Below are 144,179 nucleotides of genomic sequence, written 5' to 3'. Positions count from 1 at the left end.
TAGTTCTAAGTTCTAGGGGACTGATGACCACAGTAGTTAAGTCCCATAGTGCTCAGAGCCATTTGAACCATTTTTTTGAACACTGGTTACGCAAACTTATTACTTAATGATTAAACCTTCCACTAACTTACCTTGCAATTATGCTCGAACAGGCAGTACACGACCTCCGATGGTAAGGATCCACACATCGGACCGCGCACGCGTCGCCAGCGTACCCAACACGCCACGGTCACGGGACAACACGCTCTGTCACCGGAATTCACGTCTTCTCTGCAACGTTGACGGGTAGTGACCGCTCCTTCATGTTAGGTGTCTCCTTTTAAACTCCAGTGTTGAAACTGAAGACTTAAAGAAGCTTGTTAACGTCCCACCAAGGTGAAAAGAACAGCAACTACTCGTGGGGCGATTCTGAATACAACCAACCCGCGGGGAGCTCTTCCGTCAACTGGACACACTCTTAACACACAACCGACATACATCACGTGGCGACGGTACAACCGACCACGACTGGTCCACGCTGGAGAACCACACTACCCTCCCGTGTCCACCAGACTCTCTGAACGCACACCCCTACTTCCGCGCCACCACACGAAGTTACCACCGGTGAAAGATCTCACTTCCTCCATAGAAGTTTCCCGGAAGCAAAAACGCAGGTATCGATATCAGAGGGAAAAGACAACCAAGCAGCCACTTAATGACAGACAACATATCAAACAAACATGTCAGGGGAAGAAAAGCAAAACCAATGCAATCTAAACACAAAGTGTAGCACGAATCGATACACGGCTCAACCTCCTCCCCTCAAACTAGAACCCGGGGGGTGATATCGCGAAATAAACTAACTAGCAGCTTCTAAAAGGCACAAGACGATGGCCGCGAAAAGCCGCAAGCGATACACTCGGTCGGACCCAACCCTGCAGAGGAAACATGCCCTCAGGCTACCTCGACATCCCTGCCCCGGGACGGGACCGACCTAAGACCGACAAGACGACCAACTCGCAGCCGTTGCTAAGCCAGCAACGAAAAATAGCGAGATACCCTCTCGGGCTTCAACCATGCGGAGGAAACATGCCACAGGCAATCCGACATCTCTACACAGTAGAAGGCACCGAGCTAAGCCTCACAAGATGACCAAGGTTGAAGGGACTATTCGAAACTGACTACCAATGAGCTACCACAAGCAGCCACTTAATGACAGACAAGATATCAAACAAACATATCAGGGGAAGAAAAGGAAAACCAATGCAATCTAAACACAAAGCGTAGCACGAGTCGATACGCGGCTCAGACATATTCTGAGGCATCAAGGGATCACCAGTTTAGTATTGGAGGGCAGCGTGGAGAGTAAAAATCGTAGATGGAGACCAAGAGCAGATTCAGAAGGATATAGGTTGCAGGGAGGTACTGGGAGATGAAGAAGCTTGCACCAGGATAGAGTAGCATGGAGAGCTGCATCAAACCAGTCTCTGGACTGAAGACCTCAACAACATATAACGTCTGATTATTTTAGAAATGAATTAATGTATAAGGTGCACTCAAATGAAAACGATTTAGATGGACAAAAACTAAGTAAACTGCTTATTATGTCAAACGTAATCGCTATAACTGTTAATACACTGACAAAAAAAATCGAGACGCCAACAGGGAGCTGTGCGGCATGAATGAAAGTTGGTAGGTGTGTTTTTACGTCGGAAAGATGACGTCCATTCAGATTTGGCGCCAGTCGCATAAGAGTGGCGCCACTGAGGATGCAGATCAGGTTTGCTTCAAATACATGCTGTAACGGTTGTGGGCGCTGGTTGCTTTTGAGATTTGAAGTTGTGAGTTGATGTTGGTCAAGAATGTCTTTAAGGCGACAAGGACGCTATTATCAACACCTCACCGATTTCAAACGAGGTCGTCTGAAAGGGCTACGAGAGGCTGGGTGTTCCTTCTGCGATATCGCGGGAGCACTTGACAGGAATGGAGCCACTGTACGTGACTGCTAGCAGAGGTGGTCCCGAAAATGTACGGCCGCAAGAAGACTGGGCTCCGGACGACCACGCGGTACCGCCGAGAGGAAAGACCATCTTGTTTAGCGTATGAGCCTGGAGCATCGTACTGCATCTCCAGCAGCAATTTGAGCAGCAGTTGTTACACAACAAACTGTCACAAATCGGTTACTTCAAGGATAGCTACGAGCCAGATGCCCTGTAGCGTGCATTTCACTGGCCCGAACCACCGCCAACAGCGACTACAGTGGGGTCAAGCGAGAGCTCATTGGAGGACACGAGGGAGGTGTTTTGTGTTTTCGAATGAAAGCTGTTCCTGACATGATGTCTATGATGGCCGTGTGTTGGTTAGAAGCAGGTGAGTTGAGGGCGTGCAAATGACCTGTCTGCAAGCTAGACACAATGGACCTACATCTGGATTTATGTTCTGGGGTGCGGCTTCTTACGTTTTTATCCCTCCTACTCAACAAACAATGGCTCCCACAGGGATCAGTGCTGGCTCCCCTTCTCTTCAACCTATCTACGAGTGACATGCCAGCAACTAAATGGCAAAAATTATGCTATACAGATGACATTGCAATAGCCACTCAGAGCAAGACATTCGAAGAGGGGGAAGATACTCTGTCAACGGACCTTCAACTTCTTAACCAGTATTATACGAAATGGAGGCTCTGCCCAAATCCAAATAAAACTGAGGTAAGCGTATTCCACCTGAACAACCATGAAGCAAGACGAGAGTTACACGTAACATTCTGCAATGAGCGATTGACGCACAACAGCCATCCTAAATATCTAGGAATCATTCTTGACCGGTCACTAAACTATAAAAAAACACCCAGAAATAACCAGCCAAAAGAGAAAAAATCGAAATAACATACTAATAAAGCTGACTGGAATCTCCTGGGGAGCTCAAGCTAACACCCTACGCACCGCAGCACAATCTCTTGTTTACTCGGTGGCAGAATACTGCGCCCCAGTCTGGTACAAGAGCACACACACGAAGAAAATAGATGTCCAGCTTAACACCACCATGAATGGCTCTGAGCACTATGGGACTTAACATCTGTGGTCATCAGTCCCCTAGAACTTAGAACTACTTAAACCTAACTAACCTAAGGACATCACACACATCCATGCCCGAGGCAGGATTCGAACCTGCGACCGTAGCAGTCACGCGGTTCCGGACTGAGCGCCTAGAACCACTAGACCACCGCGGCGGCCAACACCTCCATGAGGTTTGTCTCAGGATCTCTGCAATCAGCTCCACTTCCCTGGCTTCATGTCCTTTGCAATATAGGTCCTCCCTCCCTCAGAAGGCAATAAGCAGCTATCCGAGAATGAAAGAAACTTAATGACCCCCCTGTCTCTGAAGATATACCTATCCGAAAAATGTGGTGTCACCGCCAGACACCACACTTGCTAGGTGGTAGCTTAAATCGGCCGCGGTCCATTTAGTACATGTCGGACCCGCGTGTCGCCACTGTGAGATCGCAGACCGAGCGCCACCACAAGGCAGGTCACGAGATACGGACTAGCACTCGCCCTAGTTGTACGGACGACATTGCTAGAGACTACACTCACGAAGCCTTTCTCTCATTTGCCGAGAGACAGTTAGAATAGCCTTCAGCTAAGTCAATGGCTACGACCTAGCAAGGCGCCATTAGTAACTTCATGTATCTACTGAGTCTCACTTGTATCGTCAAGAGCTATGTACCACAAGAGGGAATAAAGTTAAGTATTTCCGCAACTACGTACCTTTCTTGCTACCTTCATTACGTCTCCTGTTTCAGACCTCTCTTTAGCCAACGTGAGTTGACGCGTGCCTTTCGGCTACTTCAGTGTGGCGTAGCTGTCTTGTTACGCCACAACAGTTGGCGACGAGTCAACAGAAAGGGTCTTGTTCTTTCTAATTGCTTACATTTACTTGTGTCATGGCTTCGCCACAATCTCCAGATGTACTGTCCGAATTTTATCGCTTGCAGAATCAGCAGACGCAGCCGTTATTGGATGCTCTTGGACAGCTCGTCCAGGGTCAACGTGCACTGCAACATGATGCGGCAGACGCCGCTTCACCGCTACCGCAGCCACAACATGCAGCTGCACCGCCGTTTCGCAATTTTGACCCGGCGCAAGAATCCTGGACTTGGTGGTCACGCCAGTTTGGATTTCATCTCGCCGCCTACAGAATTCAAGATAACGAGCGGCAGCCTCACTTATTGTCTTGTGTCGGCGTGCAAACGTACCGTGTGATAGTGAAATTGTTTCCCCGACGCGACGTAGCAACTCTGTTCTACGAAGAAATTTTGTCGGCATTGGACGCCTATTTCAAAGAAACAGTTAATGTAGTTGCAAAAAGGTATACGTTCTTTCGTACAAAACGTATGGCCGGTCAAACTAATAGGGAGTGGGTTGCAACATTGCAAGGCCTTACAAGGGATTGTGCTTTTGAGTGTGAATGTGGACTCCCTTATTCAGATACAATCGTATGTGATGCAATTGCACAGAGCGTTTCTGATGTTCGCATACGTGAACAGATTTTCAAACTCGTCAATCCCTCCCTTCCACAAGTGATAGACATATTGGATAGGCAAGACACACTTGACTGTGCTCAGGACTATTTTGAAACTTCGCCAGCGGTGTGTAACATTAACTGGCCCGCCGGGCGCGCTGCGCGGCCCGGTAAACTGCCCTCACACACGTCCACGCAGCTGCCGCCATGCTCTAAACCAGGTGTGCCGCGCCAGCACACAAATGCAGTGAAATCATGCCCGCGGTGTGCAACTAGACATTCGCGTGACAATTGCCCATCACGCCAAGCTATTTGCTTTTTCTGTAATAAGAGAGGACATGTTCAAAGTGTTTGCCAGAAAAAACTCAGATCAGACAATCTTAATCATTCCAGGCCCTTTGGTTCGCGCCGGAATCGAACCAAGAATACTGAGGCTCGTGAACCTTCGCCCATGGACATTCATGTAGTTAATTCCACTTCGTCCAGTGCCACTTTCTCTAACAGTGACTGTGTTCGTCCCACAAAACGTGTGCGTCGACGTCGCCGGAAATCACATCAATTAGCAAGTGATGCTGTACCTGTATCAGTTCAAATTGCACGAGACAGTCGCTCTTGTCGTCAGCAGGACAATAAACTTTTTGTAGATTTGTACTTTAATGGCAAGGTCATACCATTCCAGCTCGATACCGGAGCTGCAGTTTCATTGCTCAATCACGACACGTACAAACAACTGGGCAAACCTCCGTTGTGTGCCGCAAATGTTCAGTTAAAAAGTTATTCAGGACAGCTAATTCCTGTGTTAGGACAGTGCAGCCTCCTGGCAACATACAAGGGACAAACAATACGTTCTTCTACTGCAGTGAACTTGTTTGGTTTAGATTTATTTCAGTTGTTTAACATGTCTATTGTAAATCAGGTCCTATCAGTGAATCAGACTATGCCTTCAGACAGTGTTTCTCGGCTATGTGAAGAATTTGCAGACATTTTTGCACCGGGCTTAGGTTGTGCTAAAAACTATGAAGCACATTTGGAACTGAAAGTAAACGCGCAACCGAAATTTTTCCGAGCGCGCAATGTTCCCCACGCATTGCGTGATGAGGTCGCAAGAACATTAAACGATTTAGAATCACAAGGTGTCATTGAACGTGTGCAAGCTTCTCTCTGGGCCTCACCCTAAGTAATTTTGCCAAAACCTTCTGGAAAACTGAGACTTTGTGTGGACTTCAAGGCAACTGTGAATCCACAACTCGTGATTGCAACTTTTCCCTTACCCCGCCCGGAAGATCTTTTTGATAAACTGTGCCCGGGTAAATACTTTTCGAAGTTGGACCTAGCAGATGCGTACTTGCAAATCCCAGTGGACGCCGAATCCCAGCGCGTCTTGGTGGTTAACACGCATCTTGGTTTGTACCGATTCAAAAGACTGCCATTCGGGTGTGCATCCGCCCCTGCATTGTTTCAGCAATATTTACAAACTGTTTGTGCGTCGGTCCCTACTGCTGCGAACTATCTGGACGATATTGTGGTCTCCGGAAAGACAGCCGACGAGCATTTAGCACACCTACGAACATTATTTCAGGTATTGCGACAAAATGGTCTTCGCTTGCGGAAGGACAAATGTGTGTTTTTTGGCTCGTGACTTACCATACCTGGGACATGTCATCAATGCCCAAGGCATACATCCGAGTCCTGAACACCTCCGTGCCATACAGGACTTGCCTTCGCCACAGAATGTGAAACAGCTACAGAGTGTGTTGGGTAAAATTAACTACTATCATCGCTTTCTGCGCAATGCCTCTTCCATTTCAGCTCCGCTTCATAGCTTACGCCGTAAGGGTGTTCCGTTCGTCTGGACGACGGAATGTGAACGCGCCTTTCGCCAGTTGAAATCGGCGTTGCTTTCAAATACTTGCCTTACGCCATTCAATCCCCAGAAACCCCTTTTGTTGATGGTAGATGTATCGGATTTCGGTATCGGTGCTGTGCTTGCGCACAAAGTTGACTCACATGATCGCCCTATTGCCTTTGCGTCTAAATTGCTCTCGTCTGTGCAAAGAAATTACTCACAGATAGAGAAAGAAGCTTTGGCTCTCGTCCTTGGTGTTACAAAGTTCCATGATTTCTTGTATGGTCGTCACTTTACCATAATCACGGACCACAAACCTTTGACGTCGCTTTTCCATCCGAACAAGCCTGTACCTCTGCGTACAGCGCAGAAATTCATTCGCTGGTCTATTTTCCTCTCGCAGTACCACTACGATATCTTGTATCGGTCCACTGCTAAGCACGGCAACGCTGATGCGTTGTACCGTTTGCCTGTTGCTGAGGATAGAGCATTCGATTCTTCCGAACTTGCTTGCATGTTCATTGATTCGGAAACCGATGACGTGGTCGAATCGTTTCCGATTGATTTTCGTCGTGTAGCTACAGCCACAGCTGCTGACCCTGTCCTTGCTACCGTTTTGCGTTTTGTTGCTACGCGATAGCCTTTGTCAAAGTCTCGGATCGAGAATCCGTTGGTTCGCCGATTTTTTGCTCATAAGGAGAGAATTTTTGTACGACGTGGTGTTTTCTTGTTGCGTTCTGATAATGATCAGTCCAGAGTCGTGGTCCCACGTTCGTTACAGTCCTCTGTTTTACGGCTTCTTCACCAAGGACATTGGGGTATCGTGCGAACGAAACAACTTGCTCGTCAGCACTGTACTTGGTTCGGAATCGATGCTGCGATTACAAATATGTGTTCTTCTTGCATGGCGTGCGCCGAACAACAATCCGCACCGCCGCGGAAAGTCTTTGCATGGCCAAAAGCCACTTCCCCTTGGCACCGCTTGCACATCGATTTTGCTGGTTCATTCTGGAATGCTCAATGGTTGGTTCTGGTCGATGCCTTCAGTAATTTTCCTTTTGTTGTCCGGATGTCTTCCACGACGTCCTCTGCCACCATCCAAGCGTTGTCTGCTATCTTTTGCATTGAAGGTCTTCCGCAGACTATTGTTTCCGACAATGGCCCACAATTCATGTCCGCAGAATTTCAGTCATTCTGCCAGGCCATTGGTATTCAACATCTGACATCCGCGCCGTTTTCGCCTCAGTCAAACGGTGCTGCTGAACGATTGATCCGGACTTTCAAGTCGCAGATGTTGAAGTTGAAAGAGTCGCATTCTCGGGAGGACGCGTTGTTGCTCTTTTTGTCATCGTATCGCTCTCAGCCCCGAGATGGTCGCTCGCCGGCTGAGTTGCTCCACGGTCGTCCTCATCGAACCTTGATGTCTTTGCTTCACCCGCCGCATCAGGTTCCTGTGCAGCGGCAGACTTCTGCTTTTGCTCCAGGCGACGTTGTATTCTATCGCAACTATCGCGGTTCACGGCGTTTGCTCGCAGGGCGCATTCTTCGCTGCCTCGGCCGCGCGATGTATTTGGTTTTGGGGGCCTCTGGTGAGGTGCGTCGGCATCTCCATCAGCTGCGCCTCTGTCGTCGCACGGGTTCTGCCGCTCCCCGTCTGCTTTCAGCGTCGGTGCCGTCCGGTCAGCGCCCTGGGGACCCATCTACTGGCTCGCCTCATCCCCAGGTGTTACCGACGATGCCTTCCATTTTGCCCCATGGCGACGCGCCGCCGCAGCCGCCGCCGCCGCCGCCTGTTCTCCCGCCGGCGCCGCCCGCATTCGACGCTTCGCTGCAGCCGCCAAGCGCCTCCCTGGGTCACGCGCCGCCGCTCGCTTCCCGTGACCAGCTGTCCTCCGCCATGGAACTCTTGCCCGCTCCGGACCACATGACGTCATCGCGCGTCGGGTACCCCGACGCCATGGAGGTCGACCCTTCGGCCCCTCCTGTCTCTTTACGGGCGCATACACCGCATGTTGACATGCACCCTGGACTAGGTTTTCAGGCGTTTCCTAGCTCCCCTCGGACCGAATGGCCGGGTGCGGATGGCACAGCCTCGTCTGTTGTTAGGCTCCCCACCTCATCGCATACGTCAACATGGGGTCCTCCCCACGGCGGGCGGAAGCCTTATAACACGACCGTTCGCCGATTTGCGGGGGAGGAATGTGGTGTCACCGCCAGACACCACACTTGCTAGGTGGTAGCTTAAATCGGCCGCGGTCCATTTAGTACATGTCGGACCCGCGTGTCGCCACTGTGAGATCGCAGACCGAGCGCCACCACAAGGCAGGTCTCGAGATACGGACTAGCACTCGCCCCAGTTGTACGGACGACATTGCTAGCGACTACACTCACGAAGCCTTTCTCTCATTCGCCGAGAGACAGTTAGAATAGCCTTCAGCTAAGTCAATGGCTACGACCTAGCAAGGCGCCATTAGTAACTTCATGTATCTACTGAGTCTCACTTGTATCGTCAAGAGCTATGTACCACAAGAGGGAATAAAGTTAAGTATTTCCGCAACTACGTACCTTTCTTGCTACCTTCATTACGTCTCCTGTTTCAGACCTCTCTTTAGCCAACGTGAGTTGACGCGTGCCTTTCGGCTACTTCAGTGTGGCGTAGCTGTCTTGTTACGCCACAACAAAAAATATTGGACCATCTACCAACTACCCGCCTAAAATCCAGGAAACGTATATGGGAAGATGAAGTCCTCAAATTCCCAGAAAGTTACGACATAGCAAGGCAATGGAGGCAATATTGGTCGCTGAATAATCACCATCTTCTCATCACTGATCTTGATCCTTCGATACCGGCGGTAGGAATGTAAATGCACAGAAGAACTTGGTGCAGACTTAATCGTGTGAGGACTAACCACGGCATGTGTAAGGCCATTCTCCACAAATGGAAACTCACTGATGACCCACGATACGACTGTGGCGCAGAAGAACAAACAATCCGTTACCTGATCTTCGAATGTCCTGGGAGGTGGTTTGAAGGAGAATGGAGGGATATCATGAATGCTATTCCACGTGCTGTTCAGTGGGTGATCTGCCTAGATGTGGACTTGTAATAGCTGCAGTGGCTGTCTCCCTAATCTTTCGCATATTGTGGTTTGCAATCAATCATTTATAATATATTTGTAGTTCGTTTATTACATTAATTAATAGTATGTGTGCAGTTTTACTCTATAGATGCCATACGCTAAATAAATGAATAAATCCCTCTGTGAGATAGGACGATCAATGCCTTCGTGGAAAAATGTTTGCGTTTGCCTATGGAACTGTATTGTATCCAGGTGCAGGAACACTCTCGTGGTTCAAATAACTTACGGGTTTGCTGCCGGGTGACACCCTGCCATTCTCAAGGCACAAATGCAAGGAAGAAAAAATGTGCAAGCAAATTTAATACCTCGGTTCACAGAGGAGAAACAAGGAAGACACCACACACAGAACAAGTGTCAACACAAGCAAAGATAACCAACATCATCACTGACTAGCATTCGGGAGGACGACGGTTCAATCCCGCGTCTAGCCATCCTGATTTAGGTTTTCCGTGATTTCCCTAAATCGCTCCAGGCAAATGCCGGGAAGGTTCCTTTCAAAGGGCACGGCCGACTTCCTTCCCCGTCCTTCCCTAATCCGATGAGACCGATGACCTCGCTGTCTGGTCTCCTTCCCCAAACAACCAACCAACCAACATCAGAAATATCGATGGTTACAATAAATCAACAGGTGACGTAGCACTAATTCTGTCCCCCTGTTTTTTGATGAGAGACAGAGCCGGATTCCAAGCAGGCTCAAAATCATGAAAAGTTCAATTTTTACATTTTTGCGTTTTCTGAATCTGCAGAAATAATTTATTCAATTCCGAAGACTACAACTATTTTTAAATTTTTTTTGAAATGTGTTCTACATGGGCGTGACCCATTGTGGCGCTGTTAAACTGCTGCCAAATGGTGTTATTATTAACGTCCGTGTTCATCAGGTACATTTTAGTGATGTGAGATAAAGTATGTGTTGTGGCTAACCTGTGATGGTTCAATATATATCGCTGGTGTGATTGTCGATTGTTTCATGTTTATTTACTCTGTCGTTATCTCGAAAATATTCGTAATTAATTCTGTTTCTTGAGTCTCTGTTCAAAAAAATGGCTCTGAGCACTATGGGACTTAACATCGATGGTCATCAGTCCCCTAGAACTTAGAACTACTTAAACCTAACTAACCTAAGGACAGCACATAACACCCAGCCATCACGAGGCAGAGAAAATCCCTGACCCCGCCGTGAATCGAACCCGGGAACCCGGGCGTGGGAAGCAAGAACGCTACCGCACGACCACGAGATGCGTGCGAGTCTCTGTTTTGTTGAAGTATAATAATGAGTAAAAGTAAAGTTACCAGAAATCCTCTGAAGGCTTTTAAGAAAAGGAGAAATGTTGGAAAGCCAAAGGTATGTGTTATTACTGTAAACAATAAAGACGATAACCAAGTGAGTGAACCTAACCTCTCAAGTACACCTGCCCATAGCAGTCTAAGTGGGAAAGAAAATACTTCACAGAAGAAGCTTGGTTCAATGAGTGAAAACTATGAATGTTTTATGGGCGAATCGGATGTGAATGAAATATTTGATATGTCGGTTCTCAAAGGAATTTTTTCAAACTGTGTAAGATGTATTCATTGTAGTGAAGTTGGTCTGGAACTCTCCATAATGAAGCACGTAGGACTTGCTAGTGAAATACAACTGAAATGTGATAAGTGTTCATACATGACCACCTTTTGGAACAGTGTTGCAGTAACTGCAACTGAAGAAAATGGTAGCAAAATCTACGAACACAACAACGAGCGATGCTTGCTTTAGACAAGGAACGACTTCGGGCTGCAGACAGGGCTGTAAAGAGTCTAGAAATACAAGCAAGAGTAAACAGGAGGAGGAACAAGAGGAAGCTGGAGGAGGAGTTTGCAGAGGATGAAGATAATCCATCCTATGGACCTGGAATGCACTAAAAAGTTAATCCAATCTTTGTCGCTCGATTCCCAAAACTTTTATTTTCTCATACTAATTACATGTTTTCTAAGGATCTTTCAAACATATTTGTTTCAAACTTACAGCAAATGTTACACAGTACCTTCTGCATAATTTAACACAGCCTTTTTCCAAAAAACTGTATATTTTTGAATATATAAATAAAAAATTGCAAAAAAAGTTGTGAATTTTCATTACAATTGAAAAAAAAATTATCTTTAATAACTGAACTAAAATTTTGTAAAATCCCTGTGTTAAGTTGTAGCCCATATTCCAATAAATAATCTGTAAAAAGTTCAACTTCATACCTCAAATACTTTGTGAGGAAAGATGTAATTTATAAGCGTTATTTTAACATTGCAAGTATAGGGCGTTCCGGAGCCCCTTAATAACACTATCCCAATAGCTGGACGTGCAAGCCAGAATCTCCGTGTTGTTGTATTCTATAGGATGACCGATGTCAAGGCAATGTTCTGCAATAGCTGATTTGCTCGGCTGTTATGTTCAATATACCGGTCTTCCAGTCCTGATTGTCAGACCAATATATGACATGCCACAAGTGCAAGGAATACGACAGACCCCAGCCTTACGCAAACCAAGAACATCTTTTACGGACGCCAACAGGGCCTTAATCTTAGGTGGTCGAAAAACACATTTCACATCATATTTCCGCAAAATTCAGCCAATCCTGTTGGAAATGCATCCTGCGTAAGGCAAAAAGGCCGTAGACTTAGGTGCCACTTGGCTGCGATCGTCACTAACCCGTTGCACAGAAGGCTGATGGCGCAACGCACGTTTGATCTGCCTCTCACTATAACCATTCTGACGAAAGGTGACTTCGAGATGTGCTAACTCAGCTGCCAAACTTTGAGGGTCTGAGTTAACAAATTTGTTTCGACTTGTGCTTTCGCCGGGAAAAGTTAAGGTCTCACACCCTCGTGGTTATCTCACGCGCCCTGATTGCAAATTTTTGTGTCAGTTTGGTGAGCCAACCTGTTACGGTGCCATTCCTGAACAGAATTCCAGGCGGTGTTTTCCAGCAGGATAACGTTCGCCCACCTACCGCTGTTATAACCCAACAACTCATGTTGCCTTGGCCTTCTCCATCACCAAATCTGTCTCCAATCGAGCACATACGGGTCATCATTGGACGAAAACTCCAGCGTCATCTACAAGCAGCAATAACCGTCCCTATATTGACCGACCAGGTGCAACAGGTGTGGAACTCCATGCAACAAATTGACATCCAGCGCATGTAAAGCACAACGCACGCGCGTTTGCATGCTTCTATTCAACATTTTGGCGGTTACAGCGGCTGTTAACGTAACAACATTTCAAATTTGTACCGGCTTATTTCGCGCTTACATTAACCTGTGATCTTGCAGTGTTAATCACTTAGATATGTTGCCTAGATGAATGTATTCCTGATATTTCATTACTCTAAGTCGGGTGATGCTGAGGGAATTAGATTAGGAAATGAGACACTTAAAGTAGTAAAGGAGTTTTGCTACTTGGGGAGCAAAATAACTGATGATGGTCGAAGTAGAGAGGATATAAAATGTAGACTGGCAATGACAAGGAAAGCGTTTTTGAAGAAGAGAAATTTGTTATCATCGAATATAAATTTAAGTGTCAGGAAGTCGTTTCTGAAAGTATTTGTATGGAGTGTAGCCATGTATGGAAGTGAAACATGGACGATGATTAGTTTTTCAGAGCATTCACACAAGGTTGGCGCCGGTGGCGACACCTACAACATGCTGACACGAGGAAAGTTTCCAACCGATTTCTCAAACACAAACAGCAGTTGACCGGCGTTGCCTGGTGAAACGTTGCTGTGATGCCTCGTGTAAGGAGGAGAAATGCGTACTATCACGTTTCCCATTTTGATAAAGATCGGATTGTAGCCTATCGCCATTGCGGTTTATCGTATCGCGACATTGCTGCTCGCGTTGGTCGAGATCCAATGACTGTTAGTAGAATATGGAATCGATGGGTTCAAGAGGGTAATACGGAACGCCGTGCTGGATCCCAACGGCCTCGTATCACTAGCGGTCGAGATAACAGGCATCTTGTCCGCATGGCTGTAACGGATCGTGCAGCCACGTCTCGATCCCTGAGTCAACAGATGGGGACGTTTGCAAGACAACAACCATCTGCACGAAGAGTTCGACGACGATTGCAGCAGCATGGACTATCAGCTCGGAGACCATGGCTGCGGTTACCCTTGACGCTGCATCACAGACAGGAGCGCCTGCGATGGTGTACTCAACGACGAACCTGGGTGCACCAATGGCAAAACGTCATTTTTTCGGATGAATCCAGGTTCTGTTTACAGATGGTAACATCCGTGTTTGGTGACATCGCGTGAACGCACATTGGAAGCGTGTATTCGTCATCGCCATACTGGCGTATCACCTGGCGTGATGGTATGGGGTGCCATTGCTTACGCGTCTCGGTCACCGCTTGTTCGCATTGACGGCACTTTGAACAGTGGACGTTACATTTCAGATATGTTACGACCCGTGCCTCTACCCTTCATTCGATCCCTGCGAAACCCTACATTTCAGCAGGATAATGCACGACCGCATGTTGCAGGTCCTGTACGGGCCTTTCTGGGTACAGAAAATGTTCGACTGCTGCCCTGACCAGCACATTCTACAGATCTCTCACCAATTGAAAACGTCTGGTCAATGGTGGCCGAGCAACTGGCTCGTCACAATACGCCAGTCACTATTCTTGATTAACTGTAGTATCGTGTTGAAGCTGCATGGGCAGCTGTACCTGTACACGCCATCAAAGCTCTGTTTGACTCAATGCCAAGGCATATCAAGGCCGTTATTACGGCCAGAGATGGTTGTTCTGGGTACTGATTTCTCAGGATCTATGCACCCAAATTGCGTGAAAATGTGATCACATGTTAGTTCTAGTATAATATATTTGACCAATGAATACCCGTTTATCATCTGCATTTCTTCCTGGTGTGGCAGTTTTAATGGCCAGTAGTGTAAAATGTCATGCCAGATGATAAAGCTTTATTGTATGAACAGTTCAAATGTAGCAAGCAATAAACCTTTTTCGTTTTGTTATTTTGTGGGTGTGTCAGCGAGTAGAAGCCTAGAAAAGGATTTAAATTATGCGTAAGAGCTCTCATTCTCAAATACTGGATGAATATAGTCTGGGCAGTTTGCGTGCCTTGAGATACGCTGCCTCAACACATATACACAGCTTCTGACTTACACGAGTAACTTGACTTATTAGGTAATGAGTAGATTATGACAGCATTCTAAATTTTTAAATTCCTTCAATAGTTGCACTGAGGTGACAAAAGTCATGGGACACCTCCTGGTATCGTGTCTCACCTTCTTTTTCCCGACGTAGTGCAGAAACTCAACATGGCACTGACTCGACAGGTTGTTGGAGTCCCCTGCAGAAATACTGACCCACGCTGGCTGTACAGCCGGCCATAACTGTGAATGTGTTGCCGCTGCAGAACTATGTGCACGAACTGACAGGGTGCGAGGTGGGTTCAACACTCCGTGGGGTCTGCGCCACACTCGAACGCTATCATCAGCTCTTACCAACTGAAACCGGGACTCGTCTGACCAGGTCACGGTTTTCCAGTAATCTGGGGTCCGACGGATCTGGTCTCTAGCCCAGGAGAGGCGCTGCAGGCCATGTCGTGCTGTTGGCAAAGGCACTGTGTCGGTCGTCTGCTGCCGCTGCCGCGTGGGGTAGCCGCGTCGTATTGGGCGCCTTGCCACGGCCCATTAACGTCATATTTCTCCGAAGTGTCTGTAATGTTATGTGTGCGTCGCTGCTTTTCGTTTTTAACTAGTGCGCGATTTTATTCTGAGAAGCTCAGTAATTTATGTAAATACCGTACATGTAAATGTGATTCAAAAAGTACAGGGCTATTACAAATGACTGAAGCGATTTCATAAATTCACTGTAGCTCCAGTCATTGACACATGGTCACGACACACTACAGATACGTAGAAAAACTCATAAAGTTTAGTTCGGCTGAAGCCGCACTTCAGGTTTCTGTCGCCAGAGCGCTCGAGAGCGCAGTGAGACAAAACGGCGACAGGAGCCGAGAAAGCGTATGTCGTGCTTGAAATGCACTCACATCAGTCAGTCATAACAGTGCAACGACACTTCAGGACGAAGTTCAACAAAGATCCACCAACTTCTAACTCCATTTGGCGATGGTATGCGCAGTTTAAAGCTTCTGGATGCCTCTGTAAGGGGAAATCAACGGGTCGGCCTGCAGTGAGCGAAGAAACGGTTGAACGCGTGCGGGCAAGTTTCACGCGTAGCCCGCGGAAGTCGACGAATAAAGCAAGCAGGGAGCTAAACGTACCACAGCCGACGGTTTGGAAAATCTTACGGAAAAGGCTAAAGCAGAAGCCTTACCGTTTACAATTGCTACAAGTCCTGACACCCGATGACAAAGTCAAACGCTTTGAATTTTCGGCGCGGTTGCAACAGCTCATGGAAGAGGATGCGTTCAGTGCGAAACTTGTTTTCAGTGATGAAGCAACATTTTTTCTTTATGGTGAAGTGAACAGACACAATGTGCTAATCTGGGCGGTAGAGAATCCTCACGCATTCGTGCAGCAAATTCGCAATTCACCAAAAGTTAACGGGTTTTGTGCAATCTCACGGTTTAAAGTTACGGCCCCTTTTTCTTCTGCGAAAAAAACTTTACAGGACACGTGTATCTGGACACGCTGGAAAATTGGCTCATGCCACAACTGGAGACCGACAGCGCCGATTTTATCTTTTACAAGATGGTGCTCCACCACACTTCCATCATGATGTTCGGCATTTCCTAAACAGGAGATTGGAAAACCGATGGATCGGTCGTGGTGGAGATCATGATCAGCAATTCATGTCATGGCCTCCACGCTCTCCCGACTTAACCCCATGCGATTTCTTTCTGTGGGGTTATGTGGAAGATTCAGTGTTTAAACCTCCTCTACCAAGAAACGTGCCAGAACTGCGAGCTCGCATCAACGATGCTTTCGAACTCATTGATGGGGACATGCTGCGCCGAGTGTGGGAGAAACTTGATTATCGGCTTGATGTCTGTCGAATCACTAAAGGGGCACATATTGAACATTTGTGAATGCCTAAAAAAACTTTTTGAGTTTTTGTATGTGTGTGCAAAGCATTGTGAAAATATCTCAAATAATACAGTTATTGTAGAGCTGTGAAATCGCTTCAATCATTTGTAATAACCCTGTACTTGAAGTGAAGTGAAGCGCAGCTGGACAGCAACAAACTCTTTAGCACGCAATCCCCGCAACGATAGTAGTTGTGAATATTTGAGTATGGACTCTAAAAAAAAGACAATTCATTTATCAAAAAAAAATAAAACTGTTAATCTGTATCTTGTGGAAAGAGGACGTGCTGCTAGGCCGCCGCTCGGAACGTGTTGTTACATTTAATGAAAATTGATATCTTAGCGATAAAACCGAGTAAAGTATGTGAAAGAGTTGCCAAACATTTATGTATACAAATTTTCTGGAAGTGAAGAATAGAAATATCTTGTTTTTGGAAAAGGAGGTGAATTTCATTGTCGTCGCCGTCTATCAATCGACAGAATTGTAAGTGTACAAACTTCACTAAAATACAGGAAAAGAAATGCATACTCTATAGTTTTCATTCAATAAGTAACAACCTCTGATAATTTCTTAATTACAGTAATTGGATTATGTTCTTGTACAATAGTATGGTGCTGAACTCGACTGACCAATTTTGATGTAGCAGGGCGTGTAGTTTGAAGGAAGTTTGTGCGCCAAGTAATCTCCTTTTCTCACGAAAAGCAGATTGCTGTTTGATCTTATTTACTTACAACAGCGGTCCCTTAGGTATGAAAAGCTTCAAAAACTTGGGCTCAGAGCTATCAGCAATACGACCAAGTAACTAACAGAGTCGTACACTCCTGGAAATGGAAAAAAGAACACATTGACACCGGTGTGTCAGACCCACCATACTTGCTCCGGACACTGCGAGAGGGCTGTACAAGCAATGATCACACGCACGGCACAGCGGACACACCAGGAACCGCGGTGTTGGCCGTCGAATGGCGGTAGCTGCGCAGCATTTGTGCACCGCCGCCGTCAGTGTCAGCCAGTTTGCCGTGGCATACGGAGCTCCATCGCAGTCTTTAACACTGGTAGCATGCCGCGACAGCGTGGACGTGAACCGTATGTGCAGTTGACGGACTTTGAGCGAGGGCGTATAGTGGGCATGCGGGAGGCCGGGTGGACGTACCGCCGAATTGCTCAACACGTGGGGCGTGAGGTCTCCACAGTACATCGATGTTGTCGCCAGTGGTCGGCGGAAGGTGCACGTGCCCGTCGACCTGGGACCGGACCGCAGCGACGCACGGATGCACGCCAAGACCGTAGGATCCTACGCAGTGCCGTAGGGGACCGCACCGCCACTTCCCAGCAAATTAGGGACACTGTTGCTCCTGGGGTATCGGCGAGGACCATTCGCAACCGTCTCCATGAAGCTGGGCTACGGTCCCGCACACCGTTAGGCCGTCTTCCGCTCACGCCCCAACATCGTGCAGCCCGCCTCCAGTGGTGTCGCGACAGGCGTGAATGGAGGGACGAATGGAGACGTGTCGTCTTCAGCGATGAGAGTCGCTTCTGCCTTGGTGCCAATGATGGTCGTATGCGTGTTTGGCGCCGTGCAGGTGAGCGCCACAATCAGGACTGCATACGACCGAGGCACACAGGGCCAACACCCGGCATCATGGTGTGGGGAGCGATCTCCTACACTGGCCGTACACCACTGGTGATCGTCGAGGGGACACTGAATAGTGCACGGTACATCCAAACCGTCATCGAACCCATCGTTCTACCATTCCTAGACCGGCAAGGGAACTTGATGTTCCAACAGGACAATGCACGTCCGCATGTATCCCGTGCCACACAACGTGCTCTAGAAGGTGTAAGTCAACTACCCTGGCCAGCAAGATCTCCGGATCTGTCCCCCATTGAGCATGTTTGGGACTGGATGAAGCGTCGTCTCACGCGGTCTGCACGTCCAGCACGAACGCTGGTCCAACTGAGGCGTCAGGTGGAAATGGCATGGCAAGCCGTTCCACAGGACTACATCCAGCATCTCTACGATCGTCTCCATGGGAGAATAGCAGCCTGCATTGCTGCGAAAGGTGGATATACACTGTACTAGTGCCGACATTGTGCATGTTCTGTTCCCTGTGTCTATGTGCCTGTGGTTCTGTCAGTGTGATCATGTGATGTATCTGACCCCAGGAATGTGTCAATAAAGTTTCCCCTTCCTGGGACAATGAATTCACGGTGTTCTTATTTCAATTTCCAGGAGTGTATTTTAAACCTTAAAGAACAACAACTTCCTCCAAATTGTAATACGTCACCAACTGGTGCAGAAGCTGATCAATCAAGGAGGCAGCAACCAAAATTCAGGTACCAGTTACGACTTAAAGTAAAAAATGTCAATCAAAAATCAATCTCTCTCTCTCTCCAAACACACATATAAATATTCATATTATTAAGATAAAAGGCATTTTATATGTCCTAACGGAAAGATTCGTCGTACGTTCCACACTGATTTCTGCGGTTATTTGACGCTGCGTTGCTGGTCTGTTAGCAATGGCAAAGCTACGCAAACGCCGCTACTATCAGTTGTAAAGTGAAGGCCGCCGGCCACTGCATTGTCCGTGGTGAGAGGTAATGCCTGAAACGTGGTATTCTCGGCACACTCTTGACACTACAGATTTCGTATTATGGAATTCCCTAACGATTTCCGAAATGGAATGTCCCACGCGTGTAGCTCCAACTACCATTCTACGTCCAAAGTCTGTTATTTCCGTCGTGCGACCATAATCACGTCGGAAACCTTTTCACGTGAATCACCCAAGTACAAATGACAGCTCCGCCAATACAGTGTCCTTTTATACGTTGTGCGCGCGATACAGTCGTCATCCATGCATGTGTATAACTCTATCCCATGACTTTTGTCGCTACAGTGCAGATGAAATACTGAAAATCAAATTTTTGTTGTCGTTGGAGGCCATTAGATAGGCGACCGTTTAGGAAAACAAATAAAAGGCCAGGTGCCCTAGAGAGACTTGAAGCAACAGTGAATCACTGTGACAGTGTAACCCTGCTATTCCTCAGACAAGATCGCTAAGGCACGCCTGTGCGGCGTCGTTCGAGTTTGAAGTAGCTGGTTACAAACCTGGCGGAATTTTTACTGCCAGCGCTGTGTAGTTGTTCTGTGCGTTCTCATATTTGCGCTCACGAGGATTAATCATATTCTTCACCCTATGAAAAGAACCGCTGGAAAGATGTTATAGCCCATACTGGTTTGCTTACGACGAATACACAGGATGGTCGGAAATTCCCGTTACAAACTTCTAGGACTTGTAGAGGGGAGTGATAACGTAATATTTTGAATAGGAACACATGTCCGGAAACGTACCGGTTTCGTGCTACAGCCGTTTGAAAACATGTTTGCTAGGTAGGTTTGCAACAGTATAGTCATAGTGACAGGTGCTTACGTCAGATCGGCTGATGTCATTTGACATCCTATCCTACCTCACTGACCCAGTTGAGCCTTAATCATGTGTCTGTCTGTGTTGGAGCAACATGGTTGAGTACAAGTTTGCAGAAAACACCGACGTGATCTTCCTGAATGGCGAAGCTCACGGCAATCAAAGAGCTGCTCGTCGCCTTTATCAAGATAGATCTCCACAACCTGAGACTACATCACGTACCCTTTCCGCCACAATCACCCAGCGGCTTCGAAAAAGGGTATCTTCACCAGCAGCAGGCGTGACTGGCGCTCCAGGGAGGCCCCACTAGAGATGGGCAAAACTGTTCTTTTCAGAGATCCGATCATAACTATTCACTCCCTGAAATGAACTAGCTCTTTTTCATGACTCACCACTCATTCACAATAGAAAATAAATGGAAGGCACATTGCCCTTTAAACTTGGTTTATTCCAGTACTATACCTGTATTTTGATCTTATTGGATCCTATTTTGAAGTAACACAGATAATGAGTAAGAATTTTGTATTGTTTATTGAAATTTCCACGATATGACAAAGTTTTTGATTATTGATTTATTTTGCACAATCGTGGTTTTTTGGGTGATCGAAAAATGTTGTAACTTGAGATTTGCATTAACAATATATTTGGCTATAAAGTATTAAAATTTCATTAACTTCGTACAAATACATCGCAAGCCATATATTTTTAAAGTACTACTACCTTACACTGTGTGCGCCGTGACCTGGATAGCCCAGAGCCATGGGGTGTTAAGAAGCATGAGATCCGGCGACGACAAGCAACATGCATAGCGCTACTCTGCACACCAAAAACGTGTAGTTAGCGGTGTATATGTCTTACAGTATCAGCCGAGATGTTTATAAAAATGCGAGATGCGGCTGGTACAGTTCCCAAGCTTGACAGCTGCATGGAAGATTGTGATAATGCAACGCTAGCCTGGAGGGTTATCATAATATATGAATGAATTTGATATCGTTTTAAGTATAACTACGACGTGTGTTCTGGTGAAACAATACGCATAATCTACACTCAGGTACTCAGTCCGCGTTTATGAACCCTCTGTAGCAGTGCTAAACGGCTCAGAATATATTATTTTTTATACGAGCACTCACCGGAACACACTTTTATGTAATCGATTTCCACGTTAAATAATTAAAATCATAGACACATGGATAATATTCTACACATGTCAAACACATTTAGTCGATTATCCAGAAAGATAAGAAAAATTATGCGTAAAGATTCCAAATGACAGCACTTCTGCTCATAACCTCTAATAGTGGTTGTAATTACACTGTTTTACGTGGATACCACGATGCTGTGTGTAGAGTGGATGCGGTTTTATTATCTGTAGTCATGACATTCCGTTAAAAGATACCCATGCCACTTCGTAGCAAGAAAGTAATTGCTCAAGTTTTAAAATAATAATAATAATAATAACGTATGACGGTAAAATTTGTAATACCAGATAGCTACAGAAGACCACAAGTATGCAGGCAGATACAGCTATTAAACGATCCTGGCGATTCAGCTGCGAGAGCCATGATCTCCCGTTCAACATGGTAGCGTGGAGGGTACACAAAACAAATAGGGCTGACAGCAGCAGGACTCGTGTGTCTCTCTCTCTCTCCAGAGTGCGTTAATTCACATCCAAAACACTACATTGTATATGAGTCGAAAGCAGTAAGTTTCCCACTACTAATACCACCGGAGAGAACTATCGAAAAAAGGGTAAATGTACGACAAATGGGATTACAAATCAGATAAACACCGAGCAATAGTATTAGCAGCTAATCCGAGTCATGTAGGTAAAGAGAATGCTACCCATGTTGTCCACAAAGTTCTCATAATTTCATCTATAGCAACATAAATATGCAATCGGTATTTTTGATTTTTCGCTTCCGAAATATTTTTTTACGTTTGTAAATATATGACTTGCGAGTAACATGTACTGCGTGGGGAATGCCACAATATTCACACAACTAGTGGAAGCATGTCTCTCAAGAATGCACCATGGTTCCACTGCTAGGGCATAAGTGTTATCAGTCCCTCTCTCATATATCGACTCATTACAGTCCCTCTCGACCAGTTACCCGATCTCCTTTTTCTTCTTCTCTAAGCATATCTATAACGCCATGTCCATCCATCAGCCGCGCGGGGTAGCCGCGTGGTCTGGTGGCCTTGCCACAGCTCGCGCGAGCGGTTCCCCCCGTCGGAGGTTCGAGTCCTCCCTCGGGCATGAGTGTGTGTTGTCTTTAGCGTAAGTTAGAAGAAGTTAGATTAAGTAGTGTGTAAGCGTAGGGACCTATGGCCTCAACAGTTTCATCCCATTTAATTTATTTTAAAAAAAATCATCCATCGATCTGTATGAATAACAAAATCCATACACTTTTTTCGAAGGGATTTATGAGGAGCCCTCTCCCTCAACCTCCAGTGCAGTTCTCCATCAGTTTGGAGGCAGATGGTGCTGTGATTATAATAGATCACTCATCTGTGCAACTATCTAGGAAAGTGTACAGGAGATCTCTCCAGACACTTTGATCTAGTGCTTATGTCACATATTGACTACACTCTAAGTGTAAATGCACGTATCATGTTTGACCTATCATATCTGGATTTTTTACCGAAATTTTGACATTGTCAACATTTATCCTTTTTTTCATATGTAAATGTACAAGACTGTACATGCTCTTATCGCTTACATAACCAGGCGTGGCTTGCTATGTTTCTATACCACACTAATTTCATGCAGAGTCCAAATCTGGCCAGGGATCGACTTATTCCTCCAATGGTCAACTTTAAGCGCCAAAGCCTACGCTAAAACACACATACACACATATACACATGGATTGGAAAGGTATCATCGGAGGCAGCATCCGACCTAACACAGGAGGATTCATTTTTTGGACATTCTTCTGGATCATATGTGGGTGGAATCATACGGAACATCATCCAAGCATTTTTTTATGAAGATGGATCCATCAAAGATCATCCAAGCCTGAGCACACGTGTATCCGTCCCGAACAATATACCCCACATGTGGCACATACTGGATCCACACTTTATAACACATCACGCAGGCAGATCCACCTTTAAAATGCAACTCTAAACACATCTCCGGCGACCCCACTCTCCCCACGGACCCTGGCGCCTCCCCCCCCCCCCTGTCACCCCTGCCAGCGATACCCGCCCCCCCCCCTCCCGCCACTGAACACTGATGGGAACCAACACACGAAATAGCATAACTGTCCTCTGTGTGTGTGTGTGTGTGAGCACACGGTAATGTTATTTTATTCTGAATACTGTAGCATTCTTCACCCAGTACACGTTAGTCGCAAGTCTCACGTATTAGAAAGTCACACGCGAGGAGCAAGCACGCAATTGGGCCATTGTTGCCAAACTGCAGCACAGTACATTATTGAGAGAAGTTAATGCGAAATGCATAAAGGAAAATAACGTACTGCACAGAACTACACAATTATGCGCATATATACTTGGCACAAACAAAGAATAAGATATGGAATATGTAATGTAGGAACCAAATTTTGGTTTGTGGTATGAGTTAACCGAAATTCTGTTTAAGCTGCAGATTCTTCGATGCACGTCGGTAGGAACCGAACAGCTAGTGTGGTTTAACCGAGTTTTCTGTTTATCCTATTGCAAATTAAGGAGGGTCTACTGTACGACGTCAGTGAGTAAATTTTAAATCAATTAATTCATAAGAGTACCTGGGAGTAACAATTTACAGGGATAAGAAATGCATAGGTTGGATAGAAAGTGTTGGCAACACTGCCATAAAGATGTGCGGCAAATGGCATGCCGCGCTGTCTGCAGCAGATAGTAAATCAGTTGAAGTAGTGCAGTGTTTGAGTCAGTTGCAGTGGTGTGTACTGTCTGAGACTGCAGGAGTCCAGTTCAAGCATCCTAACAGAAGGTCACTGCACCCTACTACTATAATTTCTTGCGACATCACGTTCGTCCCACACTGATAAGGAGAAGAAAGCGACGGCACCTTCTGACACATCATCCTTCATGTCAATGAACGAAGCCAGAAGGCGAACACCGAGCAGGTGCTGTAGCGTACGTATGGGTGAGAGATACCGGAACATCCACCGCATTCACCCGATATGAGTCCGTGAGATAACGACCTGGTCGCCAAAATGAAGGAACCTCTTCGTCGCACACGCTACAACACAAGAGATGACAACATCCGTGACACAGAGCGGTCCCTGCGAGTCATCGACAGAAAATGACGCACTGACGAACTACGCGTGGGGAAAGGTGATCGAGATGCGGAACGATTGTACAGGGTTATTACAAATGATTGAAGCGATTTCACAGTTCTACAATAACTTTATTATTTGAGATACTTTCACGATGCTTTGCACACACATACAAAAACTCAAAAAGTTTTTTAGGCATTCACAAATATTCGATATGTGCCCCTTTAGTGATTCTACAAACATCAAGCCGATAATCAAGTTCCTCCTACACTCGGCGCAGCATGTCCCCATCAATGAGTTCTAAAGCATCGTTGATGCGAGCTCGCAGTTCTGGCACGTTTCTTGGTAGAGGAGGTTTAAACACTGAATCATTCACATAACCCCACAGAAAGAAATCGCATGGGGTTAAGTCGGGAGAGCGTGGAGGCCATGACATGAATTGCTGATCATGATCTCCACCACGACCGATCCATCGGTTTTCCAATCTCCTGTTTAAGAAATGCCGAACATCATGATGGAAGTGCGGTGGAGCACCATCCTGTTGAAAGATGAAGTCGGCGCTGTCGGTCTCCAGTTGTGCCATGAGCCATTTTTCCGCATGTCCGCGGGCTACGCGTGAAACTTGCCCGCACGCGTTCAACCGTTTCTTCGCTCACTGCAGGCCTTACAGAGGCATCCAGAAGCTTTAAACAGCGCATACCATCGCCGAATGGAGTTTAGCAGTTGGTGGATCTTTGTTGAACTTCGTCCTGAAGTGTCGTTACACTGTTATGACTGACTGATGTGAGTGCATTTCAAGCGCGACATACGCTTTCTCGGCTCCTGTCACCATTTTGTCTCACTTCGCTATCGAGCGCTCTGGAGGCAGAAACCTGCAGTGCGGCTTCAGCCGAACAAAACTTTATGAGTTTTTCTACGTATCTGTAGTGTGTCGTGACCATACGTCAATGAATGGAGCTACAGTGAATTTATGAAATCGCTTCAATCATTTGTAATAGCCCTGTATTGAGGACACGTAATACGCTAAACATCTGTCAGTAAGGTCTGGTATGAATTATAACAGTGTTGCCACTATCGTTTATCCAACCCACGTATAAAGATACATCAGATAATCTCAGGTACGCAAAGCAGGTTTGTTGGTGGGAAACCGGTCAAATGCAGTCGTTCTACAAAGGAGGCTGCTCCCGCAGGCACACAGGCGACTAATCTTAGATAGTTATCAAGAATGTAGGACATATACCAAATAGAAATATTGTCAAAGAAATGCTGGAAAATGTGAACAGGCAGATGTTTGAAGGTAGACGCCGATTACCCGACGAAAGCACTGAGATGTTTAAGTACTCATTCTTCCCACGATCCGTTAGTAATTGAAACGCGAAGAAACTCTAACATGTGGTAACACGCTAAGTACCCTCTTCCATGCACTTCACAGTGCTTTGAAGAGTATGTACGTTGCTGTAGCTGACGATGTAGAGGTAGAGGGCCAAAATATGTCAAAAAACTGACAGCAAAATTCCCGGAGTAATCCCTGTCCATATTGTCTAGATCAGTATTTCAGACGTTGTTGGTAGTGACTTATTCACACTGGTATACTAAACTGTTACCACGAGTAGGAAATAGGTTTATAACTACAGAAAGTTTTTTTTTTCTTTTTAAGTGGTTTCTGGCCTACAAGCCATCCATCCATTTCTTAGTAATTTACGAATTTTGTTGGGTGTAAAAAGTTAAAGTTACATTTCCACCAACTTGATAATGCATTTAAAATTAATATACCATTTTGAAGAAGGAGATCGGTCATATTTAATGGATAATGTTTGATGATCACTGCTTCACTGTTGTAAGAAATAAGTTTGTTGCTTTGCCCTAACTGTGCAGAGAAAGGCCTTGTAGGGAATGTATCTCTGTATTTGCCCACAATATATTTAATACCCTTCTTCTCATTGACGCTTTCTTCATATACAATGTAGCCTTCAGGTCTGATGACAATCTAAATGTGCCTTTTTTTTTAGCGAGTGGTTTCCCTAAGTCATCGACCATTTGATTATATTTTATTTTAGCACACACTGCATCCACACAAATTTTACCTTCTTCCGGTTTTGTTTTCTTAGTAGTTTCCATAATGTCTGTTACCAGTGTGTCAGTTTTCTTGAGGAGGGTGGAGGCCTGAAAGCTTAGAGCAAGCATCTACATTTCTAGCACTTTTATTTTCACAAGTCCATCTTGATCACAGATTTCTTTACACTTTATGGCCGTTTCGGCTTATTACCATATTCAGATCTGTTGTAAATATAATTATTGTGTAAGCGACCAGGTTCAATTAATTAAGTTTAAATCTATACAAGTCTTACTGATGCACGAAATATAAAATATAAAATGTTTATAGTCAAGTAAGTCATGCAGAGAAGCCACGACATATTCGCACTCTAATATAATATCAATTATCAATTTTCTATTTTTGGTTAAGGGTCACTAATGTATTAATTGTATTATGTTTTCGTTCACTGTCAACTGATCTTAGGTTAGATTTTGTGATTATTTATTTTTTATTTTATACTTTTTATTCTGGCATTCATAAAAGTTGTATGTTACCTAACCAGGCTAAGGGCTGTATTGTATATTATTTGTATTTTTTATGTATTTGAAGTATGAGTCTAATTTCACTTATAGTATATCAGTATATGTTTCGTAAAGACGGGCGCTCGTTTAGCCAAGGGGAAAACATTTTTAACTTAAGACAATGCATATCGCATTTTAATCTTTATATTGGCGACACTGGTTTACTATGTTCACTGGCTGAAGTGCCCTCTGCTGGCATTAGATTTTTGTATAAATACTGACGCAGTATGAGTATTAGCACGCACATGTTAAACTTGACGATGATTTATATCAGAATACTTTAACGGTATATAAATATTTTATATTTTATATTTCATGCATCAGTAAGACTTGTATAGATTTAACCTTAATTAATTGAACCTGGTCGCTTACACAATATTTATATTTACAACAGATCTGAAGATGGTGATAAGCCGAAACCGGTCATGAAGGGTAAAGAAATCTGTGAACAAGGCGGATTTGTGAAAATAAAAGTGCTAAAAATAAAATGATCGCGGACTCATATACAGACTTCATGTCTTCAGTTGATAAACTTCTACATTTCGTCATAATAAAAATATTTTTATTGTACTGTTCTGTGTGTAATGCAAACGTACAGGTGCACTTGTAACCCGACATGGGAAAGAGGAAAGCACAACTCACTCTGGAAACATCCGTGTACACTTCTACATATTCGACGAAGTTATTCAGACAGTTGGTTGCTACCTACTTCGTTCCCGCCAATGTTCTCGACGGCAAGTAGAAAAAGTTGGCTCCTACAGCAATGAGGGAATTGAAAGGCAGGAACTCTTGTTCTTACTTTGTCATCAGAAGTAAGGACGAACCAAGATAGTGACGTATCCATATTGAGCATAAATCATGCTGAAAGGTGCGGACCCTCCCGCCGGAGGTTCGAGTCCTCCCTTGGGCATGAGTGTGTGTGTTGTTCTTAGCCTACGTTAGTTTAAGTAGTGTGTAAGGCTAGGGACCGATGACGTCAGCAGTTTAGGAGTTCACACACATTTGAACATTTTTTTCATGCTGAAAGTTACTTGCAAAAAATGGGCGGACAAACAACGACAGGAACTCGAAATTGTTACCTTCACGAGCAAGGGTGACCGCATGTATGATGGGGATAAAGTTAAACCATATCGTCAACAACTGATGTTAGCCCCCAAAAATGTCTTACATCAAATTCCTCTTATCTTCAGTCATTTTCCTGGCCTAAATGTTACCCAACATGGGAAAAAAAATGTCAAAAATAGTGCTGAATGTGAATATGCTTTGATTTTACAGGTAGTCATAGTTGCCGTAACTTACGAGGAGTAAAATTCCATAGATCTTTGCACTAGGGCAAGAGACACGTAAATCTACTGTAGAGAGAATGTTTTATGTACAAAGCCAACCTATAATAAAAAACCAAACTATAATAAACAGAAGACATTTGTTTCGGTATTCAGTAGGCGACGCGCCTATTAACTTATATTGAAAAGCAATGTGTTTCACCGCTGTAATATTCGCTGACTAACAACAATCTACGTTGTCCATAGAAATTCTAGTTAAGACAAAAGCACGTCAGTCGTGCGGTTCCAAATTTTCGGCTTCACGTCTCACCGCCCACATCAAAATTTTTCAGCCTTCTAAATTTTACAGAGAGCAGTACAAGTTTCTCCAACATGGTAAGAAGTATTTTACTAGTGTAATTGCTTTTCGGTGTGCTTCATTACGCATAATGAGCAAAACTTTAGCGAAATCTCGAGATGTGTCTTACTCATACATCCCCATCAACCAAACAAAGACCTTTATCGCCATTAATGGTAAGAATACACCCTGAAATCGTTTCAGGGAGCCCTGTTTCACATCGTGATGTATATTTTTATGAAGGTAAAATTTTATTTACGGCAGCGGCGGCGTGGGAAGTTGATGTTGGCAACGACCGGCCATGAAGTAAATAATTAATGCTGTTCCTGCTCTATGGTTGATATGTTCTTGTATGTAAGCTTGTCCGCTCAGTAAATTAATTGTCCTCGTAAAGCGAACATTTCACAAGCAAACATTTGCGTTAGTATGAACGTCGCGTAATTCGCATCATTCAACGGCCGTTGCCAACATCAGCACACTACGCCGTCGCTCCCGTAAGCAAAATTTAACCTTCATGACTTTAACAGTGAGACTTAAAATTGAAGATCGGCTTCGAATTCAGTCTCACAGTTTTCTGTGTAGCTCCAAAATCGTCAATTTGACAGTTGAGCTCGCAGATACATAAGGGTTTTTTTTTTACCTTAAGTAATCAAAATACGCATTTCTGATTATTACTTCGAAATAACTGAGCCAGTTTTCGCTTCGTCATGGTCTGAGCCGTGATACTAAAATTAGATTTTCCAAATATAATTAACTGTTCTGACAACAATCAAAAGTACTTTTTATGTGAACTACACGAAGTTGTGTGTGGTGTATCTCAAACTGTTAGAGTAAACGTTTTGTTTAGGGTGCCATTCCGTCTCCAAACAATGGGACTGTCGTACGCAGTAGTTCGTCATATTAAATTGAATGTAGGTAATCTTGTAATGCAACCGTCTAACAACCAGTCATATTTATGGAACTGTGTACCAATTGTCGGTATGAGCACGTAGTGCCATTGCAGTTTGGATGCAACAAACCCAAGTTACTGAATTTCTTATTAAAACGATACCGGTAACCTATAATCTTACGTTCGTCATGCGCTATTACTTCACAACGTAAACCGAAATTCCTCGCGCAAGCTATTAACAGTGTTTAGGTTAATTTTAATTATTCGATATTTTTCGAAAGCCTCTAACCGTGTAACTAATGATTTAAATAATAAAACTATGCACCAATGACGTTTTTTATGCATCTCATGACGTGTAACAGTAATTTATTCCCAGTTTCAAATGCAACACCCACGCAGGCTTCACACACAGTAACAATGTAAATATTGTACTTGAAAATAGGAATTAGTTCCCGAAACGTGTTGCGCCACGCATATAAAAATGTAACTAGTTGAGCGTTTTATTATTTAAATCATCAGCGTTTAGATTGTTGCATTTTATGAGCGAAAACAGAACAGTGTTGTTTGCACTCATTCTGAGCAAACAGTCTCGCAACGTTTCCGATTTTCACTTTGTGTACAGCTGATCGAATTCCTGACAACGAACACAACCGAGACCATCACTTGTAGCATAATGTCGACAAGGTCAGTTGTCAAACTACAGTACCGGCAAACAATTCATATGTATCTGCAACTGGTGGAAACTAGTTCGTATATTATCCAGTAGAGGTCATGCTACAGCACTTATTTATCATTGCCGATTTTCCTTCCGTTATGAGTAATGTTCAAGTATAGCGTCAGACGCTACGAATTAATGATGTTGGCGTGTGCTCGCTGCCTGGATATCCGGAACCGAACCATCTGTCAGTCACGTCGGGAAGATCACTGACAAATCAGATATAAAAATCTTTTTCTAAATGTTCAAATGTGTGTGAACTCCTAAGGGCCACACTCATGCACGAGGGAGGACTCGAACTTCCGGCGTGAGCGGCCGCACAATCCGTGACATAGCGCCTCAAACCACGCGGCAACTCCTCGCGACATCTTTTTCTACCTCAAAGTATTTGCTGTTTCGAAAATGTAATAGGATGTAACCTAAAACTGAAACATTCGGTGTCTGAAGTAAGCTAGCTATTACCTTTTGGGTTCAAAGGTTATTTCAAAACCAATGTTTTAATTTTAGCTGCAAGCGGATGTTTGTTGTTAAGTTATTTAGTATTCGTGTTTTTGGAAAAAAAGTGTGAACTAAGACTTTTTCTGGAAGAATAAAACAACAATCGATGTGTTAAAATAGTGCCCCGTTTGACACCATATGGTCCTACTTTCTGTATTGACAACTTGTGAAATGGATTACCAAAATCAGGTGGCACTTGATGTGGACAGAGTGTAAGTCCTGAGAGTGTTACCGACGTGTACTTTAGGACACCGAAGAGGCTCAGAAAGAATTTTGATGTACTACGTTATAACAGGGACAATCTTTCAAGATCCTTGGTTTTCCCAGTTGTATCTTCACTAGCCACTTGCCAAACGATTTCACTATCTGTGACTCAGAGGTTCATGAAATCTTGAGGACACTGAAGCATATGAGACCTATTCGAGCTAAAGAATCCCTTGTCTATTCTGATTTACTTGAATATACTGCAAGCAATCCATTGCATGTACCCTTGTTGTCAAGAATGTCCATGACTCTCTCCTTCGCCTACAGGTCCTAGAAATGTGAGCTGTGCATCAAGGTATTTAGGGGTTAAGCGCAGCCGAGAAGGCTCCTGTGACGCTTTGCTCCCTCCCTTCACATGCACTGCCCTCAGGGCTGAGACAACAGGTACACTATCATTAGGATGAGGTGTCCCTGGAACTGAGCAACAACAAGCATCGGGTAGTGAATACAATAGCGACAAGCACAGATGCTGCCAAACATTCACAAGAACCTGGTAATATGTGAATATCGCCCATATTGCAATGATCTGACGATTTCTCATATATTGTCTATGACACTGCTCCGTAGCCTTTCTGTGTCACTATGACATCATCGTCTGAGAGGCAAGACTTTCACCGTGTTACCAGACATGACACAAGTAAGATAGGGCTGCCGAACCCCTTCTTGATTGTTGTGACAGACTGACCTGCAGCATAGCCAGGGTGTAACTTGGGCTAGAATGTGGCAGTGTGGTTGTGAATTGTTACAAAACAAGAAATATCCATATCCAACAACGGCGCTGATATTGATGTTGAACATCTTCACTTATTACTTTTTCACAATCGGTATCATCATACTGCCACAGAGACGAGATCAAGTCATTCTAACTGACCGCTGGATTGGATAATGTCCTCTGACACACGATTGCCTCCTCCAGGCCCATTTGAAAGAGTGTATCCACTTCATTTATGAGGGAGCAGCTACGTTTTGATTGGTGACGAGGCATTTATTGAGGGTGTGTAGAGAGTGGAAGAAAGCATTCGGCAGCTTTTCATTTATTTGAGTGCATGTGTATAGTGGGAGAATGCGTTTACTTTGATTATGAGAAGGCAACCCATGCATTGGTTGGGGACTAATATTTTATTTTGAATGCGTCTTTTTTCTTCTCATACCACAGGTGTTGACAGGAACAGTTAGTATTTTCCTGAGACTGCTTAATACAAACCATTTTCAAAATGTTTCAGTTCTATCTTTAGACACATTTTCGAAGAGCTTCATATGCTCCTCTATTTTTTTAAAGTTTCTTCCTGTCGTGAATTTCGTTCTCTTTGATTTATTTGCTTTATATTTAAATACTACGATGCCAGTCACAACCACCACGCGCTCTCTTAAACCAAATGATAACAACAAATTAGCTATTCTCAAAAGGCTAGCAAACTGTGCAGAATTAGTACATGCAATGACATTCGCATTGGCAGAAAGTGGCAGCTCAAGAGTGTCACTGACTGACCACAATCCTATAGGGGCTCTAACTGTCAAATACCAATGTACTCAAAAGTCTAGCTGCCCCTCAGTCAGTGTATGTTAATAAATGCATTTCTATACTAAGAGTGTTTTTAGGAGGAGTATTTAATTTTGTCAAATTAAAATAAATTTTAAAATACACATATGTGCCCGTTCTTCCGCCAATTTATCAGTGAAATTCTGCATTTGTAAACAATCGATGACTGTTAGTTAATGAATCGAAAACTGCAGCGCCACAGATCGCTGAAGAGACAATATCGATACTGTCTAACAGACAATTACGATTAGCTGATTCGCAAGAATCATGCATGCAGACTTTTCAAACAGAAGTTGCTGTTTTGTCGTATGTTCTTACCTTATTCATGATCGAAGTACAGGTGTGGAGTTTAAATGAAGTTACAGTAGCACAGTGGAATACAAATGTATGGACTCCTTACAAAAGGAATATGGTACTTGCAGTATCCGTATATCAAAAGCAATATTGATCAGTTAATCCATATCTCTGCCACGAGCGCTTCCATTCTGCTTTGTTTTAATCACTTCATTCACACTCCATACCTCCAGTTCGATGACGAAGCAGGAAAGAACGCACGACAACATAACTTCTGTTTTGAAAGTATGGTTCTAAAAGTACTGCAGTCGTTAAGGTATATTGCTTCAAGAAAATGTTTTAACATTTTGCCAAGTAATCTACATCTGTTCTCGGCAAACGACTGGGAAGTGCATGGTAGAGAGTACGTCCCACTGTACCAGTTATTAGTTTCTTCCCGTTCCATTCTCGTATTGATCGCAGGAAGAACTATTGTTTACATGCCTTCGTCTGTGCTGTAATTAATCTAAGCTTGTCATCACGATCCCTATGAGTGCGATACGTAAGGGTGTAGTATATTCCCAGAGCCCTCAATGAAGCCGTTCTTGAAACTTTGTTAGTGAAATTTCTCGGAAAAGTTGGCTTCTATCTTCAAGAGTCTGCCAGTTCAGTTTCTTCAGCATCTCTGTGATACTTCCTCAAGGGTCAAACAAACATGTGACCGTTCGTGTTACCCTTGTTTGTATACGTTCAATATTCCCTGTTAGTCTTATTTGGTACGGGACTCACACATTTGGGCAATATTCTATAATGGGTTGCAGAGAGATTTGTAAGCAATCTCTTTTGTAGACTGCATTTCTCCAGCATTCTAGCAATAAAGCGACGACTACCACTCAGCTTATGTGAACGTTCCATTTCATATCCCTACAAAGTCTCACACACTGTATTTGTATGAAGTGACAGATTCCAGCGATGACTCACTGATACTATATTCATAGGATCCTACGCTTTTTTCGTTTTGTGAAGTGCACAATTTTACTTTTATGAACATTTAAAACAAGTTGTCAATCTTTGCATCACTTTGAAATCATATCAAGATCTGACTGAATATTAATGCTTCTTTCAGGCAGTACTTCATTATAGATAACTGCATTATCTGCGAAAGGTCTGGGATTACTATTATATTATCCACAACGTCTTGATTATACAACACGAACAGCAAAAGTCCCAACACGCTTGCCTACGGTACATTCGAATTTACATCTAAATCTGAGGATCACTCTCCATCCAAGATAATGTGCTGCATCCTCCTTGCTAAAAAATCCTCAATCCAGTAACAAATTTCGCTTGATGCCCCATACGATCGTACTTTTGACAACACACGAAGATGTGGTATTGAGTCAAATGCTTTTTCGGAAATCAAGAAATAGTGCATCTGCGTGATTGCCTTGATCCAAGACTTACAGGACTTCATGTGAGAAAAGTGTGAGCTGCGTTCTGCGTGAGCGATGTTTTCGGCATCCGTGCTCCTTGGGGTGGAGTACATCATTCTAATCGAGACAATTCATTTACGACTCTTATGAATCTGTTGGTCGTAATTGTCTGTTACACGGCGTTGTTTCTTCAGCGACCTGTTCTTCAGATTCGGTCCACAAACGAGGGCGAAAGTTTGACGTCAACATGGCATGTCGATAACGTCATCGGGCAAACGCTCAGGTTTGTGTCGTAAACCGTAGTTAGCGTATCCCCCCTCCCCGCTTTTTAATGGGTGTGGAGCGTGTGGCATCCCAACTCCAGGGTTTTACCCGCCTGCCTCCCTGGTTGCTCCAGAGGCCCAGCGTCCTTTTAGACTTTTCAGAGTACTGGAGGAGCTCCACTCCTGCGTTTGTTTTTACCTCCTTATTTCACGATATTTTAAACCAGCATCCCGACCATGTACCAGTATTTACGGATGGCTCGAAACAGGGGGACTCTGTTGGTTGTGCTGTTGTTTTCCCTGATCGAGTCGTCACGTTACAGCTTCCTGCGGCGTTTACCATTTTTGATGCCGAATTGTTTGCGATCTTGCGGGCATTGGAGCAGATGAGATGTGTTCCCAGTCTTAAGTTTCTCATCTGTTCTGACTCACTGAGTGCCCTTCACACCATGCAACACTTGTACCCAGCGGATACGGTCGTCCAGAACATCCATGATGCCCTACTCCACCTGCAACGGTAGGGGAAGGAGGTTTATTTCTGCTGGGTGCCGGGGGACGTGGGTATTAGGGGAAACGAACTGCCAGATGTGGCTGCCAAAGATGCATGTTCCCTCCCTCACGTTGTTGAATGTGCCGTCCCCCTCCATGCTGTTACCTCCCTCCTGCGTTTTCGTGTTACGCGTCAGTGGGAAGAGGAGTGGCTGGCAGTCGGTGAAAATAAGCTGCGTCTGGTCAAGGCCACCACGCGGCCATGGCGTACGTCCTACCAGTCATGCAGGCGGGATGAGGCTCTCCTCACTCGCCTCCACATCGGGCACAGTCCCTTAACGCACGGTTTTTTACCCCGGTGGGAGGATCCCCCAATCTGCAATGCTTGTGGCGTCCAGATTACTGTCCGCCACATTTTACTTGACTGTCCTTTATTCTCTGACTAGAGGGTGGTGGTTTCCTTGCCACCGGATTTGCCCTCTATCTTGCAAGACGACGCAACGACTGTGGTTAAGGTCTTACGGTTTTGTGTCCTGGCCAATTTGTTGCCTTGGATTTTAGGGAGAGGATTTTAATGTGCTGCTGGGTGACTGGCTCACCCAGGTTTTAGGTAAGAGGTCCGCCAGTCACGATTACCTACTTGTTTCACTTCGATTTCTGTTCTCTTTTCCTTGTGTTTCCTTTCCTTTTTAGTGCGTTTCTTCTCCTCTTGTCTTGCCTCTGTATGTGAGGATTTGGAACTGCGTCAGGTCTGTGTCTTTTAGGCGTTCTCCTTGTTCGCTGTCCGTCTTCGTCCCTTCACCGCAAGTGTTACTGTTTCTATGCGTTTGGGCGCTGATGACCTGTTTAGCGCCCGGAAACCTCGAACCACACACACACATTAACGGGAAGGCGCTGTGTTCGCAGCGGGAGTGCGTGTCGGTGCACATCGGGCAGGCCGGCGTGCAGATCGGCAGCGCGTGCTGGGAGCTGTACTGCCTGGAGCACGGCATACAGCCCAACGGCCGCATCCCCTCCGACAAGGTGGCCATCGACACCGAGTGCTACACCACCTTCTTCTCGCAGACCGAAGCGGGCAAGATCTCGCCACGCGCGCTCATGATAGACCTCGAGCCCACCACCATTGGTAAGTCTGTCTCTGTCATGATGCTTCGAAATCTTTAATACGTGAATACATTGTGACGAATCATAGAGCTGATTCTGCTGTCATTTTTTAGAAAAGCACCTGGTATTTCGACTCGCGCAGTATACAGGGTGGTCCATTGATCGCGGCCGGGCCAAATATCTCACGAAAGAAGCGTCAAACGAAAAAACTACAAAGACGAAACTTGTCTAGCTTGAAGGGGGAAACGAGATGGCGCTATGGTTGGCCCGCTAGATGTCGCTGCCATAGGTCAAACGGATATCAACTGCTTTTTTTAAAGTAGGAACCCCCATTTTACCACATATTCGTGTATTACGAAAAATACATGAATGTTTTAGTTGGACCACTTTCTTCGCTTTGTGATAGATGGCGCTGTAATAGTCACAAACGTATAAGTACGTAGTATCACGTAATATTCCGCCAGTGCGGACTGTATTTGCTTCGTGATATATTGTTGTTGTGATCTTCAGTCCTGAGACTGGTTTGATGCAGCTCTCCATGCTACTCTATCCTGTGCAAGCTTCTTCATCTCCCAGTACCTACTGCAACCTACATCCTTCTGAATCTGTTTATCTCTTGGTCTCCCTCTACTATTTTTACCCTCCACGCTGCCCTCCAATGCTAAATTTGTGATCCCTTGATGCCTCAGAACATGTCCTACCAACCGATCCCTTCTTTTAGCCTCAAGTTGTGCCACAAACTTCTCTTCTCCCCAAACCTATTCAATACCTCCTCATTAGTTATATGATCTACCCACCTAATCTTCAGCATTCTTCTGTAGCACCACATTTCAAAAGCTTCTATTGTCTTCTTGTCCAAACTAGTTATCGTCCACGTTTCACTTCCATACATGGCTACACTCCATACAAATACTTTCAGAAACGACTTCCTGACACTTAAATCTATAGTCGATGTTAACAAATTTCTCTTCTTCAGAAACGCTTTCCTTGCCATTGCAAGTCTACATTTTATATCCTCTCTACTTCGACCATCATCAGTTATTTTGCCTCCGAAATAGCAAAACTCCTTTACTACTTTAAGTGTCTCATTTCCTAATCTAATTCCTTCAGCATCACCCGACTTAATTCGACTACATTCCATTATCCTCGTTTTGCTTTTGTTGATGTTCATCTTATATCCTCCTTTCAAGACACTATCCATTCCGTTCAACTGCTCTTCCAAGTCTCTGACAGAATTACAATGTCATCGGCGAACCTCAAAGTTTTTATTTCTTCTCCATGGATTTTAATCTCTACTCTGAATTTTTCTTTTGTTTCCTTTACTGCTTGCTCAATATACGTGATATATTACCCGTGTTAAAATGGACCGCTTACCAATTGCGGAAAAGGTCGATATCGTGTTGATGTATGGCTATTGCGATCAAAATGCCCAACGGGCGTGTGCTATGTATGCTGCTCGCTATCCTGGACGACATCATCCAAGTGTCCGGACCGACCGCCGGATAGTTACGTTATTTAAGGAAACAGGAAGTGTTCAGCCACATGTGAAATGTCAACCACGACCTGCAACAAATGATGATGCCCAAGTAGGTGTTTTAGCTGCTGTCGCGGCTAATCCGCACATCATCAGCGGGCAAATTGCGCGAGAATCGGGAATCTCAAAAACGTCGGTGTTGAGAATGCTACATCAACATCGATTGCACCCGTACCGTATTTCTATGCACCAGGAATTGTATGGAAACGACTTTGAACGTCGTGTGCAGTTCTGCCACTGGGCACAAGAGAAATTACGGGACGATGACAGACTTTTCGCACGCGTCCCTTTTAACGACGAAGCGTCATTAACCAACAGTGGTAACGTAAACCGGCATAATATGCACTATTGGGCAACGGAAAATCCACTATGGCTGCCACAAGTGGAACATCAGCGACCTTGACGGGTTAATATATGGTGCGGAATTATTGGAGGAAGGATAATTGGCCCCCATTTTATCGCAATCTAAATAGTGCAATGTATGCTGATTTCCTACGTAACGTTCTTCCGATGTTACTACAAGATGTTTCACTGCATGACAGAATGGCGATGTACTTCCAACATGATGGATGTTCGGTACATAACTCGCGTGCGGTTGAAGCGGTATTGAATAGCATATTTCATGACAGGTGAACTGTTCGTCGAAGCACCATACCATGGCCCGCACGTTCACCGGATCTGACGTCCCTGGATTTCTTTCTGGAAGGAAAGGTGAAGGATATTTGCTATCGTGACCCACCGACAACGCCTGACAACATGCGTCAGCATGTCAATGCATGTGCGAACATTACGGGAGGCGAACAACTCGCTGTTGAGAGGAGAGGAATATCGTTACACGTATTGCCAAATGAATTGAGGTTGACGGACATCATTTTGAGCATTTATTGCATTTATGTGGTATTTACAGGTAATAACGCTGTAACAGCATGCGTTCTGACAAATGCTAAGTTCACAAAGGTACATGTATCACATTGGGACAACCGAAGTAAAATGTTGCAAACTTACCTACGTTCTGTATTGTAATTTATAAAACCCACTTGTTAGCAACTGTTCGTCTAAAATTGTCAGCCATATGTTTGTGACTATTACAGCGCCATCTATTACAAAGCGAAAAAAGTAGTCCAACTAAAACATTCATATTTCTTTACGTACTACACGAATATTTAATAAAAAGAATTGGGGTTCCTATTTTAAAAAGCGCAATTGATATCCGTTCGACACGTGGCAGCGCCATCTAGCGGGCCAACCATAACGCTATCTGGTTTCCCCCTGCAAGCTAGACAAGTTTCGTTCTTTGTAGTTTTTTCGTTTGACTCTTATTTCGTGAGATATTTGGCCCGGCCACGATCAATGGACCACCCTGTATATGGCAGTAGTTCCCAACCTTTCTTAAACCACTAACCCTGAGTGCAGTCGGACATTAGCTAGTACCTCTGCCCTCCCCCCTCCCCCGCGTTTCCGCACCCCTCCCCCGTATTATCACCATCTTTAGCACCTAACTTAACTGTAGAATGAAACGCTTTTCTTAGAACACTTTTATTTTTAAAATGAAGAAAGATGAATGATGTTTATGATGTTTAGTTTGTGTGTGTGTGTGTGTGTGTGTGTGTGTGTGTGTGTGTTTGAGAATGAATGACGAAGGAATTCGAGGTGCATCGCAAGTGCTACCCATAACTCCCTCTCAGAAAAGAAAGCTAACTATTGACAGTGAGGCTACACACTTGTTACGCAAAATGCTGCCCCTGCATTACTCCTCTGCATTGCGGTACTTGCTTGACCTGCAGATGCAACCCCATTTAAAATCAAACAAGTTCAAATGTGTGCACTATACTTACTGTTCGTAAATCGCGCGATTGCTGCATTCCGTACATCTGAACTGGCAGAAATTGAAAGATTTCAGGCTGTTAATGCTTTGTGTCTGAGTACAATCACAAATAGTAGTAATAATAATAATACTGTGTATAGCACTATAATAGCCCTTAACGTTGTTACTGCTGTGTCGTGCTGTCAATCAATTGATTTATCTGTTTCGAAGCGAGTAATGACGCAATTTCTGGACTACTGCAGGTACTTTCAACACATTGGAGAAGACATATTCGTGAGATATTTAACATTTGTTACGTATATGTCTCAGTTTCATTATTATCGATGTAGAGGACGAAGCACAGCATATAAGTGTAGTGGATGGACTACGTGAGGAATCTGTAACCTCCATCGCATAAATGCTACTAACTAAGAAAAATTGATTATTGATAACTTATTTAATCAGTATTGGTAGCGTCCATGCCGCAGTGGATACACCGGTTCCCGTGAAATCACCGAAGTTATGCGCTGTCGGACGTGGTCGGCACTTGGATGGGTGACCATTCAAGCCGCCATGCGCTGTTGACATTTTTCGGGGTGCACTCAGCCTCGCGATGCCAATTGAGGAACTACTCGACCGAATAGTAGCGGCTTCGGTCAAGAATACCATCATAACGACCGGGAGAGCGGTGTGCTGACCCCATGCCCCTCCTATCCGCATCCTCCACTGCGGATGACACGGCGGTCGGATGGTCCCGGTAGGCCACTCGTGGCCTGAAGACTGAGTGCTATGTAATCAGTATTAGTCTTACAAAATTGTGTAAATAGTAATGATCTTTTGAATACAATTTAGCTTCGACACTGAAACACAATCATTTGATTTTTACCCGTCAGAAAATTTCTTTGCAACTCAGGGGGTAATTACTCCAAGGTTGGAAAAGTTTCTGTTGTTGTGGTCCTCAGTCCGAAGACTGGTCAGATGGAACTCTCCATTCTTCTCTATCCTGTGCAAACATCTTCATCTCCAGTTAATTACTGCAACCAACATCCTTATGAATTTGCTTACTGTTTTCCTCAGTGGTCACCCTCTACGATTATTACCCCATAAACTTCCCTCCAGTACTAAATAGCTAATCTTTTGATGTCCCAGAATGTGTCCTATCGACAGATTTCTTCTTTCGGTCAAGTTGAGCCACAAATTTCTTTTCTACCCAATTCTATTCAGTACCTCCTCATTAGTTATACGATCTCTTCAGCATTCTTCTGCAGCACCATATTTCGAAAGCTTCTATTCTCTCATTGTCTAAACTGTTTATTATCCATATTTCACTTCCGTACACGGCTACTCTCCATACAAATACCTGCAGAAAAGAGTTCGTAACACTTAAATCTATATTCGATGTTAACAAATTTCTCTCCTTCAGAAACTCTTTTCTTGCCATTGCCAGTCTACATTTTATATCCTCTCTACTTCGACAATCATATTGCTCCCCAAACAGCAAATCTCATCCACTACTTTAAGTGTCTCATTTCCTAATCTAATTCCCTCAACATCACCTGATTTAATTCTACTACATTTCATCATCCTTTTTTTTGCTTTTGTTGATGCACATCTTATAACAACCTTTCAAGTCCTATCTCACGCCCTTCTCAACCGCTGGTTCCTTTTTACGCCGTCTGGCTTCTGCGTACGTCGTAAATAGCCTTTCGGTCCCTAATTTTGCTCCTGCTATCTTCATAATTTCAAAGAGAGTGTCCTAGTCAACATTACCAAAAGCTTTCTCTAAGTCTGCAAAAGCTATAAACGCAGGGTTTGCCTTTCCTTAACCTATCTTCTAAGAGAAATCGTAGGGTCAGTATTACCTTGCGTGTTCCTGCATTTCTTCGTACTCCACACTGATCTTCCCCATGGTCGCCTTCTACTAGTTTCTCCATTCTTCTATAAAAAAATTCGTGTTAGTATTTTGCAACCATGACTTATTAAACTGATAGTTCGGTAATATTCACAGCTTTCAGCACCTGCTTTCTTTGGAATTGGAATTATTAGATTCTTCTTAAAGTTTGAGGTTATTTCTCCTGTGCCATACGTCTTGCACACCAGATGGAAGAGTCTTGTCATGGCTGGCTCTCCCAAGGCTATCAGTAGCTCTAACGGAATGTCATCTATCCCCAGAGCCTTGTTTGACTTAGGTCTTTGAGTGCTCTGCCAAATTCTTCTAGCAATATCATATCTCTCATCTCCTCTTCATCTTCGTCCTCTTCCATTTCTGTAATATTGCCTTCAAGTTCACCTCCTTTGTACAGACCCTCTACACACTCATTTCGCCTTTCGGCTTTCCCTTCTTTGCTTAGGGCCCATCTGAGCTCTTGCTGCCCGCTTCAAACTCGTGGATTCAGCTGTCCTCAGTCTTCATATATTTTCATAAAAACATAGTAAAAGTGTTCTCCGGATTTCATTTTGTCTTATTGCACCGATGCTTCATTTTTAGTTGCTCTGCATATTTGAATAGACTTAAGAACTAATCTGCACTCGAAGGCACAAGCTGGCAATCTAAATTTTTATCATGTTAGTACAGTACTATTTCCTGAATCAAATTTTCAGTCTGCAGCCGAGTGTCCACTGATATGAAACTTCCTTGCAGATTCAAACTTTGCGCAGAACCGAAACTCGAGCTCGGGGCTTTTGCCTTTTGGATGCAAGTGCTCTAGCTTTCTTCCAGGAGTGAAAGTGCCGTAAGTTTCGCAGGAGAACTTCCGTGAGGTTTGGAAGGTAGGAGATGAGGCACTAGTAGAAGTAAAGCTGTGAGGACGGGTTGTGAGTCGTGCTTGGCTACCTCAGTCGGTAGAGCATTTGCGCGCGAAAGGTAGGAGTCCGAGTTGTTCTCCATCCGGCACACGGTTTTAATCTTCCAGGAAGTTTCGCTACTATTTCCTGTTCCTCATTGACTGGTTTTGGAAAAACTTATTATTTCCTGAAACAAGTTACATGGCCATCTCTTTGTTACCCTATAATGCTTTAAGCTTATTACATAATGTACTTCTTGGAACTAAATATTTCTCACTCGCATCCCTGATTGTCATTTCTAGACTTCCGACTTTCCTGCGGCTTCCTTCATGTTTTTCTCATTCAGTTTATGTCTTGATTTTTTCAGTTTTGCCTATTGAAGAAAAAGACCTTAAAAGTTTTTATGCTCTTTGTTTTATTGCTTTTTCCAATAGAACCAGAGCGTACCGCTTTGTTAGTCTAACATTCCCATTGTTGTTACTTGGGATAGACGTTGTCACAGCCTACAATACAGACAAAATACGCAGCAAAAGAAACAGTAAAAATGTAAAATTACATACCTGCAAACAACACAACATTCCAACTTTTCTGCATGCACCGAAAAGCTCGTTGTGATCGGATAAGTTGTTGCCTCTCCAAAACGCGCTGTTGCTTCGGTTCAAAATCGCTTGAGCGGTCCTGCTCCTCCACAGTTCACACTGCAGTGTCGCGACAGAGTTTAGAAATAGCTCTTGTCCAAGATAATCCACTGTCCAGTACTACCTGACTTTCCGCTAGTGCCGAATCCTTAGATCATAGACGAAACAGACCACAAATGACACCATTATACTGAAACCAACATCTCGATCTGTTGACGGATGGATTTTTTGCATCGGATTGTGGAGCAAATGTTAATTATTCTTTACTGTAGTGTTTTCAGTTAAGATTTTCTCATTATATCGGCGGAGTCTTCTGCAGCGTTCACTTAAACAGTTCAAGAAATATGTGTAAGTAAGTAATATTTTGTTCCATAGGTAAAGTGGTTTTAAAAATATCAAGAATTTCTAGGTCGTAGCATAAGCTGTAGACTGAAGCTGAGGAGTGATAGACGTTATCGAGAAGCTGTGGATGTTCTTCTGGTTAAGAATATGTATTTGTGTACAAATGTTCTGAATTTATTCAGAACGGTCGTTAAATATCGGTTTCATAAATAATTCGTGCAAAAATTTGTTAAGTGTTAATTTCTTAGACGTTTTTTTGTTCACAACGCGAACATAATAGCTTGTTACAAAATCAACAGCATTGGTAACGGTTTACGCAATGATGACGGACGAAGAAATGTCGAGAACCATGGCTAGAAAAGAGAACGTACACGGAAGAAAACTGCCACAAATTTTTATTATCCTCCAACACCTGACAGTTAAAATAGAAAGCCACCTTTTCGGAGAAATATACAAACGTAAGGTGCATATTATCTGTACTCTTATCGATACAAATCTAAAGGAAATTATGATGCCCAAGTTTTAATCGTATACTTTCATTTTGTTTGAAACTACATTTAACTAAAGTTTGATTTGGTTTGCATGGAAATTGGCGAGAAGTATCACGGCTCGTTTTGTCCGTCTGCTTAGCTGGGTGGTAACGTACTTGCCTCCCGTGCAAGAGGGCCCGGGTTCGATGCCCGGGCGGGGTTGGAGATTTTCTCCGCTGGTGGACTGAGTGTTTGTTGTCCTCATCATCATTTCATCCCAATCACCGGCGCGTAATTCGCCCAGTGTGGCTTCGAATGAAATAAGAATCGCACTTGGTGGCCTAACTTCCCAGAATAGGGGCCTCCCGGCCAGCGATGCCATACGCTCATTTCCATTTGGTGAAAAAGAGCTGCTGCTAAAGTATCAGAGCATTAATAATAGTGAAAAATCTTTAAACAACTTCTGTATCATAATGTGGTATATACATACCTGTAGACGCTAATAGCAATTCGTTTAATAGAGCAAACATCTTAGATTTACATTGATCCTGACATCCAAAACGCGATGAATGATGACAATTTTGAGGTGACACGACATTAATATTAACTGACTCACAGTTTTCTTAGTAATCAGTTTCTTCTCATGTATTCTGCTTTTTGTCTTAGTACTGCTTCAGTATATGCGCTGAATCTAGTATCAGTAATAAAACGTAACACCAGTTTTGTGTAAAAATAAGATGTGACGGCTGGAGACGTACATCATTCCTTATAATAACATAGAGAAAAAAAAGTTTTACACATGTATTCTAGCAACTGATGAATATCTTCCACCCTGTGTGAATGAAAAACCTGATGTGGCAGAGAAAAGTACTCTAACGTAGAAAGATCATTCTGAAGCTACCAGAAGTAAGAGCAGAAAGAATTGTAAATGAAATTCCTCCAGTTTCGCTATTAAGTGACCGGAGGTTAAAACCGTAACGATCGCATTAATATTGAGAATTTGATGCGCACTATCCAGAGACCGCGGCTCTTCCGTTACATGTTGCTGATGGCAATTCATTGTCGTTGGTCGTAGCCAACCGGGGGATGGTATACAGTAGCCAATAAAAATCGCTGAACCTTACGATTTCTTTCGCCGGAAGATACAAATTCATTAATTTTTTTATGTGAAGAGTAATTACAGTAATACCCTTTAATGCTAGTTTGTTAATATTCACAGTCTTGTTTTTCCGAATCTGTCGCGATTTCCGAAGTTGTGGTTAGGTTGGGACTTAATACAATGATTTAAATTCCTGAGAGTGAAAGCAATTGTTGTTCCGTATTAACTCCCACACAGCGCTGTGTGTGACACCCATTCCACGTGCAACTAATCGATGCTTGATGAAGGCTTGTTATCCACTTCAGTAAGCACTGTTTCTCCCACATCGGAAGTCCACATAGGTTGTTATGCTCCTCGCCGGCCGCGGTGGTCTAGCGGTTCTACGCGCTCAGTCCGGAACCTCGCGACCGCTGCGGTCGCAGGTTCGAATCCTGCCTCGGGCATGGATGTTTGTGATGTCCTTAGGTTAGTTAGGTTTAACTAGTTCTAAGTTCTAGGGGACTAATGACCTCAGCAGTTGAGTCCCATAGTGCTCAGAGCCATTTGAACCATTTCTACGCGCTCAGTCCGGAACCGCGCGACCGCTGCGGTCGCAGGTTCGAATCCTGCCTCGGGCATGGATGTATGTGATGTCCTTAGGTTAGTTAGGTTTAAGTAGTTCTGAGTTCTAGGGGACTTATGACCACAGATGTTGAGTCCCATAGTGCTCAGAGCCATTTGAACCATTTTGTTATGCTCCTCGATCATAGTATTGTAGAGAACTTGCCCAGTTTACCTAAATGTTGGAACAGTTTTGGGAAGATGGTGTGCGTCTGAGATCTCTTACGTGGGTACTTGACCCAATACAGCCCGTAAGATTCTCTACACACGGTAAATCATACCTGCTAATTTCGCAACCAAATACGACCTCATTTTACTGGGGCTGGTATAGTGTATACTTGACGTTGTAAACACAAACTACAGTAATCAAAATATCCGCGGGTGTGCTGCCGTTCTATAGTGTCCAACGGGCGCAATATTTCGGCGATCATACACGTCGCCATCATCAGGTGAACTGACGGACTGAGCTCCTGTGAACGTGCCGGCTCCTCTGAACAGCCATAGCGTACGGATCTCCGTGCCGGCACGTTCACAGGAGCTCAGTCCGTCAGTTCACCTGATGATGGCGACGTGTATGATCGCCGAAATATTGTGCACGTTGGACACTATAGAACGGCAGCACACCCGCGGATATTTTGATTATCAAATACGCCGGGATAAACTCAAGAATCACAACAAACTGCAGTGATTTTTAAATTATAGGTAAGAAAAAAATATTATCTGTCTTTTGCAACTGCATTTATATTATTTCTGTACCAACATGTCTTCCCTAATTGCGTCAGGTACCTTCTGCGGTTTTATATATCCTGTCCTTTATGTGTGCCCATTGGCACTTGCGTAAGCACTAGATGAAGCACAATGTAAAGTTTTCAGACAACATCATGTCACACTATAGCATTCGCTGCAAATAATCCTGCTGCGCCTTCTGTAAATATCAAACCATATGCAGAATGCAATCTTAAAGCCCTTAAATTTATGACTCCTCTATATGGGGAAAACGACACACTTCAGCACTGCAAACGGATCATCCAAAGCCATTAACCTGTCACTTTGCTCTCCTACGCTACCTCATACTGCCCTTCGGGAACTGGCGGGGAAATTGCACTCTGGTGACCATTTTTCCATTTGGATCAACCTGCTACATACTTCAGCAATGGTCACCAACCTACATAAATGGATGTTAAACAAAGCCAGCTGGACGCTTCATATTCCAGCATCAACTACCGTCGCCTGCAGGGCTGCTGATGTCTCTGCCCCGAAGTCGCCTGTTAAACTGGGGGTCGGCCAGTCCCAGACCGTGTTGGAGTAAATGGTGGCATTGAGCCATGCAGGGGACAGGTTGGCGGCACTGTGTAAACTCCATCGCATTCCATCTCTGACATCGCATGCTCGGCTACAAGTTCGGGGCGTTATCAGAAAGAGAAATCTTCGAAGCATTTTATATCGTCAGCAGAAGTGTGGGAGTCGAATATGAGAGGGTCGATGGGAAATTTTCTGCGTACACTGTAGTGCCAGCACAGGCTAAAGGTATTCCAATCATTACACCGGAAGCTGAAGCCCAATGGCGAAATACTTCAAACAAATCACATCTAATGCCAGTCACTACCTCACATTCCAACGCAGACGAATATAAGCTGACAAGCGTTATCTCTAGCTCGTAACACAACACTAGCACCAGATAAAGTGCGCTACGATACGTTGGAAATTTGAATACTGAATAGAAGAATTATCTCATCATGCTTTTTAACAGACTCTGACCTGAAGAACAATATTCTGGTTCGTGGAGGGAAGTAATCCTGTCCCTATCCTGAAAGCCAAGGAGGATCACACCAGCCAAAGCAGTCATCGCAGTGTAGCACTTAGCAGTGGTATGGTGGAGACATTGGAACGAATAGTCAACAGCCGATTAATATGGACTCTAGAAACCAGAAAACTTATCAATCGCCTTCAGTGTGCATTTCGCACTCAGCAACCTATACTTGGGACCAGGAATACACGAGGCTTTTTTGCATAGACAGCATTTGATAACAGTTTTTGCTATTGAAAAGGCCTGTGACACTACATGGAAAAACAATATCGGGACTTCTTCCCTTTGTAGTGCGACCCTTTCCTTCAGGACGGTATCTTACGTTCAGAATTGGCACTGCACTTTCAAACTGACGTACCGAGGAGAACGGTGTCCCTCAGGGGACTGTGTTAAATGCTATACTTTTTTACAACAGCCATTAACAGTATAATGTCGGTAGTCAGGAGCCCTGTCCGAGTCTCTCCCTTTGTGGATGATTTTGGAATCTTTTGTTCGTATTTTAGTACGTGCCTTAGCTGCAGATAATTGGAGGTCAGATAGGTCCTCCCTGTTGTTATTTTCCAAGCGTTTGTTTGGACATGGCTGGGCGGTGACTGTGTCTACACCACCATCTTGTCTCAAGACCTTGGACTACAGTCAGCGTGTAGGCGTGAGACTGCCGACAGGAGCCTTCAGGGCAACCTTGTACCCACCCTCTACACTGAAGCCGGAGTGCCGCCAGCAGATCCTCATAGTGAGACAACTGCGACATGCTTATAAGATACGGTCAGTCTCCGGCCTTTACTCTTCTTGTGCGACCATCGGCAGAGCTAAAGTATGTAAAATCGCAGAGGAGCAACAATACTGAGGTTAGAGCAAAGCGTTTAAACGCAGGTCTGGAACAAGAATCCACCCCAGTTAGCAGTAAGGTGAATGGTATTTTTAAAGTTGACGAAGCATAAGAAATCTTGAACACTAATTTTATTTTTAAAGCAGTCTTTTATGACTTTTTAGATGAGCACCGAAATTTAATACACTACTGGCCATTAAAATTACTACACGCAGAAGAAATCCAGATGATTCATTGGACAAATATATTACACTAGAACTGACATGTGATTACATTTTCACGCAGTTTGGGTGCATAGATCCTGAGAAATCAGTACCCAGAACAACCACCTCTGGCCGTAAGAACGGCCTTGATACGCCTGCGCATTGAATCAAACAGAGCTTGGATGGCCTGTACAGGTACAGTTGCCCATATAGCCTGAACATGATACCACAGTTCATAAAGAGTAGTGGCTGGCGTATTGTGAGAATCCAGTTGCTCGGACACCATTGACCAGACATTTTCAAATGGCGAGAGATCTGGAGAATGTGCTGGCCAGGGCAGCAGACGAACATTTTCTGTATCCAGAAAGGCCCGTACAGGACCTGCAACATGGGGTCGTGCATTATCCTGCTGAAATGTAGGGTTTCGCAGGGATCGAATGAAGGGTAGACCACGGGGCGTAGCACATCTGAAATGTAACGGCCACTGTTCAAAGTGCCCTCAATGCGAACAAGAGGTGACCGAGACGTGTAACCAATGGCACCCATACCATCACGCCGGGTGATACGCCAGTATGGCGATGACGACTACACGTTTCCAATGTGCCTTCACCGCGAAGTCGCCAAACACGGATGCGACCACCATGATGCTGTAAACAGAACCTGGATTCATCCGAAAAAATGACGTTTTGCCATTGGTGCACCCAGGTTCGTCGTTGAGTACACCATCGCAGGTGCTCCTGTCTGTGATGCAGCGTCAAGGGTAACCGCAGCCATGGTCCCGGAGCTGATAGTCCATGCTGCTGCAAACGTCGTCGAACTGTTCGTGCAGATGGTTGTTGTTTTGCAAACGTCCCCATCTGTTGACTCACGGCTCGAGACGTGGCTGCACAATCCGTTACAGCCATGCGGATAAGATGCCTGTCATCTCGACTGCTAGTGATACGAGGCCGTTTGGATTCAGCACGGCGTTCCGTATTACCCTCCTGAGCCCACCGATTCCATATTCTGCTAACAGTCATTGGATCTCGACCAACGCGAGCAGCAATGTCGCGATACGATAAACCGGAATCGCGATAGGCTACAATCCGACCTTTATCAAATTCGGAAACGTGATGGTACGCATTTCTCCTCCTTACACGAGGCATCACAACAACGTTTCACCAGGCAACGCCGGTCAACTGCTGTTTGTGTATGAGAAATCGGCTGAAAACTTTCCTCATGCCAGCGCGTTGTAGGTGTCGCCACCGGCGCCAACCTTGTGTGAATGCTCTGAAAAGCTAATCATTTGCATATCACAGCATCGTCTTCCTGTCGGTTAAATTTCGCGTCTGTAGCACGTCATCTTCGTGGTGTAGCAATTTTAATGTGTAATTATTTACACTGATTGGTCTAATTACGACCTTACTGTCGGTTGCTCTGTCTTCCCTGACAGTGTCGTTAAGATTCCATTTCAGATGAATTTACGGCCTTTGCCACATAGTTCAGTGCAGTCCTAAAGACAACGAAGTAATGACGTGCAATCGACAGTTTATTTTCTTGTCTGCTCTGAGTCCCTAGACCTCTACAGTCAACTCAGCAAATGTATCTAGCCCTGCGTGATACGAAACATGCAATGTGCCCTCCACGCACTACAACTACTCTAGAGGAAAGTGTCATTCTGCTGGGTACCAAGCCATGTGGGAATCCAGGAAAATGGGAAAGTTGACACAGCAGCAAGGGACGGTTGCAGCAAAAATAATCTACTAACCCGTGCTGCCCCTTGGGTGTTCCTACCTCGTTGTCGAAGAGGAGAGTCACGTGTCAGGGGGGAATGAGTGGCTGTGGGAGCAAAATAACAAATTTACACTGGTTAAACCAATTTTGCCACGGCGAATATCTCTGCAGTCGTATAAATGGATAGAATCCGCCCCCTGTAGCGGAGTGGATAGTGCGACAGAATGTCAATCCTAAGGGCCCGGGTACGCTCCCCGGCTGGGACGGGTGTTGTCCTAATCATCATCATTTCATCCCCATCGACGCGCCTCTGAATTGCTTCTATGTCCTCCCTCAATCCGACCTGATAGGGATCCCAAACGCTCGAGCATCACTCATGAATAGGTCGTATTAGTGTTTTATAAGCGGTCTCCTTTACAGATGAACCACATCTTCCCAAAATTCTACCAATGATCCGAAGACGACTATCCGCCTTACCCACAACTGCCATTACATGCTTGTCCCACTTCATATCGCTCTGCAGTGTTACGCCCACATATTTAATCGACGTGACTGTGTCAAGCGCTACACTACTAATGGAGTATTCAAACTGTTGTGTCTAGACAAGACAGCCTAGACACAATGAGAGGAAGCCGAAAGGCACGCGCTAAGCTAAAGCAGATGGGCGTGAGGTCTGAAACAGGATACGTAATGAATGCTATAAAGAAAAGTACGTAGCTTCTGGAATACTTAACTTTTAATCCATACTTTTGGTACATCTGGAGATTGTGGCGATACAAGTGAGACTCTTTAGATACATACAATGTTACTAATGGCGCCTTGCTAGGTCGTAGCCATTGACTTAGCTGAAGGCTATTCTAACTATCTGCTCTTCAAATGAGCGAGGCTTCGTCAGTGTGCATCGCTAGCTACGTCGTCCGTACAACTGGGGCGAGTGCTAGTCCGTATCTCGAGACCTGCCTTGTGGTGGCGCTCGGTCTGCGATCACACAGCGGCGACACGCGGGTCCGACATGTACTAATGGACCGCGGCCGATTTAAAGCTACCACCTAGCAAGTGTGGTGTCTGGCGGTGACACCACATTCCTCCCCCGCAAATCGGCGAACGGTCGTGTTATAAGGCTTTCGCCCGCCGTGGGGAGGACCCCATGTTGACGTATGCGATGAGGTGGGGAGCCTAACAACAGGCGAGGCTGTGCCACCCGCACCCGGCCATTCGGTCCGAGGGGATCTAGGAAACGCCTGAAAACCTAGTCCAGGGTGCACGTCAACATGCGGTGTATGCGCCCGTAAAGAGACAGGAGGGGCCGAAGGGTCGACCTCCATGGCGTCGGGGTACCCGACACGCGATGACGTCATGTGGTCCGGAGCGGGCTAGAGTTCCATGGCGGAGGACAGCTGGTCACGGGAAGCGATCGGCGGCGCGTGACCCAGTGAGGCGCTTGGCGGCTGCAGCGAAGCGTCCGCTGCGGGCGGCGCCGGCTGGAGGACAGGCGGCGGCGGCTGCGGCGGCGCGTCGCCATGGGGCAAAATGGAAGGCATCGTCGGTAACACCTGGGGATGAGGCGAGCCAGTAGATGGGTCCCCAGGGCGCTGACCGGACGGCACCGTCGCTGAAAGCAGACGGGGAGCGGCAGAACCCGTGCGACGACAGAGGCGCAGCTGATTGAGATGCCGACGCACCTCACCAGAGGCCCCCAAAACCAAATACATCGCGCGGCCGAGGCAGCAAAGAATGCGCCCTGCGAGCCAACGCCGTGAACCTCGATAGTTGCGATAGAATACAACGCCGCCTGGAGCAAAAGCAGGAGTCTGCCGCTGCACAGGAACCTGATGCAGCGGGTGCAGCAAAGACATCAAGGTGCGATGAGGACGACCGTGGAGCAACTCAGCCGGCGAGCGACCATCTCGGGGCTCAGAGCGATACGAAGACAAAAAGAACAACAACGCGTCCTCCCGAGAATGGGACTCTTTCAACTTCAACATCTGTGACTTGAAAGTCCGGACCAATCGTTCAGCTGCACCGTTTGACTGAGGCGAAAACGGCGCGGATGTCAGATGTTGAATACCATTCGCCTGGCAGAATGACTGAAATTCTGCGGACATGAACTGTGGGCCATTGTCGGAAACAATAGTCTGCGGAAGACCTTCAATGCAAAAGATAGCAGACAACGCTTGGATGGTGGCAGTTGACGTCGTGGAAGACATCCGGACAACAAAAGGAAAATTACTGAAGGCATCTACCACAACCAACCATCTAGCATTCCAGAATGGACCAGCAAAATCGATGTGCAAGCGGTGCCAAGGGGAAGTGGCTTTCGGCCATGCAAAGAATTTCCGCGGCGGTGCGGATTGTTGTTCGGCACATGCCATGCAAGAAGAACACATATTCGTAATCGCAGCATCGATTTCGAACCAAGTACAGTGCTGACGAGCAAGTTGTTTCGTTCGCACTATACCCCAATGTCCTTGGTGGAGAAGCCGTAAAACAGAGGACTGTAACGAACGTGGGACCACGACTCTGGACTGATCATTATCAGAACGCAACAACAAAACACCACGTCGAACAAAAAGTCTCTCCTTGTGAGCAAAAAATTGGCGAACCAACGGATCCTCGATCCGAGACTTTGACAAAGGCCATTGCGTAGCAACAAAACGCAAAACGGTAGCAAGGACCGGGTCAGCAGCTGTGGCTCTAGCTACACGACGAAAATCAATCGGAAACGATTCGACCACTTCATCGGTTTCCGAATCAATGAACATGCAAGCAAGTTCGGAAGAATCGAATGCTTTATCCTCAGCAACAGGCAAACGGGACAATGCATCGGCGTTTCCGTGCTTAGCAGTGGACCGATACAAGATATCGTAGCGGTACTGCGAGAGGAAAATAGACCAGTGAATCAATTTCTGCGCTGTACGCGGAGGTACAGGCTTGTTCGGATGAAAAAGCGACGTCAAAGGTTTGTGGTCTGTGATGATGGTAAAGTGACGACCATACAAGAAATCATGGAACTTAGTAACACCAAACACGAGAGCCAAAGCTTCTTTCTCTATCTGTGAATAATTTCTTTGCGCAGATGAGAGCAATTTGGACGCAAAGGCAATAGGGCGATCATGCGATCCATCTTTGTGCGCAAGCACAGCACCGATCCCGAAATCCGATGCATCAACCATCAACAAAAGGGGTTTCTGGGGATCGAATGGCGTAAGGCAAGTATTTGAAAGCAACGCCGATTTCAACTGGCGAAAGGCGCGTTTGCATTCCGTCGTCCAGACGAACGGAACACCTGTACGGCGTAAGCGATGAAGCGGAGCTGAAATGGAAGAGGCATTGCGCACATTCACTCACACCTTGTGATTCTAAATCGTGTAATGTTCTTGCGACCTCATCACGCAATGCGTGAGGAACATTGCGCGCTCTGAAAAATTTCGGTTGCGCGTTGACTTTCAGTTCCAAATGTGCTTCATAGTTTTTAGCACAACCTAAGCCCAGTGCAAAAATGTCTGCAAATTCTTCACACAGACGAGAAACACTGTCTGAAGGCACAGTCTGATTCACTGATAGGACCTGATTAACTATAGACATGTTAAACAATTGAAATAAATCTAAACCAAACAAGTTCACTGCAGAAGAAGAACAAAGAACGTAAAATGACACAAGTTTTGTTTGTCCCTTGTATGTTGCAAGAAGGCTGCACTGTCCTAACACAGGGATAGTCTGACCTGAATAACTATTTAACTGAACATTTGTGGCATGCAACGGAGGTTTGCCCAGTTGTTTGTACGTGTCGTGATTGAGCAATGAAACTGCAGCTCCGGTATTGAGCTGGAATGGGATGACCTTGCCATTAAAGTCCAAATCTACAAAAAGTTTATTGTCCTGCTGACGACAAGAGCGACTGTCTCGTGCAATATGAACTGATACAGGTACAGCATCACTTGCTAATTGACGTGATGTCCGGCGACGTCGACGCACACTTTTTGTGGGACGGACACAGTCACTGTTAGAGAAAGTGGCACTGGACGGGGTGGAATTAACTACATGAATGTCCATGGGCGAAGGTCCACGAGCCTGAGTGTCCTTGGTTCGATTCCAGCGCGAAGCAAAGGGCCTGGAATGGTTGTGATTGTCTGATCTGAGCTTTTTCTGGCAAACACTTTGAACATGTCCTTTCTTATTACCGAAAAAGCAAATAGCTTGGTGTGACGGGCAATTTTCATGCGAATGTCTAGTAGCACACCGCGGGCATGATTTCACTGCATTTGTATGCTGGCGCGGCACACCTGGTTTAGAGCGTGGGGGCAGCTGCGTGGACGTGCGCGAGGGCAGTTTATCGGTCCGCGCAGCGCGCCCGGCGGGCCGGTTAATGTGACACACGGCTGGCGAAGTTGCAAATGATTCCTGAGCAAAGTCAAGCGTGTCTTGTCTATCCAATATGTCTATCACTTGTTGAAGGGAGGGATTGACGAGTTTCAAAATCTGTTCCCGTATGCGAACATCAGAAACGTTCTGTGCTATTGCATCACGTACCATAGTATCTGAAGAAGGGAGTCCACATTCACACTCAAAAGCACAATCCCGAGCAAGGCCTTACAATGTTGCAACCCACTCCCTATTAGTTTGACCGGCCGTACGTTTTGTACGAAAGAAAGTATACCTTTTTGCAACCACATTAACTGTTTCCTTGAAATAGGCATCTAAAGCAGACAAAATTTCTTCGTAGGACAGAGTCGCTACGTCGCGTCGGGGAAATAATTTCACTATCACACAGTACGTTTGCACCCCCACACACGCCAATAAATAAGGCTGCCGCTCGTTATCTTGAATTCTGTAGGCGGCGAGATGAAATCCAAACTGGCATGACCACTCCGTCCATGTTTCCTTAGCAGGTTCGTAGAGACGAAATGGGGGTGCAACTGCATGTTGTGGCTGCGGTAGCGGTAAAGCGGCGGCGGCCGCATCGTTTTGCAGTGCACGTTGACCCTGGACGAGCTGTCCAAGGACATCCAATAACGCCTGCGTCTGCTGATTCTGCAAGCGATAAAATTCGGACAGTACATCTGGCGAAGCCATGGCACAAGTAAATGTAAGCAATTAGAAAGAACAAGACCCTTTTTGGACTCGTCGCCAAAAATTGTTGTGTCTAGACAAGACAGCCTAGACACAATGAGAGGAAGCCGAAAGGCACGCGCTAAGCTAAAGCAGATGGGCGTGAGGTCTGAAACAGGATACATAATGAATGCTATAAAGAAAAGTACGTAGCTTCTGGAATACTTAACTTTTAATCCATACTTTTGGTACATCTTGAGATTGTGGCGATACAAGTGAGACTCTTTAGATACATGCAATGTTACTAATAGCGCCTTGCTAGGTCATAGCCATTGACTTAGCTGAAGGCTATTCTAACTATCTGCTCTTCAAATGAGCGAGGCTTCGTCAGTGTGCATCGCTAGCTACGTCGTCCGTACAACTGGGGCGAGTGCTAGTCCGTATCTCGAGACCTGCCTTGTGGTGGCGCTCGGTCTGCGATCACACGCGGGTCCGATATGTACTAATGGACCGCGGCCGATTTAAAGCTACCACCTAGCAAGTGTGGTGTCTGGCGGTGACACCACACAAACATTACGGGATTCTTTTTCCTATTCATCAGCATTAATTTACATTTATCTATATTTAGAGTTAGCTGCCATTCTTTACACAAATCACAAATCCTGTCCAAGTCATCTTGTATCCTCCTACAGCCACCCAACGACGACATCTTCCCGTACACCACAGCATCATCAGCAAACAGCCGCACATTGCTATCCACCCTATCCAAAAGATCATTTATGTAGATAGTAAACAACAGCGGACCTACCACACTTCCCTGGGACACTCCAGATGATACCCTCATCTCCGATGAACACTCACCATCGAGGGCAACGTACTGGGTTCTATTACATAAGAAGTCTTCGAACCACTCACATATTTGGGAACCAATCCCATATGCTAGTACCTTAGTTAGGAGTCTGCAGTGGGGCACAGAGTCAAACGCTTTCCGGAAGTCAAGGAATATGGCGTCCGTCTGATACCCTTCATCCACGGTTCGCAAGATATCATGAGAAAAAAGGGCGAGTTGCGTTTCGCAGGAGCGATGCTTTCTAAACCCGTGCTGATGCATGAACAGCAACTTCTCTGTCTCAAGGAAATTCATTATATTCGAACTGAGAATATGTTCGAGAATCCTGCAATAAACCGATGTTAAGAATATTGGTCTGTAATTTTGAGGATCCGTCCTTCTACCCTTCTTATATACAGGTGTCACCTGCGCTTTTTTCCAGTCGCTCGGGTCTTTACGTTGGGCAAGAGATTCGCGATAAAAGCGAGCTAAATAAGAGCATATGATGCATAAATACACGCCGTAACGGTCGTGAGCGTTAGCTACTTTTGAGATTGGACGCTGTGAATTGATGTTAGCCTTTAAGGCGACAAAGGTGCCATTATCAACAGCCCACTGACTTTGAACGAGGTCGTGTAATATGGCTACGAGAAGCTGGATGTTCCTTCTGCGATACTGCAGGAAGACTTGGCAGGAATGTCAGTCGCCCTGTAGCGTGCGTTCAACCGATCCCAAACCACCGCCATTTGCGATTTCACTGGTGTCGAGCGAGAACTCTATGGAGGACAGGGTGGAGATCTGTCGTGTTTTATGGTGGAAGCTGGTTCTGTCTCGGTGCCAGTGATGGCCGTGTGTTGATTAAGAGGAGGTCAGTTGAGAGCTTGCAACCAACCTGTCTGCGTGTTAGATACACCGGATCTACACCTGGAGTTATGGTGGGGTGCGATTTCGTACGCCAGCAGAAACACTCTCGTGATTATCCCAAGCACACTGAGTGCAAATTTGTATGTCAGTCCGGTGATTCGACCATTTGCACTGCCGTTCATGAAGTGCGTTCCAGGGGGTGTTTTCCAACAGGATAACGCTCGCCCACATACCATTGCTGTTACCTAATGTGGTCTACAGAGTGTCGATACGTTCCCTGGCCTGCTCCGTCAGTCCTTCCATCGAGCACATGTGGGACATAATCGGACGACGACTCCTACGGCATCTGCAGAAAGCATTAACAGACTCTCTATTGACTGATGGAACTCCATCCCGTTAACTGACATCTGGCACTTGCACAACACAGCCCATGCACGTTACCACGCTCGCATTCAGTATTCTGGCGGTTACACTGGATTTATTGTACCAGCACTTCACATTTGCAATGGCTTATTTCGCACTTACTGATCTTGCAATGCTAGTCACTTATATATGTTACCTAGACAAATGTATTCCCGAAGTTTCATTGTTTTATATTAATTATTTTTTAATGTGGCGATTTTTTCCCGTCATTGTGTATCCTCAATATTAATGAAAATTCAGTGTATTAGAATTTCGTAATTTTTATGAAATTCACATCACATACTGTTGGAGTAACATTTTGAGTAGGAAGTCATATCCAGAAACAGTACAGGAATAAACAAGTAAAATCCCGTATTCCGTGCCCCCGCGTCTGCTGGATGAAAGAGCGATAGTAATTTGTTTTATCTCTGGGTATTGTTACATTTTTGAGCACCACCAGTTCATCGACGTACCGTACGGACGATATTTATAATGCTATTTTGTCGAAAACTGACATTTTGAGACTCGTGGCTGTAATACTGTAAAGTTTGTAAATGAAACAGCAATCAGCCATAAGTATGGTTTAACAAGGTTTATTTGGATCAAACCATGACCAGTTTCGGATTTCTTACAAATTCATCTTCAGTCGGTTCTTACATGTTTCGTTGTTTTCTTGCTCGTGCCTCATTTTGTATTTGTTCATAATTTTGTGACTGATCTAGATTCCATCCTTATCTTCACGTTCACATGCTTGTGATGGTGTTGTTCTGCGTATTCTGTAATGCGATTAGGAAAAATTACTCTCTTCAATTCATTCTACCATGTAGAATGAGGGTGACCCAAAAGTCCTCTAACATTTGAAAATTCAGTACTGCACAGAATAATGTAGGTAGAGAGGTAAAAACTGCCACACTTGCTTGAAATGACATGCAGTTTTATTGAAACAAAGTGCACAAAACGGCCAAGAGGTTTGATGCAAAAGGAATATTAGCATAACAATCGATTTTTAGCAAAGACGTAGTTCATTATGTCGGCGTTCATTGATCAACAATACCTGTAGTCGAGGAACAATGTGAAGAGCACTGTACAGTAGGTACGGCGAGAAATTGCCATCGGATATCGTCTTTTAGCATTGCTAATGAGGTAGGACGATTGCGCTAGGCATGCGACTTCAGGTAAATTGTCAACCAATAATCACACGGATTGAGGCCTGGGGACTTGGCAGTGGCGGATCAGCACTCGATCCTCACCAATCGATGTGCGCAAGAAACCTTTCACACATGTAGCAATATGGGGTGGAGTGCCATCCCGCATAATAGTTGAACCTTCCAACACCTGTTTAGCAGCTAGGCTAGCGATGATGCGATTCTGTAACTTCTCGTGGCACCTGGCACCTGACGCTGACAGTTTGAAAGGCTGCAAACCGAATTTCCTCGAAGAAAAGTAGTCCGATCGCAACTGATATGGTAAATCCACACCATACCGTGACTTTCTCGTCAGGCATTGGGGTTACTAAGACAGTTATAGGATTTTAGGTAGTCCAGATTATGCTGTTGTGAGTGTTGGTGTCCAGCGCCATCTGTTGGCCGGTTTCTGCACTCGTTTTCGTTTCGATAAATACCCATGTAATTTCAGGCGCAAGTGTCAAGACCTCTCTGTCTATATTACTCCGTGAGTTAGCGCATCTTCAAACGTTAGGGTCACGCTGTACAATGGTACACTGGTCATATACCAGGACTCTTTTGAAGAGATAACCCACAGCAGAAAAAATAGAGCATAGCATCGAATAAGATGTCCAAACAGATGTTTCAGAATTTCGAATGACTACAGTTTTCGCTTCGAAAAATTTTCTCTGTGTGGGACGGTGTCGTTCAAGGCTCAGATGTCTTCTTCTCTAAAGATACTCAGATATTTCTCCGGTTTTTACAGAGAGGAACACATCACAACCTTCGGGCACCGGCATTTCTGGCATAGGTGCTTCTCGTCTTTAACACGATAGTTCAAAATGGTTCAAATGGCTCTGAGCACTATGGGACTTAACATCTGTGGTCATCAGTCCCTAGAACTTAGAACTACTTAAACCTAACTAACCTAAGGACATCACACACATCCATGCCCGAGGCAGGATTCGAACCTGCGACCGCAGCAGCCGCGCGGAACACGATAGGTCGACCTTTTTACATACAGGTGTGTCATTTTCATCTTCCTTTATACTAGTACCTGCCTCAACGGAAAACATAAAACTTTAGTTGAAAATAAAACTTTGGTTAAAAAGTAGGGAGTAATCAAGTAACTGGAAATGCGGAAAACTGATTTGGCAACATTTCGTTCTTACGACAGAGACGATAAAGCCCGACGTTTTCTGTTTCTCTTGGCTCACTCATAGTTATTCAAGTAACAAAGACTTCACTGCTGTTCCTTGTGTCCGGTTCACACGAGTAGCAAAAGAGCTCAAGTTCCTTCTTTCTCTAACGCAGGTCGGGGCGTCTGTTTACTCAAACAGTTCGCGTGCAGCGTCCGAGTGGCACAAACTTCCCATGCGCAGCTAGTTCTTTTCCATCATGGCTGTTGTTCTACGTTTTTTCAAACATAATAATATTTTCTTCAGGATGTTCACACTGTGTTGTCACTAGCTTTACGTCGTCATACTATTTTTTGCCAAAACACTGCCCATTGTCAGGCCAGTGCTCATAGTAAAGTTCTCTGTCACTATTCCTTTGTCTTGGGATCTATTACTCCTGGGATTTTCAAGTTCGCGTCGTGGCCACTATACAGGACAAAGGTCTCTTTCGCAGGAATAAATATCTTTCTAGGTATCCGAGATGCGTAATGAGTCCTAGCTCAATCCATAGATAACCGATTCGAGTCAGATCGTGTAAGAAATGTTTACCGCAGTAATTCAACTCTGTAAGGAGAAAAGAAGAAATGACGACGACGTGCAGTTCCTGATCACCATACTCGACTGTACTCTCGTTGCTTCATTTCTAAACCTGTCTGCTAGAGGGATGATTAGAGACACATGTGCTTATCTAGCAGACTGGACGTGAAGACTACCAACAGCCGAAGTGAATCACTGAAATGTGTTTAATTTACATACTTCCACCCTCTAACATTTCGTGACGTGTGTCATGACAACTTTGTTCACGCACGGACAATATTTGCACATCAAAAGCGAGGCAACTAAGCCACATATAACAGGCCCCATATAGCCCTCTCTTTAACAAGCTGGGTACTATTACACGGTATCGCAGTGCATTTGCTAGCTTATAAGGTTTATGGGTGAGAACAAAAACTTGTTTCAGAAGAAATGCATAATCTATCTAGTGAACCCAAAAGAGAGGAATGGTCTTTGCTGTGAACACATCCGAAACTGTTATTCAATAACACGTGCTTGTGAACACATCCGAAACTGCTATTCAGAAACACCTGCAGCGCTTGTGACTTACCTCTTCCGTAGGTTCCCCCAACAGCTAAAAGCTATTATACAGTATGTTCCGGCTTTCAAATCCACACTGTAGTTTTCAACCTAGCAAACATCTTCTGTTTTCCGCAGTAGTTCATCAGGAAAGAAGGAAGGAGGGAAGATGGTTTTACGCCTAGCAGACGACAAAGTTATTAGGGACGGAGCACAAGCTCTGTTTGAGGAGGAAATCGTCCGTCGCCTCCTCAAAGGGACCATCCGCAATTTGTCTTAATTAGTTTAGGGAAACCATGGAAAACCTAAATTTTGATGGCCGGCCGGAATTCGAACCGCTGACTTCCCGATTGCAAATCCAGTGTCTTGGACATCACACTCGGTAGAAGTGTTTCAGTTGCACTTAATAATGTATCTGATTTGCCACTGATTTCAGTGTATGACACCCTATAAATCCAGAATGAATTGTCGCTTTGCAGCGGAGTGTGCGCTGATGTGAAACTTCCTGGTAGATTGGAACTGTGCTGGGCAGGGGCTCGAATCTAGGACCTTTACCTTTCACTGGCAAGTGCTTTATCGACTGAGCTATCCACAATCTGTCCTCACATAGGTCCCAGGTTCGAGTGCCGGTCAGGCGCATTGTTTTAATCCTATAACTGTTCTTACAAGATTACTTCAGTTCCACTTGGGAGTGATATAGCATTTGCCGCTTGAGAGTAACATAGTATTTGTAACTTACTAAAATGTGTTTCATGTAAGGAAAACGGCCCATGTCAATATGATTCAAACCAGTTTATATGGTCCAGTCATCTCGATTTGAGTTTGCCGTGGTTTACCTCAGATCATTTCAGATGAATGTTGTGTTGGTTCCTAGCACGAGACCGTAATTGAAATGTCCACCTTCCTCACTCATTTTTGGAATATGTCAAGTTAAGTAAAGTCTCATGTAATTGGTTGTTATATTCTTTATTGCAATTTCACATACACTGTTGCTCGTTAGAATGGAAAATAAGTCCCGAGTTACCAAAAACTGAGGAACAATATTTTCACTTTTAATCTCCACTTTCACCGAATTTTCTGGCTGCCCTGAACGGTTTCTACTGCCGTGCCCAGTTCCCATAGACCTCCATGCCCTGAGAAAACTGACTCCTGTACTGAAAATGACGGTTGAAGTTGCTAAAGGAAGGAAGGAAGATTGGTTTTAACGTCCCGGTTGGTGTTGTTGGAACAGATGTAATATGTCACTGTCTCTATGATGATGCCGTCTGCTCAGGGTGTTTATTTTCTCCCAGCGCTTTAGGTGTAACTTATTCTTTCGTCAATAAGATGCGCACTGCGATTAATCTAGGGAGCACTGTGCCAGGAGTGTTCGCTGATATACTATCTGTTAAAAATACTCGGTCCCAATACACTCGCTGCTAACCATTTTCTAGTACATTTTGAGGAATCTTTGTTGTAATTATGTTCTATATCGCCCAAAATGGAATTATTTCCTCTTTTGTTTGCAAGATACCATATTTCGTCCGCCCTTGGTACCATAAAGTATGCGCATAAGGTTTCTTACGACTTACAAAATAGAACATTATCTTCTTTTCGATTTGTACGTCCTTTGTACCTGGAGTTGAGGAGACGTTATAAATAACTTCCATTTCATTCAATATATCTAGACTTTGACTCTGTTATTGGTTCGATAGTTCTTGTCGGCTGTGTGTTCAGAAGTTCCTGACGATGTTGTCACAGTACCGTTCCAGCATAGTACCGTTCCAGCTTTTTTGACATTTTACCAGCTTCATGCCCACCAATATGTCTTCTCAGATCTTCAATCTTGGTCATCAACCGCTGTTCTCATGGTGACGTAGGTCTGTCGGTATTTTTCCTTGATAAAGCTCCTTATATCAGAACAGCACTGTCCCACTTTATACCACAGGGTGCAAATCCCTTTAGCTGTTGCTGATTCTCGGATATGAAGGGATTAGCTCTCAGTTCATTATAATTATTCAACAGCTGTTCTATTTTTTTGAAAATACACATATAGCCTAGGTACTCACAAGTCATTTCGCGAATCTTTTACTTCGAATTCAGTCACTATCCTAATCATTTGTTTGCAGATCTACTACGAGCTTTCCCGTTTCTGTCGTGTCAAACGTCTGATTTAATTCAGACATGATTGTTTGGTTCTCAGCGATGATTTCTTCATCTTCTGTTCTGATATGAAATGTGCTCGTCTGGCTGAAGATTTCTTTCCACTTCCCGCTAATAACGTCTTGTCAGGTATTATATCGGTGCTCAGATTGAACCTCAACTGAACGGCACCACGTTGATCTGTCACGTACAATTATTTGTGTTTGTTGTATTTAGGTATTTATGAAGAATTCAAAGTTGCGCTATGAATCGGAGCCACGTTCAACTGTTGATCCCACTATTACTGCCTAAGCAAGCCGTTTCAAACATCTGCTGAATGCATGAATTTATTTATTTATTTATTGTTTTCTTTAAAGGTTCATTAGTCTTTCGATTTTGTTTGATACAATCCCCCACGACTTTCTCTCCTTTGACAACCTCTTCATTTCAGAGCAGCATCCATCTTACATCGTCAATTATTTGTTGGATGTATTCCAGTCCCCATCTTCCCCTACAGGTTTTACCCTCTAAAATTCAATCTAGTACCATGGAAGCTATGCCCTGATGTCTTAACACATATCTAATGCTCCTATCTGTTCTCGTTAACGTTTCTCAAACATTCCTTTCGTATCTCATTTTGTGGAGAAACTTGTTATTTCTCATTCTATCAGTCCACCTAATTTCAGCACCCTTGTTCTCTGATTTTCTCACTCGCTTCCATACAGCGCTGCAATAAAGACTTCAATTTTCATCAATTTCATTCTCAAATTAAGGCCAATGCTTGGTTTTTTTTTATCGAGGAATGTTGTTTTCTCTTATGCTAGTCTGCTTCTTATTTCCTTATGTCCTTATTTCTTCTGACGTAGCTATTTTGCTTCCAAAGTAGTACATTATCCCCAATTTTTATATTAAATTTGTCGTTAAGCTCATTCCTGCAGCTCCCCAATATTTTCGTCTTCCTTCGATTTATCTTTGATTCATATTCTTTTCTCAGTTTCTCCATTTCAAAAAGTCCTGTAATTCATTTCTTCTCTTTCACTAGGGATAGCAAAGTCATCAGCGAATCGTAACAATGATATTCTTTCATCTTGATTTTTGGTCGCAACTCTCTTTTAGTCACTCGTTGTTTCTTCTATACACAGACTGAACATATGAGGAAATAGACGGCACCGTTACCTTGCGCCCTTCTTAATCTGAGCACTTCTCTCTAGGTCTTCCAATCTTATTGTTCAGTCTTGGTTTTTGGACAAACTGTGATAAGGGACAACCAAATGAAAACGAGAGAATGGGGACAAAAGTAAGTAAACTGTTTATTATTTCAAAAGTAATCGCCATAATTGTTAATATATTTATCCCACTGGGGACAAGCTGGTCAGTGCCTCAATGGTAAAATGTCTGCGATTGACTACGAAACCATGGTTCAAATGGCTCTGAGCACTATGGGACTCAACTGCTGAGGTCATTAGTCCCCTAGAACTTAGAACTAGTTAAACCTAACTAACCTAAGGACATCACAAACATCCATGCCCGAGGCAGGATTCGAACCTGCGACCGTAGCGGTCTCGCGGTTCCAGACTGCAGCGCCTTTAACCGCACGGCCACTTCGGCCGGCCACGAAACCATGATTGTACCCAGACGTGCATCACGAATGTCTTTCTTCAGGGCTCCAGGATCGGGACGTATGCAGGCTTCCCAGCGAAACGTCTGCAGCGTATTCGCAACAGCCTTGGCAACATGTGTGAAGAAGCTTCGTTTTCACTTTGCCGCCACTGATATAACTTCTCTCTCTCGTCTTGTTCCAGTATCCATTGTCGAATGCTTCTTTTTAGGTCGACAAACCCTATAAAAGAGGTCTTCATGTTTCAGTTATGTTTTGTTTCCACTGTCAAAAGTAGAACCAGGACTGTCTCTGACGTGTCTTCATCTTTTATAAAGCTAAAGTGATCTTCATCTAACAAGATGCATGAGCTGCCAAGCTGATTGCGCGGTAATTCTCACATTTATCAAACCTTGCTGTATTTGACATTTTGTCGATGATATTATTCCGAAAATCCAATGGCATTTATCCAGTCTCCTGAATTCTACGCATTACGTTGAAAAATCGTTTGGTTATCACTTTCCTCGGTCATTTTACAAATTCTGCTGGGACGTTATCTATCCCTTCTGCAAGGATATATACCATCTCCAATGCCTAGTTCAGTATTCTAAATGTGTTATTTTGATCACTATCTAACATACTGCATTGGTGGGTGTCTTCTGTATCCCTTGGAGTTTTGACAGGTCATACCTTGGACGAACCATCAAGACAGTGGAAGACTGGCGTTTTTTTTTTTCGGGGGGGGGGGGGGGGGGAGTCATCAGTCTTCTGACTGATTTGATGTGGCCCACCACAAATTTCTCTCCTGTGCCAACCTCATCATCTCAGAGCAGAAATTGCAACCTACGTTCTCAATTATTTGCTAGATGTATTCCAGTCTGTTTCCTCTACAGTTTTTGTCCTCTACAGCTCCCTCTAGTACCATGGAAGTCATTCCCTCATGTCTTAACAGATGTCCTATCATCCTGTCCTTTCTCCTTGTCAGTGTTTTGCACATATTCCTTTCCTTTCCGATTCTGCGCAGAACCTCCTCATTCCTTACCCTATCAGTGCACCTAATTTTCAACATTCGTCTGTAGCACCACATCTCAAACACTTCGATTCTTTTCAGTTCCGGTTTTCCCACAGTCCATGTTTCACTTCCATACAATGCTGTACTCCAGACGTACATTCTCAGAAATTTCTTCTTCAAATTAAGGCCTATGATTGATACTAGTAGACTTCTCTTGACGAGGAATGCCCTTTTCGCCATTGCTGGTCTGCTTTTGATGTCCTCTTTGCTCCGTCCGTCATTGGTAATTTTACAGCTTAGGTAGCAGAATTTCTTAACTTCATCTACTTTGTGTCATTAATCCTGATGTTAAGTTTTCTCGCTGTTGTCATTTCTGCTACTTTCGTCTTTCTTCGATTTACTCTCAACCATATTCTGTACTCATTAGATTGTTCATTCCATTCAACGGATCACATAATTCTGCTTCACTTTCACTCAGGATAGCAATCTCATCAGCGAATCGTATCATTGATATCCTTTCACATTTCCACTCCTGAACCTTTCTTTTATTTCTATCATTGCTTCTTGGATGTACAGATTGAACGTAGGGGCGAAAGACTACCTCCCTGTCTTACATTCTTTTTAATCCGAGCATTCCTTTCTTTGCCCTCCACTCTTATTATTCCGTCTTGGTTCCTGTCCATATTGTATATTACCTTTCTCTCCCTAGAGCTTACCCCTATTTTTCTCGGAATTTCGAACATCTTGCTCCATTTTACACTGTCGAAAGCTTTTTCCACGTCGACAAATCCTATGAACGTGTCTTGATTTTTCTTTAGTCTTGCTTCCGTTATCAACTGCAACGTCAGAGTTGCCTCTCTGGTGCCTTTACCTTTCCTAAACCCAAACTAATCGTTCAAAAATGGTTCAAATGGCTCCGAGCACTATGGGACTTAACATCTATGGTCATCAGTCCCCTAGAACTTAGAACTACTTAAACCTAACTAACCTAATGACATCACACACATCCATGCCCGAGGCAGGATTCGAACCTGCGACCGTAGCAGTCGCGCGGTTCCGGACTGCGCGCCTAGAACCGCTAGACCACCGCGGCCGGCAAACTAATCGTCATTTAGCACATCCTCAGTTTTCTTTTCCATTCTTCTGGATATGATTGTCAGCAACTTGGATGCATGAGCTATTAAGCTGATTGCGCGATAATTCTCGCACTTTTTAGCTCTTTTGCAGTCTTCGGAATTGTGTGGATGATATTTTTCCGAAAGTCAGATGGTATGTCGCCAGACTCATACATTCCACACACCAACGTGAATAGTTGTTTTGTTGCCACTTCCCCAATGATTTTAGAAATTCTGATGGATTGTTATCTATTCCTTCTGCCTTATTTGATCTTAAGTCCTCCAAAGCTCTTTTAAATTCTGATTCTAATACTGGATCCCCTGTCTCTTCTAAATCGACTCCTGTTTCTTCTTCTATCACATCAGACAAATCTTCCCCATCATAGAGGCTTTCAGTGTGTTCTTTTCACCTATCTCCTATCTGCTCTCTCATCTGCATTTAACAGCGGAATTCCCGTTGAACTCGTAATGTTACCACCCTTACTTTTAATGTCACTGAAGGTGTTTTTGATTTTCCTGTATGCTGAGTCTGTCCTTCCGACAATCATTTATTTTTCGATTTCTTCATTTTTTCATACCGCCATTTCGTTTTAGCTTCCCTGCACTTCCCATTTATTTCATTCCTCAGCGACTTGTATTTCTGTATTCTTTGAGTTCCGCAGAACGTTTTTGTTCTTTCTCCTTTCATCGATCAACTGAAGTATTTCTTCTGTTACCCATGGTTTCTTTACAGTTATCTTCTTTTTACCTATTTTTTTCTTTCCAACTTCTGTGATGGCTCTTTTTGGAAATGTAAATTCCTCTTCAACTGTATTGCCTAATGAGTTATTCCTTATTACTGTAACTAAAGCCTTAGAGAACTTCAAGCGTATCTCGTCATTCCTTAGTACACCCAAATCCCACTTAATTGCGTATTGATTCTTCCTTATTAATGTCTTAAACTTCAGCCTACTCTTCATCACTACTATATTGTGACCTGCTCCTGGGTACGCTTTACAATCCAGTATCTGATTTCGGAATCTGTCTGACCATGATGTAATCTGATTGAAATCTTCTCGTGTCACCCTGCCTTTTCCAAGTATACCTCCAACTCTTGCAATTCTTGAACAGAGTAGTCGCTATTACTAGCTGAAATTTATTACAGAACTCAATTAGTCCTTCTCTTCTCTCATTCCTTTTCCCAAGCTTATATTCTCCTGAAACCTTTTCTTCTACTCCTTCCCCTAAAAATACATGCCAGTCCCTCATGACTACTAGATTTTCATCTCCCTTTACGCACTGTATTACCCTTTCAATATCCTCATATGCTTTCTCTACAGATGTACCGAGCGTAAATGTCACATAAGTTTACTACAGCCGATCAAATTTGCTATTGTATGACATTGCCTTAGCACTGATCATCCTATGGAGTATAACAACACGGAGATACTGGTTTTTTTTCCTTTATTGATTTTCAATTTCCCCCGAAGGGGGCGGGCTGGCAGCAGCTTACTACACTGCTCTACAACCTACAGACTTTTTTTAAATAAAGGAAGAAGAAAGAAATAAGGAAAAACAGGAGATAAAATGGTGATTTAAAGTGTAAAATGGCGTAAAATTGCGGAAAGTTAAAACAGAAAGCAAAAGGGGTTGGCAATGTAGATAAAATACACAGGAATCAGACAAGTAACATAGTAGACACACAATTAAAAAACATGGCGACAGTCTGGTTTCTGTTCGCAAGAGATAAAAGGCACACCCAGCGACAGTATGATGGCCGTTCACAAGAAGTCCCAAAAAACACAACACGGAACACTCACTGTAAAACACACACTGTAGAACACTCACTGTAGAACACTGCACGAAAGTGGAAGCACAAAGACGACACTCCCGAGCCAAAGGCAGATGGGGGGGGGGGGGGGGACCTGCAGGAGGGGGAAAAACAAGGAGGGAGGAGAGGAAAAAACGAAAAGAGGGGGAATCAAGGAGAGAGAGGACTAATAAAGGGGGAGAAGGGCAGACGCGAGAGGGAATGAGAGGAGGCAGAGGAGGGAAATGGAAAAGGACGCGGGGGAGAGAAGGGGGCAAAGAGAGGGGAGGTGGGGAAGAAAGAGGATGGAAGGGGGGGAGAGGGAGCCCGGGAAAAGGACAGAGGAAAGGAGGGGGAGTGAGGATCAGAGTTGATAGGAGGGGTAAATGGAGGGAGAGAGGGCATCATCCGGGAGGGGGAGTTGATGGAAGCCACCTTGGGAAAGGAGATGAAGGGTGCAGAGATGGAGGGTAGGGGGGACACAACAGTGAAGACGTGGCAGGAGGTGGGGATCGGAGAGGAGAGGAGCAACCAGGGGGTGAGGGGGTTCAAGACGGCGGGAGGTGTAGAGGATGCGGATATGTTCGAGGAATAGGAGCAGATGGGGGAAGGGAATGAGATCATAGAGGATCTGCGTGGGGGACGGGAGGCGTATACGGAAGGTGAGGCGGAGTGCATGGCGCTCAAGGATCTGGAGGGACTTATAGAATTTGGGGGGGGGGGGGGCGAGATACTGGTAAGCACTTCCAGATACTGGGATAGTGTTAGTAAGGAAACAGTTGAGATTAAATTAGCGAGTGGCCTTACAAATAGAGGTGGAGGTTTTTGCCTAAATTCTGTTGAGACATCCGCTCTCTCACTGATCAAATAATAGAGGGACACTGTTAATGCTACCAAACCGAATGGTAATTAATATGTTATCGATAATCCCTGCGCTGGTCATCTTTGGTTGTGTGGTGGCGCTAGTGTTTACAGTCTGTGCGCGCGTGCGTGTGTGTTGTTTTTATGCACATTCCCCACATATCGAGGTTTTAAATATCTCTGCTGATCTATTCTGATCTGATCTGATTCCCCACATATCGAGGTTTTAAATCTCTTTGCTAATCTATCTCGTTGCATTTGCGCCTTGGAAATGGCAGGCTGTGCAGCTGTCGAAATATCGGTGGTTGTCGACGACATCACCCGATCTCATTCCCGTAGATTGTTTGAACATCGTAAATTACGATTGCAGTGGGCACAGGATGAAAGAGACTGGACAATAGATCAATGGAAATGTGTCGCCTGGTCGGATGAATCACGTCCCTTGTTTCACCAGGTCGATGGTCGCGTCCAAACACTCCGTCTCCCAGGCCATCGACGCACCCCGGTGAGTACAGCATAATACTACGGAGGACTTTCACCTGGGCTCCCATAGGACATGTGAACCATTCCATACAACCCTTTCTTCTACTTTCTTTCCCTTTTTGCAGTTATTTCTTCAGTTTTGTACGCCTTCTTGACAATTTTATTTTCTTTATTATTATTATTATTATTGTGTTTCGCTTATGGGTCAGCTAGGAATTATTGTAAGATGCATTTATCACTCTGATATTTGATCATTTTTCTTTTGACTCTACTTCTTTTTGTCTACATGCTATGCCTAACGTAGTTCATTTGCCCATTTTCCACAAGTTGGCCATTTCACATACCAATGTACCGTGACAGCTGTGGACTACATGAACATTATTGCTGACCACTTGCGCCCCTTCATGCTCCATGTCTCCGCCGACGGTACTGTTCGTATCACAAGGCCACAATCGTGCTACAGTGGTTTGAGGGACATGAGAGCGTGATACTGAACTCACGGTGATGTTTTGACCACCAAATTTGCCTGATCTGCACGTGATGGATACATGTTGGACGATATCAGATGCCGGCTTAGCGCTCACACATCAGCGGCCTGTAATTTACGGGAACTGCACGACCTATGCATAGACATCGGGTGCAACATATCTCCGGAAGCCGTTCAGGGACATTTCGAACCCACGACACCCAGGATCGCTGCTGGGTTGCGCTCCAAAGGTGGGTCAAAAAGCTATTAGCCATGTAATCATAATGTTTTGGCGTTCTCTCCCTCCCTCTCTCTCTCGTTCTCTCTTCCTCTCTCCTCTTATTTCTCTCTCTCTCTCTCTCTCTCTCTATGTGTGTGTGTGTGTGTGTGTGTGTGTGTGTGTGTGTGTGTGTGTGTGTGTCAGATGTCGACCTTAGTCGTAGTGTAATTTGCGTAATATTCCGTTTTCGATCTTCATATTAAGAAGCTGGCTGAATAAATATCTGGGGACAAATGAAAAAATAAAAATATTATCCCCCGCCCCTTCCTCGACCCATAACACACTACTAGCCATTAAAATTGCTACACCAATAAGAAATGCAGATGATAAACGGGTATTCATTGGACAAATATAGTATACTATAACTGACATATGATTACATTTTCACGCAATTTGGGTGCATAGATCCTGACAAATCAGTACCCAGAACAACCACCTCTGGCCGTAAGAACGGCCTTGATACGCCTGGGCATTTAGTCAAACAGAGCTGGGATGGCAGCTTCAACACGATACCACAGTTCATCAAGAGTAGTGACTGGCGTATGTGACGAGCCAGTTGCTCGGCCACCATTGACCAGACGTTTTCAATTGGTGAGAGATCTGGAGAATGTGCTGGCCAGGGCAGCAATCGAACATTTTCTGTATCCAAAAAGGCCCGTACAGGACCTGCAACATGCGGTCGTGCATTATCCTGCTGAAATATAGGGTTTCGCAAGGATCGAATGAAGGGTAGAGGCACGGGTCGTAACACATCTGAAATGTAATGTCCACAGTTCAAAGTGCCGTCAATGCGAACAAGAGGTGACCGAGACGTGTAACCAATGACACCCCATACCATGACGCCGGGTGATACGCAGGTATAGCGATGACGAATACACGCTTCCAATGTGCGTTCACTGCTATGTCGCGATCATCATGATGCTGTAAACAGAACCTGGATTCATCCGAAAAAATGACGTTCTGCCATTTGTGCACCCAGGTTCGTCGTTGAGTATACCATCGAAGGCACTCCTGTCTGTGATGCAGTGTCAAGGCTAACTGCAGCCATGGTCTCCGAGCTGATAGTCCATGCTGCTGCAAACGTCGTCGAACTGTTCGTACAGGTGGTTGTTGTCTTGCAAAAGTCCCCATCTGTTGACTCAGGGATCGAGACGTGGCTGTACGATCCATTACAGCCATGCGGATAAGATGCCTGTCATCTCGACCGCTTGTGATACGAGGCCGTTAGGATCCAGCACGGCGTTCCGAATTACCCTCCTGAACCCACCGATTCCATATTCTACTAACAGTCATTGGATCTCGACCAACGCGAGCAGCAATGTCGCGATACGATAAACCGCAATCGCGATAGGCTACAATCCGACCTTTATCAAAGTCGGAAATGTGATGGTACGCATTTCTCCTCCTTACACGAGGCATCACAACAACTTTTCACCACGCAACGCCGGTCAACTGCTCTTTGTGTATTAGAAATCGGTTGGAAAGTCTCCTCATGTCAGCACGTTGTAGGTGTCACCACCGGCGCCAGTCTTGTGTGACTGCTCTGAAAAGCTAATCATTTGCATATCACAGCATCCTCTTCCTGTTGGTTAAATTTCGCGTCTGTAGCACGTCGTCTTCGTGGTGTAGCAATTTTAATGGCCAGCAGTGTATTTTGAAAAATGGAGCTAGTTGGACAACTTCTTAGTCGTTTTTGTAATTTAACGTGCGCAGACGAGGTGCGGACGGGCAGCCACCGCGACCTGTACCACCCGCAGTCGCTGGTGGCCGGCAAGGAGGATGCGGCCAACAACTACGCGCGCGGCCGCCACTCGATCGGCGGCGAGATGATCGACACGGTGCTGGACCGCGTGCGCAAGGTGGTCGACGGCTGCGAGAGCCTGCAGGGCTTCCTGCTCTTCCACTCGTTCGGCGGCGGCACCGGCTCCGGCTTCACCTCGCTCGTCATGGAGAAGCTCTCCGAGGAGTTCTCCAAGAAGAGCAAGCTCGAGTTCGCCGTCTACCCGGCGCCACAGGTACGGCTTCCTTCTTCAGCGAGAGCATCTACATCCACTTCTACATACATACTCCGCAATCCACCATACGGTGCGTGGCGGAGGGTACCTCGTACCACAACTAGCATCTTCTCTCCCTTTTCCACTCCCAAACAAAACGAGGGAAAATGACTGCCTATATTCCTCTGTACCAGCCCTAATCTCTCTTATCTTATCTTTGTGGTCTTTCTGCGAAATGTAAGTTGGCAGCAGTAAAATTGTACTGCAGTCAGTCTCAAATGCTGATTCTCTAAATTTCCTCAGTAGGGATTCACGAAAAGAACGCCTCCTTTCTCCTAGAGACTCCCACTCGAGTTCCTGAAGCATTTCCGTAACACTCGCGTGATGATCAAACCTACCAGTAACAAATCTAGCAGCCCGCCTCTGAATTGCTTCTATGTCCTCCCTCAATCCGACCTGATAGGGATCCCAAACGCTCGAACAGTACTCAAGAATAGGTCGCACCAGCGTTCTATAAGCGGTCTCCTTTACAGATGAACCACTTCTTCCCAAAATTCTACCAATGAACCGAAGTCGACCATCCGCCTTCCCCACAACTGCCATTACGTGCTTGTCCCACTTCATATCGCTCTGCAATGTTACGCCCAAATATTTAATCGACGTGACTGTGTCAAGCGCTACACTACTAATGGAGTTTTCAGACATTACGGGATTCTTTTTCCTATTCGTCTGCATTAATTTACATTTATCTATATTTAGAGTTAGCTGCCATGCTTTACACCAATCACAAATCCTGTTCAAGTCATCTTGTGTCCTCCTACAGTCACTCAACGACGACACCTTCCCGTACACCACAGCATCATCAGCAAACAGCCGCACATTGCTATCCACCCCGTCCAAAAGATCGATTATCTAGATAGAAAACAACAGCGGACCTACCACACTTTCCTGGGGCACTCCAGACGATACCCTCACCTCCGATGAACACTCACCATCGAGGACAACGTACTGGGTTCTATTACTTAAGAAGTCAGTCGTGGAATGCGTCTCGTTTACTGATAACACAGCAGTCCGTAGACTATGTGGGAACTCTCGTTCGAATTTAGGTAAGGTAAACCTTTCAGTTTTTTTTGTACTTATATTTATTTGATTCGTTATGCAGGTTCCAAGCAGTCAACCAGCAGGGATTTGCTATTTAGAAACCCCTCTGTAGCCGAGGTCGCTGAAGTACGCTTGTGCGGCTGTGCTCGACTCATAGGTAGTTGGTTCGAATCCTAATAGCAGAAAGAATTTTCATCCGCAATATTTGGCCGGCAGCGGGTGGAGAGGCAATGGCAGGATACCTATCAAAGTCACCAATTAAAGACTGACATGGGAAGTTGTAACACGATCGGCCCCGGCAATCGTCGACAATGTTAACTTTCTCTGAAGGGTTTAGCCTGACCATGACTGTATATGATGACAAGGAATCAGACTATACTTTCGTAATGGCGAAATAAGCGAAACAGTTACAACAACAAAGCAAACAGATTTTTAACTGACGTTCTACAAATACGAAAATAAACTATATATATATATATATATATATATATATATATATATATATATATATATATATGCTGTCGCCAGCCTAATTAGGCAATGCGGTATCAAGTTTTATGGCAAAGTGGAAATAAACTCCTAAGAAAACTAACCTCACTTGATACACTAACTAATCTCTTCTAACACAGTTACTCTCAATATTATACAGTAACTCTCCCTAGCAAACAACACAACAGTTAACCCTTATGCAGAACACAGAATGACCAATAAAGGAAAAGTAGTACACACCGTCTCACAATAACACTTGCTGTTGACAAAAACTACTAAAAATTGTTCAAATGGTTCTGAGCACTATGGGACCTAACATCTGAGGTCATCGGTCCCCTAGAACTTAGAACTACTTAAACCAAACTAACCTAAGGACATCACACACATCCATGCCCGAGGCAGGATTCGAACCTGCGACCGCAGCGGTGGCGCGGTTCCAGACTGAAGCGCCTTGAACCGCTCAGCCACACTGGCCGGCACACAAAAACTTCTATCTAATGTAATGAACAAATGCAGAAGTGCAGAATATGAACCTACTAAAAAAGTCTAACTGGCAATAGTATGAACTACTATTGTTTTAATTAACTATCACAAAAAATATCATGATTTCAAACAGTACTTATTACTATGGTCTTCAGAAACTTGCACATGAAGTTACTCTATACAAATGGGTAGTACTGTTATTATTTATAAGTTTTGGTGCAGAATAAATGATTGTACTGATTGCTACACTTGCTCAGAAGGAACCTCTACTTTCATTTATCACACTAGTTAAGTAGCTTATAGGGTCCCTTAAACTGGTATGGCTTGAAGAACCATAATCAGTTGTAAATACTAACACACAAAATTAAGAAAATGGCAAATATAACTTCTTGGAGTTGTAAATGTAACCAAATATGGCCAGTTATGATACCAAAGTCGATAGGCCACTTTACATTCCATCCGAGGCTAATTTACATGTTCGCAAGCTCTTCTAGCCTCAATTTATATCTTTACAATAACCACAAGAAGCTGACCAAGGCTGCCGTTGACCACCCAGTATCACAGTCAGAGCTCGATTTGCCACTCATCGCCGGCCATTGTGACCGAGCGGTTCTAGGCGCTTCAGTCCGGAACCGCGCGACTGCTACGGTCGCAGGTTCGAACCCTGCCTCGGGCATGGGTGTCTGTGATGTCCTTAGATTAGTTAGGTTTAGGAAGTTCTAAGTTCTAGGGGACTGATTACCTCAGACGTTAGTTACCATAGTGCTCAGAGCCATTTGAACCATTTGCCACTCACCACAAAGGAATCAAGCGGCTCGCGCGCCAGGTCCACCTCTTCCAGTCCCACCAAATTACTTCTGTACCGGCAGGGCTTTACTACAGCTTACACATTTAGTTTCGCTACTTATGGAGCAGTAAAATATACAGAGTTTTTACAAATTATTACACACACAGACTATTACATATAAAAACCAAGAGGTACAGTTCAATACAATTTCTTAAAATGCCAAAATAATTAACATAATAACCAAAGATCTTAACTACGCAGATATACTAGTGTACAATGTCAGCAGAGAACTTATACACAAAATAGATAAATTATTGGTGTTACAAAGTGCGTGAGCTCGAACGCTAAGAACCGCACGAAAATGCGCTTAGAATATAAATCGCTCATCCCAAAAACACTTGTATCAGCCATTTGCATACAAAGTTACGGCTTCTTACAATGGGAGACATTTGAATGGTCAGCAATTCAAGGTCTAACAGAGGACCTTTGGTAACACGAAGAAACAAAATATCGATGTAATAGGACCAAAACCACATATATCTCATTGCCATGACTCATTACTACATTTCTCTCTGCTTAAAATAAATACGCTATCTGAACAACCAACTTTTTCTCCTGGTTTGATAGTATTGCGCAGCTACTCAATCTCCAAAGTGAAAGTCTGGGATTTCGGTGAAGTGGTCAACGCAAAGTGGAACAGAAAATATGCAGAAGTAACTAAAACTACTTTTTAACATTCAACTTTCGTATTCAACCGGTCCAGTACGAAGCGCCTTACTAATTACATTTTCAAATGATGATATTGGTATGTCAGGGTCATAATGTGCCTTCTGCCAAGCGAATTGTAACGTAAGCTTATACTTTGGTGCAGTTGGTGACGTTGATTGCATAGCACAGAGTGAAGTCTGGTGATGAAATGACGATGATGCATCTTTATCTGCGGTTTTCCGCATGTAGAGCTCATATTGCCTAAAGAAGTATGCATCAAGAGGTTGGAAACATTTTGCTGCCTTCAATTTCCTATTGCATCAATATTTTGTTTCTTCGCATTGCCAAAGTTCCTCTCTTCATCCAAATGTCTCTCGCAGTAACACGCGCAGTTTTACAACAGAATGGCTCATAACAGTGTTTTTTGGATGAGTGGTTTATATTCTAAGCGTATTTCGGTGCAGTTTTGAGCGTGTGAGCATCTGACACTGCCACTGTAGATGGTGATTTGTCCGTAGTGTGAGGACATTGTCGGCGTTATTCGAGAGGAGTAGGGTATGTGCCGTCAGCGGTTTTCACCTTCTCCCTTCTCTCATCATCATACAACACAAATATGACACCACACGTATACTCACATCCATTACAGTCAGCATTTTTAACAGATACGGGAATACTCAAGAGACAGCTTTCATACGTGGAAAGGAAAAGGTCCATTGTGCGCAGAGGAAGAAAATCCTTTCCGAGCTGGAGGCTAACTAAACCTTCCCCTAGGGTTTTCACAGTGAAGAATTCCATACAACTCTTTCTTCCACTTTTTGTACCATTTTACAGTTATTTCTTCAGTTTTGGGTACCTTCTTGACACTTTTTATCTCACTGACATTTATTCATTTTCGACTCTACCTCTTTTCGTCAACACGCTATGCCTAATGTAGTTCGTCTGTCCTTTTTGCACACGTTGGCCATTTCACATATTGCATAGCCCTAAAAGTCACACTGGTCCACGCACTTTCTGTCGTATGTTCGTTTCTTCATGATCTTACATGACATTCACGTAAAACGAAAATTTTGTCATTGACTTCGAATCAAAAATATTAAATATCTTCCTCGTTCATCAGGCGCTGTCCATCCGTCTTATGTTATTCTGCTTTTACTATTATTGTCATTATTGATATTATTAACAGACTTTTGCTTATTCAGAATTAAACACGTCATATATTTGATGCTTCTTTTAATTTATTCGTTCTTAAACAGTGATCATCGTCCTATCTTGCCGCCGTGATTTGTTCAACAATAGCAACAAAAGATGACACCACCAAACGTAGAATTTTGAAGATTGGACAGCAGCTCTTTCATCAAGATGTAAATTACTAAAAGCAGCGAAAGCTAAGTAAGTCTTATTGAAGGGTGAATAGGAAACTTACGATTCATGATCGGGGAATAAAAACGTCTGCAGGAAAGAAGTAGAGAACCAACAATGAGTTCCAAGGTCATCAGTCCCCTATAACTTGGAACAACTTAAACCTAACTAACCTAAGGACATCACACACATCCACGCCCGAGACAGGATTCGAACCTGCGACCGTAGCGGTCGCGCGGTTCCAGACTGAAGCGCCAAGAACCGCTCAAGTCTGATTGCACTTACCCAAAAGCAAATCAGTTCTATGTTACAGCTTTCCCCTCCAAACATTTGAAATTTACGTTGTTCTGTGGCAGTTGAGGTTCATGATGTTGTTTGACTTTTGTAAGTGTTGATGGATCTAGAAATCTTGTCATGGGAAAGCTGATTAGACAACTGTGACGATTTGCTGTGATAACTACGGTACGTCGTATGTAGCGATTACTACCAGTCGCCTTGTAATCATTGTAGTGATCTAGATACATGCAAAAAATTATTCGATTTACTGAAACAGACATACTAATTGCGGTCATATACCTACATGACTCCTAATACAATTCGTAGCAAAGTAGTTCGAATTTCTTTCCAGTATTATAGTGTGTTCAGTTACATCAAATCTTTCCGCATATTATTGTTCTTTTGTACTTAGACATGTTGTACAGGAAGTACTAAGAAAGTTTTGTTGTTAACCACTGTTAATTATACTATTTCAAACCTATTTCTTCTGTATACAGTTCATCTCTTCATCCTTTGAAACAGCTGATCAAATTATTATTTCCAAACGTTCTGGCCGCTGCCAGCAACTTAAATAACTCATTGTTCAACACGAAATTTCCGATTTGGGCTGTCCCACTGGATTTTCAGCATACGTTCACAGTTCATACACTCTTCGCACCGCCTACGCAACCGCGTGCTTAGGACTTCTGTAACACAGGTATCTACGGCGGTGGTGGAGCCGTATAACGCGGTGCTGACGACGCACGGCACCATGGAACACTCGGACTGCGCCTTCATGGTGGACAACGAGGCCATCTACGACATCTGCCGTTCGCGACTGGGCATCGGCAGGCCGCGCTACATCAACCTGAACCGCCTGGTGAGCCAGGTGGTATCCTCCATCACGGCGTCGTTGCGCTTCGACGGTGCCCTCAACGTCGACCTGACCGAGTTCCAGACCAACCTAGTGCCCTTCCCGCGCATTCACTTCCCTCTGGCCGCGTACGCGCCCGTCGTGTCCGCGGACAAGGCCTACCACGAGGGCATGTCCGTGGCGGAGATCACGGCCGCCTGCTTCGAGCCGAGCAACCAGATGGTCAAATGCGACCCGCGGGCAGGCAAGTACATGGCCTGCTGCATGCTGTACCGCGGCGACGTCGTACCCAAGGACGTGAACGCCGCCATCGCCACAATCAAGAACAAGCGCGGCGTCCGCTTCGTCGACTGGTGCCCCACTGGATTCAAGGTAAGCCACCGGTCATGCCAGAATATCTCTTCCTGTACACAGATCTCGCAGGTTATACGCACTATAAATGTATATGTTTTTCGTTCCTCATCATGTGTGAACCAGTTCGCTCGTTTAGTGAATCTAATGTTCAAAAACGTTTGATTTTGTTTTTTTACTTTATTGGCCTCGCGGTACGGTACAGCCACATCAGAATTACGGGGTTGCCTTTACATTGAAGTCATTATTCGTTCATTACCACAAATTGATATTTAAAACACAGGTTTCATTGACAGTAACGGTACAGTACCACAATATCACAGTCTTAAGAGAACTTCAAAATGCACCTCATAATTCTTCAGTACCTCAGATTCCACTTCTTTTCACACTGCTTTTTCCAGATGATTCTCTAAAACTTCAGTCTACTCTTCTTTCTTTATCATTACTAAACAGTGTTCTAAGTCTGTATCTGTCCTGGATATGCCGTAAATCCAATATCTGATTTTGCAATGTCTCTGACCACGATGTGGTCCAGCTGGAATCTTCCCTTGTCTCCTGGCCTTTTCCACACATCACTCCTTCTCTTGTGATTTTTGAACAGTTGTTCACTGTTACTAGCTTAAATTTATTGCAGAACTAAATTAAACTTTCTGCTCCTCATTCCTAGAATTGAGTCAATATTCTCTCATAACTCTTTCTATTCCTCCCTCTACTACAGCATTTCAGGCACCCCACAAGCTTACTAAATCTCATCTCCCTTTGTATTCAGAAGTCCACCTCCATAGCTGTGTGGTCAGTGTACATGGCTGCCATGTGAGAGACCCGGGTTCGATTCCCAGTACTGGCAAGGGGGGTTGGGGTTGTTTTGGGGGAGGAGACCAGACAGCAAGGTCATCGGTCTCATCGGATTAGGGAAGGATGTTGGCCGTGCCCTTTCAAAGGAACCATTCCGGCATTTGCCTGGAGCGATCTAGGGAAATCGTGGAAAACCTAAATCAGGATGGCCGGATGTGGGTTTGAACCCTCGTCCTCCTGAATGCGAGTCCAGTGTGCTAACCACTGCGCCACCTCGCTCGGTGTACTGGCAAGGATTTCTCCTTGGTGGGAGGAATGGTATGGGGTGCAATGAACCTTGTGATGTCAATTGAAGAGCTACTTGAATGAGAAGTAGTGGCTCCACAGTACGGAAAGTCAGCAAAATGAACAAGGGGGTGGTGTGCTTGACCCTCTATACTATGGCATCTCTTGGGACTTCAGGGCCTACACGAGTAGCTTGTTTACATAAAGAATTACACATTCAATATACTCACATACTTTCATCTTCTGCTTGCACTACCAGCATGTCTTCTTGAACTGTCATTGTTGGTGTTGGTTTGATGTTGAGTCTTTTGAGAATAATTTTACCTCTAAACTGTTCACAACAACTTATTCTGTCCTATGCCTGTTACACCATTTTTGTCAGACCATAAATTCTTATCTTCTTTTCACTGACACACTATATATCTAGCTGTGCCTTTTATTTTCCTTTTCAGATTTTCTAGCTTTCGTACCACATACAGGCTTCTGACATTCGACATTCCTACTCAAAGGAGCTACCTTTTCATTCGTTATTTAGCCTTTTTCTCATTGTTACCATCCCCTTGGCAGTGTTCTCCTGCATATCTAAATAGGGGACTAATCCGGAATCTTTTGCCAATGGAGATATATTGTGACACTCTTCTACATCTATGTCTGCATCAATATTCCACAATCCATCTCACGACATGTGGTGGAGGGTACCCCATACCACTATTAGTCCTTTCTTATTCTGTTCCACTTGCAAATAGAACGAAGGAAAAATGACTGTCTATATCACTCCATATGAGCCCTAATTTCTCATAGCTTATATTTGTGGTAATTATGCAGAATATATGTCGGAGGCAACAGAATCATTCTGCTGTCAGCGTCAAATGACAGTTCTCTAAATTTTCTCAATAGTGTTTCTTGAAAAGAATGTTGCCTTCCCTCCAGGGATTCCCTTTGAGTTCCAAAGCATCTCCGTAACACTTGCACATTGTTCGAACCTACCACTAACAAATCTAGCAGATTGCCTCTGAATTGCTTGGACATCTTCCTTCAATCTGACCTGGTACTGGCCCCAAGCACTCTAGCACTATGCAAGAATGGGTTGCCCTAGTGTCCTATATATGGTCTCCTTTGCAGATGAACCACACTTTCCTAGAATTTTTGCAATAAACCAAAGTCATCCATTCAACTTTCCTACTACAATCCTCACATGCTCATTCCATTTCATATTCCTTTGTAACATTATGCCCACGTAGTTCACCGATGTGACTGTGTCAAGCAGGACACTACTAATGCTGTATCCGAACATTACAGCTTTGGTTTTCCTACTCATCCACATTAACTTACATTTTTCTACATTTAGAGCTCACTGCCATTTATCATACCAACTAGAAATTTTGTCTAAATCATCTTGTATTCTTCGACAATTATTCAATGATGACAACTTACTGTACACTGCACACCACAGCATCATCAGCAAACAACTGCAGATTGCTGCCCACCTTGACCACAAAAACATTTATTTATACAGACACTACACCTGGTGATATCCTTGTCTCTGATTAACATTTGCTGTCAAGGACAACATACTGGGTCTATAACTTAAGAAGTCTTTGAGCCACTCACATATCTGCAAACCTATTCCATATGCTTGTACCTTCTTTAACAGCCCATAATGCAGCACCATGTCAAAAATTTTCTGGAAATCTAGAAATATGGAATCTCTCTGTTGTCCTTCATCCATAGTTTGCAATATATCATGTGAGAAAAGGATAAAGTTGAGTTTTGCATGTCTGATGCTCCTGAAAGCATAATGATTCGTGGACATAAGCTTCTCAGTCTCAAGAAAATTTATTTTATTTCAACATAAAATATGTTCAAGGGTTCTGCAGTAAACCAATGTTGGGGATATTGGTCTGTAATTTTGGTACTCTGTTCTTTTAGCTTTCTTATACAAAGGAGTCACTTGTGCTTTTGTCCATTCACTTGGGACTTTGCACTGGGCAAGGCGTTCGCAGTAAAAGAAAGCTAAGTAAGGGGCCAATGCCATGGAGTACTCTATGAAAAACTGAAAAAAACCAAATTGGGATTCCACCTGGATCTGATGACTTATTTGGTTTCAAGTCCTTCAGTTGTTTCTCTATGCTAGGGATGCTTATTACTATGTTGTCCATACGAGAATCTGTCCAATGGCAGCTTCTAAACCTCATTATTAAATCATGGTGAGTCTTTTCCATCCTCCACTTACTAGGCACATCATTACAATCTTCTTAAACTTCTTCCATAATTCCTCTCTGTTCATTTTACTGCAACTAAGTGATGTCAGTTCACTATCTAAGTAAGATGCTAACAACTGCTTATCTGCTCTTTCTAGTAGAAATACTCTTCTAGCCTTCTTGACTGATTTAATAACTTTGGTAACCATAGTTGCTATAATGACATCATGATCGCTAATCCCTGTTTCTATACTGATGTTGTCGATAATCTCCAGCCCATTTGTTGCTGCAAGATCTACGAGATTTCGATTACATATGGACTGCCGAACTAGCTGCTCCAGACAGTTTCCAGGAAATATGTTCAAAAGTACTTCGGATGACTGTCTGTCTCTACCCGCTGCAATGAATCCATAGACATCCCAGTCTATACACAGACCACATTTCCTGTGGATACATATTGAGTATCTTTAGTGCAATGGTTTCCATAACCTTCTGCATCCTCACGCTGTTGATCATTGCTGTTTCTTCCACCTTTCATGGGCAGTTCCCCACCCTAGGTGCAAGAGGGTGCCCTGACCATCTGTCTGCTCTTGTCCTGTTTGACATGGCTGTTGGCAGAATGATGATGACTCTCTATACTGGAAATCTTCATTGCTATTGCTGTTGATTTTTATTCAAAATTTAAGCAGTGGCTGGGATAGAATATGGGACTCAGGGTGCTTCAATTACTAGTCAGAGAAACTGCACCTAGATGTCCACTAAGAAAAAAAATTTCCTGGCTGTCAATGAGAATGATGGAAAGAAACAACACTCCCCCATACGTACACACTCATATAGCTCGAGTTATCAGAACTATGCTCACGGTTGTAGTGTTAAGTGAAAACTGATAGTGGTGAGGGCTCACTTCTATTTTATATTGTGTAAATTATGGCATTGTCGAAGTTGTGAGGGTTTTTTGCTATTATAGTTTTTAAATAAATTTTGTACCACATGTTCTTCAAATTTTCATGTGATTGCTTTCCAAATGCTATATTTCTATAAATTGCAATTTTATGGATGTTATAGTAGAGTGACATACTAAATACTGATGTAAACAAATTATGATTAAATTTTTTTTATTATTTTAGTAAAACATTTTATTATTATTATTAAAATTAAAGAACTCTGTGGCATGTTATAAGTGTGGGTGACCACAAGTAATACATCCAGGAAGAGGGAAGGGGAGTGGCAGACAGTAACAAGCTTTGACCCCCAAGAATGTAACCCTGGATCGACCCCTGAATAACAAGTAGGCAGTGAAGTATAGAATGTCCACACCTCATCACAGAATGAAGCAGGATCAGCAACATCCACCTTACTGCAGATGCATGCCAGTAGGGACAGTAATATGTTATACAGGACATTCATCTTGGCTTCCATATAACCTTTAGTAGTAATGGGAGGTAACATGACATCTGTGGATTATGTGAACATTATCATAGGCCACTTGCATCGCTTCACGTCTTGCCCAGTGATGATGCCATCTGTCACAAGGACAGAATCATGCTACAGTGGTTTGAGCAGCATGATAGTAAACTTAATTTGATATCTTGGGTACCGGCTTTGCCTAATCTGCACTAATGGAACACTTCTGGGCTGGTATCCCTGCCCACAAATCACACTGATCAGCACAGCTGAGTGTCAGCCAGGGGCCCTGGGTTTGATTCCTGACTGGGTCAGAGATTTTCTCCACTCGGGAACTGGGTGCTGTGTTGTCCTTATCATCAATTTTTCATCTAAAATGCGCAGATCACTGAAGTGGTGTTAAATAAAAAGACTTGCACTAGGCGGCCAACCAACCCCAGATGGGGTCTCCCAGCCAGTAATGCCATACAATCATTTCACTTCATTTGAATTCCAAAGATGGACCAACACATTTGTAGTGATTTGGCTCATCATTGTGAATGTTGCGATAGTGGATATCACAGCAGGCAATTCAGTTGATGTGGAATGGAAACCACTAAAAAGATATTAGAAGTTGGGCAGAGAAGAATAAGTACAAGGAGGGTAACTGTATAGAGAACCTTGTGTAATAGAAATGTTTCAATTGATTGATGAATGAAGTAATAACAAAAATATTCAGAGAAAGACAGCCACTTAGGATTGAGGTAAATAGGAAATAAAGAGAATCAAAGGGGAAAAGACAGAAGGAAAAATGTGAAGAAATTGAAACAGAAATGGATTGGAAAGGCTGTTTCAGCATTTACGTAAGAAAAAAAACAACCATCAGTGAAACTAAAATCAGAGCCAAAAAAAGCAGACAGGTAGAAAAAAGTACATTGAGGTCCTCTATGAGGTGAAGGAACTGTCTGATGAACGGATAGAAGAAAAAATATTGAGTCAACATGGAAGACATACAGCATCCAGCATCAGAGTCAAATTTTGACACAGTTTTTGAAAAGTTTCAATCAAAGAAGTCAGAAGGCTTGGGTAATATTACTCTGGAATTTCTAAAACACAGGGGAAAGTTGCAACCAGATGACTACTCAAGCTGATTTCTACAGTAAATGAGTCTGGAGCAGGCGCGGCTCGTAATTAAAGGCTCTGAGGCGGAGCCGCCCCAAAATATATGTTAAAGTAAATTTCGCAAGAACGTATTACATAATTTAAATTATCAGGACGAATTTTGCATATTTCCCATTCCGATTAAAATTACGACGGTCAACGTTTTTGGAACTGTTTGTATCGATGGATGTTTTCCGAACGGTTAGTAGTGTTTAGGCTGCGCCTTGGAACGTCCGTAAGCTGCATGTAGTAGCGGTTTGGGGGCGTGGCTTCTACATAGTACTGCTCTTTATGGGCGACCCGAAGGCTCAGAGCTTGTAGCCTAAGGGTGTCATACCAACCGCCACACATTTTTCAGGTTCCACCATCTATGTAATAAAGGAATGTAGAGTGGCCGAAACTTCGCTGTCCAATCTATGTCTCTGCACATCTCTACTACGCTTCGACGCGTCATTAATCGACGTTTAGTATTATTGTTTTGGTAATATTTTACATAGTTGTTTTGTTTCTGCCATTGGCTATTTTATCCACATTTAGAATAAGTTTGCAAATATCCCGCCAGAGTGCACTACACTACAGTAACATACCAGTACTGCCATCTAGCGAGAGTTTCATAATTGGTTAGAGGACAAAGCGCGCGAAATTTCTCTCGTTACTTTACTCTCCTTGCTTGCTGATGCTGACGGCATTTGTTGATACCGTGTGATATTAGCAAGTTTCTTTTTCGGAGTATATTTTGCAAGATTTTAGTGAGTTTTACTTGCTGGTGAATATCTGCGACATACCGTCAGTGTGAAACAAGCGCAATATGAATTCAGTGTGCAATTTAATAGGTAAAAACTTGGAACACGGCCATAGGATGAAAGTGAAAGAACTTTGTGCATCCAGACCCGCATTAAAGATATCTCCGAAACATATCTTTTCATATGATTTGCTGCACAGTGTCAGAAAATGTAATGATGACGTATAAAAACACTAACCAAAGATTTTAACTCGAAGTTAGCTTCTAACGATATTTAATACCTGATTATAGAAGATAAAGTACGTAAAATTATGGGCAGAGAGTGATCTGCTCACCCCCTCCCCCTGAATTCTTAGTTGTTTATGTCAGAGTAATCTGTAGCGTAACCCGAGGTATGTTGGCTCCGATCGATAAATGCCGCAGCCTTCCCCAGTATAGAAACCACGAGCCGCACCTGGTCTGGAGACTTACCACGAAAGCTTCAGAAAAATATCCACACACTCCTGAAGATAACAAGGGAGTCATGATTTCCCACATAATCAGCTTAACAGATCATGCATCAAAGTTGTTGAGAAGAATAATACACAGAAGAGTGGGAACATACTGCTCAATGTTGATCAATCCGTATTTAGGAAAGTTAAAGACAAAAGACATGTAGTTCTGCCATTGTGCTTATAATAAAAGCAAGCCTTCAGAAAAATCGTGGCACATTCATAGGATTAGTGATCTCACAACAAGTGTTCAATAATGTAAAATGGTTCGATATTCAAAATTCTGAGAATAGTAGGTGTGAGCTATAGTAAACAACACATAAAATACAATGTGTACAAGAACCAAGAGAGAAAAATAAGAATAGAAGGTCAAGAACACTGTCAATATGTACATCAAAGAAGCAATAATGGAAATGAAAGAAGGATATATAGTAGGAACATATTTCAGAGTGAAAAGATATCAGTGATAACATTTGTGACAACACTGCTATCTTCAGTGAAAGTGAAATTAAGGAATGAACATTGTAATGAGCACAAACAGTGGATTGAAAGTAAACTGAAATAAGACAAAAATAATAAGAAGTACTGAAACTAAGATGGCAATAAATGTAACCTTAAAATTGTGAATCATGAAGTAAATGAACTGAAGCAATTCTGCTGCCTTGTTAAAAAAAAAGAAAAGAAAACGAAAATCGATCTTAATTTCAGGAAGAAATTTCTGAGAACCTACATTGGCAGCATAGTGTGTACAGAAGTGTATCATCAACTGTGAGAAAACTGGAGAAGAAGAGAATCAAAGCATTTGGGATGTCGTTCCTTAGAAAGATATTGGTAATTACGTGCACTGATAAGACAAAGAATGAAGAGGCTCTCCACAGAATTGTTGAAGAAAGGAACATGTAGAAGAAACTGACAAGAAGAAGGAACAGAATGATGGGAATGTGTTAAGGCATCAAGGAATAACTTTCATGGTGAGGCCTTGTGTGGGGTAAAAACTGGAGGGAATGTCAGAGACTGGAAAATATACGACAAATAATTCATGTTGGATTCAATTGCTTCTCTGAGATGAAGAGGCTGGCATATGAGAATAATTTTTGGTGTGTCCCATCAAGTGAGGAAGACTAGTAACAAAAAGCTGGAGGACCTTTCCTTTCCGTCTACCCTCACTTCCTGTGGTTTATTGGTTCACCTATGGATTTACGAACCATGGCAGATTTTTTGTTGGTAGCAGACAGTCACCCTGGGAATATGCACCTTACCTAACTAGAACGTTACCCATACATGTGGGCAGGCCCTTACATGAGCAGCTGAAAAATGTCCTGTTAAATGTAATTTTTAATTTATATAATTCCTTATTTTCAAGACACTTACTTTTTAAGATACTTTATTCTCCAAAAGCTATTCATGAACTTGGAACTTGAAAAAATATAAAAACTTCTACTGCCCTATGTCAATGTTGATTACCGGTATATCAATGGAGTTATTGGTTTGTAGCCCATGTCACCATTAGAATGATATCCCATACATCTCTGCCCCGCACTTACCATGAACATGTACATATCACCACCAGACTTCATTCAGTGTTGCAGTGGCCATTGGTTATAATGCACACACACACACACACACACACACACACACACACACACACACACACACACACACACACTGATTAGCTATATTTTAATGTCAGTTTACAACAGGAATTCATCCCTGTATGTATATATTGCATTATTGGCTGGGAGGTTCCATCTGGGCTGGGAGGGCCTATCTGGTATTGTCCAGCCACCTGATGCATGTCTTTTATTTGATGCCACATGGGCAGATTGCACATTGATGAAGATAAAAATGCAAATGTTGTGTGACTAGGGCCTTCTGTCAAGTAGACCGTTCGCTGGGTGCAAGTCTTTCGATTTGACACCACTTCGGCAACTTGTGTGTCAATGGGGATGAAATGATGATGATTAGGACAACACAACACCCAGTCCCTGAGTGGGGAAAATCTCCGACCCAGCTGGGAATCAAACCCGGGCCCTTAGGATTTACATTCTGTCGTGCTGACCACTCAGCTACCAGGGTTGGATATTGATGAAGATGAGATGAAATGATAAAGCTAACATATACATCCAATCCCTGAGTGATGAAAATCTTCGACCCTGCTGGGAACGGAACTGGGGCCCCATGATCTAGAGGCAGCAACACTAACCAGTGGACCAGGAGCTGTGGACATATAAAAAGTGCCAGTCACTAAATTGATTGGCAATCCTCTGCAGGTCACAGTCATCTGATGTTGCAACCTTTCTACAGATCCACAGCAAAATAGCATCACAGAGCCTAAAAGGATATCCAATAGGCCAAAATACGTATTGTTGACAGTAATAATGTTGTCCTGAAATTATCTTTACATTTGCTGATTTCATCCCATAAAGAACCATGTGTTCATTGGCTAGAAATTCAGTCACATCTATAATCTGCTATCGGTAAGCTTGCATTTGGTTGCTAAGCAACAGTTGGAATTGTATCAAATGTTTTTTGAAATCAACAACACATATTTCAACAACAAAGGCAAAAAACTAGAAAAATCTCTTTCACAGCATACAAAACATAAGCTGGGATGGATATGGCATCTCCTAGCTGTCACACATACTTAGCTGTGATATAGCACATCTCTACAAATTAATTCATTTTTATAATCAGCCAAATATTGGAACACGTGAGGCAATACTGACCTTAGGACTTATCTTAGAAGAAAGATTAAGGAAAGGTAAACCTACATTTCTAGCATTTGTAGACTTCGAGAAAGCATTTGACAATGTTGACTGGAATACTCTCTTTCAAATTCTAAAGATGGCCGGGGTAAAATACAGGGAGCGAAAGGCTATTTACAATTTGTACAGAAACCAGATGGCAGTTATAAGAGTCGAGGGGCATGAAAGGGAAGCAGTGGTTGGGAAGGGAGTGAGACAGGGTTGTAGCCTCTCCCCAATGTTATTCAATCTGTATATTGAGCAAGCAGTAAAGGAAACAAAAGAAAAATTTGGAGTAGGTATTAAAATCCATGGAGAAGAAATAAAAACTTTGAGGTTTGCCAATGACATTGTAATTCTGTCAGAGACATCAAAGGACTTGGAAGAGCAGCTGAACGGAATGGACAGTATCTTGAAAGGAGGATATAAGATGAATATCAACAAAAGCAAAATGAGGATAATGGAATGTAGTTGAATTAAGTTGGGTGATGCTGAGTGAATTAGATTAGGAAATGGGACACTTCAAGTAGTAAAGGAGTTTTGCTATTTGGGGAGCAAAATAACTGATGATGGTCGAAGTAGAGAAGATATAAAATGTAGACTGGCAATGGCAAGGAAAGCGTTTCTGAAGAAGAGAAATTTGTTAACATCGAGTATAGATTTAAGTGTCAGGAAGTCGTTTCTGAAAGTATTCGTATGGAGTGTAGCCATGTATGGAAGTGAAACATGGATGATAAATAGTTTGGACAGGAAGAGAATAGAAGCTTTCGAAATGTGGTGCTACAGAATAATGCTGAAGATTAGATGGGTAGATCACATAACTAATGAGGAGGTATTGAATAGAATTTGGGAGAAGAGGAGTTTGTGGCACAACTTGACGAGAAGAAGGGACTGGTTGGTAGGACATGTTCTGAGGCATCAAGTGATCACAAATTTAGCATTGGAGGGCGGCGTGGAGGGTAAAAATCGTAGAGCGAGACCAAGAGATGAATACACTAAGCAGATTCAGAAAGATGTAGGTTGCAGTAGGTACTGGGAGATGAAGGAACTTGCACGGCATAGGGTAGCATGGAGAGCTGAATCAAACCAATCTCAGGACTGAAGACCACAACAACAACAACAACATAATCAGCCAGTATAATGCATGAGTGAGACTTATTCAGGAACCTGGAAGGCTCATTGGCAGGGACTGATTACACACTGTTCGTAATTATAAACAGAGTTTTCATAAATTTGGACCAAATTTGATGTTTGACCTTGAACTTTGGTGATAGTGATCTTGACATTACATCATACTCCCCTCCCCTTCTTGCACCTTAGTCATAGGTGTATTGATTGAATGAATACAGAATGATGTAAGAGGTACTAGTGTAACCTACAGTGTATGACACAATGTGTGCTTATATTGTTTGGTGGTTCAATACATATCTGTTTCAATGATAAAGTTTTCCTAATCAAAGAAACGAGCAGTTAATTTCCTCACACGGCACGGTCTGTGTGGCAGGTAGCAGTGTGGTTCCAGTGGGGACGGCACACACCACTCTGACACGCGCAGTGACAACAAGCCCAGTGGGCCTTAATGTGAGGGTGACACAATGCTGCACCGGCAACTGCAGTGGGAGTGGTACTGCACTGCAGTCAGTTGGTGTGGTGGGGTGTGCTGTGGTATGGGGGCAGGGAAAGTGGTAATGTGTGAGTGCATAGGCAGGTAACATATCGTGGGTAGCACACTGTGCACTCCACCTGCATGGTGTACTGTGCAACGTCCTGTCTCAGTGCTGTGGGTATAAGGTGCTGTTGCCCTGCTTTGGTAGGCTGGGCCACACAGCACCACGGGCGCATGCACCAACATTGTGGTGGTGGTGACCGCTCTCTCGACACCATTGGCGCAGCAATGCTGCCTGGTGATTTGGGCACGGTGGATGAGGACGGGTCAGGTGACAGCGACAGGGTGGCGGGCATCGGCAGCAGCTCTGCTGGAGTGGATGATGGCAGTGTGAACAGCAGGGCAGCTCTTACCCTGGGGTTCCACAGCCTGCCACTTGGGTCAACATTGTTGGCCAAGGTGCCATCACTGTTGCTCGATGCCTCATAACTCTCAATGGGCCAGTGGTGTGCAAGGTCTTTGTGGGTCAAGGGTGTATGCCAGCCTCAGACGATCAGTGGAGATTGTGATGGTGGCACCTTGGAGACACGTGGAGAGCACCTTGGTATTGTGTGAGAGTATGAGGTGCAGGCCCGGATATTGTCGATGGAGTAGCAGTTGGCATGCATCCACCCTGAGCATCACGTGAGTACGTATGCCGAGGTTCTGGTATGGCTGGTGCTTGCCGTGTTGCCTGGTGGGAGGCAGTGTATGCAGCTGTATAATTGAGTTGTGGAGTTGCTGCATGAAGCCCAAAATGCAGGTTGTGGTCAGCAGGGTGTGTGGCTTGATGAGGTCACCTGGGACAGTGAGCGGCTGCTCATAAATGAGCTTGGCTGCAGATGTGCCCATATCAACTTTGTGTGCTACCCGTAAACCTAAGATGACTATAGGCAAAACGGCAGACCAAGTTTCAGGGTGGGTTTAAGTGTAACTTTTGAAGACATGTGAAACTGCTTCATCATGCCACTGGCAGCAGGGTGGTAGCACCACCATGTCCTAAAGTGCACATGTATGCCGCCAGTTTCTGCTATGATCTTAAGGGAACAAGACAGGAACTGCTATCCACGGTCCCTGGTGACATGGTGGAAGCACCCAAAATGTGAGCCCCGCATGTTTATAAAGGCCTAGGTCACTTTGCCTATGATTATGTCGGATAGCGGACAGCTTCTTCCCAACTGATGAATCTGTCGATGACAGTAAAGAGAGACTGGTAGCCATTGGATGATGGCGGGGGAACGTACAACATCCTTATGCATGTGCAAGAAGTGATGATCCACTGAGCGGAAAGAGCTAATAGTCATGCTCGTGCCTGCCATCTTTTGAACCCTGTCACAGGATGCAGGTGTGGGCCCAGTTGGTGCAGTTGCACTGGGTACTGGGCCAAATGAAACACTCCTTAATAAGCACAGCAGATGCATGGACACTAGGTTGAGCCAGGCCATGCAGGTATTTGAAGGGCTCCTTTCCAAAGTCCTGGGAGAAGGGAGAGCCAAACTGCGCTTCAAGGGGGCACCAATGTCAAACTTGACAGGTTTGTGGATGCCTGGTATCCCTCACCGTTGCAGGCCATATTTTCACCATTGCACAATTGCAGGAGCTCAGGTTGTATGTTTTGAAGCCAGCCAACTACTGCACATCTGTAGTAAACTGTACAATATATTCTTGCTGTGGGAACTGATGGGGTGATATCTGCATGCCCTGCTTGCAACTGACACCTTTTGTCAGGGGCCAGTGTCAGTAAAAACTGTAAAGTGGTGCTCCTCCACAAATGGGAAGAAGTACTTAAATGCCTCATACACAGCTAGGAGCTCTCAGTCGTATGTTTCACAATGCTGCTGTGGCTCTGTGAGCTTTGCTGAGAGAAATGCCAGAGGCTGCCAAGTCTCCTTGATGTGTTGCTGCAGGATTGCTCCTATGGCAGAATGGCTGGTGCTGGTAATAGTTGCAAGTGAGGTGTTTGGGTAGTGTTAGGCTAGGTGGGTGGTTTGCAAGGAATCATAATACAAATTGCTCAAAGCTGTATGACATTTATACCATTCAGGAAACAAGCCTGTTGCCTTTTGTGCAATTGCCCTGGAGTGTGGGCATAAGTGGCTCTTGCATGCTCCCAGCTTTCTTCAGTTGGCACCTAAAGAAATTCACCATTCTGAGGTACCTGCAGCATTCCTTGTATGTAGTGGGATACGGGAACTTAAATACAGCCCAGACCTCTCACCGAGGGGGTAGGAGCCTGCAGTCAGTAGTCTGTGCCCCCAAGAAGTCAGTCTCTGGAACACTGAAAACACACTTCTCGAGGTTGATAATGATACCTGCCTTCTTGAGGCAAGATAATACCTCCAGGAGACAACAACAGTGATCTGAGAGGTTGTGTGGTAAATCAGGATATTATCCAAGTAGGTGAAATGTACCAAAATGCAGAGGAAGACATTGTCAAGGGAAGCCCTGCCACATCTGGGCAGCATTTCAGAGCCAGAATGGCATGAAAACACTCTTGAAGAGGCCAAAAGATGTAATAATGGCCATCTTTCCCATGTCCTTGGGGGCAACCTGTTCTGCATAAATGCTTTTGTGCAGTTCACTTTGCTAAAAATGGTTACATGACACAGGTCTGAAATGACCTTAACTAGGACAGGTCACAAGGGTCAGCACACAAGACTGCAGAGTGGAGGGGGTTTGCCCAGTGACAGCAATATTACTGACAGTTTCAATTATAAGAAAAATTTAATTTATACAGATTTTGATCAGTTACTATATGGGCCCAAATTAAGCAATTTTTTTTTTAGTGACAAAGAAACAACAAGAAATGTACAGGCTCACATCATATTATTTAATAAATGGGCCACAACAGTCACTTAATTACTGATTATCCAACAAAGATTTAACTCACATTGATATTGCCTGGAACTTTAGTGCAAACACTAATTCAAATAAGGTAAAATATTTTTAAAAATGGGCTACATGATTCATAGAATTACTAATTAGCCACATGAAATCTGTCCAGAACCATTTAAATAAAATTTTGTATTTAAAAAAAAATGCATCACAGCACCCATTCAAATTATTAACTACTAAGCAAATAGTTGGCCAACACGAAAATTCATCAAGAACCGTTTGAATGAAAATTTTGAATTTAAGAAAATTCCATCACAGCACTCTTTCAAATTTAATTATGAAGTGTAAACTAGGCCCAAAATTTTACTCTTACCAATCATACAAATAAAATGAAATGTGTTTCAGAAATGACACACAAATTCAATAAAATTATTAGTTGCAGTTTTACAGCTTTGTTTTTCGACTCTTGGCAGACCAACAGGAGATCACTTGGCTGTTCCAGACATTGGCATCTTCGCAGCTGAGATAGTGACTGTTAGACTTGCAGTCAACCATGACAGTGGTAAACTGCAGGAAATGCTAGCCTGTTAAATCGGAGATGGCTTATGCCAACAGATTGTACTGAGCTTCAACAGACTAAAATTCTAAATTAACAGTTTGTAAATTACAAGACCAAACAATTTCAAGTTGAGGGAATAAAGGCCAATTCAGCTCAAAGGAACCATAATTACGTTCCTTGATTAGTTTATATGAGCAGCACCTTTACAGTAATTAGCAGTCTTCAGAATTAAAGTTATACTATGAGGAATGAGAAATTTTAAACAAGCTCAGGTGAATACATTCATCTCTGAATGTTAACAATGGCTACAAAACTTGGTGTTGTAATATCAGGCTTATAAGAGACTGCAAGCAGCCTCATAGTCACCATCATATAACATTTCCACCATAAATAATAGTCCACTCTCAAAAACATTGCCTGTATCAAGAGCCAGCTCATTATGGCACTATGTGAATCCTTATCCTCAAGCTCTACTGGGCCTTGAAAAGGAGTACCAGAAGTTCGCACTTACACACACAAAACATGCTCTTATCAGCCAGATGCCTCACTGTATTCAAAAGCTGGAACTGGCCACCTGTGATCCAGGGAAGTCTTGGATGGAAAGGCAGAACACGAAGGCTGTCAGTCCTCCCTCCTGTCTGCCAGTGATATTGGCATACAAACAAAAGCTAACACAAAGGCTGCAACTGACTGAAAGCAGCACAGTGTGTCACCCTGGCTCAGCGCATGTGATCTCCTGCATTGGCTGAAACTCCAGAAAGGACCTTCCTTCACAGTGCAGAACACATCTGCCAGCGGTCTCACTTACTTCGCCACTTTTCGTACCTTCCACATCCTCTTTCAAGCTGCTACAACCTCCTTTCCAGCTGAACTCCAACAAAGAACCCAAACAAACTAGCGAACAGAACCTTCATTTGACTGCCAGTTAAAGGTCAATGCCACAGCTGCTAAAAAGTGGAACAGAGTAATGATCAGGCACCATCCTAGAATTTAGAGCCTGAACATCCCTCAACAGGGACCACATACCACCTGTTTTTTGGTCAGAGGCCCATGGGCTCTTGGAGGAGCAGGGCAAGACTGCAGTGATCAATGTCTTGATCTCAGCCCACACAGCTCTCCGTTTGTCTGATGGAAGGGGGTGGGGCCAGCAACAAACTGGCTGTCCCTGCATCATGGCAAGAGGGGAAATGTGGCAAGGAGGTCATTGAAAGGTCCAGATAGGAGAGCTGTTTGATGGAGCAAAGGGTAGTGAAGCAGGATTGACATAGGATGGAATTGTGGGAGGTGGCAGTTTGCCAGCTCAAAGAGGAGTCTGCAGTGGAAAATAAAATTGGTCGGCACCAAGGATGGGTCCATAATGTCACATGTTAAAAGTATGTGGGAAATCTCCATCAAGGCCTAGGTTGATGGATCTGGGTAGAAGCAGTAGGTTATGATTTCTGAACTGTTGGCTGCAGTGAAGAATAGTGGAGAAGTTCGATGGCAGCCAGTAGAGGATAATGACTGGTGGGAATAGATGGTAAGGTCAAAAAAAAGGAGGAAGGGTGCTTAGGAGTGTGTTTTATCAAGATAACACACGAACAGGCCCCGTGAAATCATGGAGCAGCTGGGCACACGTGTTGCTGGTTGCTGTCAGTGTTTGGGGCCCACGCACACAGTGCACAGCAGTTTTCAGCAACTTCATTGAAACACTCATGATTACCATCAATATTCACCAGCCCCACTTGTTCCCAATCCATCATCTACTACTCAGGAGAGGGTGGGCAGTGCATGGTGTGGAACGGGTGTGCACACTCCAGGGCCATGGTGAGTATGCTCACCTTACTGATAATTGTAGCAATTATCTCTGCCATATCTGTGGTGGATTCGTGGCCCCTAGGCTGCAGTAGATGATGCAGGCTGTATGAGTGGGATGGTCAGGCAAGTGAGCATTGTGATGCTGCATGATGGCGATGATGGTGCAAGGGTCGAAGGCCTAAAAAACACTGTCAATAGTGGCAGCCACTGTGGTGTCGGCACTAAGAAAATCTTGCACAGGTAAAGCTGTGCGTACTGCAGCTTGCAAATGAGCACACCAAGTTGCAATCAGCAATCTGTTGGGAAGCATTGCTGGCTTGGCCAGTGTGCAGAGGTGCAGGAGGAACTGCATATCCGAACACTCCCCTGATGAGAACAACATGCTCGTGGGCTATAACATTGATGCGGCAAGGTACTCTGTTAGCCAGGCTTGCAGGCCCTGAATTTGCCAGATTGCGAGCGGTTGGTGATAATGTCAGGTTCAGTCTGTGCAACAGGAAATACAAACTGCGTTGCATCATTTGATATAGACAAGCCTGCCAGTATTGCCTCTGCAGAAGGTAACCACAGTCATGGATCACCTATGTTGAATGGAGGCAAGTATATAGCAGCATGGGAATGCTTAGGGATGAGAGGGGCTGTGTGTGTCTGAGAAGGGACAGCTTCTGTGAACAATCTCAGGGAAGCCCGGAAGCCATCCATGTGTGCCTGCAGGTTGGATGGGGGGGCTGGGGAGGGTGGGGTGGGGGAGGGGGTTGTGCTGTCAATAGGGACTGAAACCACTTGGAACAGTGTTCCAGTATAGTTTTTCACCATGACACACTGCTCTCTTCATTAGCATTGGCCAGGTGGAGAGTTTGGGAAAGCTGTGCGATGCTTGTGACCCAGTGTGGCAAGTGGTAGCTGGGTAATTGAGAAGCATGACACTGACAACTGCTTGGTGCAGTCAGCCATGAATAGGTGCAGGCAAGGAGGGGAAAAGAGGGGGGGGGGGGGGTTTGGAGGGCAGCCTGGGTTACCTGTGTGGGAAATACATTCCTCACTGTCTTGATACACATGATCTCAACTTGGGCTGCGCACTGGTGCACACAGGACTCTGGGTCTGCAGAATGAAATATTACTGTGACAAAGAAATGTTCTCATGATTCCTTTACTGGAAATGGACACAACTGTATATAACATACTAATGCCCTCCCCCCCTCTCTCTGTCCATCTCCTCCTCCTCCCCCCTTGCTGTCCTCCTCCCCCATCCCAAAAAATTTCTCTCCATCTCCTCCTCACCACTCTCTCTGTCCATCTACTCCTTCCCCTTCTCTCTGTCTGGTTTCTTCACCTCCCCCCCTCTGTCCATGTCCTCAATTGGGAAATGAAGTCCTTAAAATGAATGTGTAAATTGGCTGGGATCATTAATATAAGGGGTACAGAAAAGACGTCTCCAGCTGCTGTATCTTGAGGATAGTACCTTAAATGACAGTTTTCTCATGTTTTTCATCTGTGAACAGGTAGCACTACAAAGTTTCAGATGATTCAGATTCCACAGTACATTAGTATTCTCATAATAAGTCGATAAGCGATAAATACAACATTCATCTTTCCTCCAAAAACTGAATGTAGCAAAGAAAACAAAACAGCACATTGTTGTGTACACAGTTTTTATTTGAAATTATGTATAAGGAGATATGTGGAAGAAACAATCTGTCTAAAGGTTTAAATGCCCTGATATCTAATTTAAAACCCATGGGAAACAAAGTGCTGTGCTATGGAAATGTGTAATTTCGTTTCCTGTGCTGAGAAAATGTGTGGATTCATTTTCTTTCTTGCAATTGGTTTTAACAAAAAATCTGTACATTGTTGTTTAAAAAATACAGGATTTTTCAAAAAGAATATATGTACTTTGAATATATAAATTTATTAAACTGTAAGACATACTTTGAAACTTGGGACACATATTTACAAATCTCTCAAGTTTAGATTACAGACATTCATTATGTCCTCCACCAGCAATAAGAACAACATCACATCAATCCTTGAATTCTTCACATACTCCATCATTACTGTTATGGCAGTATGGATCCAGTTCTTCAAATCTTCTAGGCCCCATGATAGTGTTGGTACAAAAGGAAGAAGAAGTCACAAGGCATCAAATCCAGTGACCATGGAAGCAAGCTGAGGAGTGTTAAGTCACAGGCTGTTTGATGGTCAGTCTAATGGTTCAGTAGAGCTTCCTTCAGATATTCCCATATTTTCTGAAGTCAGCGAGCGGGTGCCCCATCTTGTTGAACAATGAAAAAATGAAGTTGTCCTTGTGCTGCCTTTGAAACAACCAGGTCTGTAATGCAGGAAGATACTCATGACCATTAACCATCTTTCCATCAAAGAAGAATGGGAAAAGATGGGTTGTATAGCATACTAAACGCACTGACTTTGGGTTAGTGTCGTACGTGTTCAGTGTGTGCATGACAGTTCTGTAGTCCCCAGATTTGAGCTTTTTTCCCCAAAAACAAAGGTGTACAGTCGCTTCATCACTGAACTTTATGCTTTGTGCAAAAGTGAAAAGTGTTGTCATTATCAATAGCATTCTGAAACTCGTCAGAAAATGCCACATGTTTGTATTTGTCATTATGACATAGAGCCTGTAAAAACTGTAACTTTTAAAGCTTCATAACCAAGCAACATCTCAAAACATGCCAAATTTTCAGTTGTAACTCCTGTCTCACACGACAAGTTGATTCTGTAGTACTAAGTTGGAAATCTGTCTTATTTCGTGCAACATTTTCTTTGGAAACTGGAGGGCAGGCAAGTCTCTTTCCTTTATATACCCATCCTGTTTTTACAAACTGTTGATACCATCTGCAAATGTTCCATCTGTTCGGAATTACACTTCACAAACTTGGGAACACAAAATGATTTCTCCCACAAAGTAGCCATTTTGCAACAAGTAAAGCTAACAAAGCAAACAGAAGGCAATCAGCATTTAGTGGCAATGAATATTCCTCCAGTAACCAGACAGTGACACAGCAATAGATAGTTTTCACAGCATAATACTTTGTAATATGTATATTTGTATATAGTGATGGGAGATTTCAATGCACAGGTAGGCAAAGACAGAAGGGATTTGAACAAGTATTGGGATGTTTTGGATATGGAAGGGGAAAGACTCCTGGATTTGTGCCAGTGGAATGGAATGAAAATGGCGAACAGCTGATTTATGAAGAGAGAAAGTCATGTTATCACCAGATACAGTTGGGATGGAAGAACCAAGAGTGTAATTGATTATATTCCAGTAGATAGGGAATGGGGAAAGATAGTAACAAATGTGAAGGTAATTCCAAGTGTGAATGCAGATGGAGACCATAGATTACTGGCAGGACAATGGAAAATGAATCAGTTTGTGAAAAACAGACAACAGAAGAAAGTGATGAGGATACGGGATTGGAAACTGAAGGAGAGTGAAAGTACTGAGGAGTACAGAGAATTAATAACACAAAAATTTTCAAAAGAAGTTTTCTGTGATGTAGAAAAAGAATAGAGTTTATTCAAAGACACTTTAGTCGAAGCAGCACAAAAAGTATGTGGTAGAACATCTGGAAAGGAAAAAGTAAGACAGACAAGTTGGTAGGATGATACCACAATCCAAGCAGTTAGAAGAAAAAATGGATTGTGGAGAAAGTAGTGGAAAACTAAAAATGATGAGGATCATAAAAGATATATAGAGGAAAAGAAGAAATGCAAAGAAATAGTGGAAACAACAAAGAAAAAGTCATGGGAAGAGTTTACCAAAATATTTGAAGAAGATGTGTAGAGCAATAAGAAAATGTTCTATAAAATGATGAAAAATAAAAGAAAGGTTTCTGAAGTACCAGTAAAGATGGAAACAGAGAATGGTACTGTGATTGAAGATCCAGGGAATATTAAAGATCTCTGGAAAGAACATTTTAAGAAACTATTAAACACTGAGGAGCAGATACATGAGGAAACAACAAATAATGGAGAAACTGAGAGAAGTTGCATGGGAAGAAATGGAAATAGCTGGGAAGAAGATGAATGGGGGGAAGCCCCAGGACCTGATTAAGTATCAATGGTTGTGATGAGAGCAGCAGGTCCAGTGGAAATGCAGTGGCTGTACAGAGTATTGTCATGTGTGTGGAGACAATTGGAGGAGACATTATTCCCATCTTCAAAAAAGGCAATAAAAGACTTTGTAAGAACTACAGAGGAATAACCCTTATGAGTCATACAGCCAAGATTTTTGAAAGAAATTTACCAAATTGAATAAGTAAAAAGACAGAAAAGAAGCTGAGTGAAGAACAGCATGGGTTTATGAAAGGAAGAAGCACGATCAACCTGATATTTTCTACCTATCAACTGGTAGAAAAAAGTTGGGAGTATAACAAAAGGGTGGTAATGGTTTTTATATACATCAAAAAGACATGTGACTCAGTTAACAGGGAAAGAATCTGGGAAGAAATGAAGAAGACAGGTATAGAAGGTAGATACATTAATGTAATACAGACAATGTACAGAGGACACAATTGTAGAATTAGAACACCATTGGGAAACTCTGAATACTTCAAAATAAGACAAGGACTTAAACAAGGAAGTATTCTATCTCCTGCACTTTTTAATGTTGTGATGGAGGGAGTGAATAGGACAGTTAAAGATATACTAACAGAAAAATACAGATGATTTTTGCGGATGATATCGTAATATGGGCGATAAAGAGGTAGGTGTACAGTTACAACTTGATCTGTGGAAGGAAGTAATGAAAAGGTATGGATTAAAAATAAATAAAGATAAGAGTGAAGTAATGGTATTTGGAAGAGGCAAAGGGATCAACGAGAATATTGGTTCAAATGACTCTGAGCACTACGGGACTTAACTTCTTAGGTCATCAGTCCCCTAGAAATTAGAACTACTTAAACCTAACTAACATAAGGACATCACACACATCCATGCCCAAGGCAGGATTCGAACCTGCGACTGTAGTGGTCGCGCGGTTCCAGGCTGTAACGCCTAGAACCGCTCGACCACCCTGGCCGACAACGAGAATATTACTTTGAATGGAGAACCCCTCAGTGGTAGACAGTTTCACTTATTTAGGGAGTGAAATATTTAGTGATGGAAGAATAACCAATGAAATTAATAGGAGGTTACAGGAGGGAAGCAATTTCTACCAAACAATAAAACACCTGATTTGGAATAAGGAAGTTTCAGAAAAACCAGAACTCCTTAAGTCTAAGAGTTATTACTTCCCTATTGTCACCTATGGAGGAGAAACATGGACAATGACAGAAAGGGACTGGAACAGACTGCAAGCAGGGGAAATGAAATTTCTCAGAGCAGTTAAGGGAAAAACAAGAATGGACAGAGTAAGGAATGTAGATATTAGAAAGGGCCTTACAACAAGAAAGTTATGAGAGAATAAATAAAAAAAAAGAGATTAAGATGGTACGGGCATGTTAAGAGGATGCATGGCCAGAGACTTCCCAAAATTATGGAAGAACTAAAGATGGATCAAAAAGACCTAGACAGCACCCAAGAACACAGTGGAAAACAGGAGTGAGAATATCAGTGCAAAGGAGAAATGTGACCTGGCAGCAAGTGGAGGAAGAAAAGTGGTGGGAGGACTGAGCCAGTGGAGAGGTCTCGTCAGCACGTAGACCTGGCAATAGCTGGAGCAGGATCCGGATACAACAACAACAATACTTTGTAATACATATACTCTTTTTGAAACACCCGTTATGTAGTCAGTGTCCATCTGAATGTTAGTGTGGAGTATCATGTAACAATATGACATAAAATGGTCAGAACTATTCATGATTTTTGCTAACATTGTTTCATGTACTTACGTATACTTAAAAAGTGTACAGCCAATGTTTGAATGCTTATTAGAGCATCAGGTAAAAATCTGAATAACTTTTCTAGATTTTTGCTAGCATCATTTCCCCAATATGTCTCATTTATTTATTCATTTACCATATATATTTAAAAAATATGTAGCCTATGTCCACCCAGAAATTTATTAGAGTACCTTGTAAAAATAAGAAATAAATGGGTGAAAAACTTCTCAAGATTTTTATTTCCAATGTTTCCCATTTATGTATTACATACATATTTATGTACAATATACATTAAAAGATATGTATGTTCATATAAATGTTTCTTAGAGAATTGTCTAAAAATTTGAAGTAAATCAGCCAAGAACTTTTTGGGCTTTCTGATAATGTTTGCTCTTTATGTACTACCTATACATACACAGAGCCTATATCTGTCCAAATTTTTATGAGAGCATCGTGTAAAATTTTCAAATAAATTGGTCAACAACTTTTTGAGATTTTTGCTAACAACATTTCCCTTTTATGTATTACATATATACAGGGCTATTACAAATGATTGAAGCGATTTCATAAATTCACTGTAGCTCCATTCATTGACATATGGTCATGAGACACTACAGATACATAGAAAAACTCATAAAGTTTTGTTTGACTGAAGCCGCACTTCAGGTTTCTGTCGCCAGAGCACTCGAGAGCGCAGTGAGACAAAATTGCGACAGGAGCCGAGAAAGCGTATGTCGTGCTTGAAATGCACTCACATCAGTCAGTCATAACAGTGCAACGACACTTCAGGACAAAGTTCAACAAAGATCCACCAACTGCTAACTCCATTCGGTGATGGTATGCGCAGTTTAAAGCTTCTGGATGCCTCTGTAAGGGGAAATCAACGGGTCGGCCTGCAGTGAGCGAAGAAACGGTTGAACGCGTGCGGGCAAGTTTCATGCGTAGCCCACGGAAGTCGACGAATAAAGCAAGCAGGGAGCTAAAAGTACCACAGCCGACGGTTTGGAAAATCTTATGGAAAAGGCTAAAGCAGAAGCCTTACCGTTTACAATTGCTACAAGCACTGACACCCGATGACAAAGTCAAACGCTTTGAATTTTCGGCGTGGTTGCAACAGCTCATGGAAGAGGATGCGTTCAGTGCGAAACTTGTTTTCAGTGATGAAGCAACATTTTTTCTTAATGGTGAAGTGAACAGACACAATGTGCGAATCTGGGCGGTAGAGAATCCTCACGCATTCGTGCAGCAAATTCGCAATTCACCAAAAGTTAACGTGTTTTGTGCAATCTCACGGTTTAAAGTTTACAACCCCTTTTTCTTCTGCAAAAAAAACGTTACAGGACATGTGTATCTGGACATGCTGGAAAATTGGCTCATGCCACAACTGGAGACCGACAGCGCCGACTTCATCTTTCAACAGGATGGTGCTCCACCGCACTTCCATCATGATGTTCGGCATTTCTTAAACAGGAGATTGGAAAACCGATGGATCGGTCGTGGTGGAGATCATGATCAGCAATTCATGTCATGGCAGGCTCTCCCGACTTAACTCCATGCGATTTCTTTCTGTGGGGTTATGTGAAAGATTCAGTGTTTAAACCTCCTCTACCAAGAAAAGTGCCAGAACTGCAAGCTCGCATCAACGATGCTTTCGAACTCATTGATGGGGACATGCTGCGCCAAGTGTGGGAGGAACTTGATTATCGGCTTGATGTCTGCCAAATCACTAAAGGGGCACATATCGAACATTTGTGAATGCCTAAAAAAACTTTTTGAGTTTTTGTATGTGTGTGCAAAGCATTGTGAAAATATCTCAAATAATAAAGTTATTGTAGAGCTGTGAAATCGCTTCAATCATTTGTAATAACCCTGTAATTATATACCATACATATTTAAATAGTATGTTGCTGAAAGTTTCTTGCAGTGTAGTGTAAATACAGGAAAAAATCAGAAAAGAAATTTTCAAAATTTTTTATTAGCTATGTTAAATGGTAACTTATTATACTAGCATAGATATAGATTTTTTTATACATCAAATAAATGCAAATATCTTAAGTAAATCAATAAAGAATTTTACCAACCACATATATTTCTTAAAGAGCAGCATATGTCCGACTGCATTTTTATTAGAATAATGTGTAAAAAAGTTAAGTAATTTCAAGATTTTTGTTAACAACCTTTCCCATTTATGTAATGTAGATATATTTATATACCATATGTATTTAAAAATGTGTAGCCTATGTCTGTCCAACATTTATTATAGTATCATGTAAAAATCTGAAGTAAATGACTCAAGAAGTTTTCAAGGTTTTTAGTAACAGTGTTAAACTACAACTTGTCTTATAACTTTTTGAGGTTTTTGGTAACAATATTAAACTAGAACTTGTCTTTATATAGTAGTATAGAAAGTAGGTTTACATAGGATAAAGTATTAACTTGATCTGTACACAAAAAACACTACTATTATTCACATGGTACTGGATCTGGTGTGCATACCAAAGTGAAACTAAATACTTGCTTGAAGATGTCCATATAACCGTATGCGTGGTTATATGGGGCTGCCTGTACTTGTCTTAAAGAGGGCAGATGCCAAACCACAAGTAACTCAGGTTGGGTGACACACAGTTGCTGCTCACAGTTTGAGGCACTGTTTATTACAGACAAACCCATTGATAAGGCACTAAGCAATCTATAGCTTGTGAACAAGCTTGTAGTGATCTATGTACTGTATGATAAATACACCAACAAATAGTTACAATCAGACTGGTCACAAGGATTATTATCATGAAAACAAAACTCTATCATGCACTCGTAATACTAAAGGAGGTGGACAAAGTGACCATGGATGAATTTACACTAAGCTTAATCATGCACAACACAAGCAATACAATTAAATATTCTCACTACAGAGGTGAGGAAAATGGCACACCATCTGCGAGGGTACATTTACAGACTAATACTGTAACATATGAGACACACAGTAGACAGACAGATAAAAGGACAAGCCATGTATGAATTTACTCTATAATAATTACAATGTGAGCAAGGCAATATGATTAAATCCTCTCACTAACATGGAGAAGGAAATGACTGATTAGTACTGTAAGGACAGTGCACATGCGCATTCCTTTGATAATCTGAGTGGCAAGACCGACAGGGTCCGCCAGACCTTAGGCATTAACATTTGGGATTCTGTGAAGCAGAGAGCTGTAAAAATGAAGCTGCTTGGCAGTGCATAAGGATCAGTCACAAAACTTGGTCTTTAAGCACTCTGCCACTCTCTCTTGATAATGGGCACTGATGACCGTAGCAGTCTGGTCCCTTTACTCCCACAAACCAACCAACCATCTTGATAATGCTTCCATATGTCAGCAATTACAGTTTGGCCCAAGCGGGCAGTTCTGACTCACCAGCACTGTCTTCACTTCACTCTTACCTATCTGGATCATTGTTATGGCAAACTGTCAAATGTTCATTCTTCTAATACAAATTGCTCTGGAATTAGGATTCAGTAAATATTATCTTGTTTGAACAAAGATGCGAGTCACCCAGCATCGATGTGGAAAGTGCCTTTCTGTAAAAATCCCAAACCGCAGCAAAGAAATGCATGGCAAAGAGAGATTCCAACTCTTGGGTCCACTTTTGCTTGTGTCCCAATCTGACATTGAGCAACATGTCATCTGCTGCTGAATGTTGCAATAGACAGACGGCAGTTACATACACACAGTAGTGCATCGCCACAATGTGGTACCAACTTCTATTCCCGAGCTGAATTTGTTAATTGCCTTATCTACGGAGAATGCCGTACAAAGCCTCACAAATGAAGTTCTGGCAGAACTAAACAAGATAAATTATCCTGCTGAAATATTTTATGATCTTCCCAAAGCTGTTGATTGTGTTGAGAACAAAACTTTACTTGGCTAAGTAAAATGTTAATGGCATTTATGACATCCTTACTGCCATGGACAGAGATCTTACTTTGATTACAGAAAATAATGTGTCACATTTGCAGACTGTATTACAGGAAGCAAACTATCCTCAAAGTGGGAAACATAACATGTGGAGTCACACAAGAGTTGGTATTGGATCTGCTCTCATTATTAACATACATAAATAGTTTTCAAATGACTTTAAAGTAATGTTTGCTGGTGTCACAAGTATACTAATCAAGGGTCCAAAATCAGGTTTACTAAACAGTCTCGATGGTAAGTGAATAGGCTTCTGACTTGATAACACCAAACAGTTTGTCTTAACCTAAGATAGACTTATTATGCAGTTTCATACATGTAAAGAAGTCCCACTAGTATCAGGAATATGACTTAATGATCACACAGAAAATCAAACAGTTTTATGGGCACAACTGGACTACACATTAAAAGTTAATCATCATATGCATGAATTACTCAAGGAGCTCATTTTGGCACATTTAGGTGTTAGAATCATCTCTGAATGAATGTGCAGACCTGTATACAAGGGTGTTGATTTAATTTACATATTTTCAGTCCCTGTGCTTTTATAAAATAAACCTATGGCTAATGCAGCTTAAATAAGCGTTTATTCAACTGTAAGTGTACCGGTACTGTGTAAAGTGGATAACTGAACAACTTGCAGAGGCCACTTTAATGAGCTTGGAACTCTTCCACTAACTTTCTGGTACATCTACTCCGTAATGGTTTTTGTTGCCGATTGTAAAATCAAATGCAGCTGAACTATGATTTTCACTATCACAAAACAGGACACACAAATAATTTTCATGTGGACATTGCTTCCTTGACTATGGTTCAAAGTGGATTTGTGTGTTCTGGTGCAAAGGCATTCAGTAGGTTCCCATGTAACATAAAACAAGGAATTAGGAGTCCCTGATAATTCAAAACAAAATTAAAATCGCACCTCATGGACCATTCTTACAAATTATCTAGATTGAAGAATTGGAAATTCCTTTAGCTAAAGGCAGTTGGAATTGTTTCTATAGCTGCATGAGAGATAGTAGTTTATTGTAAATAGGTATCTGTTTCACACGTATGTAACTATTCACTTTTGAAGGTATGAAAGTAATCAGATAAGTGCGAAGCTACCAGTAGAAGATTAACAACAGCTATTTGATGTAACTGAAGCAGCTATTTACAGACTGGCATATTTTCTTACAATTTATTAAGTTAAATTTATCTGGCACAAACACATTTAGTATTAAGAAATATAATGTAATTTATTCGTAATACCTTGACAGATTTAGAAACTTAAGAGATGCTTCTCTTTTGTAAATGTATCTTTTGACTCATTTGATATCCCTTAAGGTTCCCCTTGATGTGATCTGTGTGAAGAGATGAATGAATTAATGAGATCTCATAACCTTTTATACTTTATTTTGACTTTCATTTCAATCAGTATCATATTCAATGTTGATCACACAACATACTTATTTCTATGTTGTAAACTGTACTTTTAATAGAATCACAACCCGAGAAATCTTTGCTCATTTGTTGGATATGATGTTGCCATATCTTTTATTTCCACTTCATCAAGCTAAATAAGAAAACATACCATGTCTTGTGTTTTTCAAGTTAGCCAAAGTATTTTTGGGTATCCAACCAGGTTCACAGTTCCATTTTTATGCAAAGTACAGCATGTCTCGCTAAGTAGTTCATAAGTTTGCAGTTGTATACAGTTGTACTTTGGTGATATGAAGCTTGCCCCATATATTATCCTTTAGCAAACTGCATGGGTTTACTCAAAGTTCAGTAAGACTTTCATTGGTAAATCTCCACATATCCCACTTCAACTCAGTTCATTACCAAACCCGCTACACTATGTCTGGTGTACATCTGCAATGTAGATTATTGTTCTGATTTCAGTAACCATAACTGGTAATGACTGTGTGAAAATTCTTTCTTCATGAATCCCTGAAGTTAAAACCAAAAAGTGTCAAGTGATGTGAACAAGGTAGTGATGCAACTGACACAGATCAGTGTATTCACCAACTTGGTAATCGATCACTGACAGACCATTGACTTTATTAAGGTATTGTGGCAGTGTGCAAACTTGTTGAAATGTTACATCCTCATCTACATGTGTGATTAAAAAGTTTTTCAGATCTGGGATTTATTGCAATAAATTTAGATGCAACTGCTACATAAAGTCATTATTGAAGCACAAAATATTTTCCAGCTCTGTGAGTCATCACAATAAATTTGTATACAGCTTCAAAGTTAAGTCATTATTGAAGCATCTTATATTTTTGTGTTGTTGGTGAGACCATTAACCTGCTTGGTCACCCAAAATTATATCATCTATACACTCATTTACTCCTGATCTTAAATAATTTGTCTTAATGCTCTCTGGTACTGCATTAGTTTCAAAAATTAACCATCCACATTGCAGTACATCATACATTTAGATTGGAATGGTATACTGTCCTGTACTTGGCAAACCAGTGTTCTACAATGAGAGAAATAAAGCTTTACAATCAATAATGAAAACTGTCTCTAACTTTACATCATAGCAATTGAATTCAAATTTTGTCATTGTATTCTTCATTTTTATGTTCACCATATTGTTATCCTATTTTTGTGGCCATATTTATATTAATTGCCTGGGATCACAATGAAGTCTTTTTACATCATTTTCCTCCAGTAACACGCACAAAATGAAAAACTCTAAAACCTTGTAAACTTCAGTGATTAGGTCACAATATGAATGATTAATTTTACTTAAAAGGACTCATTAATAAATATACTTTTGTTTGCTTTGCAAGGTTGGAATAAACTACCAGCCCCCAACTGAAGTGCCTGGTGGGGATTTGGCTAAAGTGCATCGTGCAGTGTCAATGCTAAGCAACACAACAGCCATTCAAGAAGCATGGGAGAAACTTGACAGAAAATTTGACTTGATGTACGAAAAACGTGCCTTTGTACATTGGTACACACGAGAGGGTATGGAAGAAATGGAATTCTCTGAAGCCCGTGAAGACCTGGCTGCTCTTGAAAAGGACTATGAAGAGATTGCAGTTGACACTGAACCCACACCTGTTGATAGTGAATACTAACTTTTCCACATAAAAAGTATGGTAAGTGCAAGAAATAGTGAAATAATGCATTATAATTTTGTGAATACACCCAAGTTCTCTCATATTGATGTCCTTGTTACAGATGCTGCAAAGAGATCCTGACAAATATAATCAGAGTGTACAAACAAAAGAAATGTGGGCTTTACACAAAGATCTGTGCGTGCTTCCATCATACTGCATCACGTTAGGTGTAATAGCACAATATCACAGGCTGTCTAGATCTGCAAGCATTCCACCCATACTTTCTCCCAGATTTACTGAAGGTCTTATTCCTGTATGCCATTAGTCATGTTTGGCTCATTTACCTTTTTCTTGTACTTATACTGTGGAGAGGTGAGACGGAATAAAAACTTTTATCTACATTTTTTGGCAGAAGGTTGAAAAGAAACTGTGTTTTTGAGTGGTGATTTTGTGTCCTCTTTTTTCATATTAAATCATTAAAGTATATTTGACTTGTAAATTTTGTGTTTTGTGAAATACGATAACTGTTTTAGCTATTATATCTGCTGCATATGCCCTTGACAACATAATAGTAGCTGCAGTAAATAACAGCCAGAGTGAAAGTCCGGCACAGCTCTGACATGAAAGAAGTACAACATGCCTTTTTCCAGCTAACATTAAGAACACAGAAAAGAAGAATTGTTCTAATTATTGCACTAAATCTCTCACTGAAAATAGTAAAGAACTCAAACATGATGACACTTGACCCTGAGTTTTTTAAAAGGGACCTATATCTTAAATGGAAAAATTTAGAGAGACAAAACAGTTTAATTTCCTTTACAACCACCATATCCAAAGGGGAATGTTATTCTCAAATAATTTATTACATTATACATTATCCCTGCATGTGATGGCAGTATTCTGCTGCACTGACTGACAATCTAATGTGCAAGTTGTGTGTGTCATTGCACCATTGTTTTATAATACCCAATGTCAGTACATGGTTCAATGTCAGATTCTTGAAGTGGTTCAAGAATCTGACATTGAACCATTTATTGTCACTGGGCACTGAACCGCTTTCTTTGAGTCCAGCCACTTAATCCATGAGCCATGTCTCATCATCAACAGGCTATTTGTGACCATATCATTGCTCTTGTGGAAGAAGGGAATTTGACTGCACCAGAGTCTGGGGCACAGTCATCTTGCAGTGACTGTTCGTCTGTGGCAATTTGGGACTAGATGAGCTCCCATGGGCTTGAGATGCTTCATGGGAGAGATGGCCGAATTTTTGCTGCCCTGTTGTAACATAACCTTATTTACCTGTTCTAATATGCCTCTGGTAGCTGTGCTTCTGTAAAATTTGGCTCAAAAGTGATTGTCAAAAGTAAGCTATTTTAAATGATATGGCTCCACACCAGGTTTACAGTCCAAAACACTTTAATTGCTCTTTGATGTTAAATAACTAGTGCCTTATGACCAGATTGTCTCTCATCTAACATAACTTATGCACAGATAAATTGTTAATTACATGCTGCACTCAGTTGATATCCTTTTGTAATCATGATTTTTCAAGTGCAGTAACCTAACACAGACATACTGCTTCACAAGAATTAATGTGTGGCAAGTAAATCATTAACACATTCACCAATTGCACTGTCCTTCCAAGTAGATAGTCATATCAAAATGAAAATGATGTGCAGAGTAAGTATAATTTGGAGATAACATCACAGTTTACAGTTTGATCCTATTGTCGCCTACTATTATCAGTGTAGATGATCATTATTGAAGTCTGACAAAGTCCATAATAATACTTACACATTTACTGTCCAATTAATCTTCAGAAACACTAACTAAATTGTAGAATGATCTCTCGGATATGAAATTCAGATAAAACTTGGCACATTATACTAGATGTAATTTTTGCCAACTTGTCTGCATACATCGTGCAGTAATTTTGGTCACAGGTCTTGCTCATATTGTAACCTTCTGCAGACTGACTGAAATGGCTTCCAACAGCCTCTCTTCTACAAAATTACAATAATTAGAACTACATTTATCTATTGTTGTTGACTGCAGTTTTACAAGTTACAATTAAAAATTTGTTTCTGAACGAATGAATAGTAAAGGAAGATTCTTCTAAATGTATACTTTTAGAGAGAACAGTAATTTTTATTGAATTATGCTGACTAGTTTGCGAATATTCTATTTCAGGAACAATGTTTTAACTGTGAATGCTAATTGCTTTGAAAGTAAATGAGTGTAAAAGTTGCTGACGTATTTCCAACATTAGCGGTATGGATACTTCATTTATTTATAAGTACTTTTTACTTACTTTATCAGTAAGTACTTTATCATAACAATCGGTTATATGTTTACACATGAACAATGATAATGAACTTCTACATAATTGGTATTTGTAATTAGCACAGTTTTAGGTAACCTAATTATACTTATGAGTTCTAATTAACCAAAAGAACATAACAGATAACAGAGTTAAGTTGCCTAAGCCCTGAGTTAATATTCAAGATGTTTGGTACTGTGCCCATGTCATAAAAATAACACTATTGAAGATATATGAAAAAAAAATTGGACAAAAGAAAAATACAAAGGGGAAAAGATTACACCTACCTTGTTACACAGTATATTCATATTATTTGTAATGTTGTCAATATGACAATTATTATTCTGAGGAATTTTTTGTTCCTAGCAGGCTCAGTCTTACAAAACAGAAGTTAGCTAAGATGCAACAGCAGTTTGTTGCTGAATGGAATGAGGTTTCTCCTCTTGACTGACCTCCCATGCCAGATCTCAGCCCCATTGAAAATGTATGGGCATAGATGAAACAGATCATGCAAAGCAACTGGCCTCATCCCACACCAAGAACCCACAGTAAACTTTGAAAAGTTACCTTAACAGCCTGGGAGGATGTGGCAGAAAATGAGATATTTATTGCTCATCTTATAGAGATAAAAATTCAGTCTTATGGAATGGAAGAAATTTCATTGTAGGGACTCCTTTCCTTGCAGAATGAAGATGGTCGTAGCTGTGGAATAGAATATTAGGCAGTAAAAAAAAAAAAAAACATGCTGTTGCTCTTTTGAGAGAAAAAATATTATTATGAACTAAGAAGTGTGCATTCTGTAATTTTCGTATTTCTATAGATTAAACAAATTACTTCAGTAAAACAAAAACACGATTAGCAAAAGTAGGATACAATCTGAAACCTGCAGTTGTGCAATTGCCTTTTAGTCTGTCGACTACGTCACCAAACTACAAAGTCTCCATATGAAATGCTATGATATTCACGTATTTCTTACTTTTATTCCACACTTGACTTCATGTCATTACTTCAAGTGCCTTTTCCACATCTGAAATCCAATGAATGACAAGGGCAGAGTTTCTTGGGTGTTTTTATGGTATGCATGCTTTGGAGTGCCAATTACACTCACAATTACAACTGTTCTTAACTTTTATGAGCTATACTGTACATTCTGTAACGTGATGGGCTCTGGAGTAACATGGAGAGTAATTGAAATTTTGGCCACCACACTTTTGTACAGTGAAACATATGTTCAGCTGCATTTTAAATCACATGATGCTTTTAAAATCCACTGAGAACATTTTACTGTTCGCTTCAAAATTGAAAGCACATCTGTATGAGTATACTGCTTTCAGTACCTGCTTCAGTCATTGAAAGCACAGCTGTTTCTTTTAGTGACTTATACACTGTGCTTCTCGGATTTAAATATTTAATGAGGGCCAGAATTTTCCATCAAATGCAATACAATTACTAGCCAATTTCTGAAGATTCACATGAAGTATGAACAGTTTTCAGATATCCTACATGTGGTGATTGAGTCCCAAGAATATACTCGATCTTCTGTCAGGTGCGCCAGTCATCTCATAAACACAAAATATATTTTAGTAGTGTTTTAGTAGTGGCTGTTGCTCTGTTTCTGCGCTCTCTCTCTCTCTCTCTCTCTCTCTCTCTCTCTCTCTCTCTCTCTCTCCTTTGTGTGTGTGTGTGTGTGTGTGTGTGTGTGTGTGTGTGTGTGTCTGAACTCACTGAACTACTAGTAGACCAATGATTATGAAAAGATAAAAACCGTCAAATGCCAAATGCAGTTGCTCAAGACAGTGATCCACATTCAAACCAACTTTTAAAATCACAACAGCGTCTCAGAAATTAAGTATGCTCAAGGCTTTCAGAGATCCTAGTAACTAAAATTACAACAGTCAATAAAAGTTAATTCTTTTAGCTTTACCTTTATCACATCACTAACATGATAAATGATTAAAACTTCATTCATTCAGTCACTTGTTAGTGGGCCTACCACCTTTTACAGAGTCATTACTGCTACCTGGTGTTGCTGTTACACAATCTGCCGCTCACCGCCGTGTCTTCTGCCAACAGCCAACACTGCAATTGATTATTCAGCCTTTGCAAAGGCACACTATTACTTGGTTTCTCCTTTTGCAACACTGTTGTATCTTACCTGCCTGCTGAGTAATATTTCTGTTTTTTCAATGACTGTGTTGAGCAAGAATAGGTAATCAACAAATGAATACAAGATTTCAGTTGCTTATCAACCTGTTGCAACTGCACTATTTTAAGTTAAATACAAAATTGAGATGTTACTCTTGTAGCTGAATTGAAGATACGAAATTTTGGAACTTTATTTTGCTAATTACTTTATTTGAAAATTGTAATCTTTACTGTTGTTATTCTCACACAGAGCTTTCTTGTCATAAATGTTCTTATGTTAATTACACATGTCTATGTCTCTTCTGTATAAAAAAAAGCACCTTCTGTTTATTTCATACATTCTTCAAAAAAATTCACTTTCCCTGTGCCGTTAATTAAAAAATTCTGCTGTTCAGTGTTCCATGGAATTCTTTCTGAAGGAGTCCATATTTATTGTCTTTGGTCACTTCATTGCCCTTTGTTGAGTAATGTAGCAACTGCTCTCCACACACTGCTCTGCTGTGGCACTCACAGAGCCTTCTTTGTCTAGTCATAATATTTTTTCCAGCCAGAATCCATAGCAACATATTAATAACATAACAAAATTAATTATAGAATCTAGTTTTTGGTCTTCATACATACATACATTCATCACTCATTCTCAGATAAAAGTTAAAAGGATGGTAAATTTCATGTAATATTCTGACACCTTGATGAAAAATGCTAATCTTTATGCTTTTGTGGCATTTGATGAAATAAAAGGTAGTCCTTATGTTTTCAGTGCCGCTGAACATAGAAATGGTCATTAATACATGAGTTTGACTATAGCTTCCAAAGAGATTTCAGCTTTTCTTAATTATCCTTAAAAGCAAATACCAGTTTTCATATTACTGCGGCTCCTTGAAGTATAGGTGGCACAACTGCTTTGCCTGCCATTTGAATAGGATTGCCAGTCATTTTCTGAAAATGAGCTAACATCGAATCACTCTCCTTTTCTTGGTACTTTTCTGGATCTTAATGAAGGTCTCCCCTCATGTTCACTGCTTACTACGCCACAGTTTTTGGGCAAAACATCGAAGTGTGAATGCAAGAGGGAGCTACATTGTACAGTGTACATCTCAGTCCCTCATAGCATTACATAATTTCGATTATGTTCTTAAATTAGATTAATACTTGTTTCATAAATCACGAATACAACACTTCAAAATGACGTGGAACATGTTAATTTTAAAAAATGTTTCTTTACATGACAGGTATATTAACAGCTTTTCTACCTTTGTACTTGTGAGGAAAGTGGTGAACACTAGAAATAATAAGTAAGAACATTACTGAGATATTCATCCTTGAATATATCCACAGATCAATGAAAACTCTCCCTTTTTGAGACAATGAAATGTCTTGTGCGATACAAATATGCTTCCTGTCTTCATAAGGCTAAGTTTCACATAAATAGCAGAGAGTAGAACTTTTCCTGATTTATAAATAGTCATAATGTAAATTGTGTCACCAATTACACTGTCCCAATTTTTTATATAATCACAGAGCTACTCCTGCTTTATTGTAGATGTTAATTTAAAACCAAATTACTTACATTTTGGTCTGCAGTGGCAACCAGCACTTTGATAGCCTTGTGCAATTTACAAGCACTGCTGGCAACATAAAATCGTCATGGCTCAGAATCTCACACTATTATATCAAAAAAACTGTATCTTAGAGCTATCAGCTCAGTATTTCACTCTTTCTTTTCATTCGAAAAGAAACTATTCAACTTGGTTGCAAAATTCATGATGCAATGAGACTTCTGCTAACTATATTCACCATTAGACATTTTGCCAGCTGCCATATTAATGCAGTACATCAAGGTTCAGGGTATGTTGAAGTGAAATGGTAATTGGAGAAACTGTTTCGTTTTAATTATTGTCAGTATTTTTATTAAAGGAAGAAAAATGAATTCTCTCACTCCTCAGATCACAATTATTGCTCTGAAACTTTGGACTTACTTATCGCATGAAACTTTTACAATTTAATGGCAGCTGAACACTCTGTTAATTATTTGGCAAAAAAATTGTTACTCAGTTGAACAAATTGAACAACATTAGGGTTTGTTGTCATGTTTAAATAACACTACTGTCTCAGATCATTAGAATGATAATTACATTTTTATATATATGGTGTCTGTTCTTTCGGACACTTGAAAATTTGGGTCTGGCGGGAGGTGTTCTAGGTTAGTCTATGCAGTTGCAATGACCACTGTCTCCAGATGGTGCAGTGGTCAGCGCATCTGCCTAGTAAGCAGGAGATCTGGATTTGAATCCCAGTCCAGCACAAATATTCAGTTTTCCCCATTGATTTAAATCCGTGTCCACTGGCAGTGAATGGCGTTAATTACTTTGTGTCTTAAGTTATATTTTCGTTGTCCAGCAGACAAAAAGAAATATTATGTACTCACAGTTATGTGACACATCAAATTCAAATCACTGTAATTGCAAAAATAAAATATGAATTTCACAAATAAAATTTGTGTAATGTCATTTAGAAGAGAGAGCAGATAAAAACTCATTACATTTCATGAGACACACATTACCTCCTCCAAAATTATAAGACAACGTTATTACAGACAACGAAGGCTGCTGTCTCGAAGATGAGTGTTAACGGGTATGACATGTGTATTATTCTGTATGCTTAAATGTTGTACTCTTATTTTCAGTGATGTGGTGAAAGATCTTTGCTGTGTAGCAACTACATCTGTGAGTAAACATGGTGGAAGTAGTTCAGCTGGTCCTTGTCAGATGTCATTCAGGGTAACAAGGAAAGAAAAACAGGCATTAGTATCACCTTATTGGTATAAATACGTTGTAAATTAATGGCAGTTTTATCAAATAAAGTAATACAGAAGTGTTACCCCAGATATCTCTCCCCCCCCCCCCCCTCCCTTCTGCTTTCAGAGGAATAGAATATGATTGACACATTGTTGTTAAATCACTACGTAATGTCCGCTCACACTATATCTCTCTTGCAGACTGGTTCATTACATTAATTACAAAACTGCCACTAATGCCAAGAATTTTGTGCTCAGTAGCTTATGCTGCCACTTGGGTAGTCAGCTCTACTTTCGGCCACAGTTTAGTTGTGGCCATTCATTTGAGTGGGCAGTTAGATAGTTGGTAAAATGCAAAAGATACAGTAGAGCCAGCATATAGCATTACTACTTTCACAAATGCTCCTATCTCTGACATGGTAGGATACAATTTCTTGAGCTTGCTGAGTGAGTCATTGTCATCTTGTAGAATCAGGTGTACTGCCAGTGGTCTCCATCTTTCCAGCATGATACACTGATGCTGTAACTTGGCATCTTTATTAGGTGTTTCCTGAGTCTGGCTGCTTTGCTGACTGAGTCCTGTATTTATACCTTGGTGGTGCCTGGTGTTCACTATGGCATCCATGCCTGCTGTGGCTGTTTCTTGTGGTGGTATGCATCTCCAAGCATTACTTATTCTGCCCACATCCATTGTGGCTATCTTCCTCTGTCGCACCCATCCCAAGGCTCTCCATATTAGATCTTTGCTCACCAGGCACGTTCATAGCACTGTTGTGACACTGTAGACATTTCATAAGCTGTTCACGACTACTGTCGCTTTCTGTCATGGCCACATCATCCTCCTGGCATTCTGTATTCAGTACATGCCTGCAAGGTACACCTGCCGCAGCATCAGGCTGCTGTTGGTGTTGTGTATTATGTCCATGCACACTGCAGCAATCTCTTGTGATGGGAGCCAGTGTCTCATGTTCTGTATTATGTCTGCTCACAAGTTGTGTGGTTCTGAGGTTTCAGGTGACTGGTAGTGTTCCCTATTTTATCTGTGACCACTGTGGCCGTTTCCTGAGTAGGTAGTTTCCACCTCATACTCGTATGAGTTCTGATCCTCTTAATTATGCTCCTTGTCAGCAGATTTCACGCAATACTGAGCTGGTACCCTGTGCTTCCCAGTGATCAGGTCAGGTTGTCCACAATCTTTATTTCAATAGATTTGTTGATGGCACTATCCCAGGATCTGGGGGTTTGAGCCAGGATCCTGGTTTTGTCATAATTCATAGTGTGTTCTAGGCAAAGTTCTGCTACTTTTAGTGGTCTGGTATGTCTTCAGTGTTCCTTACGTCTTTTGTCTGGTGGTTTGACCAATGTATGGCCTACTGATTCATGAGGTGTATGATACACACCAGGTTTTCTTAACCCCATACTGCCCTTGACATTCCAAGGAAGAGGCTCATCTTTGTCACTCCTAGAAACCTATCATTTCCAGCTTCATTAGCTCTGTGGACCAAGTAGTCAACATTCTACCATCAAGTGTTGCTTAAGAGATTCGAAGAGATGCATGCAAGGCACTAACCACAATCAGGTCATCCAAAATGAACATTTCAAGAGATGAAAAAATGGTCCTCATTGTGGGAAGATAATAACTTAGTGGTCTTACTGGCAGGCATGGGGACTTCTGCTGTCATGCTACAGAAGACCAGAAGATGACTATGACCAGAAGATCTGTCAACTTTTAGAGGACACTGCTTACAGTCCACTCGAGAATGACGCCATGGATAGTGGACAGGGAAACCCAGGCTCTTCTTAAGAAAACAGGATGGCTTCAGAAATCTGTCAAGCTACTGAAATCTAAGACACCAGTACCATCCAGACTACATGATTTACACAAGATCCATGAAGAGTTGTACTCTGCTTTGCCCATTCTTGGGCCATATCGGTGCAGCCACCTACCCTACAGCCACCTATCTTAAGATGATGTTAGCACCATACATGAGAAGGTGCATCCACCACATACATAACTCTTCAAGACTTCATGGAACATCTTAGAAACTTGTGATCTTGAACACAGACACGATCAGCTATGATGTTGCACATCTATTCACCAGGGTACGTCACCAGGACACAAACGATTTGATCACTGAGAGATCTGAAGGAGCTCTGTTGTGTCTTTTCAAGCATATTTTATCATCAACTTACTTCCTATGTGGAGGCCAATTCTACGAGCAGACTGAAGGAGTGGCGATGGGTAGCTCCTTATCTCAGTAGTGACAAATCCGTTTGTAGTGAAATTCAAGGATGAGGCCCTTACAACTGCTGCCTGCCAGCCGACATGTTTCTTCAGATATTTTGATGATAAGTTCATCTGGCCACATGGACAGAAAAGACTGAATTAGTTGCTGGACCATCTGAACTCTAGACATTCCAAAATTGTGTCCATCATGGAACTAGAGAATGGTGGTCAACTCCTGGTCCTGGATGTTCTGGTGAAGAGGAAGTCAGATGGCACATTTGGCCACATAGAGGTAGACCAAGAGATGAATACACTAAGTAGATTCAGAAGGATGCAGGTTGCAGTAGTTACTCAGAGATGAAGAAGCTTGCACAGGATAGAGTAGCATGGAGAGCTGCACCAAACCAGACTCTGGACTGAAGACCACAACAACAAAAAATGAATAAGAAAGCAACACACACTGACTTATATCTACAGGCTCACAGCTGCCTCCGCCCAGCATGGGACCGATGACCTCACTGTTTAGTCCCTTTGCTCTGAACAAACCACCAACCAACAAAAGAACATAGTGCTCAGAACACTTTTATATTGACCCAAAACACTCTCTGACCCAACAGTTTTACAGCCGAGTTAGGACATTTACAAGTGTTCATGGACAATGGATATTCAACCAGACACACTTGCAAAGTGTTACATCCCACCAGATGACCTGATGCAATGGAAGAAGAGCAAGATGAAGAGACCCAGAAGGTAGCCTTTCTACCATATGCAGGGTCTATCTCCACTAAGATCAGCAGAATCCTAAAAAAAAAACCACAAAATCAAAAGTGTGTTATGCCCACCCACTAATAGCAGGGTGTTCCTTGGAATGCTTACGAATGATCTGAGTTTAAGAAAATCTGCTATTTACCATATACATTGTGAATGCAGTACATCTTACGTCAGTCAAAAGCCAGAATAGTAGACATAAGATGTAAGGAACACCAAAGACATACCAGACCATGACAGGTCTTTAAATCGGCAATACCAAAACATTGCCTGGAACTTGAACACACTATGAATTACGACAGAGCCAGGGCCGAAATTCTGGGATAGTGTCATCAACGAATCTATTGAAATCAAGATGGTGGAGAACCTCATCAACTGGGGTGCAGGATAGCAGATCAGTATGCCGTGGAATTAGGCTTTGGAACTACTACAGAGACACAAGAAAAATCTTCCTTTCTCTGGTAATGCATTTCAGGCAACCAGAGGCATAATTAACGGGATTGTACCTCATACAGAGTACCAGAAAAACAAATACCTCCTAGGGAGATGGCCACAGTGGTCATGGACAAGACAGAACGATGTCAAACCACATGAAATCCACAGCACCACTCAATCTAGGAGCAGACATAATACAGAACACCAGACAGTGGCTACCACCACAAGAGATTACAGCAGTATAGCATGTGCACACATAATATGCAACTTCAACAGCAGCCTGATGCCGCAGGAAGTGCACCTCACAGGCGCATACCAAATTCAAAATGTCACGAGGATGACATGGTTATGAGAGAAAGCTGCAGCAGTCACAAACAGCATATGGAACGTCTACAGCATCACAAAAGTGCAAGGAATGCGGCTGGTGGGGGCAGATCTGATACGGAAAGCCATGGGATGAACGCCACTACAGAAGACAGCCAAACTGGGTGTGGTTGGAGGAGGGTATGTCCAGAAACAGGTGCCACCACAAGAAACAGCCAAATTATGAATGGGCATAGGCAGAGGATGTATACAAACAACATGTACTACCCTGTTGCAGACTTCTGTATGGAGGACACAGTTGTCATAGTGGCCCCTTATCAGTTAGAGGGCCTGCACAACAGACAAGCAAGGTAGGCGACACCTATCGTGTTAGTCGAGAAGCCAAATGGTGCTTTACGCATCTGTGGAGATTTTAAGGTCATGGTAAATTCTCAGTCCATCATCGATGCATATCTTGTCCAATCGGTGGATGACATACTCACACGTCTCGTGGACTCCACCGTTTCCGCCAAAATTGATTTGCGCAATGTTTATTTGCAGCTGCCATTGGACGAGGAATCGCAGCAGATCCTAATCATCAATACCCCGTGAGGCCTTTTCCGGTACAACCACTTCCCATTTGGCATTTCCAGTGCCCGTGCCATTTTCCAACATTACTTGGAACACCCCACAAGTCAGGTGCCCGGTGTGGCAAATTATCTGGATGATGTCATCATTGGTGGCTTGTCTGTGGTGGACCTTGCAGACAAGCTGGATAGACTGTTTCAGGTTTTTTCTGAGGCCAACCTGTGTTACTGGAAAGAAAAGTGTGACTTTTTTCTGCGCAAGTTCAGTTATCTCGGGTTCACGATTGATGCCTGTGGCCTACATACCTCTAAGGAATATGTTGAGGTGATTCAAAAGCTGCCTCCTCCCACCAATGTGAAGCAACTGCAATCTGTCCTTGGTCAAATTAACTATTATCGGCATTTTATACCCCACGCCGCTGAAATTTCAGTGTCCCTGCCGGGTTGTTGTGCAAGGGTGTGCATTGGGTTTGGGACGCGGCGTGTGAGCAGGCTTTCACAAGTCTCGAGTCAGCTCTGTCCCACCCTCCTTTTATGGCCGTTTATGATCCTTTCCCACCCCTCATCATCATTGCCGATGCATCAGACTAAAGCCTGGGTGTGGTCCTCTCGCAAGTGGTCAACGGCATTGAGAGGCCACTGGCTTTCGCATCCAAAAAATTGACCGACGTTCAAACCAAATACAACCAAATTGAAAAGGAAGCTTTGGTGCTGGTTTTCATGCTGACAAAATTTTGTATATCGTCAGCATTTCACTCTGCAGACTGACCACAAACCTTTGGTTTGTTTGTTTCACCCAGGTGCTGCAGTGCCCACCCAAACAGCACACCACCTCCAGCGTTGGGCACTCTTCCTGGTGACATTCGACTTTGATATTGTCAATCACACCTCTGAACAGCACACAAATGCCAATTTCCATTCCCAGATGTGAGGTCCAGAGTGGACTGTGAGTTTGACACCTGCCCTTTTATTTGTTTCCATGTGGAGTCAAATGTGGACACAGTGCTGGATGCCGATGTGGTCTGGGGGGTCACTGCTCAGGATCAAATATTACAAGCTCTCTGCCACCAAATCGCTGCAGGTTGGCCGGCCAGCCATCATGGCATCTGCGATGCGGGGAATCCAGCATTTTTGGAATCATCGGCACAGTCTCTTTTTCTGCAGTGGCATCATACTTTTGCATAATGATTCACAAATTCTCTGGGTGGTCATACCACATGCATTGCACTGCCGTGTCCTCGACCTCCTCCATGCTGGCCATTGGGGAATTATCCTCAACAAACAGCTGGCCCACCGACACCTTTATTGGTGTGGATCAGATAAAGACATTGCCTCCCTCATGTCGGCCTGCACCACGTGCCAAACACGTCACATGGCACCCCCATGCCAGTGTTTTTCATGGCCAGATGCAGCTGCTCTGTGGGAACATCTCCACTTGGATTTCGCAGGGCCATTTCATGGTTCCCAGTGGCTCATCCTGATTGACTCCAGGTCGGGATACCCTTACGTATCCTGCATGATGAACACCACTTCTGCTGAGACTATCAAAATTCTCCAGTACCTCTTTGCTGTCAAGAGACTCCCCAGAATAATCATTATGGATAATGGCCCACAGTTTACTTCGACTGAGTTTAGGCAATTCTGTGCTGCCAATCGGATTTCCCTCATCCACATCACCCCGTTTTACCTCGCATCAAATGGCCATGCTGAACGAGGTCTGGGTGCGGATCTTCTCTCATCATGGGTGCACTAGGCACCTGCCGCCATCACCAAGCTCTGCAGCCGGGCGATGGTGTCTCTCTGGTGGGCAGATGGTTCCGCCGCCTGCTGGCATCTCAACCAGCTTAGCCCCCATTTGGTGGACCATGATGACTCCCCAGGGGAGTTGCCAGTGCCTGTCTCCAGCTGCCCTGTGATGGAACCTCTGTTTCCGCTTCTGTTTCCATTACAGCCTCAACCACTGTCTCCACCACTCACTGCCCTTGCTGCATCATCGCCTCCAGCCCCTGCTGGCCACAAACCTATGGACATCGACCAGGACACCCCTACTCCTATGGATGTTTGTGGCGCTATGTATTCGTTTTCCAGGGGGAGAAGTGTCATAGCGGCCCCTTATCAGTTAGAGGGCCCACACAACAGACAAGCTAGGTGGGCTGCCGACCTCACTTCAAGAGTTCAGATTAAAATATCGCCAGTAAATGTAAACATCAACAGACTTTCCACATAAACATGGCACCACTTCGTGAAAAGCCACATGACAGAGATCCACCAATTGGAACTAATGTGACTACGTGTAGCAGTCTGCTGACTCAGTGTTGTAAGCATGCCAGCAGAGTCAACCCGGCAGTGTGTACCTCGAGCTAGGACAGCCCCTGTCAGAACCTATACCAGCTCTAGCCTAGTAAGCACTCATCGTAGCCTTCAGTAGAAAGTTGTATCTTGTTGGGTGTAATGCCACTTTGTAGTTGTGTAGTATAGTATTTTGGTTATTATTTCTTTCCATTGTCTTGTACTCTTATCTGGCTTTTGTCACCACCAGAATAGTTGTGTTTCTTCTTGTTCTTGCAGTTGGAAATTAGTGCATGCCAAGAAGGTGTTTCAGTTAAATAAAGTGTGTTCAAACTTGATTGTTAGTTCTTTCCTGCCAACCGCAGGACACTAAAAAGGCAATAAGTATCACTGGTGTACAGAAACAACTGAAGGTGCTGAAAGTAAGTAAGTTGCTGGATCCTGATGGAATGCCAAATCAGTTTTACAACAAGTGCCCTACAGCATTGGTCCCTTACTTAGCTTGTCTTTATTGCAAATCTCTCGCCCAGCATAAAGTCCCACGCAACTGGAAAAAAACACATATGACTCCTGTGTATAAGAATAGTAAAAGAACGGACCCACAAAATTATAGATCAGTGTCTATAACATCAGTCTGCTGGAGGATCATTGAACATATTCTCAGTATGAATATAATCAATTTACTTGAGAGGGGAAAGCTTCTGTCCAAAATCAGGACATTTTTAGAAATCACCACTCATGTGAACCTCAACTTGTCCTTTTCTTATGAGATCCTGCAAACCATGGATGAAGGGCAACAGGCAGATTCCAGCATTTGACACAGTGCCACACTGCTGACTGTTAATGAATGTTTAAGCATACAGAATAGTTTCCCGGGTATGCAAATGGCTTGAGGACTTCTTAAGTAACAGTAATGTTGCCCTCAATGGAGGCGTTCAAAAGAGATAAGAGTATCGTCAGGAGTGCACCATGGAAGATTGACAGGACCACTGTCATTTTCTGTATACATAAATGATCTGCCAGACAGAGTAAATAGGAGTCTGCAGCTGTTTGCTGCTGATGCTGTGGTGTATGGAAAGGTGTCGTCACTGAGTGACTGTAGAAGGATACAAGATGACACAAACAAAATTTGTGGTTGATGTGATGAATGACAGCTAGCTCTAAATGTAGAAAAATACAAGTTAATGCAGATGAGTACGAAAAACAAACCCATAATGTTTGAATACAATATTAGTAGTGTGCTGCTTGACACACTCACATCAATTAAATATCTCGGCACAACATTGCAAAGCAAGATCAATGGAATGAGCATGTAAGGACTATAGTAAAGAAGGTGAATGGTCGACTATGGTTAGTTGGAAAAATTTTAGGAAAGAGTGGTTTATCTGTAAATGATGATGATGATGATGATGATGATGATTGGTTTGTGGGGCACTCAACTGTGTGGTTTTCAGTGCCCATACAAATTCCCAACCTTTGCTGAGCCCAATCTCACCATCTTTATGAATGATGATGAAATGATGAGGACAACACAAACACACAGTCATCTCGAGGTAGGTGAAAATCCCTGACCCAGCCGGGAATCGAACCCAGGACCTCATGCTCAGGAAGCGAGAAGGCGACCGCGAGACCGTGAGCTGTGGACATCTGTAAATGGCACCGCGTACAGGACACTAGTGTGATCCACTGATGAGTACTGTTCAAGTGTTTAGGATCTGCACCAGGTCGGATTAAATGAAGACATTGAAGCAGTTCAAAGATAGACTGCTAGATTTGTTACCAGCAAGTTAGAACAACACACAAGCAAGTATCACAGAGGTACTTTGAGAACTCAAATGGGAATCACTGGAGGGAAGGTGACATTCTTTTTGAGGAGCACTATTGAGAACATTTAGAAAACTGGCATTCGAGGCTGAATATATAATTATTCTACTGCTGCCAATGTACGTTTTGTGTAAGAACTATGAAGATAGGATTGGAGAGATGCATGTAGACAGTTGTGTTTCCCTTGCTCTGTTTGTGAGGAAAGGAATTGGAAATGACTAGTAGTGGTGCAGGGTACCCTCTGCCATGCACCATATGGTGGCTTGTGGGGTATGTATGTAGATGCAGATGCAGAAGCAATCTGCTGAATTACAGACACACATCACTGACATTGATTTGCAGTACGATTTTGGAACATTCACTGTGTTCAAACATTATGTGTTATCTCAAAGAAAATGACCTATTGAGACATAGTCAACATGGATCAGAAAATATCGCTCATGAAGGAATAAGTGCTGACAACAGGGGATTTCAAACTGATTCCATAATTCTAGATTTCCATAAGGCTTTTGATACCATTCCTCTTCTATTCAAACTGCATGCCTATGGGATATCATTTCAGTTGTGTGAATGGATTCATGTTTTTCTGTCAGAAAGGCCACAACTCATAGTGACTGATGAAAAGTCATTGAGTAAAAGAGAATTGATATTCAGCATTCCCCAGGAAGGTGTTATGGACCCTGTTATGGACCCTCTGCTGCTCCTAACCTATATATATTATTCGGGAGACAACCTGAGCAGCCTGCTTAGATTGTCTGCTGATGTGCTCTCATTTACAGTCTTGTACAGTCATCATCAAATTAAAAACAAATGAGAATGATTTCGGCAAGATATCTGTATGGTGTAAAAAAAAAGGGCAATTGACCCTAAATAATTAAAAGTGTAAGGTCATCCACATAAGTACTAAAAGGTTGGCAGCCCTGCAGTCAGGTGACGGCGCAAGTTTTGGTGTCCTCTTAAAGATAAGTCATTTATGTATTAGTGTGCCTTTTAAGTGTACCATTAAAGGTTTCATTTTTCTTTATGTAATATAGCAGAAAATGCGAAAAGATCGTACAGTCGGATTTTCTGTTTACGTATTGCCGCACCAAATCTATAGAATTTCGTTTAGTTGTTCTTTGCTCTCTCCAGCAATTTAACTGTAGCGTACCTCTTCATTATTTAACTAGCATTTCCGGACAGTAGCGTAAAGTTTAAGTTGTTGTTTCAGAAACTTTTAACTGTTGTTTTTGTTTGCACACAGTTGCGTATAGCCAAATTTGTGGAACCACATTTTCGTGTTTATCTGTAATTTAACTGACTTAGTCTTAATAAACTGTTATGTTTATCATGAGTGGAAAGTGCTTGACTTGCCGTAGAATTGTTAGGTTGTGGCTTTGGTGTGATGGGTGCTGTAGTTTTTTCCATGTGGGTGACTGTAGTGGCGTGGGAATAGGGAAAGTAAATGAGACTCATCAGTGGTTTTGTAGGATTTGTAGTAGAGATAGGAAGATACTAGAACAGGAGGGGAAAATTGCTGCCCTTCAGGCTGAGTTAGACAAGGCCAGGGGAGATCTTGACAGGTTAAGGAGGGAGAAGGGTAAAGAGAGGTGGGAAGTGGCAACAGGCAACAGGAGGAACAGGCCTAGCTAGAACTTTATCTGACAGCTTCGTGGTGAATGTGGAAAATAGATTTGACCTGTTGCTTCAGTTAGAAAATGGTGAGCCTCAAGCAGTTGCAGGTGTAGGCAGGCCACAACAAACTTTCAGCAGCAAATTGAAAAGTAAGAAAGTAGGGAAATCAATAAAGAGAAAGAAAGTGTTGTTGCTAGGTAGTTCCCATGGAAGAGGTGTTGGCCAACTTTTGCAAGATGAACTAGGATCAGAATACCAGGTCACCAATTTTTTTAAACCTAGTGCTGGTCTGGAGCAGGTGACAGAGGATTTAGGATCACTTTGCAAAGATTTCACTAAGGAAGACACCATGGTTATAGTGGGTGGGGCAGGTAATAGTATTGACAGAGATTGTGGGTACAGTGTAGAGTGTGACCTTGCAAAGATTGCATCAGCATCGAAGCATACTAGTGTTGACTTTGTATCTGTTCTTGGGCACCATTTGAACTCTTCTGTGAAGAGAGTTAATTTGGAGTTGGAACGGTTGCTTATGTCGGGTGCAGGGTCACACATTGGTGTGGTTCCTGTTGATTCTCTCTATAGGTGGGATTATACTAGGCATGGCCTTCACCTCAACAGGAAGGGGAAGGGTAAACTGGCTGGGAAAATAGCAGGAAAGTTAAAGGGGGGAGGCACTGTCATGGGTGATAAAATACCATTGTTTATAGGGTTCAGAAAACACCCTTTTTTAGGATAGTGATGACAGAAAAAAAAGCAAATTTTAAGAGAGGTTAGGACTGAGACAAACCTTCAGTTTGAGAAAGAAACCAAAAAACATAATTCTAGCCTATTACATCAGCATAAACAGCCATTGGTTAAGAATTTTCAACAGTCAGCAGATATTTTAACTCTGCCCAATTTTAACTCAGTCAATGTGAAATGTCAGCTATCTTTATTGCATCAAAATATTCAAGGACTGAGAAATAAAATTAATGAATTAATTATCTGCATAGACAAATTAGGGTCTTCAAACCCAGCTGACATAATCTGCCTCTCTGGACATCGTGTGACCACTGGTATAGAACTTTTAAGTGTTACAGGGTTTAGGTTAGCATCTCACTTTTGTCGATCAGTGAGGAGTTGCCACATTCATCAGGAAAAATTACCAAGGTTAGAGCAAAGTCTACAAAGAAGCCATGGATTACTCAAGGAATAGGGGTATCCTGTAAAACAAAAAGAAAACTGTATCTGTCAATCTGAAACAGTTCCGATGTTGATGCTATAGCACATTACAAGAAATACTGCAAAATATTAAAGACTGTAATATGGACATCAAAGCAAATATATTACAAGGAAAAGATAGTCATATCAAGATAACAAAATAAAGACAATGTGGGATATAGTGAAGGAGGAGACTGGTAGAACCAGACATGAAGAGGGACAAATAGCATTAAGAGTAAATGATACATTGGTGACAGATGTGTATAGTGTTGCAGAACTTTTTAACAAACATTTCATAACTGTTACTGAAAAGATGGAGTTGTCAAGATCTGTAGATGCTGCTATGGAATGTCTCAGACCAGACATTTCAAGTAACTTCCATAATATGAATTTGACCCCACTACCCCAGCAGAGATAATGTCCAACATAAAATCTTTAAAATCAAAAACATCTAGTGGGTATGATGAAATATCAACAAAGCTAATTAAAGACTGTGATTCTGAGTTAAGTAACATATTAAGCTATCTGTGTAACCAGTTGTTTATCAGTGGAATATTTCCTGAATGGTTAAAATATGCTGAAGTTACACCACTGTTTAAGAAGGGAGATAAAGAAATAGCATCAAATTTCCATCCAATTTCACTTTTGCCAGCATTCTCAAAAATTTTAGAAAAAGTAATGTACAATCGGCTCTATAACCATCTTATCTCAAATAACATACTGTCGAAGTCACAGTTTGGATTTCTAAAGGGTTCTGATATTGAGAAGGCTATCTACACTTATAGTGAAAATGTGCTTAATTCATTAGATAAAAAACTGCAGGCAACTGGTATATTTTGTGATCTGTCAAAGGCATATGACTGTGTAAATCACAAGATCCTTTTGAGTAAATTAGAATATTATAGTGTAATAGGAAATGCTGCAAAATGGTTCAAATCTTATATCTCTGGAAGGAAACAAAGGGTGTTATTAGGAAAGAAACATGTATCAAGCTATCAGGCATCATCCAACTGGGAACTAATTACATGTGGAGTCCCACAAGGTTCCATTTTAGGGCCCTTAATTTTCTTATGTATATCAATGACCTTTCATCAGTAAAATTACCAGATGCCAAGTTCGTTTTGTTTGCCGATGATACGAACATTGCAATAAATAGCAAATCAAGTGTAGTCTTAGAAAGATCAGCTAATAAAATATTTATGGACATTAATCACTGTTTCCTAGCCAATTCTTTGTCACTAAACTTTGAAAGAACACACTACACGCAGTTCAGAACTTGTAAGGGGTGTCCCACAAGTGTATGCCTAATATATGGTGACAAGCAGATAGAAGAAGTGGACAGTGTTAAATTCTTGGGATTACAGCTTGATAATAAATTCAACTGGGAAAAGCACACCACAGAACTGCTGAAGCATCTTAACAAATCTTTATTTTCAATGCGAATTGTGTCAAACACAGTGGATATAAAAATGAAAAAGCTGGCATACTATGCTTACTTTCATTCCATAATGTCATATGGGATTATTTTTTGGGGTAATTCATCAAGCCAAGCTAAAGTTTTCTGGGCACAAAAACGTGCAGTAAGAGTTATGTGTAGTGTGAACTCAAGAACATCCTGCAGAAGTCTATTTAGGGGACTAAGGATACTAACTACTGCTTCCCAATATATTTATTCTTTAATGAAATTTGTCATTAAAAATATATCACTTTTTCAAACCAACAGCTCAATTCATGGAATCAATACTACAAATAAGAATAATCTTCACAAGGATTTAAAGTCACTTAATCTTGTACAAAAAAGTGTACATTATTCAGGAACACACACTTTCAATAACTTGTCAGCAGCCATAAAAAGCTTAACAATCAATGAAATTCAGTTTAAGAGAAGCCTAAAGGATTTATAGGTGGCCAACTCCTTCTACTCCATTGATGAACTACCTGGTTTTTTTTTTGTGTGTGTGTGTGTGTGTGTGTGTGTGTGTGTGTGTGTGTGTGTGTGTGTGTGTGTGTGTGTGTGTGTGTATTTAAGTACAATATAACTTCTGCACAATTTCAGTGCAGTAATGTGTTCATTGTAAATAGGTGTGTGTGTGTGTGTAAGTACAATCTAACTTTTGCGCCATTTCAGTGCAGCAATGTGTTCATTGAAAATAAGTATTATAGAAGTTGTATTACATGTTTGTTACCTTATAAATAAATAAATAAACTTTTTTATTTTAAATTCAGTGCATTAGTATTTGTAAAATAATTCTTTCATATAGTGTTCATTAAAAAATGACGATCATTCCACTTTGATTTGATTGAGTTGTAAATATTTGTCATGTATTATTGTTTTTCTGACATGTTCTACATCCTGGAGGACCTCCTCACTACGGATCAATTGGAACAAAAGTAAATCTAATCTAATCCTAATCTATTAAATCTGGGTTACACTGGAAACCACATGTATCGAGATACCTCGGGATCACAATTACGAACTTAAATTGGTATGATCACGTAGATAATTTTGTGTGGGAATGAACTAAAGACTGAATTTTATTGGCAGACTCAGGAAATGTAAAAAAATTCAGTAATGAAACTGTCTATACTACGGTTATCCTTCCTCTGCTAGAGTACTGTAACGTGGTACGGGATCATTGCCAAATAGGATTAATGGAGGGCATTGTAAAAGTTCAAAGAAGGGTAGCTCATCTTGTACTGTTATGAAATAGGGGAGAGAGCATCACAGATATGATACTCTAACAGGGGTGGCAATCATTAAAACAAAGGCATTTTTCCTTGCAACCAGATCTTTTCACGAAACTCCGATCTAAAAATTTCTCTTCCGAATGTGAAAATATTCTGGTGGTAACCACATACATAGAGAGAAATGAACAACATGTCAGAGCTCACATGGAAAGATTTAAGTATTTTTCCCATGCACTGATCAAGAGAGGGTTGGCAGAGAAATATTGTGAATGTGGTTTGGTGAATCATCTGTCAGGCAGTAGTCACGTAGATGTGTATGTAGGTGGGGAGCACCATCCATATGTATGTTAACAATAAAGGAATTCTCCTGGACTGAAATCTTATATGTAATTATAGTTGCAAAACTAAAAATATAGAATTGTAATATATTTTGGAGGGTTCTCATAATCTTCATTAAGATATAATTGAAGGTTGTCTACCCCTCCCCTCCCCAGGTTAATTAGTACAAGTAAGTTTCACATTGCCTTAATGACTGTGGCTGAGCAAGATGATCTAGTAGTTGATTTTATTTATATATTTTTTCATGCTGTAGTTCATATCTACAGTGATATTGTGTAAGTAAAATGTAATGTATCTCATATTTATGATGCAGAAGCATGTACATCTTAAAGATAAATTAAATATTATTGTCAAACTACACACAAGATTAACAAAGTAAAAATATCACTATTTTAGATTCCAATAAAATTGAAACAATATTTACATATATTTAATATTTCTTTAGATTTATTCTGGTTTTACTTGTTATAACATGTAAATGGAACAATTCCACCCGTGGGCAGCTTCAGCTGATTGTTCTTTCCAAAGCACCTGATACATTTGTCTTCCTCAGCAGAGCAGATCCCACTCCCGTCATTTTACTTTAGGCAAAGCATGTATCTAAGTAACCACATGCCAGCTCAATATTACTTCACCATGTTTTCTGGGGCCTCAACAATCCCTTTTCATTTTCTACTCTGACTTCCGTGTTCTCCAACTATGTTCTGGGTCTTCCCTTCTACTACTATCAGGTCTCCTTGACAATGAAGCAACCATTAATCCATTCTTTAGCATCCTAACTATGCCACCAGACAAATGTATTCGTCTCTCATTTATTACCCCCACGATTTTGAGATGCTAGTACAGTATCTGTTCTTCTGTCTTCTTTTCTGATATTTGATTCCTGGAAGCAATTATCCATAATTGGTCCAAAAATCCTTCTTTTAAAATGTAGGTATTTTTCCTTCATTTTTCTTTCTGAAAGTTTGGGTATCACATCCATACAGCAACACTGCCACGATAGCTGACATGTAGAGGCCAAATTTGAAGTTTAATGAGATTGAGCCTTTTCTCAGAATGTCCAGCTGCATTAACAGCTGCTGAGCATTAATTAAATTCTATTTTGTTTTCGTTCTCCTTGCTATTAAAGCTCTCTAGACATTTAAAATACACAGTTTTCATCAAGGAGAAATTTTCTTCAACCAAGGGAGTATTTGTTTAGTCTGTTTCACTAATTACAAGGTATTCTGATTTTTCTTCACTAACATGGAGACCAACTTTTAATGATACTTTTGTAGTCCATTCATCCATTCTGGTGCTACTGATCCATCCAGGGCCAGGTCAGGACTGGTACAGTGCTTCTCCAAATACATGGAGAACCAAGTATAATTGTATATAGACATTTGTTATGAGGTTTCCACTCCCAAAAGGTATTTTAAAGTTTTAAAGCTACTGCCAGCTCCCCCACCCCCTCCTGAAGAAGAATCCATGCACTCCTTCTCTCTGCATCTAGTGTACATCACATGTTAAAATATGAGAACATTTTCAAAGTGTTTGTAAATTGTGTAACTGATGAAGGATTTAACAACCAGCCCAGTATTTACCTTGGTGAATGTAGAAAACTACAGAAAAATCACATTCAGGCTTGTCTATGCACCAGTCACCTTCATTAATCTGATGTGCAGATTTGATTTGGGACTGGTGTGTCTCCCTGTGGCTCATAAATGGGCACTTTAATGTGCTTGGCTATCCAGATGGGTCCACTTTCATAGTAATTACGCATATGAGTATTTATGTGGGTTATTTCCCTTGAGTTGCTTATTAGATCCACATCTCCATCAGCAAATTCAGTGATTTTAGCTCCCTTGAGATGAATCAATACGTTATTTGTTTTCATTAAGTTTCTGCCAGCAAATGAAGCAGGCAAGGGGAATAAGACATAAAAATTTAGATTGAAAGAAAGTGCAAAATGGCTGGGCAGAAATGTATGAAGGACATGTGATAGATATTTTGTCCATTACTAACTATGTCACATCATATTTTAGTGATATATGTAATGTTGACTTATTGTAACTTATATCTGATTGATTTTTTTAAATATATGAATATACGTATTGACACAAATGTAACATGAAAGTATGCCATGTTTTACATGATCGCTTTATAATGTGTATGTATTAAATACTGCTTTGGTCCGATGGGAGAAATGTAAACTTTGTAAATTTTACTGAGAAAGATGGGAGAGATGAAAATGACATGCAGTGTACGGATCAACCAATGCAAAAAAGGAGGATAGAACATTCCTGAATACCTATATAGACAGCAAATGTAATTGGTCAACCTACTTTCTTCATCTTTTTAAATGTCTTATCTCAGCAATATTTGCATGAAAAATTATTGCTTCTGTGGCTGAAGTAGATACCATTAAGGCTCCTCACTTTGGCTACTGCCATTCATTAATGTCACATACTGTTATTGGGGAACCAAAAACATATTTCACTGTGCTAAAAGAAAACACTATCCGAACAATGAGTGGTGTCATCATAGGCACTCTTGCAGGCATTTGTTCCGAAAGTTTGGGATCCTTACAACCTTCCTTGTTGACTTTTGTCTGTAAAAAGACAACAGCAAATATTGTAACTACAAAACAAGAACCATAAACAGTATGTACATTGAATTTAAAAGTCTAAATTTGGTTCAAAACAGAGTTTATTTTGCCAGCATTAAGCTGTTTAGTGCCCTCCCACCACATATCAAACGTCTTCATAAAAAATTCTTTTTGAACAGTTGATGAATTTATGAAAGAAAATGAATGCTATCACTAAACTTACAATAGTTTTACAAATACTTTTAATTAATCTTACTTTGAGCACTATCATAGACATTCAAAAATTTGGTTTTTGGTATTCATGTATTTACTTACTGACTGTAATATCTAGCTTAACTTTGCTTCACTATAACAAAACAAACACGATTTATGGCACACAGTACTTTATACAGCAGCACGTAAGATGCAAAGAAGTACAGGTTGTGCATAGCACTGATACTGGACTACAGCAATACATATTACAGAATAGGCCAAGCTCTCATTTGCAATTGTTGAAATAATACTGTTCCTTTGGTCACTCACCAGAGCATGTCAGGATGTCTGTGAACTGTATGGATGCGTGATCTCTGAAATCACGTCATGAGTGAAGGTACACTGCTCCTCCCTTCTAGGGCATGGGAAAACCACATACGAACATAAAAATGCTAGGCACAGAAAACTACTTGGTACAGAAAAAATGGATGGTAGAGAAAAAAAAGCACTGGTACCGAAAAGTACTGGTGCTAAAAAGTGCTGGTACTGAAAAACCGCCGATTCCGTGGATTTAAAAAAAAAGAAAAAAAGGAAAATAAGCACTGAGCTCACAATGCACTGACATTACAAGTCACAGAAAACACCAATGATGGCATTGCCATCCATTTCATCACCCAACGATGGTGATGGCTGCCTCAGCAGTGGCGGGAAGTCATCAGCAAGTGGCGGTGGTGGTGGTGGTGGTGGGGGGGGGGGGGGGGGGGGAGTGATAGGAGGGTGGACTGGCGCACTGCCCTGTCATGAGAGACCACAGGGCAGGACCTGGGACAGCATCTCCATAGTGATGTCCTCATCAAGGTCAGCGGTCAGTGCCAGAGGTGTCAGGGGAGGGGAAGGGGGGGGGGGGGGGGCAACATTGGAGATGACAGCCACACAGGACACAGCAACAGAGGCAGCAGCAGCTGCAGCAACAGGTGCAGTGAAGGCTGCGCTGGTGACAGCAGTTGAGGAGTGGGAGCGAAGGCAGGAACTCCAGACAGTGATCTGCCAGGCAGCAGCAGACTACACACAGATGCTAGCCCTGGCAATGCTCGATGATAGTAGGAACTAGTTTGGCCAACAGCCGAAAAAATTAGCCCACATAGGTGCACCCAGCTGAAACAGCCATGGAGCAGCAAAACATTATGAACCCAAAAAATGGTCTGGCAGCTTCATGGGACCTGCCAGATACATACTTCTGTATCTGAGTTTTAAACATTTGGACCATGCATCTGGCCTCACCATTAGATTGAGGATGAAATGGAGGAGCTGCGAGATGGTGAACACTACTAGCCTGAAAAAAAGATGCAAATTCTTGAAAAACAAGCCGGAGGGCATTATTGGTAATCATGGTACATGGAAGTTCCCCAATTGCAAACATTGTGGCTGCTGCGTATGTGGATGGACAGTGCATGCACCACATAGGGAAACTTGGAATAGGCGTCCACTACAATGAGCCAATACCGATTTAGGAAGGATCCAGCAAAATTGACATGAAGACACTCCCACAGGTCTGCGGCCTGTGGGGGCCACCCGTTGCTGAACACAGTGATTGCAAGTCACGACAAGCTGCATAATGTCCCCACCAATCACCAGCCAATGCACGTGCCAGTGGGCCAAAGCTTTGCTGTGAGAGGTCTGCAGTCCTGTATGGGTGGAAGGAAATGAGAATCACAACCCAGGGAGCAGCATCCTCTGGAAAAAAAAAAATGCTGTCATTCACAGAAAAGTGGTGTTGGAGGGAGAAATAATTAAGCAAGGGATTTGAGGCATGGCCCAGGGGTTTTTTCTGGCCAACCATGTTGCACAAGAGAGGATCGGATGAAGTGCAGGATCAATGGCAATGGCCAATGCTACCGTAGCAATAGTGTTGGGAAACCATTGACCACATTCTGGTTCTCAGTATCAAAATAGAAACAAAGCAACTTGGCCTGAACAAGCGTTGGGTCTGGAATGATCGGGAGGTAAGATAAGGCATCAGCATTAGAGTGTTGTGTTGTGAGCTGGTAATGGATCTGATAATGATAACAGAAGAGGAAGAGAGTCCACTGTTGCAAACGGCACACTGCCTTTTCTGGCACAAAAGCTGGAAAGTTAAAAAGAACAACCAACAGCTTGTCATATGTGATTAAATGGAACTTAGAACCATGCAAGAAGATGTGAAATTTCTTGACGGCAAACACAGTCACTAGGGCCTACCTTTCAATTTGAGAATACCGCTGCTGAGTGGGAGTTTAGGTCTTTGAAGTGTAAGCAATGGGTCATTCACATCCGTCCTTGTGTTTGTATGTCAATGCTGCACCAAGACCTTGCTGAGAGGCATCTGTAGCCAACACAAGATACTGACCTGGATGAAAAGTGGACAGACATGGGGACAATTGAAGCTAATATTTAAGCAAAGCAGACACTCAACCACAAGCTGGGGACCAGAAAAAGGCACATTTCTACACAAAAGCACATGCTGCGGCTGAGCAACAGTGGATGCATCTGGTAAAAACTTATGGTAGTACACAACTTTACCTAGAAATGCCTGCAGTTCCTTAACAGAGGTCCGTCATGGCAAAGCTGCAGTTGCGTCAACATCATGACACAATGGCTTGACCCCTACACGAGAAATCTCAAAATCTAGGCACTCAATAGACAGCTGAAAATATTGAGATTTGGCAAGATTGCATTTGAGACCTGCAGACTGCAAAACAGAAAACAATGATCGGAGATAACAAAAATCGGAGATTTCTAAGGTGTATTTGGTAGTAGAGCCTGAAAGAATGATAGCGTCAAGGTAATTGAGGCAGCCAGGCACAGTGGCTGTCAGCTGTTCTAAAAATGCTGAAAAATTGTGGGTGCACTAGTGACATGAAAGGCAAGTACTGATATTGGTACAGGCCAAAAGGTGAATCAACAATGAGAAGGTGCCTAGTGGCCTCATCTGAGAGGAGCTGGAGGAACACTTCCAACAAATCAATCTTGGAAAAGTAGTGGCTGCCTAAAAATTTTGCGACCAACTCTTAAGAGTGGGGCAAAGAGTGTGTATCTATCACAGCACTGAAGTCACAGCAGAAACAATGCTTACCCTATGGTTTCTTAACCCTTTAACTGCTCTGGACGTGTTAACGCGTGTGCCTTTGTACCTATTCCTGTGCACTCTGAACGTGTTTATGCGCACCGCCAGTCCTTCTACCTGGTACTCTGAACGTGTCTACACGTAGGCACGTTCAGAGTACCAGGTAGAAGGACTGGTGGTGCACATAAACACGTTCAGAGCACACAGGGACACGTACAAAGGCGCACGCATTAACACGTCCAGAGCAGTTAAAGGGTTAACAATGACCAGTGGTGTAGCCCATTCACTGTGATGAATGGTATCGAGCAACATCAAATGGTTTAATTCGGCCTTGACATTGTCGCACAATGTGACAGGCACCTGCTGCACCCAATGTAGGCTCTTTCAGGGTAATAAGAGCCTGAAAGCCAGTAGCACAACTGAGCCCAGGGGAAGTTGGAGATGAAAACTCAGAGCAGAGGGATATTGCTGATACAGAACTTGATATGACTGCCAATGGAGAAACCAGAAGAGTTAAACGAATCTAACCTGAACAGGTAGGTGGTATGGGAATGAGCCACAACAAGGAATGTGAGAGAGTGAACAACAGCTTTGTAAGATACAGGAGCGGAGAACTGACCTAGGATCATAATCTGCTGTTTATTGTAACTAACAAACTTCCCTGAAGCCCGTGTGAGGGGAGAGGAGCCCAAGTCAATGTACATTTATGCATTTACTAAAGTCACTGCAGCTCCTGTGGCCTCTTGCATTTTTAGTGGTTTATTAAACAAATGCAAATCAATAAACAATTTGTTCAGGCAGACAGTCATTGTAAAGATGCAGTTTATGTCCATTGGTGCCACTGTGTCTGCCATGTTTGAAGAGGAGTTACACACCGATGCAATGTGGCTTTTTGGTCAACACTTGTTGCAAACAGCCCAATTCTTGGGGCATGCAGCATGCTCGTGTTAGACGAAGCAGCATGGATGAGGTGGATGAAGCAGTAGAGGTAAGATGGGAGGGAGGCAAGTGGCTGCTGTTGTGATGTGGCCTGTTGCTACTGTGGCCATAATCAACACTGCCCCACGGGACGGTGTATCGGAGGTTGTACTACTGCAATGGCTTCCCTGTCATCCTAACAATTGCGGTAAGCCCAACAATGATTGACTGAATAACTCTCAGCCACGCAGCAATCTGATCGCCTGCGGGCTGTGACACTTCAAAGGAATGTGCTACATTGAGCACACCCGTGAGCATCGGATTCCCACATCGAAGTGCTTTTTCGCAGACTTCCTTAGCCGGGGCCATACGAATAATAACATCACACACCATGTGATCAGCGTAGGATTCATGGCAGGTGCTAGCGACAAATTCACAATGACAGCTCAATGTATAATTCTGCAGCCTAGACTGATTTGGTCACTTCTGACAATGGTAAAATTCCACACGCATCACGGTGACATGTTCTGTGACATTAAGAGGTTGAGAGAAGCTCGTAGATTTCATCAAATGATAAGTTCTAAAATGGTTCAAATGGCTCTGAGCACTAAGGGACTTAACGTCTTAGGTCATCAGTCCCCGAGACTTAGAAGTACTTAAACCTAATAACCTAAGGACATCACACACATCCATGCCCGAGGCAGGATTTGAACCTGCGACCATAGCAGTCACGCGATTCTGGACTGTAGTGCCTAGAACTGCACGGCCACCACGGTCAGCTGGCCTGTTCTGGCAAAGGCACAAGTTTGCCCAAAAACTGTTAAATGTGCAGCTAAACCCAGGAAAGAAAGAAAGCTCTACACAGGTTTGCATCACCCACATGAAAAAACTTGGAAATAGTGGCATAACTATGTCTCACAGGAGGCTATATGGCACAGCCAGCGAAGATGTGAGCACTGTGCAGATTTGTGTAACATTTCAGAATGCAAAAAACTGAGCCCCACAATTTATGTACATTGTTCTGGTGGTTGCCTAGAACAATTGTTGCTGCTCTGAGTATGCTAGACAAGAAGCTATTAAACAGATTATTCATACGGAGGTATGGGGATAAAAGTCACGTAAATGTGACAGCAGTATGCCCAGTAGATCTATGCAACTGTGACATTATCACCTGCAGGTATGCACACTTGCCTGGATGTTCCACTGACTCAGCTGGCAAAGGATCCTGCATTACTTGCTGCTGCTTCAAAGGCAGCTAGTCAGCTGTCTCAGTATCAGAGAAGAGAACAGCTGCATCACTATCCTTGTTCAGAGGGATGTTACATAGGGAATGTTTCTGGATCTACACAGCATGACATGTATAAAAACTTTTGGGTACCAAACTAGCACAGCGTGACTCCAGTCAGCAACAATCCTTCCCCACTGCAAATACATCAGATCACTGAAAGAGGACAAATTAATGATAATTTGCAAACAAAAGCACAGAAATAATATTATTAATGATACAACAAGTCAACCCAGCTGTGCACCTACCATTGCCAACACAGTACAGCATTATAAAAACCTAATCATGAATTCACATGCAGCATCTGCCAGTACTAATAACAAGACTCATTAACATTGTTATACAGTGGAATGTTTTTGCATTAAAGTGAAACAAAGACCATCTACTTAAAATTGTTAGAACATTAAATATAGAAGCCAATTCAGAAATTTGGATACAACCAAATGAACATATCACATTTCCAAGAGATAGTATGATAAGAAAATATTGGAGGGATGGATGTGGGGGCAGTGCCATCCTATAAAAATAGTACAGAATTTTCACCTGTACAATTAAATCTTCAAAACACTGTGGTAGAGGCAAGGTGGGCTATTCTGCATATGAGGGATGGCCATTTGGCTCTCTTAGTGATTTGTAGGGCTCTTAACAAGTACATAGCAAAAGAACAAATAAGAGAAATAATTAATGCTGTGGACCACATAAAGGTAATAGTTAGGGACATAAATGCCCATTACCCCACTTGGGACTTAAATGGTAAAGAATGAATTGGAAGGTAAATCACAGAAGAGATAAAATGTTTGAATGATTAATAGTACTTAACAACAGGACATTAACGAGAATTAACAAACCTGACCAACGCAGCAGCACTGTAGATGTCAGTTTTGCATCTGCTAATTTTGCACTACAAGATAGCTGGGAAATATTACAAGAGCCACTGAGGTGTGACCAGCTCCTGATACCGATAAATCTCTGAAAACCACCAGTACAGGAGTAAACATCTCTCCACAGTATAAGTGGAATACAGGAAAAGCAAAGTGAACAGAATACATGGAGTGCTGATGGAGAAACTGAAATAGTTTAAGGAAAGTGGGGATGAGAGTTAACTATGCCACATACATAATATTGAAAGGGCAGCCAAAACCTCGGTACCACAAAACAAGCCCTTCTATGGCTCTGCTAGGCACCTCTAGTCTAGTGGGATGAGGAATGTGATATGGTAGCCAAGGAGAGGAGACACACTCTCAAAGTCTACAAACAACAAGCAGTGGAAGGAAAATTTCTTAATTTAAACTGCATCTGGGCAAGGACAACATCTATACAAAAATAAAATGTTTGAATGACGGTGGAACTTATGTAATAGCCTATATACACAGTCCAACACAAAATTAATTGGATTAAGATCAACAGGATAAGACGCATTAATACAGTAATGGGAAAAATACAGTCAACATACAAAAACCTATTAGAAAATATTTTATGCAGCCTAACCCTGGACAAAGCAGAGCAGTGAAAAACTGAGCAAATGGTAGACTGTCAGGCAACACATCTACTAAATGGAAACTTCTCTCTGTTGTAAATAAACTGAACAATAGCCCACAGCAAGAATACAGTTCTGGGGCCAGATAACATTTATTAGCCACTCTTCAACACATATTGGAGAGGGGACAGATTTACCTATTAAACATCTTTAAAAAAAAGAAAAATATGGATCAACCTAATCCACATCCCAGAAATGAAAATGGATAATGTGCCCGAATGTGCTTTGTCATACAGGGCATTTACTCTTCAATCTTGTATGCATAATATAAGGGGTGTTCGAAAAGAAATAAGCTAGAGTCTGGAATGAGCAAACCAGTGACAGGAGGGTAATATCATGGCGTGTGTAATGGGGTGTAGCTCCGACCAGAGAGTGGAAGTTCGCAGCTCGTCGTTAGAGGGCATACGTGCACATCACTTGACTATACAGAGCTAGCAGCAGCACGCATCAATCGTCCAATGCTGCCAGTCGCATTGCAAAAAAAAAGTGCATGGGAGGCATCAAAAGAAGAGCAAAAAAGTGTTGTTTGTTTTTTGACAGCGGAAGGAGTAAGAGGAGCAGACAATGATCGATGAATGTCACAAGTGTATGGCAAACACTGCAAGACCCTTGAAAGGGTGTAGGAATGGTACAAGCGCTTCGGGGAAGGACAGGTGTTGTTAGCTGATGATGCACGGTCTGGAGCAGCACACTGCACTACTGATGACATCATCCAGCTGGTGGATGCACTCATTACCAAGCACCAACAAGTGACAGTGAAAGTCAGAGCCGCCGTGGTCAGATTGAGTATCAGAAGTGTTCACACCATCATGAAGGAACGACTGCACATGCGTAAAGTGTGTGCCCAATGGGTGCCCCACAGTCTTCAATCACACCAGGAAGCATGTCGAATGACCAACTGTCTTGCTCATCTGCACCGCTATGCTCAGGAAGGGAATGCGTTCCTGGCACGAGTGGTGGCTGGAGATGAGTCATGGTGTCACCACTTCAAGCCAGAATCAAAATGACAAAGTCTCCAGTGGTAGCATCCAGGGTCACCACCACCAAAAAAAGCCATCGTCATCCACAAGAGTGCAGGAAAGGTCATGCTGACGTTCTTCTTTGACCAAGATGACTCACTTCTGATTCACTTCCTGCAGCATGGGACAACAGTGAATGCCCAGCGTTACTTGCAAACCTTGGCCACCCTTCGCCAAGCGATCAAATCAAAATGACCAGGCAATCTCACCCGTAGGGCCATTCTGCTCTACGACAATGCAAAGCCTTATACAGCCAACACAGTCGTGGCAGTCCTGCAGAAATTCAAATGGGAGGTTCTCAGTTACCCTCCATACAGTCCTGACCTCTCTCCCTGTGATTACGTCATTTTTGGTCCTCTTAAAAAGAGTCTGAGGGGCTGCACCTCGGACGACTAAGTTCAGCTGTACGTGCGGAACTAGTTAACATCACAGCCCCGGGAATTTTATGACACAGCCATTCACTGCCTTGTGTCACAGTGGGACAAGTGTCTCAACAGCCAGGGTCAATACTTCTAATGTACAGGTACTGGTTTCTGTAATTATGCCTCTGGCTCGTTTCTTTCTGAACACCCCTTATACATTGGAATGGATAATTAAATACAAATTAGAATGGTTGGTTGAGAATTGTAGAATATTGCCCCTAAGACTAAGCAGTTTTAGAAAGGGTAAAAGCACAACTGAAACACTGGTATCATTAGTCACTGATATACACCTGGGTGACAGAAGTAATGGGATAGCAATATGCACAAATACAGATGGTGGTAATTCTGCATACACAAGGTATAAATGGGCAGCGCATTGGCGAGCTGCCATTTTTACTTAGGTGATTGATGTGAAAAGGCTTCCAATGTGATTATGGCTGCACAGTGTGAATTAACAGAGTCTGAACAGTGAATGGTAGTTAATGCTAGAAACATGGGACATTCCATTTCGGAAACATTTAGAGAGTTCTATAATCCAAGATACACAGTGTCAAGAATGTGCTGAGAATTCCAAATTTCAGACATTATCTCTGACCATGGACAGTGCAATGGCCGACGGCCTTCACTAACAACCGAGAGCAGCAGTGTTTGCGTAGAGTTGTTGGTGCTAACGGACAAGCAACACTGCGTGCAATAACAGTGTATCTGTTAGGACACTGTGGTGTAATTTGTCATTAACAGGCTATGGCAGCAGACTTCCGACAGGAATGCTTTTGCTAACAGCATGACCTCACCTGCAGCGCCTCTCTTGGCCTCATGACCATATCGGTTGGACACTAGATGAGTGGAAAACTGTGAGCTGGTCAGATGAGTCCCAACTACAGTGGGTAAGAGCTGATGATAGGGTTTGAGTGTGGTGCAGACCCCACAAAGCCATAGACCCAAGCTACTGACAAGGCACTGAGCAAACTAGTGGTGGCTCCATAATGGTGTGTTTTGTGTTGAAACGGAATGTAAATAAAGCCATAATTGACAATGATCATTGACTGGAAATGGTTATGTTTGGCTACTTGGAGACCATTTCCATTCATCAATTTCATGTCCCAAAACAATAATGGAATTTTTATGGATTACAATGCGCCATGTCACTAGGCCACAATTGCAACTGTTTGCGATTGGTTTAGAGAACATTCTTGACAATTCGATCAAATGATTTGGTCACCCAGACCACCTGACATGAATCCCATCTAACATTTATGGGACATAATCGAGATGTCAGTTTGTGCACAAAATCCAGCACTGGCAACACTTTCATATTTATGAACAGCTGTAGAGGCAGCATGGTTCAGTATTTCTGTAGAGGACTTCCAGTGATTTGTTGAGTCCATTCCAAATCAAGTTGTTGCACTACACCATGCAAAACAATGTCCAACACAATATTAAGAGGTGTCCCATGACTTTTGTCATTTCAGTGTACAACTCATACTCAGTGACAATCAATATTTGCTTGCAGTGTATACAGACACCACAAACACTCATGATAGGGTTCTTATGCTCATGCTGATGAGCAAGTTAAAGAATGACGACATTCTGCTGTCTTTCATTCACAGACTACACTAACTGTTAACCAACAAAGGCCTGACTATTGAAAGGAACAAAAAAACAGTAAGGCCAAGGAGAGCACGTGAAAGGTATCATAAGGCACGGTGTTATTGCCATTGGTGTTCAATGTATTTACATCAGTCCTACTTTCAACGCACCACTCAAGTGTACAAGTACTGCAATATGCAGATAATTTATGTGCTTACACACATAGCGAAAGTTTTACTGAGTGTCAGCAGCAGATGGATTATGCTATGACAGTGTTTAATGAATGGCTGAATGAGAACTGCCTCAACATCATCTCATAAAATAGTTGTGTGCATGTACAAGAAACGTAGGCAAATGAAATAAGAAACATAAGATTAGAAGCTTTTATATTCAAGGTCAAAAGGGTGGTCAAGTACTTAGGGCTTTACAGCGATCAAAAGCTAACAAGGCCACATCAAATTAAACATATAAGTAAAAAAAAATGTGACCATGCCACAGATATACAGTGTGGTTACAGTTAAACTTGCTCTACTTGAGCCAGTGTAAGTAGAATACTATTTAACATATTGGTACCTAGTTTTATACAAATGATGTTCAGATTGTGCACTACAGGATTTGTGTCTTTAATAATGTTAGTGTCATGACTTGCTGTTTGGCACCAGTACTAGTATGGCACAACAGAGTTGATACCGAAGCATCATTGTGCACTACAGTTGCAGAATGTCAACATGGGCCTGGACAAAGTGAGCAGGGCTTTACTCATAAAGCTGTATTATCCAAACAACTGCTATAGTGCTGCTGCTCTTCATTGGTATCAATGCATTAAAGAAACACGGAAAGGTCCTCTTTCTACACCAGGCTTCAGGAACATGACTCGGACATTCAAATTAAATGGAGATTTGGGAAATGCTCCTGAGAGAGGCCAACAGCCAATTGTACCACAGATCGTTGAAGATGTTACTGTTGCCATGGCTGAGAATGCTGGATGCACTGTGTGAGCTTCAGAAGAAGGAAGGGTTTAATGTCCCGTCAATGTCGAGGTCATTAGAGACGGTGCAGACTTCAAGCAGTGCACAAGCTGCGCCATGACAGCTAACATTACATGGTCCACCATTGTTTTGGGCAGCAATAGAGCAAACTCTAGAGCAGTTCCAGGGTGCAAATAGTCATCACACTGCGCAATATTTGTAACCTGGAATGTAAACATGGTACACAATTAACAAGTGTTGGGAATTAAAATGTGTTTATTTCACTGATTTATTCATTATTTCTCTTCAGCACATCCTTACAAATGCTTCCATTAAGTTTCACTGTTCTAGGATCATTTGTTTTTCATGGGGGCCTTTTCATGTAGCAAAAGTTTAATTACAACCACCCTGTACTTTGCGCTGTGACAGGCATTTGTTAAGAAGAAGAGCCAAGAAACTGCGTTAACATGTAACACACTCTAATGAGACTTTACATGGGCTATGGATGCAAAATAGCCTGGTACCACCATAAAGCAAGCAGAGTCCATATTGGAGCATTCAAACTGACCCCCAATAAGGCTTCGACAGAGGAAACAAATAAAATGCCAATAGAACTATGCAGGAAATACATTACCACCAAATTCATGTCGAAATGTTTCCAGTTCTTAAATGACAGTTTATTAACGAAGATCAGAGAACTCAAAATAAATTGTTATGCAGGCAGGTACCAGTTTCACAAAAAACTACCGATCTTAGCAGATTTTTCCTTTGACGCTTTGCCTTTCGGTGAATATGTTGTCACTTTCCCCAATTTAAACTCAATCAGGACACTCTACACAAACACCTTAGTGGATACGAATATCAAGACACACCTTCCATTCATCCAAGGTACACTGAATATGAAAATTTTAGCTGACAACCTAGCAGCATTGCCATCATCAAGGCAAATTTATTCAGATACATCTAAACGCAAAGACAGGGTAGGACGTGATTTGTAGAGGGGAAAGACTAATTGAGGAATCAAATTCAAGCTCCCTGAAATAGCATCCAAACTCACTGCAGAACTTACAGCAATGTTAGTGTGACTTAAATATGCAAAAGAAGTTCAAG

General features: G+C 42.6%; 1 protein-coding gene across 1 annotated transcript; it reads left to right on the top strand.

Moving 5' to 3' along the window:
* The first annotated feature begins 32,140 nt into the window (after positions 1-32,140).
* Positions 32,141-108,222, top strand: LOC124796161 (tubulin alpha-8 chain-like). Its single transcript, XM_047260252.1, has 6 exons — positions 32,141-32,353; positions 35,691-35,925; positions 71,723-72,024; positions 77,904-78,431; positions 107,640-107,951; positions 108,034-108,222. The coding sequence occupies exons 1-5, from the start codon at positions 32,141-32,143 to the stop codon at positions 107,928-107,930; spliced, it is 1,569 nt and encodes a 522-aa protein (XP_047116208.1). The 3' UTR covers positions 107,931-107,951; positions 108,034-108,222.
* Positions 108,223-144,179: the final 35,957 nt, after the last annotated feature.

The sequence above is a fragment of the Schistocerca piceifrons genome, chromosome 4 (genome assembly GCF_021461385.2).
Source record: "Schistocerca piceifrons isolate TAMUIC-IGC-003096 chromosome 4, iqSchPice1.1, whole genome shotgun sequence".
NCBI lineage: Eukaryota > Metazoa > Arthropoda > Insecta > Orthoptera > Acrididae > Schistocerca > Schistocerca piceifrons.
Note: the sequence above shows the minus strand (reverse complement) of the source record. Positions and strands in the feature narration are given on the sequence as shown.

Coding starts and splice junctions, on each gene's coding strand:
- LOC124796161 (XM_047260252.1), top strand. CDS start 32,141: ATGCCAGTCACAACCACCACGCGCTCTCTTAAACCAAATGATAACAAC. Junction 32,354..35,690: donor AAAAGTCTAGCTGCCCCTCA/GTCAGTGTATGT, acceptor ATTAACGGGAAG/GCGCTGTGTTCGCAGCGGGA. Junction 35,926..71,722: donor CCTCGAGCCCACCACCATTG/GTAAGTCTGTCT, acceptor TAACGTGCGCAG/ACGAGGTGCGGACGGGCAGC.